Source organism: Varroa destructor, unplaced genomic scaffold, assembly GCF_002443255.2.
Source record: "Varroa destructor unplaced genomic scaffold, Vdes_3.0 BEIS01000005.1, whole genome shotgun sequence".
In the NCBI taxonomy this organism is placed as follows: domain Eukaryota; kingdom Metazoa; phylum Arthropoda; class Arachnida; order Mesostigmata; family Varroidae; genus Varroa; species Varroa destructor.
In genome coordinates, this window is record NW_019211458.1 from 30569536 (window position 1) to 30713714 (window position 144179).

The 144179-nt window shown below is 41.4% G+C and overlaps 5 protein-coding genes, 3 long non-coding RNA genes and 2 other non-coding genes across 19 annotated transcripts in view; 5 read left to right on the forward strand and 5 right to left on the reverse strand.

Annotated features, from left to right (window-relative positions):
• Window positions 1-8892: 8892 nt before the first annotated feature.
• LOC147755546 (uncharacterized) lies at window positions 8893-11948 on the forward strand. 4 transcript variants are annotated; one of them, XR_015327948.1, is made up of 2 exons: window positions 8893-10190; window positions 11811-11930. XR_015327948.1 is itself a non-coding variant. In XM_086989636.1 (2 exons), exons 1-2 carry the CDS (start codon window positions 10448-10450, stop codon window positions 11887-11889), a joined length of 306 nt encoding a protein of 101 aa, XP_086845762.1. In that variant the 5' UTR covers window positions 10404-10447; the 3' UTR covers window positions 11890-11947. The 4 variants fall into 4 exon arrangements, 1 of the variants encoding a protein (XP_086845762.1); XR_015327946.1 differs by lacking the exon at window positions 8893-10190 and adding an exon at window positions 10197-10390 and having other exon boundaries at window positions 11811-11948; XM_086989636.1 differs by lacking the exon at window positions 8893-10190 and adding an exon at window positions 10404-10674 and having other exon boundaries at window positions 11811-11947.
• An 8287-nt stretch (window positions 11949-20235) lies between these two features.
• Window positions 20236-24015, forward strand: Hao (Hydroxyacid oxidase). Of its 2 annotated transcripts, none has more exons than XM_022809487.2 (8): window positions 20236-20390; window positions 20481-20690; window positions 21082-21248; window positions 21377-21580; window positions 22074-22298; window positions 22955-23046; window positions 23167-23337; window positions 23836-24015. In XM_022809487.2, exons 2-8 carry the CDS (start codon window positions 20548-20550, stop codon window positions 23968-23970), a joined length of 1137 nt encoding a protein of 378 aa, XP_022665222.1. In that variant the 5' UTR covers window positions 20236-20390; window positions 20481-20547; the 3' UTR covers window positions 23971-24015. The 2 variants fall into 2 exon arrangements, with proteins under 2 accessions (XP_022665222.1, XP_022665223.1); XM_022809488.2 differs by having other exon boundaries at window positions 20257-20390; window positions 20501-20690.
• A 400-nt stretch (window positions 24016-24415) lies between these two features.
• Syn1 (Syntrophin-like 1) lies at window positions 24416-41983 on the reverse strand. Its single transcript, XM_022809485.2, has 9 exons — window positions 41082-41983; window positions 35235-35401; window positions 32884-33022; window positions 27765-27954; window positions 27156-27304; window positions 26730-26967; window positions 26195-26514; window positions 25626-25819; window positions 24416-25336 (listed from the first exon to the last, which is right to left on the reverse strand). The coding sequence occupies exons 1-9, from the start codon at window positions 41302-41304 to the stop codon at window positions 25244-25246; spliced, it is 1713 nt and encodes a 570-aa protein (XP_022665220.1). The 5' UTR covers window positions 41305-41983; the 3' UTR covers window positions 24416-25243.
• A 291-nt stretch (window positions 41984-42274) lies between these two features.
• On the forward strand, window positions 42275-46819 carry LOC147755547 (uncharacterized). Its single transcript, XR_015327949.1, has 3 exons — window positions 42275-42492; window positions 44879-45011; window positions 45606-46819. It is a non-coding gene; the product is annotated as an uncharacterized LOC147755547 (long non-coding RNA).
• Window positions 45655-45725, reverse strand: TRNAG-GCC (transfer RNA glycine (anticodon GCC)). Its single transcript has one exon. It is a non-coding gene; the product is annotated as a tRNA-Gly (tRNA).
• Window positions 46070-46141, reverse strand: TRNAH-GUG (transfer RNA histidin (anticodon GUG)). The gene has a single exon. It is a non-coding gene; the product is annotated as a tRNA-His (tRNA).
• A 13162-nt stretch (window positions 46820-59981) lies between the features above and the next one.
• On the forward strand, window positions 59982-108745 carry LOC111251278 (uncharacterized). Of its 3 annotated transcripts, none has more exons than XM_086990470.1 (5): window positions 59982-61963; window positions 81264-81684; window positions 103896-104036; window positions 104369-104483; window positions 108188-108745. In XM_086990470.1, the coding sequence occupies exons 1-3, from the start codon at window positions 61579-61581 to the stop codon at window positions 103975-103977; spliced, it is 888 nt and encodes a 295-aa protein (XP_086846596.1). In that variant the 5' UTR covers window positions 59982-61578; the 3' UTR covers window positions 103978-104036; window positions 104369-104483; window positions 108188-108745. The 3 variants fall into 3 exon arrangements, with proteins under 3 accessions (XP_086846596.1, XP_086846595.1, XP_022663452.1); XM_086990469.1 differs by lacking the exon at window positions 108188-108745 and adding an exon at window positions 105026-106215; XM_022807717.2 differs by lacking the exon at window positions 108188-108745 and having other exon boundaries at window positions 104369-106215.
• On the reverse strand, window positions 81542-112448 carry LOC147755548 (uncharacterized). Of its 3 annotated transcripts, XR_015328669.1 has the most exons (4): window positions 111615-112448; window positions 109323-109898; window positions 84827-85009; window positions 81547-81677 (listed from the first exon to the last, which is right to left on the reverse strand). It is a non-coding gene; the product is annotated as an uncharacterized LOC147755548 (long non-coding RNA). The 3 variants fall into 3 exon arrangements; XR_015328671.1 differs by lacking the exons at window positions 84827-85009; window positions 109323-109898; window positions 111615-112448 and adding exons at window positions 81926-83604; window positions 84432-84820 and having other exon boundaries at window positions 81542-81677; XR_015328670.1 differs by lacking the exons at window positions 84827-85009; window positions 109323-109898; window positions 111615-112448 and adding an exon at window positions 81926-84820 and having other exon boundaries at window positions 81542-81677.
• A 28765-nt stretch (window positions 112449-141213) lies between these two features.
• Window positions 141214-144179, reverse strand: part of LOC111251950 (uncharacterized) — a 6549-nt gene continuing 3583 nt past the window's right edge. For both annotated transcript variants that reach the window (XM_086990434.1, XM_022809128.2), the window contains one exon: window positions 141214-141404. In XM_086990434.1, coding sequence (XP_086846560.1) covers window positions 141378-141404 — 27 coding nt within the window. In that variant the 3' untranslated portion in view covers window positions 141214-141377. The remainder of the gene's footprint in view (window positions 141405-144179) is intronic.
• Window positions 141680-144179, forward strand: part of LOC147755549 (uncharacterized) — a 3596-nt gene continuing 1096 nt past the window's right edge. Inside the window, exons 1-2 of the long non-coding RNA XR_015328636.1 lie at window positions 141680-142894; window positions 143577-144179. The exon at window positions 143577-144179 is cut by the window's right edge and continues 1096 nt beyond it. This is a non-coding gene — a long non-coding RNA (uncharacterized LOC147755549). The remainder of the gene's footprint in view (window positions 142895-143576) is intronic.

Consider the following 144179-nt stretch of genomic DNA (forward strand, 5'->3'; position numbering starts at 1 on the left):
AAGCTTTACGTAAAGTCTAAAGTTCAGGCTTCTTCAAGACACTGAAAGACGAGCAAACAAAAATGCTTCTGAGTCGTCACGGCGCAGCTGTGTCCGGCTCGCCACGGGGCGTCCGACGGGCGAGGATCTGATCATTTCGAAAGAAGAAAACAGGTAATTCTAATTTTAAAAAAAGCGCCAAAAGAAATGAACAACTAGGCCTAAGACACGTTACACAAAACGACATTTTAACGCATAGATAAAGAGGAAAGGGAACTTTGGCCTATCGCATATCTGCTCTTTACACCCAGATGTTATAGCTCAACTTTTATTTATACGGCTAATCGTCTTAGGGAGTTGTTGTTAAGCGTAAGCCTTATGTATCGCTTAACACATGCCACGTTGAGTCATGTTTACCGCATTTCCTGCTTATCGTAAATTGATGACTGATCTCGCTGACAATATTATACCATCTATTAGATGGACCCTCGCATTCAGCGATGTCAACAAAGCTTAAAATAGGACTCCGTGCGAGATGCGTTTATGGCATTTATCGTTAGCGGCCTCAATGACGACCCTTATGTCGATAGTTTGCATCCAGCTAACTTCTAACTGTAATGGTTCATGCGCTCTTATCGTGTCAGTTAGAGTCATTCCAGCCTATCCCTGGCCTATCCCTGGCCTGTGTCCTGGTCAGCGTGCTAGTAGCAAACGATTGTTTGTTTTCTGCTATGTAAATGCGCACCTTTTGAACCTTTCGCGCACATTAGAGAAGATATATTTTTGTTGATTTGCTATGGTCAGATCATTTTTGTGTGTTACTGGTGAAGTATTGGCTGAATATTTGATATAATAAGCTTACCCGACTTCGGTCTACAATCGAACGCAGAAAAATTCAATGAAAAATAAGTAATATCCAGTAGTAAGATAACACGACAGGATGTATTCATGTACCACGCAGGTACTATCTTTAAGAGAACGACACGATATATTATGTGTCCATAACGTAAGGGCAAATAGCACACTTTGTGCTTAATGACGCGTGATGGATTTAGCTTGAAATAGGGTTCAGCCTCATCGATATGCGACAACGTATTTTCGTAGCAATATTTCATACGCATCGAAATAGACTCTAAGCTTCATTGTATTTGATGGGTTAACGCGTACTCAAATTAATCTGGGTTAAAATGTGCAAACAGAAGAGTTTGTCAGGCAATCCTGGTACATCATGGGTAAACATATATGATTACATATATTTATTGGGTCGATTTCACGTCCAACATTCTAAGTCGGCCTTCCCAACCATGGATAATTTAATAGGTCACATTTAGGTCAACACCAGCTATCTAATCTGCTGTTTACAAATCCTGTGTTCGACTCTGTTAGTAGTGTACATGAATTCGATGGGCCTTTTTTTGTTCTCCCGATGCCATCGAAACCTCTACTATGAGCATACTAGTGATATTTTACCAGCTCTGTGTTCTTGTGGCTTGCAATAACGATAAATCAAAGTTATTAAAATTGTTTCGTTAATTTTACACTGTGTTCATTTAATATTTTTTGTCATCTAGTACTGAAGACGACAGCGTTATAAAGACAAAATTTACTAAATTTACTATTATTATCATAAAATGCAGTGGCAAGAAAACGCGAGAAAGGATTAACCATGCGTATATAGGCAAGCCTCATAATTAATAAAAGCATCTAGGAAATTTAGCAGCGGATATATGTTATCTTTTCTGGGATCTCAGCGGATATATGGTATCATTCGTGGATACGAAGAATTCGTATCCACGAATGATACCGCCTACGAATGAAAAAGAACATAGCGAAACTCTGGATATCTGTACGTAAGTCGGCGATAATTGAACTCTGGACGTTTTGACGTGCAACCCATTGAAAAATATGAAATACATATATAACCTGCAGCATTTAGATCGACTTACTTTCGTCGTCTTTTTTGAGCGATTTTCTACATCAACCTGTCCATATAGGAAATCCTTTAAAAGGTTCCAACTCACCGGCTTCGACCTTACATAGGTCTTAGCGTTCCCCACACATCTTAATCATCGAATCCTGATTCATTGAAATTTTGCCTACCTGTTGGGCATCGTGCTTTGTTCACTCAGCCATTGGCAAGCGTTCGGTATAATCGAAATCTGTTTTTCCTGCCAACCAGTCGTGGTGATATCACTGTTCATTCAGGATAGCTCCGTTTGGAAGAACATGAAGCTCTTCTTAGTGGGGCATTCATTCTTCTTCAGAAGTGATAAATAATGACGTAACTAACTCCCTCAAATCACTGATGTCTGTTTCGTGTTATGACAGGTGCTGCACGTATGCTGTCGCAAACCATCAAACAATCGTATGGGGGACAGTGACCAATAGTTCATCGATTTTGCAACGCTTATTGATGACAGCCTACTATTTTGAGCTGAGCCTATCAGCCGCTAGCGACTGTATTCCGTATCCACACATAGTGGACGTGTGACCCTAACAAAAATATCAAAGCAGCAACGGGATCAGCTAGACTGTTATTCTTCTGTACAAGACATTACCTGCAATGGCCCACACAACGGGGAAATTTAGGCGGTTCATTGGCGTTATTAATCAGCAATCTGATCTGTGGTAGATGAAGTCCACGTTCGCGTTAGGTCTCGAACTGTAAAAAGTTCTTCCGCAGTTAGCTATGTCGGGACCCTCATTGCCATCGAAGTTTTGACCTCGATGTATCGCCATTTAAGTTTAAGACCTGCGTTCGAAATAAATTCTTATCAATTAAGTGTATTTAACAATTTAATCTTGATAATTACTGTCTGGTATTCCCTTTCGAGTTCTCAGCCTATACTGACCTAATGTATACAATTCTTCTTAAAAAAATGTTCCTGGCAATCTTTCGAAGTAGTTACATGTTTGAGAATAGCAGTAACCTAATAAATGCTTCATGCGGCTTGATCGATTGCATCCACATCTACTATTGCTATCTTCAGTGCAAGACTTCAGCAGACTTTGAAGAGCTGCAGTTATATAGAAACACATATTTCGGTTAACTTTGACAAAAAAAATCTATTACGAAGTAATTGTCGAAAATCGTCTCAGAAAAAACTGCCTGGCCACCGAAAGAAATGCAGATGTCACGAGTACTCATTTGATCAACGCATAGTCGTTAAGGGGTCGTTAATGGTTGTAGAAAAGCGTACTTCGTGATGTAATTGTACGCACAGATAATATACAAGTGTGTACATTTATCTAGTTCACCAATGCTCGGAGATTTGTCATGCTTTGTCTAAGGATTACGTCTTGTCTCTTGTTCGACCTAGGCCGTCGCTCTTTAGGTTCGTTCTTGGAAGCAAATAGAGCTGGATCATTTAATGCCGTTTGAACTCATCTGTATTTACCATTTCCGATTGATTCAGCGGTTCATTGCGAGTGTATATACACTGACTGTCCCAATATGCATGAGTGTAATGACCTTGTGCTATTAGTACACGTTCGTGCACGAGAAGATATCGCTTCAACTTCGAAACATTCTAACAAATGCTTCGTCATTGTTTTATTAGCGTTGATCGAGATATGACTAAATGTCGTCTGTTATGTTTGTCTCGGGTACAATGACAGTGTATATATTATTTAAGGTTTTCTGCCCTAAATAGAATTATTACATAGTGGGGATGGATTTAGTGTGATCCTAAATCTTGTTCCAACCTAACCATTAGCCTATTTGTTATATTATAGGTGATCTGATAAAGCACTTTTGTATTTTTTGCAAACAAACTTATGTACTTCCTGGACAAGGTCGAATCCTTAACACTTGTTGACGAATAGGCATTGCCAGCTGTATATCCAACTAGATAACAGATGGTACGTGATCGATTTTCGTAGGCGTCACTTAACCAGAAATAAAATCACGGTAGAAGATAGCTGATAACAGCGATGCCCGTCGCGGCGTCATTTGTTTCTAGTCGGAACATGTCAGTCAACATGTGAGTATATCTTTCAATACTGTTGTGGAAAGAAAACTGAATGCTAAACATGTATGTGAAGTACTTTAGCCCGGACTCGAATGCCGTTTCTATCTGAATGTTCTTGCTTATTTTAAGATGGACGCTACAATTTCACACTGTATCTACAAGATAAAAGACATTAATTGTTCGTAAAACAGTGTCGCTTTTGAAGGCGTTTAGTTTTATTAACAATTGATAGATACGCATGATCTTTCGAAATTCTGCGAAGTCGCTGGTACTCTACCTTTTATCCGCAACAGCTCTCACTTATGTGTCGTACAAGATTGATTTCACCAGATTACACCCGACGTGGCTAGTAAAAATGCCCAAGAAAGGTACTAATGGCAAGGCTTGCAGACTTCTTAGCCCGAACACTGCCGTAGCTCGACATAGGTACATTTCGATTAGCTCACCTGCGTGTTTGCTGTACAGTTTCTATAAGTATACAGTTGTTGAAACTGTCAAGCTATTTGTCAGCCAAGAGCTGATAGGAACAGCTGCTATGCCATATTGTACCGATGAAACATGGCAACTGCTCAAGTTAGCATCTTGCCCAACAGGAAGAAAAAACTAACCGTCGAGGAAAAGTACGCATTCAATCGAGTAGCATGAATTATATGCCGAGATGCTTTCCAACTTGAAAAAGGAACTACCTGCTCAAAATGGGAGGTACCTCTTATATATATGTTTTTCAATGAACACTACTACATCGAGGTAGTATGACGACAAGTTATTACTGTTAATCGACCTTGCGAGCACGTCTATTTGCTACGCTAACAATAAACGAGCCGCCATCGTTCCTATTATAGGCCACGAATCCAAAAAGGTCTATGGCGTATTACGACTTCAGGGGCACGGCAAGAATGGCCCGACTCGTACCACTTTCATAGCAGACGGTCAAACATTTCACGCGGAAAGACCATGGCGCCGTAATGAACTGTTGTGCAACGACTTGTCGTGCACGTATGCACAGATGCCCTACATTTTCGAAACGTGCAACCAGTCATCGGGGCATTGTTTATTGCCACTGTTAGAAGACACTGGAGGAAATCGCTACAAAGAGAAGTGGCTTCATTGTGCTGTTAGCGAAGCGCATCATTCAGCTCTATCAAATAAGATTTTATGTTTTTTTTTCATAGGGTCGTAAAGATATTTAGTTTTGACCTTATGAGTGTTTTCTACTGACAGAAATTGCCCGAACCAGTTGTGGTAACTTGGAAGATTCATCTTTCGTAAAAAAAAACGACATCGATATACGAGTTATTCTTTCCGAGGATCCCGTCAATGAGTTGAATTGTACAAACTGGTTGATAAATCTCCTTAAGAGCGGCCGATCGGCCAATGATTTTGCCGTCACTAAGTTCGTCAAACGGGACGCTTTACAAAGGTTAGCTCGCCTTCTTGGTATTCACAATCATCGAAAGATTCAGACGCATTCAATCCGTTTGCTTATGTTGCTAATGATTTGTAATTCGACCGGTAATCTGGAACAGCCGATGAAAAGTGACGTATTTTCTGCCTTTGGCCGACTACCCCTCTCGGATCATAAGCTTTTTCGGGCACACTTTAACCCTGTTAACTTCAAGGAGGACCGATTTTTTTTTAAAAGCTTGTCCATCTGTTAAATTAGGGAATTTTTCAAGCAGCTTGGACAACGCCATGAAATATCGAGGTGGACCGTCCTTGTCCAGCCAACGGACGCTAGAGTTATTCTATCGTTTAGCCAACCTGGCATGTTAACCAAACAACAACAACAATAGCTCGACACGTTCTCGCTGCTCAGCGAGGTCATCTCATATTATTCATATGAGCAATTTCACCCGCTTAAGGCAGAAGGAATAGATATTTGAACTCAAATAATCGTAAGGTCAAAATGCTAACTATAATGGTGTCGAGAACAACCCAGAGAACCCCGCCGCGACCGAATTTACTAGCGTTTGAGTCTTAAAGTAGTCTTCGAAATAATGGCCATAATAGGTCTGAATCATGAAGATTATTTACGTCGCAGTTCAGTATGTATTGCTCGCCTTATTCGCACTGAATTTCCGGAACCAATCTTTGCTTGCCTGCCAGACCTTTCCTGGCTTCTAGCATCTAAGTATTATCCTTTTATCGCAGTTTCGAAGCTATTCCTTCAGGTGGCTATTTTTATCAGCTTCTGGCGGAGACGCGTATTTTATATAACGCTCTAGAAACGATACGCAAATCGAATAGTAACAAGATCCTTGTAACGGTTTTACAGACCGTCTGCAAGCTTGCGAAAAACCTTCGGAGCCGCTCAATAGCTGTTACGAATTTCGAAATTTTCGAGTCTGATAGCCGCGTACCTGTTGAACGAGCATGCTAAGGTTAACGTGACAATTGTACGATTAAGCACGAGCATTCTACTGGATACGATGGAAGTCTGTAACTTTAAGATGTAACAGGAGCTGGTTTGGTGCTCCCGCTTAAGAAGCAGCTTCTGCATAGGTCTTTCACAATAAGACTGAACGTTCTCACCGTAATCTCAACCTTGGCTAAAAAGGGCAATGATTTTAGCCTATGTCATATGCTTGCGGCAAATGTACATTGCCCAATCTTTCGTGTATTGGCCCGTTTCACCAAGCTCGGCATTTACTGTAAACGAGCCAGCACGATAATTTTTACCCACCCAACTCAAAAAACAAGTAGAGCCTGTGGAAATCCTTAAAAAAAAACGCGTAAATGAATCGATCCAGTCAGAACAACTTCTATAATCGAGGCGCCCATTCGACCTAAGGATGACCCGTCGTGGATGCTGCGGCTCTTTGCGTCAACGTCGAAATCGCATTGCGAGCCGCCCTGAAAAATCGTATGTTCGCAAGCATATGGCGAGAAGTCAGATGCTGCAGTCTCAAGAGTCAATTTTCAGGCTTCTTTGTGTGCATCATGCGCGCAAATCAGGACCGAAAGTTGTGTGAAAACAATTTAGATGAACTCTATTATCTGGTAATGACAACGAAGCCAGCATGAACAGGAGACGACAGCCTCAGGCTTCGGGTTCTCTACTTTTAAATGATTCTGTACGCCTGTACATGGCTAGTAAAACTCGGTGAGTTGGGAAAAACTCAGTGATGAATTTTTGGACAGTCTTTTTGAAGCGATGATTAGCGCACTTACGAAGAGTATCTTGTTTCTTTATAGTAGATGCAACCTAACAACGCCATAAATGATACTGTCCCTGTTCTTTAGTAGCATTTCATTCTGTCTTCACGGAAATATTTCTCAAAGATGTGGTTTGTCTTAAGGGCAAAGTAAATTAGAACGGCCGAAGTTACTATTGTACAACGTAACAAAGTATGGTATATGAAGATTAGCGGTTAGATGTTGAATATCTTGAGATTAATTTATGTCGTGTGTAAAAAAAATTCCATTCACAAATGACTTTATAGAAGTACCATGACAAACATAAACAAGCTAACTATAATTAGAGATTATCGACAGATATTTATAGAATAAAAATAATAACAATTCACTCGCGCAAACTGACAAACCCAATATAAAGCGCCCATTTGTATGATTTAACTGGCATAGGTTAACTGGAAGCTTTTGGGAGGTGGGGCCGGTGAAGGTTACTGCGTACGTTCAACGTACGGAGACGTTCGAGGTAATAGACGACTTAGAATAAGTCGGACGCTATAGATACTTACAGTACGGCGAATGCCGCTATACTCCATCCAGCAACTAGTCCCAGCTACCCTGTTCCTGTGAAGCTGTGCAACGCGTCAGGGCAGGCATCATGGGTCGTTGGAATGGAATACAGTCACGATAGATAGGACCTATTCGAACTTTGCTATACTGTACCTTATATAACCTATTATATAACACACTTTCGACAAATTAGCCCGGATATATTTAACAATACATAAATAGAATTCGCAAATAGAACCGGAACTACCATACCGGTAAATACAAACAATTATCTACGATACTGCTTTCGCTAAACGCGCTTCTTTCATCACACGAATTAGGTATAGAGACGACAAGCGCCAAAGCTAAACACTGCTGTTTTTGGCTTAAGTCACGCATTTGGCACAAAATTCTATTTAGTTTGTACTTGGAATTATTTATAAATGATGGTCTACTTTTGGTATGTATTCGCTACTGCATAATATAATGACATAGCATGATCTGTTTCGAGCCTTTTGTTTTTTCGTCAAATATTTTTACTATTTAAAAAAACTGCCTGAAAAAGAAAGTTCCTAGTTTTTTTTTTTTCCAGTACACTGAATAGCAAATAATGTTTTTAGGAAATATCTTATTGGCATTTACTTTGGCTGATTTAGATATCTGTATTTCCTAAACAAAAGCATTCAACCAACCCTTGAAGATTTCCCCTGTATTCGATCAACAGCATCGTTCGTTATTGATCCGTTACCGAAGTAGGGACAATAAGATTACATAATATATACGCATTTTTATATTCTTAGTATATTCGTTTTTAAATTAATTGTCACTAGTTTTTATAGACATATACATGTATGTAGATATATACATTTTGCAAATTCTACAATGGTTTCGCAACGTATTTTACTGTTTGTGTTTGGAAATGCGGATCGGCATAGCAGCACGAAACACACGTATTTAGACTCAGGTAAGGGCAATACCACCAGTCAATTCAGGAAATCGCGAACGCTACGAGCGCAAGTCGTAATTTTTTCCTCTGAAATGGAACTTCGGGCTGAGAAGGCCAGAAGTGCTGGTTAAGATCCTACCAATCACGTATTTTACATAACAGGTTTAACTAAGTAAAGAGAAATAAATATTTCCGAGTCCTTAGCTGGTTTATCCTGGCTGGATCTTCCACTCTATCGTCGTTCCTGTCAATCAACAACATTGTCTCTCTGCACACTTAAATAGGTAGTGAGGTAAAATAAGAGGATAACGGTGAAAATTACGGGGTTATTGTTCTGATTCCGTCCTACTATAACCATTAAAGCGATACATAATTAACGAAAGGCAGAAAATTTGATTTAGCTGAACAAGAAGAATAGCCTGTTTCATCTTACGGCCTGACTGCTATATTTCGCCAAGATTTGTATTCGTTTGAAGCTTTTTAAACAAGCTTAATGCCAACTTCGAAAGTTACAATAAAGTGTGCAGGATCTGAAGTACAGAACTGATTGGGGTGTTTAACCTCGATCAATTTGAGGGTGGTGGAGACTCGTGGCGTAGGAGCGCGTCAAGCGCAACTAAAAAACATTTGTATGTTTTTTTTTTTGTAGAAAGAACGGCCATGCCTGAAAAAAAGTTACGAGCAAAAACAAAGTTAAAGAGAAAACTAAAGGAACGCCTATAGAACAGCTTATCGTATATAGTCATGACACCTACGTTTCGAAATTGGTGGTTCGCGTCAAAGACAAATGTGTCAATATGCCTATGCGTTTTAATCGATATTATAGATCATCCAACTAAGCACGTTATATGGCTTTAGCAGACCTGTTTTCACCGTTCACTATGACTATTTCAGGATAGATATCTATTTTGTAACCCATAGTTCACTTTAGTTACTCGGAAGCTTCAATTCCAGCAACAATATTGGATATTTTCTTTCGTATCCATTGTGTGTGTGTGGTGTTTCTATCCTTGCTATGCTGTGGACGCTTGCTGTTTCTGTGCGCCAGTGTAAAATTCTGTCTACACTTTTGTGTCTTTCTAAAAAAGCCGTTCCAATCTCGTATTTTGGGTAGAGCTTTATTTTGGAACGACCTTCCACTGTGACTTTCGTCATGAGGCTCTTCTTTCATAGGACGAACGTTTCTCTGACGAACGGGACTCTTCATTGGCCGAACGTTCAGTTTCGTTCCATCCTGCTATAAATTTCATTTATACTCGGCTACCGTTTGTCGGCGTTTGACGCTTTCCGAAAACATCCCTAATTATGTTGGTCATAGGTTCGTATGCTTTTGGGAGCGGTATTCAAACGCGCCCGCGGGAGCTCGTTATTCACGTACGAGCTCGTCGACTTGCTTATCGCGCCGTGCAATAGACGTCAGAGTATTTCGAATATAATACCACAACAACAGCATTAGGCAAAATAAGAGAGAAACGAGAGTAATAAAGAGAGGGAAAGAAAGTTATCCTGCTGTGAACTTGTTCCGTGACTGCTGAAGTGCATACACGTTCTTGCAAATTCGAACGCGCATACAGACACTGATCTTTCGCTAGACTCCAGGAGGACTCGCTGAGGTAGCGAAATAGTTTCTTTTCTTTTTTTTGGTTACATTGTGAAGTGAACCGTTTTATCGAACCGAATGTACCAGAAACTGTTTACAATTACCCGACACCCTTATCGCGTTTAATAGTGAATGTTTGTTAAGATGATCAGGAATCATAGTGACAAATCTATATCTGCGCGTCCGATGAAGAGACGAAAGATTGAACCTAAGGTTAGTAGCCTGATACAAGGGGTGCTTTCCAATGATCCACTTAAAGAATTGAGCTCGATGCAACAGCTGGTGAGACTCCGCACTAACAACTCTCTGGCCAACGACGCCATCATCAGTAAGCTCATTGAGCAGAAAGCGATGCGCAGACTAGTAAAACTGCTCTACCTCAATCGCAGTCAAGACATTCTCGATAGTGCGTGCAGACTGCTTATACTATTGACAATTGGCCCGGATGAATATATGGGTCACGCAGCGAAAATAAGTGTGTTCTCGGCTTTATCCCGGTTAGTTGTCACCGAGCACGATCGTGCCAGCCGTACGATACTCTTCATATTGAGCCGACTGGCTTCAAAGCAGCGTAATTATCGTAAACAACTTGCCAACATATTACGACACGGCATTTTATGCTCTCCCTATGAATTACACTATATCAAAGTCACGAAAGATATCATTTGCTTTTGTCCAAAGAATTCGAAATTAATCGATTTAGTGTTTGATCGACCTCAAATATTTGCAAAACTGGTCAAACATTTAAGTAACAAACACAGACCCGACATGCAGCTTTCGACAGCCATATTGGTCCAGGAGATTCTCACGAGATGCTCCCCGCAGCAAAGGATAAATATGATTTACACAGGAGTCTTTCGCGAAGTTTTCGCACTCTTTCATTCGAAGAGTTATGACATTATGATCAAGGGGCTACAGATACTGACTGAGTTCGTGACGACAGCCGAATCCGAAATCGCTAACAGATCGTACACCACTGCATTAGTGTGTATTCTCGGGGGTATACATTTGATTTTCTTTAATATTGCCTGCCATAGCAATAACGATTATCATCTATCCCGCATTGCAAGCTGTCTCTACTCTCTCTTTGTCCTGACAAAATTCTCACAGCTGATATTTCTTTGTCTGCCAGCGATTTCCTGCCTACTTATATCCGGCGTTGACAGCGGCGCAGTCTGCAACGCATGTTCGTCTCTCGAGGCCATCGAAGTACCAGATCACTACGACGAGGTGTTAAACTTGGGAATCTTAAACCGTCTCATAGAAATACTCTCCTTATCAAATAACAACGAGGTTCTTGACGCGGCGCTAAAGAGTGTATACCATATTATTAAAGAAAATAGTAGAGGCGTAGGAGACGCTCTCGCCCGAGATATCCTGCCGGCCATCAAGCGGATGCTGTCAGACGACAACTTTAACGCAGACCATACAATCGTCGTACAAACGAGCACATTAATTCTACTGGAAATTGCTAAATATGACACAAGCAGAGCGACTATTGTCGAAGCTGGACTAATGCCTTTCACGGTTAAACAGCTCTCAAATCGTTTTGACATTGTCAGATTTAGAGCAGTTGAGATTGTTGAACACTTATCCCGGTCGACTAAGAACCTCTGTTACATGCTTCATGCAGGTGTGTATCACCGAGTTCTTCGTATATGGAGTCGAGTAATTGGGCTTCGTACCAATCGAACCAGACAACGCTGTCTTAGAGCTCGCCGATCGACTCGAGCCACTTCCAACAAGAACAGGCCGAGACGAAGTAACGTGTTAATTTTCCGTACAATTCTATCAAACGCAAGTTACCCGGCTCGTGGCACGTACTTAATTAACAGAACAAATCAACGTAATTCAGTCAACAGAAGGAATCGAAATAACCCATCCGGTAGATCGAATAGAACTAACCCCAGAAATCGAGTTAATCGGATTAATCGCACAGCCCAGAGAAATTCTAGTGCAGCAGCAGCAGCAGCTGGGGAAGACGAACCCCAAGCCCGGCCTACCACTGCAGAGCTATACCGGATCGCAGAGAACGCCCGGAGTATAATTATACGTATAGTAAGGTACGGCAAGAGCGTCGAATGGAGCCAGTTCGCGCTGCTAAGGCTGTCCATTGAGGAACGAAACTTTTAACGAAAGATTGACTTACGTAATAATAAAAATCTATTCGGGGAAAACCGGTCTGGATGTTAAAACAGTTTCACTTAATAACAGAAAAAGGAAGTGGGACTTATTAGAAAAACGAAAAGATGATTCTGATATGTCTTTTCGAGTGCGTTTATGACTGTGTCGGACGCCCGCTGAAGTTGAAATTCGAAGGCGATAAATTTCACGAGGTATATATAAGGAATCAGTACACCTGTCGTAGATATAATATAACGTTAACCAAATTAGAGAAAAAAACATGATTGGGTAATCAGCGACGCTTTTGAAAAGCGTTGTTTATCATCAGCATATAACCGTTAAGAAACACGTATACGATGTTCACATGTATATGATACTGTATTTAGTTTTATTTTGTATTCAATTGTAGTTTTGACCTATTAGCCTGTTGAATAAGAACTTTCAAAATATGCTTACGTTTAATTTATAGAGGAAACTACGACGAATTACACAACGTAAAATGTGTAAATAAATACGTAACTTATACAATAAAACAACTGTTCTTTCCAATTGAGGAGTGCAAGATGAAATGTTACACATCCATTGCAGCTAAATCCACAATGTTCTTCAAATTAGACAGAATATAGCTGTATATTCTGTCTAATTTGAATTCATTGCTATAATAGTAATGGTATAAATAGTGTTTTTTTTTTTTATTTGTATTTACAATTTATTGACTTGTATTTACATTGTGACATTAATAAGTAGCATCTGTGCATTTGATACATTGTGATTACTCTGCACGAACGAGTATTGCTCTTGGACTCTCCAAGCCGACGTTTTCACTTAGGAATCACACGATTTCACATTTTTTGCGACCATTGTATCAATGTTGACAAGGTGTTTTTGTGGGATCCTTCACGATTTTCGGCGGCAAATTCAAACGTAATTTGCCCGTGGCTCTGAGACGTCAACCACAAGCATTTTACACAATCAAGCGCCGCAAACGTGGAAAAAACAAACCTGGACAACGTTTTTTTAACTATATTTAACCCTTTCAAATACCAGTAGAATCCGATATTGTCGACTAGACGTCGATACGTTGATGGCTGATTGGATGCCTAGCTATCATTGTTTGACATAATAAACCATTCATTGTTTTTACAAAAATTCGAAATGGCAAATGTTCCCACGGGTGTTGGTTTTCCACTGGCCGATCTAATGAAACTTTCCATGAGGTGCAAACTGAGGAGTGCTTTGCCTTCAGAACGTATGTAATATTTACAAATTCAAGAACAGCGTCCTGTAGGAAAAGTTTTTCCAAGACTATAAAAATGGCTGTTTTTTTGGAGCACAAACGCTTGCCCTGTTAATTCTACCCAAAATTCTTCCGCGCCATATTAACTGGGAGCTCACTGAGTTCTTTTCGATCTTGGTTTATACAGTCCTGTGTAAAATGAAAAAATCAGAGGCTTCGTAACCGGCTCTAGAATGAGACTATATGTCAACCAGGCTGTCCAGACTTGATCCGTAACGAAAGCTGAAAGCAAGGCTAATTTCTGCCATACTGTTGGACTTTTTTGATGCTCGCTTACGAGAAGACCGTGGCGGTTTTCGTGCTTATTTCCGCTTGCGTTGCACTTTTGAAAGATATTCGATACCCTCTGAGTCGATGCAGACCATCCGTATGCTTTATATTTGCGCACTTTGGAAAAGCATTGAATACAGGGCCCAGGGCTGAGATCCTCCCAGAGTTCGATGAGGTGGATGCCCCTGCTAAGCCTTCGAGAATTTCTAAGAGGTATTCTCCAAGAGAAATGGGTAGAGAATGATGGTATTGCAGAAATCGACCTATTCAGTGGTGGAGTGGTTCAGGGTGATCTTTTTAGCACCTTGCCCTTATCTGCATCCCTTCGTAACAAGCACAATGTCATTGAAAACTAATTAACGTGTTACTTTACGCAGATATCCTTCTAAGTTAAGCAAAAGTCAGTTTCAGGTTCGGCAAGCCTAGGCTACTTTTTATATTCCTCATTCGATTTGCAGATAAACCTAACATTAAAAACGTAAATTAATTGTGAAACGTGAATCTAATAGCTCGTAATTTCCATATATTATTTAAACAATTCTTCTACTCCGCTATTTCTTCACTTTCGCATTAATGCTAAAAAAACAACTGATTTACAAGTCTTTTTTTTATTAATTCTTGTAAGAGTATCCCAGGTGTAGTTTCAATGATTCAAAATAACCCGCGTGCGACCGCTGCTCTCGGTAACCACAGCCCAAAGAGCGGTGTATGATTTTTTCGGAAAAAAATTCATTGTACCAGTACGATAATGTGCAAATGTTTTATTCGTATGCACCGAAGTCCTTTGCGGCAGTGTAAAAATCACATGCCTTATCTTAACGTACTTTTTTTTTGTTATTGCAGTAGCACAAGACAGCCGTTGCGTGACCTCTGCTGATAATAATACCGAAAATGCCGATAATTTAAAAAGCTTTTTGTTCATACAGGTGGTGCGAGAAAATGGTCCAGTAGGTCATCGGCGCATTTGTAGCAAACTATATTTAAAATGCAATAGTTTGAAGAACGATTGCCTCTATGAGATTTTTAAGAACGAAATTATGTTTGACGAGCTAGCACCTATACAGTTGGAACGCGAGCCTTTTTGCTGTTGACTCATTCCCTATTTGTGCGCTAATGTCCCGTAGTAGGTCCTTTAAATTGAGAGAGTGTCTGCACTCGATGTCCTTGTGCGGATCTACGGCTGTCGTTATCTAATTAACGTCAACTCTTCTCAGAGACGACGCTTTTCAGTAGCAGAGTAGTTCCAATAGGCCGAAGAGTAATCAACTTGAACATTGCTGTCTTTTTCCCCGTAGTGGGCTCGTTGCCCATAACGGCTTACGAGGCAGTTTGAAGAAACGCAATGTGTGCACCATTTAGCGAGTCTTAACGTTCTAATCGCTCTTTTTTTTTCCTATGGAAATGATGAGTGGACTGAGATTAAACTTTACACAGAGAAAGTCTATTTAAAAATGCCATTCGAAGTATAACAGTAGGCATACAGAGACGATACCGTAAAGAGTTTCAAGCAGATCCACCTATGCGAATTACACAAAAGATAAATTTTAAACGAATGGAAGTGTTTGGGTTGCTCGTAAATAACATTCTGTAAGAGCAAGAACATGATAAAAAAAAAAAAAAAGTACTAACAAATTATAGCGAAGCATCCCAAAGATTTGTAATGCAATCAAGGCGTCAGCTTGGCCTCAAGAAATTACAAATTCATCGTATTTTACGATGTTATAAATGGAGAAGTTACTTCCCAGTGAAGGTGCATGCTGCCTACGAAGAGGATTCGTACAAATAAAATTCTTCAAATCATGCTTGGAACAACATCAATAGAATGAAGAGTTTTCCGAGAAGGTTCCATGGAGCGATGCAGCTATCTTCAAATTCACAACAGAATCAATCGAAACCATCGCATTTATGGGGGAACTCTAAGTCCACGGGTTAGTAGCAGCACCTCGCAAATTTACCTGAAGTTGCACTTCAAACGAAGAATTGATTGGACCATTCCTTTTGGACAGTAAAGTCACTGGTGCCGACCACTCGAGTCTACTACCAGAGTCCGATCTGCCACACGCATTCGGCAAAAATTAGACAAGCTATTATTTCCAATGAAACAATAATAATAATAAATGGTAAGTAATGATAAACTGATCGTAATGTAAAAGTGTATCTTAATGAGGATTTTCTAGAGTGGACGAAAAAATCTTATGGAATACTGTGCCCGTTACTCAAATCTTCTTTTCAATAAAAACAAGGATTTACATCGCGTCGCTTACTAAATATCGGGATCTGTATATAGCTGTTTGTAGTAACGTATTCCGAGTGCCAACAGGTTGCATCGTAATCGCAGTTCGCTCATTGTGTCCCCTTCTAACTCAATCGTTGAGACTTAGCGATGCTGCGGTTTCGAAGCGTCGATGGCCCAAAGCTGGAGTACAAAACTACAAAAAGTCCCTCGGCGGACTGGCAGATCTTGACGATGACGATGATTAAGTGTTAATGCACCCCTTACAGGGTTGTCCAGCCACTATCCGGATGTTCTTAGACGAAGTTCTGACAAGGAACATTTTCAGTAGATTAAAACAAACAAACACTAATATGGTTCTTAACATAATCTCCGTAGTGCGTGAAGTTGCTGTGCGCACGAGTTAATAATCTACAAACAAGAGTCGTCTATGTCATACTTCGTAGGCGCATGCGTGCCTTTACTCTACAACTACATGCCGAAGCATAGCATCTCTACATAAAATGAAAAAAGAAATAAACTAGCTTTTGACGATGTGGAATCTGGGTATTATATGTTAAAACAGGGCTCGTTCTACGACAAAGTTTTGATTATAAAATAAATAAAATTAGAGGGTTATGTAAACACTTTAAGATCACCAATTATCTGAGTAAGAACTTCTATAATATACTTTAAAAAAAAATAAGAAACACCTCTAACTTTGCATCGTATCTCATGCATGTATATCGGCTCGGTAATATTCTTTCCTTGTTACTGAAATTTCTGAGGATTTTGGCTATTGAATATTTTTCTATTTATGACAAAATCAAAACAGCGGACTGCGAATTCTTTACATCAGATGCAAATCTCAGCTGTCTGTACTTTTGTACTCTTATTAGGAAGTTGGATTGCTTCCGATGAGAAGACTCGCGAATATTGATCCTTAGCACAAATTAGAAAAAATTGTTTTTTTTTGAGAACGGTACCAGAAAATCCAAACCCCCAATTTTTCGAGACCGATCCTCAGATTCGAAATTCATGCAGATCTTTATAGAGGCAAAACAATAGACAATGTGTTGAGGCTTCAATGGACAAGCAGGAGTGCTAAAACCTGTTGTTGTATATCCCTGACTTGTCGATTACATAATTTTAATATAAAAGTCACAACGGAACGTCTCCATATGCCATTACATATTATGGCAAAACGCGCATATAACCGCCATGTATATATACATCGAGGAAATTTATGTCCCAGGTAATTAGGGTTCGCATCGAAATCTGAATATTGTTGCAAGTTTGATCCTAAATAGATAAAACGTGACACATTTCGCGAAGCTCGTGTTTGTAATCATGTTTAATGTGTAATGTAATAACGTTTATAATCATTAAAGTCTCTTGAATCTGTAATAGATAATAAATTTAGTCTTCATTTACTATTGACCGCTTGTTGGCCTACGTAGATAATCATTAGAGAAAATTGTGCGTTTCCTTAAATCATTTATAGACGTCATTTTAACGTTACACAACGTATCAATGATAATTACAATTTTAGTTTGTCCATCGCTAGAAATAAATTTATTCGAAGTGTTAAAGAAACTTCAAATGAAAACCAGAAACAGTCAAGGACAGAACAGGTTCCTCATCGCTATGAGGTTCAATACGGTCCTTCACGTTAATAATCAAATTGTTTAATTTCTTGAAATCGCCTTCAGAACTTTTACAAAATATCATAACATTATGATACTTTGAACTGATTCGATCAGAAGAGGAAAAAAGCTTCTGTATGCTAGATGACATCTCCTGGAGACCTTAGCAATTAAGGAATTTCAGGACCTCTGAATCTCAGGCTCCGTAAAATGCACAAGCTTCGTTAATTAACATTTCTAGTTTAACACCATTTGTATCATTCGCTGTATATAATCGCGCAATGGCGAAGTTCTTCACAGCGCCTTTATCAATGCAATTGATAAATTATTAATAGAATAATAATAAATGGCTTAGTTCATTAAAATCAGAAAAAAAATGACACCGTAAAAAGTCTTTTGGTTCAATTAAGGTTTTAATCAGTAATTAAAAAGTTTTTCATCGATCGAAAACAATCGTACGATAAAGGTAACTGTGCAGAAGTTTTCTATCTTCTCTACCGGTAGGGGTTAGTTATTTGCTTCGAACGTTCGGAGGGGCACATCTTCGCAACTGACTGAAAGACGAAGTGGCTTTTTATTTATTATAAATGTATAACTCAGTTTTTCATCGAACCGACACTTAATAATCTCTTGGTGCCGTGTCAACCGTGACTACCTTAATCGTATGTCAACTGTTTGATCTTAGAATGCGTAAGATGGTGACGGCAGATATTGATTTGCAATGAATGAACCAAAAGTATTATATTATATTGTTAATTATACAGGCCAAGAGAGCGTGCGGTCCATTTTACAGTTCTATGTAATCTATATTCTTAGCTAAACCTCGATTAGTGCTATAACTTTATAATGTCATTAAGTGTTGGTAGCCATTAAGATGGCTGTGGGTGATGACCACTTGTTCTAGCTACATTCGCTGGGCGTCTGCCACATGTTATCACAACGGCACAGCGGATGCTCGTGTATAGGCATTGCCTTCTTTCCTTACTCCCAAAACAAGATGTTTAAATGAATGCTTTTGTTCGATGGCGGCCTATTACAAAACGTTGACCTGGTCGGTGAGGCGTCGCCGTCGTCTCTCGACAGACTCGTGCCATTACCCTTGGATCGTATAGCAAATGAACCTGCTTCTCAGACAATGGGCTGCAAATGAACGATCATATTAAATATTGTAGGATGAAATTCATTCACGAAATATATTATATGTATATAACACAATATATTACTTGCATAGAAAATAGCTTGTTAAGACAAAGCTATGAGCTTTTCTTATAAGCTGGTGACACTGCCATGTGTGCTGGACGCCTACGTATGGCAAAACACGCTGAGAATTGTCATTAAAAATCAACTAACACAAAATTGTATGTATGTAGGTAGTGATACTTTTATTTAATGCCCACACACCCAGTGCTACAGAACCGTCACGAGCAGTACAAAGAGTTTAGCTAATCTGTGGGCCAATTTTGGTGTCCAAATCGTCGTCACTGGTTAGTTTGGGCAGTTACTAAGGTGGATAGATTTTTATTCTAGTAATTACTTCAACTTAAATGTTAAGAAATTCTACGGACTTCGCTGTTCGCTCCCGAGGGAACTGATATATGGAGCCGGCCGAACCATAACCTGCCATGCAAACCACAACTGGTATATGGACCGATCTAAATTCCTTGCAATCCAAACATTTTAAACTAGAATTTGTGAAATAAATGTGTGTACAGAGCAAACTCTGTATCTATATACCTGTGTCGTTCGAAAACCACAAAAAGGCATAATTTTAATTAGATAAAATGGCATATTACTGAGCCTTTTATTTGTTTTGGTGTTTGTTTACGTGCAAGTATGACACTTCGTTACTCTTTTTCTGCTACTATCCAACATCTGAAAATCACCAAAGAGCAGACGAACAATGGTAAACACCCAATTTCTTTATCTTAGGGAGATAGATGAAGAGATTTCGAATGTCCTAATTCATTAATGATTCACTATGTAGGTTTTATAGCTGGTTTAGCAGATGCATGAACTGACATCACATTGCTCGACTTGCGATTCGTATTCGTTAACAACGAAAGGCCACCGGAAGGAAAGCTGCCCGATAAAGCGAAGCCTAGTCTCAGATACGGTTTTACCACAGCGAGATTTTTTAAAAAGGTAGGCTAATCAGCCCACCGAAAATCAATAGCCGCATGTGGACACGTAATTTTGTTTTATCACCAATCAATGCGAGATTACCATAGACCTGACCTTTAAAGGACAAACTGAGTATTATTTACGTACTTATACGTACGGGAGCTGCTTGCTGAAAAATAGAGCTATGTTAATTTGGCTAATAGAATATTTGCAAAGATTTAACAAAATAGTCCAGAGGAACGGACAGCAGTACATGAACGATTCGAAGTTAAAAAAAACTAGACTTGACTAAACAGAAGTTCGAATAGCCATAATGGCACTTGCTAAACGCTAAAGGATTGCTAAACGCAAAACCGTGCTCATTGAGGCAATATTCTACTGCAAGGGAGCGATAAACGATCCATCTAATCATAGATCTCCCTTGCCTTCTCACCTCTTTCCTTATCTTGTCTCTGGGCGGCTGGCATATGAATATCGTTATTTTGTTTAAGGAGCATGTTAGTGTAAATCTCTTCATCTACCCAAGTGCTTTGGATGTGTTCTGTAAGTGTTTAATTCGAATCGTGTATACATTGATTCATTTATGTGACTCCATCATAGTCAGCAGCTTACTCGTCAGCTAATGGTTAGTAGTGCTCTTTATTTGTATCTAGCCAGAGGAACGTTCACGGCACTATAGGCTCATCAACTTACTTGGAATATGGCCACTTCTGCAAGCATAACCTGTGTCAAGGATCTCGAAAGCAGGGCAAGTGAAAAGATCGGCTCGAAGGCATGGGATTACTACCGTAGCGGAGCAGATTCGGAAAGCACGCTCAGGGACAATGAAGATGCGTTCCTCAGGTAGGTGAACGACGAACGATTTAACATGCATTATTTGAATGTTAAAATGAGAAATGATCGAGATGGTCGTAGCGAGTGGCCTCACAGATGATACGAACGAAGCCTGTTGCATCTTCAACTAGATTTTTCCGCCTTGCAAACGCGTTTTTTCGTTCCAGAAGTGCCGTTCTGCCGAAGAATACTTTGGATGCTCATACTCTCAATCTCTGCCGGTAGAACGCTTTTGCGGCACTATCCATCTTCATGTCAAATCATTTTTGTGACCTACTAGAAACATTCATGACACCGACTTGTATGATGAACTTTGCTTTCGAGTTTTAAACGTGATGAAATCTTGAAAAATATTTACAGATGCAAACTCTGTTCTGACATCATTTGATTCTAATATCAGGTATCGGTTCCGTCCGCGCGTACTCAGAGACGTTTCAAATATTGACTTATCTACTAAGATCTTGGGAACGACCATCCGGCTTCCGATATGCTTGGCGCCGTCGGCAATGCAGAGAATGGCTTCGCCACGAGGTGAACTTGATACGGCCCGGGCTGCTTCAAAGAAGGGTAACTCAGCTGACGTGTGTGTACAGATAAACCGTCATGTATATTTAGGGAAGAGAGCATGTACGAATTGTATTGATATTAATTCTACTCATACTCGATTTTTCTGACTAATCAATCAAATCTTTAAGGCACAATTATGATACTATCGACTCTGTCGACCACCAGCCTTGAGGACGTCGCGCACGAGTTCCACAATTGGTCAACTGGGCACGGGGCGCTTTGGTTCCAGCTGTATATTTACAAGGACCGCGAAATCACGAAGAACCTGGTAAAACGCGCAGAGGGCTCCGGCTTCCAGGGACTGTGCGTCACCGTTGACACGCCTTATCTCGGTAGGTCCAGAGACCGAATGTATAAATAGCTTCATGTTATGGTATCTGTGTATATGTGACCACTTCTGAGGTTCTATTCTTTAATTCGTAGAAAATATTACGCCATTGGATTTACGCATCGAACTTTGATATGTTGAGCGGGTCGTATTGTTAGACTTCTGCAGAGAGTTATGCGCATATTGAAGCTTCAAAAATTGAGAATTTGGGCTGATATATTCTATATACTTAGATGAGAATAGATAGGATTGATAATGGCCACGAACAGAAAAAAGACGACGACTATAAATTACTAAAAGCGGAAGCAGCATTGATTGGCCGAGGAGCAAATCAGCTATTTAGTCCGTTTATAATTAGTACAATAATAGCTAAATAAGCCGGTTATTTATACTTATTTGCCAGTTATTTTTTGTCGTGTCTGCGACAAGACTTTTATTTTTAGCCTTACAGATGTTCGCATAAATCCATACTGTATTATTATCGCTGCGTTTTTTAGGAAATCGGCGAGCCGACGCCCGAAATCGGTTCGAAATGCCACCCGGATTATCGTTGCGTAATTTTGCGGGTGTTCGTCCCGAGATGACGTATGGTCAGGCAGAAGAGAGTTCTTGGCTTCTCGAGTACACTCAAAGCCTATTTGATGACAGTGTTTCGTGGAAGGACATCGCCTGGTTACGTGAAATCACACATATGAAAATAATTCTCAAAGGAATCGTTACTGGTGAAGCATTTTTTCTAAGCTTTCTCTGTAGCCTCGTGGCCTATATGTAGTAAGCAATTGTACAAAACGACTTTAATGAACCTTGTCGCGGAAGTCATACATGGGTGTCCAAACCAGCACGATTTCGCCTATTCTGCTACAATATAAATAGCCTCGTCTCTCCCGTCGAATTCAAACCTGTGGTCTGACTTAGTCGACCATCGGCTGACGTCAAATAGAGACCCTATCGTGTTTTGAACGACTCCAGCCATAGTACATATAAATATTTAATAGACAATTTCTGTCTCGGTAATGCGTCAATGGAACTTATTTACCTGCTAAACTTGAAGGCATATGAATTAATCTAGGTTCGAAACCGGGCGTAGAGACACTTTGTTTCATAGTGAAGGAGAACAGCCATCCAAAGCAATGTCGTTTAAGACAGTACCGATGATACGACTCGAAAAGGATCGTTCTTTGTTTACTAAACTGCACTCATAAATGGTTACGTGTAGCAATACGCTGCAGACATCACGGTATTAGAAAAAAATCGGTAGCATAATTATCATATGATTTATAGAAAGGATATGCTCTGCTAGGAAGAAGGACATTATGTGCACGAATCCATTCATCAATCCGTCTAACTAATTGATAAACTTAGCGTTACTTATAATTAGCTGAAGATGCTGAGCTGGCCGTTCACCACGGAGTTGATGGGATTCTCGTTTCGAATCATGGAGGTCGCCAACTGGATGGAGCGCCAGCTACGGTGAGACAAAAACTAACCCGGAGCACGCTTGTATCAATGTCTGTTACTGGGGTACAGTTTAATATAAAGGCCTAAATTTCCAAGACAAATCTAACGGTCTCTTTTCTTTTGTCCTTACAGTTGGATGCGTTGGCAGAAGTAGTGCCAGCAGTGCAAGGTGCGGGTGGTGCCCAATGTGAGGTTTACCTGGATGGTGGAGTGAGGAGTGGAACAGATGTGGCTAAAGCTATCGCACTCGGCGCACGTGCCGTGTGCATTGGCCGGCCCGTTCTTTGGGGCCTCGCGCATAACGTAAGTAATGCTGTTCCGGTTCACAAGTCATCCCAGGAAAAAGATAATGTACAACGATATCACATGTATTATATATCTTTTTCGTAGTTCACAGCATGTGCCGTCGTTCTCAAGTTTTGCTCTAGCAAGGTCAAAACGAAAAATGCTTGCAAACTATGTGATACAGTAAAGTATATGGACGAGAAGAGTTTGATCTATGAAAGTTGTGCTACACCTCTTGACAAGGCGAAACCTAAAGCGAAGTACATTTGCCTCAAAGTCAGTCTTTGAAGTACAAGTTTTAAACAACGGCTGCATTTCGTTTCATGGTACACTACGATTTGAAAGGGAACAATTAAGTACTGTTGTCGCATTACCCGATGGACACCTTTATTAATTAAAAATTAACTGCAACAAAACAACCTTCTGAAAAAGCAAACGAATATACTTTATTGCTATTATCAGTGTTATTATTGACTCGTGGGTCAATTTTATGTTACGTTTGATTTGTAAACGTAGGGTGCAGCGGGTGTTGAAGAAGTCCTGTCAATTATGGGTAAGGAACTGCGCTCGACAATGGGTCTTCTGGGAGCAACGAACGTTAACGAAGTTACGTCGAACATGATTACTCGCGCGGCCTCTTGCAAACTTTAACTATGCCTAACCTAAATAATAAATGAAAACCGTTACTTGCATAAATGTATCCAATAGATGGTAAATAGTATTCACGATGATTCGTAAAAGATGCATTATAGTTAAACGTTTTAATACCGTTTTAATAACATCGTTTTAATTTCAAAATTTTTCGTTCAAAATGGTCCGCGGGGGAAATGGTATGAATGAAAAACAAAGAACTAGTTTAATCGTGTTCTCACCTTTTTTCTCAAGACCAACCATAGAAAATGCCGACGGAGCGATACAAAGATTTGTTTCGAAAAATATATATATATATGCGCTTCTGTGCATGTATAGACGTTTATTATACTTTGTAAGAGATATTTTTTACTACAACGAAACCTATGGACGTCGCCAAGGGGCGGCTATCTGGTTTTAAAGACATTAATCTAAATACTCGAATACTGAGAATACAAAAAAGCACTGAACGGTGCGAATATAAACGATTTCCATATATATTATTGTAAAAAGAGTTACATTTTGATTTCATTTTTTTAAAGCTCTGTAAATGTATACGTATTAGTGCTATAAATACGTTTTGTAAACACGTCTCACTTACGATTTTCACACAGGCTCAGGCACGTACGGCAATAAACTAATTCCCCTCGATCTTTTTTTTAGCTATAATTAAGGAAAATTCGCGAAATTTCGGGCTGGCGCCTTAGCTTGCGTCAACGGGGAGATATGCCATAATCTGTGTTCTTTGTTTTTAGAAGTAGCACCAATTTAATTATATTACAGATAGCGAATAGCCACAAGAACGTCATTGATAAGATACGCAAGGTGTGTGCTTCGGTGCGTTTGAACATCAGTCGGACAGGTAAACTACCTAGAAGCTTCTGCCCGTATGATTATATATTAATGTATATAATGCTTTACAAATAGTCAGGTAACGTTTTTGCTAACTTTTAGCTAGCTCAACAATAATCAGTTTCAATGTCAAGTTCAACATGGTTCTAAACTGACGTTTCCTTCAAGGAAGTTATATGACCAGTACTATTTTACAAAGAAGGTAAAGTTTGTTATTTTCGTTAGATTTCTCCGGTTAACAGTAGACGAAATTCGTATCGTCTCAATTTTATGGTCATTGCTTAGAGTTGAGAGTGGTACCGCAGATATACTCCTGAATATATTCCTGGCACCCTCAGTCGCCATATAGCTGCTTTTCTATACATCATCGCCTAAATCTCGTAATATATTCTATTCAATATTAACATGAAATAATTAAAAGTACGTATATATATATACGAATTTATGCTGCAAGTCCTAGGCGTGCAAGTTTCGCTGACAGGAACGTATGGAGCGTAAAGACAGCCGGTTTTGGTGATCCGAGCATGTCGAGCTCCTGGGAAATACAGTCAATAAAAGAAACAAATTAAATACGTTCAGCAACACGAAAGCGAGGATGCACAGATCTATGTCTATTTTCAATGAAACATATGTATAAACGTATAATATAAATTGCTATTATTACCTATGATATTTTTACGCAAAGTAATGGACACTATAGGTTCCATATATGTTTAACGGCCATACATAGGGAGAACGTGTATCATAAGCTTAACGACCTCATATGTAAAACGCTGAGGACATAAATAGTCGAAATTTTTCATTTATTATTATCATCTACTAACCCGAGGTATGTCCTCCCTTTTGAACTTGAGAAACAGCAGGCGCTGGCCATCGTCGCCAGACTTTTCGATGTCTTCGAACGAATGACTCCACAGATGGCGCTCGTCCTTAACGCCATCCACCCTTTCGAGACTGAGGCCGTCGTCTAAATGAACTGTCAAAATGCACTCCATAGCCGACGCACCCACAGAACACTCTGATAATACAGTCAGATTAAAAATGGGCCGACAGTATTCCCTCCCATTAGAATGTATAATAGGTGGAAATTTCATGCAAGTGCTAAGCGTCAAGCTTGTTATGTTCGTCATTGCTACGCCATCATCAGAGACCATATTTTTTTTAATCATATATAGGGTGAGGCAAAGTTTCTTACTCAATATATATATATATATATATATATATATATGTATATATATAATGTAAAGTAGACACTGTCAAACTGGCAAAAGACTTTTGTCCCATCTTGACCAGCATTATTCACAGACACGTCACCGTAAGCTTTTCCTGTGCGCGTTTTTCTGCTTTTTCCGATATCTTCACAAATAGTCCCGCAGTGTAAGAGTGTTCTCACCGAACTTTACGGTTTTGATCGAGGCCACGCAGTCGTGTGGGCCCTGAATGAGAGCTCGTAACCAGGCAGAACGAGACGATGCCGTTTCGCAACGTAATACACGCTGTTCGACCCCTTTAGGTGTCCCAATCCGTATCGAAAAACAGAATTCCTCGGGACTACATAGGCCGGCTACGCCCAGAGCAGAAACGCCCGAAGAGGACCTCTCTAAACTACATCCGCGACCACTGCTCAATGAATAACGGCCAGGTGAATTTCGAGAAAGCGAATGCGTCGATCCAGCTCGTGACGACGAACGTCCAATACTATTTGCAACGACACTTTAAAGAGAGTGGGCCCATGTTACTCAAAATAAGCCGTGAATGAAGAAAGGTGTGCGTTATTCTATACAGATTCGAACTCGGGACTGTTCTGAGCATTGATAGATATCCCGTTCTCGTATGTGTCCATCAAAGAAGCAGTTTATCAGTAACTAGCTCATTTAACTATTGCATAGGCTTTACTATCATGCGTTTTCTGTAGTCAATTGTCATACCGAATGACGTAAAGCGGTTTGCTTGTTACCGGGACTGCCCAAGCCTCACGCGTCCACGGAACGAGATCGTAGAACAGGAGTTCACTTCCTGTCAGTGCAACAAATACAGGATTCCAGACACGATCCATTAAACATTGCCGCTCCGCTGTGTCGGACACCTGTAAAGCAGAAGGTGCTTTTGGCTCCCTCTCGCAAAGCCAGCCCATGTAAACCACGCGTCCAGAGTCCAATACGTCTCCTGGGGAAAACGGTAAAAATCGATTGCGATACAAATTGTAGTAGTAGGCGATGCGCTAGTCGTTATGTGAGGTCTGGTGATGGCGATGGCATCAGGTAGGCTGTTCCAAAAGAGAAGATTCTATTAAGGTTTTCTTAAATTAAGCAAAAGGAAACCGGTAGATAAGAGAAATGATCTCATGTGCTTACCGGTAATAGAATTTGTGTCATCTAGTGCTTTCTGATTTAGGTCACTAGCGACCGCGTTGATCGCCCGAAGCCACAACGCTGCTTGATGCGAATCTGAACATCGTAAGATGCACGTGTGCCGTCGATCAGGTGAATGTATTTCAATTACTCTGTTCACAAGATAATAAAGAAAAACCACATTTTTTCTTTTACTACTTATGGATGGATAAGTTGGTCAGGGGGCACCTCAAGACAGACTCAAGTTAAGAAGCTGACATGATTTAGATAACAAATTAAATCGGCAGAATTCCGCCTATATTTGAAGGACGGAATTAGACGGATAACTCTATTGTGCTAGTTTAACTATTCCTCTGGATGATATTATTTTCACACACAAAATAAGCAAAAGTTTCTTGACTGCTTGAGAGTTTTATTTCTACATCCGTACAATAGATACACACTACATATATATTTATGCCGTATATATACCCGCTAAATGAGCTTTCTTCAAACTGTCAAGAGAATCGTTCCCTTCAAGATGCGTGCAATTTTCGAGGAATGTATCAGCCGTTTCGACTGAAGTGATCTATCTATGAGATGATCTACGAAGCCGCTGAGAAATTGCTCTACCTATTTTCGGCATCCAAAGGCAACGAAAGATTCCGTACGATGAGCGCTAGAGTGAGCGGCACCCGTCTTGATGAAGCACAATCGGCCGTTGAAAGCGGCTCAGGATTTGCCATTCCTTCAAGTTGCCAGCCAATCTCGGACAAGAGAGAGACTTTACGAAAATACGGCGTCACTTCCTTGACGAACTTAACTGCAAAAAGGAAATGAACAAATTTACATCAAGGTCATACCTTACTACCACACTAAACGACAGTGACTGGGAACAGCTACGTCATGTCTCAGCAGCGCAGCTTGACGGGGGCTTAGTCTACTTTATTACACAAAATTTAGAGATCCAGGCTTAACCAGCAAGATCTGCATAATCACTGCTTGGCTTAACTATAGGCACGTTTCGAAGCGGACATTTAGCCTTCAAGTATCCTGCATGTAAAGCTGCTCTGACTGGAAGGGCACGGAAATATGTACGTCTACAAGGAAGGAATACAGACAGATGGCTTAATAACACGCGTGCTGATGGTAGTTCAACCAGACGTTTTAGGACCTTGATTATCTTTTCTAAGCCACGCATTTATGGTCCTGCAACGCGATCGACTTTCGATAGATCTTAAAGTGCCAAATAATCTATCGTTTACAAAGAAGCAGAAGTTAGTGTGCGTAGAACAAGAAAATGTGAATGAAATCTAACAATAATATTTGAAGTTTCCTCTATTTTTCAACAACGATAAACTGTTGTAAACAAATTGTATCCGAATAAAGACTACGTATGATTGTCGCGCGACAAGAAGAACGCAATATCTAAAAAGCCAGTACTCATACTCGAGCGATAACAATGGGCCCCATTGCCGTATCCTGCCTTCTTAAATACTCAAGTTCTTACTAAGCAACGTTTCGATCTTGGCGAATCTGATGCTTATTTCCAATACGGCCAGAATTAAAAGCATAAACGTACCATCTTTTTGTGTTACACACGTACAAATATTGTTCTATACCTTGCTAGGAGTTTAGGGTAGGAAACCTATTAAAATTATGCTCGTTTGTTTATCGTTTATCCCAACATTTTGGATAACGTTCCACAGCAGACTCTTCGCATCTAGTCTTAATGCTAGTCGTAAATTCCCTCGGCAGTAGCAGACAGGTAAATGACATTTAAAAATCAATGTCTGATTTCGCTTAAGGTTGTTCCGTTGGTCACGAAATCCATAACACGAAACGTTTTTTCTGCCCTGTTCCTCCATTCTTATGTAGTTTCTGGCTCCTATGACGTTGCTTGGCTAATCTCACATAGCTCCTCAATCGAAAAATGTATATTTTTCATCCAATCCGTTCGCCTTTCTCCAGTCGAGACTGCTTTTCGTCATAAGGGTGTTCCAGTCTAGCGGAATTACAATGAAGTACATTGCTGATGGATACTATTCCAAACGGAAAAACACTGTTCAAACAATTTTGTTCGAAAGCGAGAGCTACAAGTACAAACCTTTGAATCCTCAACACAGTTTTATCCTTGTCATTTTACAAAAAAAGGTGAATGCGGCCATCATTTTTGTTAACGTAACGTAAAACACCTTCCTATACGCGTTTTAGCGTCACCTTTACGTTTCGCTGTGTTCTACAAATGGTCGTACCTCCACTATGAGGTTATGAGTTTTGACAAACAGTCAAACTCAAATCTAACAGATTTTGACAACAAGAATTGTTTGCCAGGTGGTCTACGAAGTGAGTTGTTGAGTGGATTTGCCGATCGCGCTTATGCTAAACTGTCTATCCAGTTCAAATGTACCTATTTTATTGATTCTTCTTATGGAGTGGATAAGTCGAACAGTTTCAGATGTCGCGTCCCGTTTCGCGTCGATACCGAGGCCAGGTCTCGCCGGATTGCATTTGATTCAGTCCCTTCTTTCTTGTGTAACATTGCTATTAAATTAAGGCCAACGTAAACTATATTCTAACTATTTCCCAACAGATTGTTACAGAAGAAAGTTCGTCCTCGCATTTCACGTCCAGTACCTAAGCCATGAGACATTACCACAAACGGCTAGTTTTTCCAAAAAAGGAAAAGTTTCACGTTCGATGCTGATAGTCGCTAGGCATTTGATAGGAATTAGTTGTCACAAGAAATACGAGTAAGGGCTAATATTCTGTTGTAATGAGTCGTTGATAGACATAATAACACTAGCTCAAGAAAACAATGGTTTTACCACCAATTACCTCATTGCAGCACCACGTTAGGTCTGTCTGTTCCAGGTCAGCTGTGGCGGTGCCCCTGTTTTCTCTCCGGATAAAACTACTTTGTGGCCAATTCGTTTGAATGAATTTAAATTCATTGTGATCGCATTGGCGTAGGGCAACAGAAACACTCGCTTTAGCCTCTTAAAACTGCCTGCCAGTTTTCGAAGGGGCGAACAGAAACAATACGTTTAGTGAATGACTCTAAGAAGGCATAGTAGGACTTTTTCCACCTGTACACTTTTGCGAAACCTAGTGACGGCTCCTGTACATGCATGGGTAATGCAAATGCTCGGTGTAAGTGACCTCTGGCTTTACAGCGAAAGAAGCAGCACTTCGACTCTTTGAACCTCACGTCCGCAGATCTATTATACTTAACTACTATGCCCCTTTCATTCACTTTACCGACGAAACTTGTTTAGCCACATAAAAGCAATACTCAAAACAGCTATTGATCGGTATAAATAACCTGCATATAGCTTTAAGACATCACGCAGAATGGCGCCTCCCACATTTCAACTTCGTGTTCTTATTTGCTTACGCCGAACAAAACGGCTTAGGGGACAACCGAGCTCCGTTGTTCCAAAATGTCGCAATAGACTTTTACTCGGAAGAAAAACACTTGTTGGCCCAGCTGCAGACCCGTCGATTACAGTACTATAATTACCTCCTAATGTATCGACACGATATATACTATATGTATGCTATTACATCTAAATGAACAATCACACTTCAAATCAAGAAAGGCATACTTCACGATATGCTTCAGTAAGAAGAGATCAATATTTGAGATAATTGGCACGGTAGCCGTTACGAAATAATTATAGGTTCGTTATTAATTATTACGATTATACGTTTCTTATTTTTGATTATAGCTAGAGATTTATCTAGCGGCTTTGACAGCTGCAACTTCGTCCGACTAATTATTTTTCGGGTTCGCTTGCGAAGATCTGTGTTTTCGCTATAGTCCTACATGTGTTCCTATTCACGTAATATACGTACACGTAGTATACTCTATTATAGTGCGACTAACTCTACAAGCTTACTGTGGTTGAACCCCAAACCATGTTAGAAAGTTCATAGTTAACTATGCGACCGTATTTTTTTCATATTTTATATTATAACTTTATTTATTCCCTTAACAACATTACTGTAACATCGTGTCTTCATTAATCGTTACTCAAAAATCAACCACCTTCAACGTGTTAGACGTTTACAAAGAATACCCGTTACAGCCAAACACACGAAGGCCATTCCTTGGTTCAATTAGCAGGGGCTACTTATCAAGTGCTATTTTGCACGATAATTACTATTGTGTTGTCTTGTTCCCCCAGTAAAACAAGGGCGCAGTGGTGCTACTATTGTGCCCTTGTCCGAATAGACAAAACGCGAAAGGGAAACTACAGGGCGGGGCAAGACGCAATAAACCTGACCCAAACCGTGGGAGCCACTAAGTACTACCATTTTTAGACCAACAACAACGGGGCAATAATTACTAGGCTTTCTCTAGCTGGCAACCAGATGAGAGCCAGTCGAACGTGCGGGCCCGTCACGTAGCGATCCAATCAGACTATTACATCTCTGCGATAAAATGGTGTTATTCTTACCATTTATGTTTCACCGGGACATCCAACTTATAAACGAGCCTAATCGCTGATGATACCATCCACCACCTGACCCATACTGCGTAAGGTAGTTCTTAAATTTGGATTATGCGAACGATAGGCGGTCCTAGAAGGTATTTGGTTCTAAAATTAAAGTATGTGCTCATTGTATTGGTTGATGACGATAGTTCGGAACTGTCTTTTGCTATTCTTGCTCGGTATCTATACTAATAAATTACGACTTAATTCGTTTATCGGTTAGCTTTGGCTATTATAAGAACCCAAATTGGAAGAAAAAAGAAGAGATTAAAAGAAACCGAAAAAATTGTTCAGTTGAGGGGAAGAGACTTTGACTGCGTTTCTTTTTGTGTAGTATACTGCATATAAGTCAGTTGAAGCTGTAACAGTATGCAGACCGCTTTTTTTACTGCGAACGCTAATGGTCTTTATATTGCTGGAAAACTCCTGTTGATTGCCCTGCAATGGCGAACCATGGAAATCGCTTGAATCAACGTCGTGCTATCTCGATCAGCCTCATCGGAAGCCTTTTCGTAAACCGAAAAGACATTTGGCTTAGTAAACGATATAGTTAGCTGGAAGTAACCGAGTACAAATGAAAAGCTTCGAGTCCTACGTTGGTAGCACCTTTTAATAAACCTCCTTAAGAAAACGCTTAGGTCTACCTTGAATATTTTTTTAAATATTAATCTTTATTGCCGTATCTATTTACATGAAAAGTTATTTGACATTTTAAACGGTCTAATTTTGTTTCCATTTTCAAATAACTCGAATCGTAAACGATAGAGATATGTTCACATTGAAGCTTATCGTAATGACACGATTTAGATAGCTTGGATTTGTTAAGAATAGTTATTTGTCGACTAAAACTCTTAAATTAAATTGTTATTAAGGGACGATGGCCCAAGCAACCGGTACTGTTGTTCATTTAACCAGTCCGTGAACAGCTCGCCGAAACACAACAGAAATTTCGATCAATTTCTACCTAAGGCTAGAGGCTGCCTGGCTACGTGTCCTTTTTGAAATTTTCAGCGTTCTTACGATATAGATATGGAGTAAACAACTGAAATAAGATGAAGGATTGCTGCTCCGAGTCACGCCAACGACAACTAAAAACCACCTTAAACGCACAACTTGAGCGAATAAAAACAGGTTACTTAAATAGGTTGTACTAGTAGTAAGCAACAACAACAGCAGCTGCACTGAGCCTTCGCATTGGAATTTCAACTACCAAAATGTTCAAAAAAAACTTACTGCTATACATTACAACCTACCTTCCACATCGACAACCTTCCCAGCTTTCTTAAGTGCTTTGACTGCTTCGTCATGGCTAGCGTCCCGGAGGCTTTCTCCGTTTACGCTAAGAATCGCGTCCCCAACGTACAGCTGCTCGGTTAGGTCTGCTGCCTGACCCTATCAACACAACATAAAATGTCGAAACGAGCCAAGTTATAGTAATATATACTATTTCACATTAAATACGAGTTGGCCAAATCGCTCGACCGAAATTGAGTCTTTCATGCTTGACTAATTTGTTCTATTCTATAAACGTAACTAGTTAACTTAGACTCAAATAGAGCCTGCCGAAACATAGTATTTCATTATAATACTATATCTGCCGCGTTGGCAGGCAGTAACTTGGATCTCTTGCCACACATCCGGCTCAAGCTTTTCGAAATTATTACGTGTACTTAATCGTGCTATATAAAATCAGCGAAATTCGCTAATCTAAATTCGTTGAACGTCAAAGCAATACCGAAAATGCAAACACGACAATTATAGCTTGGCGGAAACCTTTGTTTATTTACTTAGATCCTGTTCATGAGCCTGCGCTTTGCTGTCTAGGCACATATGTATGTACGATTAAGCGGTCTGAACATTTAAAAAAAAAACGCTATCCGCTGACTTAAAACACTACCTGGCGTATTATAGCGCATATTATGAGTTTGTATCACTTTTCGTTTTTAATAATTGATCAAATTAGCGTCGTTTTCTCCAACGTATATGGAATAAAGGACGAATATTGCAAGTTATAAGGACGCGTATGATTCAAAGTAACAGTGTTGTGCCTACAAGAATCACGGATCTCGTCGAGAACGAGAACGTGCAGCCCAGTTAGCTGTAATACTTTACTTCCAATCACAAGGGTCGGTTATAGGTGGGCTCCATCCGCCGCAGTTCCTGATTGCGTTAAGGAAAAGACGCACTTATAGAACCTCCTAGGAGGCCGTAAGCTTCAACGGTACGTGGCTATGTTTAACTTATGCCAATGAAATTCAGTCCCACACACTGTCACATACTGCAAGGATCCACAAGCAAAATTTTCGGCAAAATTGTCTAAGCCAGACACATCAGCCGATATTCGCCGACTTCTGCGACAACCGCTTCTCTATCGGAATATACATGTTCTACAACGTTGTCAATTTTATGAGCGAAGTTATAGCCTTCGGGCACGCTCATAATCATTTCGTCATGACATTACGTTCGTCGAGAGTGAACAAAGCAGGAAATAGCTACATAGTTCACAAAGGATGCTCATCGTTTGACCATTTGACTTACGCTTATCCCGTGCAAGATTTTATCTATGCAGAAGTCTAACGGCATTCTAAAATGCTTAGAAAAAACTGTCAAAAAGATGCGGTATCAAATATTGTAGAAATAATTCAGGCATAGTAATAGTGTAACATAGTACATGCGCGAAGCTGTGAGAAACCCATTTATTCAATCGATCGTAGTTGTCTCTTATGTTGACCATGTTTCCGCTATGTTGACCAATCTATTCCGTCTAATGAACGGCTCCCAGTTACCGCAAAACGTCGATAATGGACGCTTCCAATGTAACAAGCAGTACGCTTGCGAAACAGAGCCAAAAAAATAGACACACGAACTCTACCCTGACATGATGACGATGCTAAGCCTTCGTTCATTCGTGACTGTATTTGTCTGAACGTCGCTTTTGAATCGCAAGCGGCAGCCATAAGATGCTGACAACAAAAGTCAAGCCGTTGACGGAATCCCGTAGCTCTACTCAGCCACCGAAATGTATCCGTACATCCGTATACATATATGCAAGCCAGCGGCTTGGCTGATTCGATGGATCAGGATATACTGACACTGACTCTGGCCCTTGCGAAGGAAACGAAACGGATACTTCGTTATGAAATAACGCGACTGGATTCATTTACACAGAGCACACACAAGGAGACAGTGTCATAAGACGCCTAGTTGATCGTTTACTCATTTGATATTTTCATTCGTCCTATTGTGATTCCATCTAGAAAACCCTAACTACAATACTGTTAGCCGCCGCGTTCCCTTATTAGAGGCTGTCGGAGGTGAAAACCAATTGAGTACGCTATTCTATCGAATAGAACCAATTTGCATATATATATATATATATATCTATCAAAATGTCGGACTATAACACGTATGGTAAACTCGTGATACGACTAACAGAAAATATTAAACACCGATACAACTGAATATATTTACCTATCTCGTAGTTAATCTTGGTAAAATGCTAGTTATTAAATAAAAACGACGATTGTTAGTAGCCTTGTATTATTCTCTGGCCGGATCAATAGTGATATTACGTAGAATTACTGAAAACCTGTTGAATACGTGCCTTAAATATTTTCGAGATGATAATAGGCATCTTGTTTTCCCTACCGCCCTTAATGGAAATGCCCAGCCCACCAGAGTCGGGCTTGTGAATCCGCACGCGCCGTTTGCCATTCGACAGAGTATCCGGAATGCTTGTGATTTCCTTAAGCTGACATGAATCGTCAACACCTAAAACGAATTAGTATTATTACAAATGATTGCTGCTCCTGATAGTTTTATTATCTGACGATAGAGAAACAAATGTTATTTTACGTCAACTTCAGTATCATCGGTCTGAAGCGTCGGTTGCCAGCAACGTGCCACAAACAGCACGATTTACCAGAGCCACTGATGCAGCTGAGCTTAGCTTCGGAGCCTTCTTCGAACAATCTTCAGCCGTATTTTGGCAAATGGGTACACGTGGACGACTGTTCGTATGTTACATAATCAGTCACAGTAGAAGATCAACACGAGGCCAGGGTGCTCGTAAGCTGCGATCAGCGTTGGGCAACTCTAATGCGACAGATGTATTACTGCTAGTCGTCGCTAGAACCTATTTTTAATGGGTACAACATCAAAGAAGTGATAAGGGTTTAGCGTCATTCGGTCTTAGCCGTTTTTTTTTTTTTTTTTTTTTTTTTATTACAGCTGATGTTAAGCTTATTTTGTAAAAGAATCTTCTATATTTCCTATCGTAGTTTCAGTGGTGAATTATTTCACAAATTATAGAATAGATACGAACGATTTTTTCGTTTACTCACATGTGCTACCCTATTATGATGGTTATTCCTTATGCAAGTCCAAAAAAAGTCATTGTATGTGGATGTACAAACGATACTAAAATTTAGATTTATACCGACGTGGTGACAGTTGTTCTAAGCGAGCCTCTTTCATGCTACGCTGATCAACAGATACTTGATATTAAAGAATAGGACCAAGGCTAGGAAGCTTCTCACGGGCTATCATCATACGCTCCCGCCTATCTATTAAGGGCTTCTGAAGATACAGGTGGACCGCTTTGCCATTAGCTGTACATGAAGTATTATCGTGTTTGATATCCTAATTGCTAATATATTATAGGTGCGAAAGAGGTTACTCCCAGTAGTCAAAATCTGAATCACGCTTTTTTGTACGGACCCTTCAAGCTGGTTGAAAACAATCTCTGCTGCTTACGCTTAGTTGAAAGCTTTATTAATAAGAAAGTATCTGAATATATAATACAAGCACTGACACTACAAACTGAATTTGTCTCAGTGCCAAATATAATTCTAGTGTCATCAGATAGGGTACGACAAGCACAACACGTTTTGGCAAACCCCTTTATGCTAGGGGCATCGAAACGTATTATTCAGCTTTTAACCGTCAGTATTTTCATCTTGTACACTGCTCACACTTTCCTAGCAATAACAGCTATGCTGTGGTAACTGGCATGAATGATATACGACATAGGTTATCTGACTTTCGGTATGATCAACCACGGGAATACTGAGAAGACCCAAACGGAACGCTCCCTCTATTCTGGGCTGTACGCGCCCATATGCATATCAGCGACACACTTTTCTAAAGAGGCACCGCGATAAATGTCAGCATCACTGAGCCTTTCGTCAGCAGACCGTTAAAGCGACCAGATGCCTTATCCATGCCTGTTTGTTGAAAAATGCAGCCGACAATGGCCGAAATGGCTTTAACGCGGCCCACAATAATTGCGTTCATTGTTGTAAAGGCCGTATTTTTGCCTTCGGCTACCACATTTCGCTAATTGAGCGAAAACCTCAAATCAACCACACGAAATATGTACACTCAGTCTAGGCAAAAACTAACAAAAAGTTGGAGTTCAAAAAAAAAACAAGGTGAAAAAAACTCTGGAGAGACCATTGATAACTAAAGTTGTATCGAGACGAGTAAGGAAAACCATGGATTCGGTGAGTGTACAGGACTTAATAGATCAGGTGGTGCTTGAAGGACCTGCTGCCGTCTGCTGTAAACACTTCAGTACCTTTTCACGAATATGAGGAAAGGAGGCGCTCATGTAGCACGCTCCATCTTTAGAAAAGCAAATTGAACGATCAAGCGTCTTATCGCAGGGCATACATGTTGTTTGTCCTAGGTCGCTTCTACGGAATATGGAATTGCTTCATCGATGTTAATGGGCATCGTACTAGAATTCTCGTTGCATTCATAGAGGTCAAGTAACAATTCTGACACCTAGTTCTAGGTTTCAGTCGTAACTCTCAACGGAGCGCATACAAGACGTTCTTCGGTACAGATTTCGGAATGAAAACCCTAGCACCATACATACTTGAGTACAAGCAAGTTGTTATTTCGTCCTGTTTTTTTTTTACAGCCTTGGTAGAAGTTTGTACATGTTAGTAAGAGATACTTTCGATTCTATTGATAGATTCCATTATCGTGTGGTAGGAAATAATTGAAAATCCAAATGTCCGTTTGCCTATTGAAAAAAAAACCTTAAAGCAGCTTCCTGCCACCCCAAAAATATAATCTACAAAGCTCGTCTGGATACTCAGGTCTTTGTTTCTGGCAAGTATTGAAAGCTCCTAGCGTCAGCCCTTCCTGGCAACGATTCATATTGGTTGCAACCAAGTGGGCATGCACAAACGTGCTCTTCATACCTCTTTTTACATCAACCCTCGCGAAAAGACGATTGCATCCTCAAATTTCAATCGTCTGCTTTGTCGAAAAGCTTTTGGAGGTCTTAAAAAGTGCAGCCAAACAGCCGCTATGTTATAGTACATACACGAACGTGCCAAACGACCTGTTTGTCCATTTACCTTTTCTGTCTACAAAACGCGGCCATGATACCACTTGACGCAGAAGGAGTCTTAGCAGACGCTCGTAGTGGCTTAAGCAAATAACGTAAGGGCTTTCGCGCTTGCTTCTGACCGATAGCTAGCCAATACCGTGCCTTCGGCACAGGGCAACCGATATCAGCAACTTCGCCCTATAACCGCTAAAGTAACGAGGTAAGATAGAAGTACCATGAAGTGCTGTGCATGATCGATAAGAGGCTTCTCAGAAATCGTGAGCAAAAGCTTCTTGTTGCTTGTTGATCGGACGAGTAATTAGCCAAAGACAGTTCTCGAGGCAGCGAACGAAAGAGCGACAAGATACAAAAAGACAATAAACTGGTCTAAGTTGACGTATATCGGGTAGCATCGGGTGTTGTGGGTACTCTGTGATTACAAATTAGAGACCATCATGATGGCAACGAGTGTTACATGTACATGAAAGCCTTACCAAAGATAGAGCCGACAAAACAGTAATGACGGTAAAATACGCAGCAACGACAGTAGACATCTACAAGTAGCGCTAACAAAGGTCCAACAGGATAAGCTTTTGCCCGTTATCTCAGATCTTCTTTGAGACGAAAACAAAAGAGATATGTGCATATCACGAAATTTACCTTCGTTAGCAACGTTACCTTCTATCCTATAATTACATGCAATCCAGATAAGATACGTAGATGGGCGGTATGCACTGGGAGAAGCGTCTACCCTCGACGAGTACGCCGGTAATCTCTGATCGATCAGATAACTCTTCCTGAAGGCTAAGCTTAAAGCCGTTTGCAGACTCTACACTAAATAACCATCATCTGAAAGTAGTGTACCCAAATAGCGACCACGTTCTGAGCGCTGTATACCCATTGCGTTTACAGAGAAAAACTGTCAAAAGACCACAGTACTGCTGTATACCTACCTGAGTAAATAGCTAGAAACTTGATTCACTCATATACCTTCTTAATAATAGGAAACTAAGATTCCCATTTCTCATACATACCGTACCTGTACCTACATAGGCGTCGTACATTACTAACTATTAGAAAAAAACCTTTAAGGTAGATACCGATACAAAGGGTAAACACATAGTCCGTTTTGAACATAATTAAAAGTTAAACCGTTAAGCAGCGTAAACTTACTTTTAAAAATCTATTGCCTCCGCCGCCGCTGCTGCTGCTACTACCACCGCGATTTCCCTCCTTTCCCATTCAGTATTGTGGCCGTTGCCGTCAAGGAATATTCGGATGCTTTATGCCTACAAATAGAAGCTGCAGTGATATGTTCATACATTCGAATCGTCTCCGGTACATGCGTATAGGGATCTATGAGTGGAGTTGATGTGACACACGCGCACAGGCAGTCGCGTGTCATTACCCAGAAAAACGGGTCGAAGTTCGTGATCAACACAATGGTAGATCCTAATACTGGCGGACACTGCGAGCATCTTTCTTGGTCCTTCAATACAGCTGCCAGTTGTTTTTGCTACAGGTCGCCTGTAGCATGAGAATACCTAGATTCGAATGGATCAGGAGTTTGCTTTTCTACAAATGATGTTTGGCAGTGCATTAGTAATTAGGTATAGTCAAGGCAAAAATAGCTCCAAAGGGTATAAAACGGCGCATTGCAAACGTTGACAAACCAGATAATTTTCCTTTTCTCCCTCTCTCCCCCTTGTAGATTTAGGCTAATTGAAAATATGTCTAGAAAAGCCTTCATTATTGTTATTGAACCCAAGACGGCAGTAGGTTCTACTGAGCTGTAAAGAATCTTTCATAGTACAGCATTCGTATAGATGGATAGGCTGGGAATCACCTGTTGCTAGCAGATGATTTTCTACGTCGGTTTTAGCAGACAAAAACAGTGTTCTTGCAAAATGTACAATTGCCTGGAGGAACCGGCAAAATGGTCTCGTGGCATAAAAAAACAAGCCAAAGTGGCTAAAGATGGTTCCTTTAGGATTTATGACTGCCCTAAATTTTGTTAAAAAAAAAACCTCTGAAAATCCGGTCCGGTCCGGTCCTTTATTTTGGCGAGAATCACTACTCTTGAGTTGAGTGTCGTATAGTTATTTATTAGCTAATTTAACTATGTCGCCAGCTAAGTGCCTGGGACACAACAATTTACAATGATTTACTAAACTAGTGTCACTCATTTAATGAAAACCAAAATAATTCTGCTAAAAACGTTCGCTTTTGTAAACGTTTCGGTTCCGAAAAAAAAAATTCAACGGTGAAACTAGACACACACACACACACACACACACACAGTCAGTCTAGTAATTGCCGCTAGTAATTTTTTATGACAGATAGCAGCTGATCTATACAAAAAGCGGCTCTTCCTATCATATCATTGTTACAGTGTTAGGCAAGGGTCAGCAGTACACGTTTTAGGAAACAGTTTTTGATCGACACCTATGTGAAGAGCACTCGATTTCATATTTGGGTACTTGGAATCACCGCGGGTGACAATAATTTTTTACTAAATTTCCAATATTGTGTAGGGAAATGATACCTATGCCTTCAGAGCACAAGTCGGCCTTTGGGTGAAGCCGACTTAACATGCTACTAACAACTGCGTACCGCCAAAATGGCCTGTGACATAAAGCCGGATCTGGTAACAAACAAATAGCGGTAGTTTTACTATAAACTATCAGTTGATACTTAGTCGTTGTGGTAGTTACGACCGTTTTCAGAACAAGCCAGTAAAAAGCAAGCTAATCTTAATGAAGCGGCGTTCATCCCCTGGGTCAACCGAGACGCGTCTACCGGCGACCCTCTCTATGGCAAGATCGTGCGTCCAACTGTGAGTACAAAGAGCGACGAATATAGTAACTCCGAATTGAAAATCGATTCTCCTTACCCATTGCCCCTCAGTCACTGCTAATAGCGCACACACTAAGCATGTATCACACCAACCATATCTAGCTGACTTTTGCACTACAAAAGTTTTTTGCAAAACAGGAGATCTTTACGTGTGCTGTACCTGTATCGATGATCGAACTTTTTCAACAGTAGAAATAGCTGTGCTTACTTTGAAGGCACACCCATCGCTAGAAAGAAAGCGCATTTACTTACCCGACATATTGGAATTGATGTCAGCAGCAGCAGCAGCACCGAAGCTGTTTGTACTTATTCCATTGTTCATTCCATTGCTACTATGGACACCTGTGATGCCAACACAATCGAAGTTATTTTCATCAACAGTGATTAGAAGTGCGTCATGCTCGAGACTCGCTATGACCTTATACCAGCGCGAGTGAACTCGGACCTCGACGACGCCGGTTCTTCTCGCAGCCATCCTGCCACCTTCGCCTTAAACCGTTTCGAAAACCGAATACTCGCAATTAATTCCAATTGTCCTGCTTCGCACAGTTGCACACCTTCACGGACAAGAGACACGGCTATGTGCTCTTTAAGTTCGCCTGATCCGAAATCCGACTATGTTCACTGCTTGGTACAGTTCACATCTGCTTAGTCAAACAGATCTGAGACGTCTAGTACATAAACTTTCCGAAGCGGCAGTGCCCATTCCCCGTACGTGTTTGTGTGTCCGAAACACTTCAGTGGGTCTGCTTCGTCAGCAAGAGGTACATGAGCGTTCGCCGTTAAATAGTCAGAATCGCAGGACAGGGCATAGCCGTACTGGAGCACAATGGCAACATAGAGCTGACTTGGTACAGCAAGCGATCTACTCGGTACGCGGCCCGACAGCAGTAACAATCGTCGTAAAGAAAGACAGTCAGACGACGGTTACTCCGCGTTTAAACAGCTACTTTCGCACTGGCTGGCCTTTTTCAGTTTTGCTCGTAGCGGTCACAATGTTAGCGGCCAGTTCTCCGCTTCCACGAGTACAGCCATCGGCGGACAACTAACAACTATCTGACTGACTAGTAGCGAATGGTCGTGTTGCCCATACAGCCACGACTGGCTGTGGCATCGGCGACGACAACAGCGCGCTCTTATGCCTGCCGTTGTTGTCAATAGGATCTCTTTCCAACTGCTTGGTACAATGGCACCCTGTGCTGCGCATTGCCAAGCACCGTTGAGCTGTCGGTGGCCACCTCATAGCTACGAGACTTCTGACAGTTTGTGAGGCCGCCACGAGCGCCCCGGGGGCGCTATGGTCGCGCTTGAGGCGACGGCACGCAACGAAACTTTTTTGGCGGGTGTGAAACTCAAATTTGTTGATGCTAGCGACGGTCGGCGTCGCTGCCGATCCCATAGAGATGGACGATTATAGACGTGTTGCGTAAATAACAGGCTGGAATAATGTAATGTTGTTCTATTCAATAAGTATATGGTTTATTGATTTCGCGATGATCAATCAATGTGTTTATTCGTAAGAGCAGGTGTACTGCTTTGTCTGGCTGCTCTACGGTGATGTTGAAAGGTTGATGAGTTAGTTATCGGCTGTAAGCGTCACGCGTTACAACTTATCGGGGAAAACCGCTCGTATGATTTGGTGGAAAGTTATAATTGGTCAAAGGTATTTGCGTTACTGTGGTGGAAACGTAACTTATATGCAAAAAATGAGATCGTCGAATACCAATAGCGTTTCGTGTGAAAAATTTTTGATTGTCCACAATTACATATATTGTATATTGTCATATTGATATAAGCTTTACAGATATAGATAAAACATTTTCGTATGGACTTTCGGCGACGCTACAATTAAATATACATCATATACAAATAAAAGCTGCAGGGCATTCAGAGAGTTTCGAAATTCTGTTAGAGACAAACCGAAGCTTCTAGATTTTGGGAAAGACAGTCCTTTCACGTTGTGCTTTTGTTATCTTGTAATAAATATTATTTAGTTAGCCACCGGCAGTTGTGCACAAAGCTACATAATAGAGAATGCCAAACCTTAGACTATCCTGCAAAAAGAACTATGGTTTGCTATCAGTGTGAAAAAGCGCTCTGTTCCTTAAGTAGGTTCCTCTTCTATTCTAATAATAATAATAATCGAATTGTGCGTTCTATGTATCTATTTTTTTTATGTATGTACAGATAAAAGGATACGCTCATAACCAGCAAACGTTGCCAAATTTTTCATAGAGTTGAGTAGCTGTCCTTACGCTGAATGGAAAAACAAGGGCCGCCGATATGACAGTTTTAAATAGACACAGAGGTCGTGAATGGCTACACGTTATTACATGCTCATAAAGTCTTTCTTCTTCCGAAACTTGAATCGGGACACGTTCAAAATCATTAAGCCTATATAAAATGCATATATGAGCCCCCTCACACTAGACCTACGTAAAAAGCTCTCTTATTACAATTTCGACCCTGTGTCAAGTTTAGCAATAATCTCTGGCACTGGGATTTCGAACGTGTTCCATATTCATATGTCAATTATCTCACTCTCCCGTTGCCGTTAGGCTGTCGCTAAATTATCGTTGGCCCGGTTCCGCTTTGCGGCCTTAACATTCAAAGTGTCGAGCGAGAATGGGCTCGGTAAACAAAACAAGTACACACACTTTATGAAATATGTGTAGAAGTTAAATTTTGCTCAAACGAAAATCAAATTCTGCCCTGGTTCTATAGAGTAACTGTCGCACTGGTGTAGCTCAGAAGTTCGCACCTATTTTTTTTTTTTAATTATTCTCATATCATCTTTACTGTAGGCTTCTGTAGTCACGTCGAGCTCACACGCAACGCTCGGCAAAACCGTCTTCGAGACGATTAGCACGTACATACAAGCTTCCTTGTTTAAAAGTATAGTATCAAATACTTGATCGCTCTTCTTGAACTTTCGCTGTGGCTCAACGGTTATTCAAGTGATTGCCTTTTAATAGTTTTACCATTAAATTCTAAGCTGCGAGGCCCTAAGTGAGCCAGCTATGTCTCAGACAAGAGCCTCTAACTTATCAGATGTACCATGTCACGGATATGGTATAAGCTTTGTTCAGGGAGATGCGAGCGCCACTTTAGGTTATGCAGGTCGATCGGACGGTCTAAGAGATTGCAGTACGACCCGGACAACAATATAAACATAATTGATATATTCATTTTGATACACCGCTATATAAGTGAGTTGAGTAATCGAGGATTGAAGTTGATACTACAACTGATTTCCATGCTTATTATATATTTGGGCAGATTAGTCTAAAAAAAAATGCCTTGTCAACATGAGTTGGAAGCGTGAGTCTACGAAAGTATGAGAAACACTATTCTTTGTTACAAGAAATTTTCTTACATTTTTAACTGTTCACTATTTGTATATTGAGATGCCAGTATAATCATCTCATAAGATCAGTTTAGTGCTTATATATGTATATCAAATGAGGCATCTACATTATTTTTTCTTTAGGAGAAAACTTTTTGTACGTTGTTTTTGAGAATGTATTTAAACAATGACAAATAATTCTACTAAATTTTTTCCACGTACTAGAAATGCCATGTCTACTTAATCAGCATTATTCGCTGCAATTACAACAAATACAAATAAATACAAAACATTCATTTTTTAATCCGCAAATAACGCTTTAATAATAAGCGTGCATCAGGCAGTATTGGTTAGAGTAAACTCGTTAAAGTATCACGTAAATAGGCTATATAAAAAAAAATTTGTAGAATTTAAGCTTGTACTAACAGCCGGTCAGGAGTCTCAAAAATGGTTCAAGAGGTACAAAAAGAGGCAAAGAGTTTTACAATAACGAACGGTAAGGGCTTATTATTAGCCAGTTAGGCCAGTTAATATCCTCGTCTCTAAAACGCAGATTTCTGTATCAAAAGCCAAGGTGTATTAAAACTGGGCGTTCAAGCCATTATGTTAAATCTCGTTTAAGTTTAGATTCGAGTCCTCCTCGAATTCGTCAGAAGCCGCAAGGAGGTTTGCAACGCCGTAAGGATTTTTGGTTCGTTTTTAGGTTATCGTAGTTCCGCGATGCCTCCGCACAGCCACTCACCGACCCCATGTTTCGGCACTAGCAGTGTCTTCCAGCAATATCAAAAAACAAAGTCAAGCAGACCATCGGCCATCGGCTCCATCAACACTTATAGGTACAGCCAAGTAATTCAGTCAGTTAGCCTGATAGACGGACGTTGCAAGTACTAATTTGCTTATTACACTGTTTGTTAGTCTGCAACACGTTCTGTTCCCACTTGAACCATTTCCATAGAATATATTATTCGGTGAAAACTATATAACGTATAGTACTGTGTGAAATAAGAACGCTCTTGTCGACAATTTTTGTATAAAATCATCATAATTTCTTGATCGTGCTTGACCCACAAACATTGCCCTTGACAAAGACATCGTGATATGATTCCGATACGAATTTCCATTCACTTCAAAAAATGTCTCATTTCAATATTTATTAAATGTCTTTTCGTACTTCTTATGGCATCCGTCCGTTTATTCGATGCTTTTAGAGACGTCTCATCATAAATGGTTTCCATACTATGAGACAAACTCAGAAGCAAGTATCGCTAAAAAGTACAATATGTCTACGTTATTGGAAGTAGGCTAACGCAACTACGGATCTTTCATGTGAGATGTAACTGTGGTATCATTTTGTTCATATTTGCAGAAGAAATGCAAAAATAAATTTGCTATAAGTAAAATTGATGTAACTAACGATAGTGTGTATGTAGCAGGGCACGTTGAGTCAACATTAATCCCTCGTCAATTACGAGAAAACGTTGCGTCGGCCGGGAATCGAACCCGGGCCACCCGCGTGGCAGGCGAGTATTCTACCACTGAACCACCGACGCCACATGGTTATGTGCCGCGGCTAACTTATCAAATAGATAAGACGAGAAGCTAGACGCCGAGCAATCTTTCGACGACGCTAAGTGTATTATTATAGGGTGTAATATTTTAATTTTCGGTCGCTAAATTTTAGTATATTTCGATATTTTTTAGCATAATTTGCCCAATGAGTCCTGAATATATAAGAAGTCCAACCTGAATATATTCTGTGTGAGAAAGTGTACAGCGTTAGATTGAGACGTTTATAGGCTCTTCTCAAAAAGTCAGTTGTAACATACGTTGTTATACTATCCTAACAAACATTAGTGCAGAAATGGACAAATCTCAAAAACTAAGGTAAAAGTTCTGCCGTGACCAGGATTCGAACCTGGGTTATTGCGGCCACAACGCAAGGTACTAACCACTATACGATCACGGCTACGGACACCACGTTCGGTGTCGCACATCTGACAGAGCCAAAGCCATTGACAGTGCTAACCAGATAAAATTTCTAGAGAAAACAGTTATCATCTGTGTCTTTATCGGCACTTAGTTATTATCGCCTCTCATCTCTGAGTCGGCAGTTGGTTCAGTAACGGATATTAAGGGTAGAAAGGAATACTTAATCAAATAATTACAATACAATGTAGTTACAAGTGTCTTGCTAATATATGACTTTCTTATGACCGCCTGATACAGGTAAATAACAGATTGTTAAGAAATTTGTGATGAGGTGGCCTGAATAAAACACTTCATGCACTTAGATTTTCTACCATTTAGTTACATGATTGTTATAGTTAAGTTGAATTAAAATATTTAATTACTTCTTTCTAGCATTATGATTAGTTATCACTTCGCAGGAGCTATTAAACAACAGTTTCGGTAATAACAAATTAGCACCTCTATAATTTCAAGTAATTTTTGTCATTATTCGAATAACTAGTGGCCGACCTGAAAACTTCAAGGGCTATTTTGGTCTTAATTTACGATAATAAAATAAAGAATATTTTTATTGCATATTGAACTGACAAAATATGATACACGAATGAAAAAAATTTACATTGTAAACCAATTTACTTATAAATAAAATGAGAGTATATTAAAACCTGAAGTGTAGTAACTATGATAGTGATTTATAATAGAGACGTAGTCGATAAGTGCAGTTATCGACTTCGCATTCGATACCGCAGTAAAACTTTTCATCTATAGGTAAAACATTCAATTCTCCAAACGCTTGTTTAGGTCAGGGCGATAATATTTACCCACGGAGTGTCTCGCAACAGCTGGGTCTACAAAACCGATTCATATGTAATACAAATAACTGTAGCCTATTCAGGTACGCATACAAGGAGTTAGGTAGACCGCATACATGCCATCATAGTCTGGTGCTAATAAAGAGCAATATGCTTCTTTATATAAACACAACTGTCGTTTCTAGGAGATATAGAGATACTTAGAGAAAAAAAAAACCAAGATGACTCGCTTGGCCTGTGATAATGAAAATAATGTGTTCATTGGTAAAACAAAGGCCCGGTGTCAGCGCCCGTATCCTATATTAATAATAATAACAACAACTTGATGATAAATATTCCCTATGTTCATACTGTTGAGCCCATCCATTGCTTTTCGTACATGCCGTGCTGTCATTTACTAGCAAGAGCTGGGAGACGGCGTGTAACAATCGCCGAGTGGCGTGGTAGCATCGAAAGTGGTTCCTATCATTATTTCAGTTTTTAGGGCGCGTGTTCAAATCCCGCCTGTGACATAATTTTCAACATTTCAAAAACCTTCGACTGGTGTTCGATAGCAAATACTAAATTTGTATGACAGTGACGTATTTTCTTGATATATACACAAGTACATATAACCTTTTCAGTCAGTTTGACTATAAGTGTAGGTCGTGTGTTTGGATAATGTGTAGCGATTTTTTTTTCTAGAAGTTTACGTCCATAGCTCGTTTTTATATATGTCGACCCGTACCATTGGCTGTTTTAGAGATCATCGCCATCCGATGATGATCGGTGTGTGTGGCTTTAGTGTACATTTGATAATTATAATTTCTACTGATGTCGTTATTGCGCATCATTAGAGCAAAACAGTCGTTGGATATCACTTTATCACTGTTTTTATTTAATTGCAACTCATAAAAGCGTAACAGAACTTTTTTGAATCTATCCCGAACGTTCTGTGCATAATTCGCGCTAAAAATAACCATTCTTATTTACACGTGCTGCACAGCGTTCATGTACCGTTAATGAGACCTGATGCACCGGTTACCATTAGGAGCCACTGTAGCCAATTGCAGGTTACAGGACAGGGTACCTGTTGCATGGTGCCTCTTCTACATTTAGCCTTCATTCAGGTACGTATTATAAGCATCGGTCGAAAAGCTACTTCGGAGCTAAAGAGTAAAATAATATGGAAAAAGAGCACATATCGACTTTATTTGTTTCGGCTGTTCTAATACCAAATATCAGCTCCATTGTTAGAGAAAAACATTTTGTCGAAATTTTTGTGACTATTTTATTTTGGGGACTCGAAGATCTAAACTAATGGATATTACATTTACAAAGTATATTTGAAGCAAAAAGTACCTCTTTTTCTTTTACATAATGCGATAATTAGGATCCAACAGCGAGCCTTTTTTTTTTAAATCGGATGTGGCCTTTTGCCAGAAGGTGAGGAAAATCGTATAAACAGTTAAAATGCATTTAGAGATTATTGAATACATTGTAATATATATATATATCGAACTTAATGATTCGATGATGACGAATTGTTATAGTTTACGATTATTGTGAAAGTTTTATCAGAATACTTCTCGCGGCAGAAGTTCTTTAAGAACAGACACCCTAAGCGACGTACAACTAAAATACAATTCGGCTGCTCCGAACCGGTCGGTAATCACCTAATTGGTAAAGGTAAACCGCAATATGATGCTTTTGGTGACTGAGAGACCTTACGCGTAATCCAGGACTTATATTCAAAGATTAAATCAATCGTTGTCTCTCGAATTTGTTTGTCGTCTAGATTTAGCATGTTTTCCAGTGGACCATCGAGGTTCATCTCTTCAAAATTCGCCCAGAATGACTCACAAACATTGAAAGTTTTGCTGAGATACAGAAATTTTTTAAGGAATTGTAGTGCCTCGAGAGTGTACGCATATTCTTTTCGACGGAGCGAGGCGTCGAGTAGAAGATGAAGTGCATCAGCCTCAGCACAGAGCGCAATGAGTCGATCGGCATTCTTCGTTGGAGGGGTAAACCGAACAATGCTTCCGTGTATTTTTTGCTGGAAGGCTTTTTCAGGCAGAGGGAACAAGGCTAGGCATCCCGTCGCATTTCGAAGCTCTTTTGGTGCTTCAGTCAGAATGGCGTTCACTAACGATGTCAGTGTTCTCTGGTAAACTTGCACTCCGTCCCACGACACTAAGCAGTCAAACTTGGCAGCCCGTTGAAGAACAGAAAGAACGTCGTATTTAAAGAAAATATGTGGATTACTTTTACTTATGCGGTCTACCAGGCTTATTGTCACAAAAAGAAGGTTGTAATTATACGATGTCGCAATAATTTCGAGAAGTCGAGGGAAAATATTCAAATGTTCTATTTTCCGTATGGCATGTGCCCGGTCAGGTAACCTATCGAGCATTCGATCAAGCAGTCCACAAGCCAGGAGAACAAATCCGTCGAATCGGTGCATCAGAAGCTGCTTGATTTCAGGCAGATAGGTCATTATAATGTCTGCTGACAGGGACGTCTCGGAACCCCAACCACAATCGGCGTGCGCAAACGAACTGATAATGTTTAAGAAGTTCTTTGGAAAAGAACTGCCGAAAATTCGGGCCGCGAGTGAGCTCGCCAGTGGCACGATATCACTGATCAGGTGCGGAGCCCCTGCAATGATCGAATCTAGAGCGAATCCTGCCATGCAAGCTACGTTTTTATCATCGGAGTCGAGGAGCATTAAAAGAGCTGGACAAGCTCCGTACCTTATTATGCGCATTTTACGTTCTCCACAACTTCTTGCCATACAACCAAGCAAAAGTGCGGCTTGTTTCTGGATCTTGGGGAAAGCATGGGCGTTAAGAAGCTTTACTAATTGTGGCACTGTATTGAGCTCGATAAACGTATCGAATGGTGGTGTGGAATTCAAAAGAATAGTAGTTAACATCATTGAGCAACCGCGTATGATCGTTTCATGATCCGCAGAATGGAGATCCTGTACGATTTTGGCGATGTTTTCCTTGTCATTGTCGTATGTCGCATGGACCTTTCTTTCCCTTCCAGCCCTATTTTGACGAAAAGGCCACAGTAGATTGCGACCAATGTTGAAAGCCATTTTAGGTCAAGCCAATGAAAGACACTGTTGGCAGTTTACTCGAAGCTTATTCACAGATCGACGTTGCTCCTAATCTCGCGTTTCATGAAGATTGTAACTCAGTGATAGGGCACGCCAAGCTGATGTGGAACACAACCGAGGAAATCGATACGATGGTGTAGCTTTACCAGTGACGGTCCAATAACAGCTGATGGTTTTAAGCGCCATGTTGTTGCTTGTTCAGCGAAATGTCATCCTCCCCACCATGCGTCGCCACTAGTCTTGTTTAGAGCATTATAATGCCAAAAAAAAAGCTGACACTCGTTTTCAAGCCAAACAGATGCATAACGCTGAAAAGTGGGGATCAAAGAAATACCTCATTTTAAACGAGGCATTTTACAAGCATGTTTCTGCTTTAATGTATGTCGAAAGCATCAATTACCAAAAGAGAAAAATATCCACGTAGTTCGACACAAAATTATCAACAGTTTTATCTGATGACCATGATTTGCTGAGTTTTTGTGAACCTTGAGAAGCTGATTTCGAGGAAAGCCATCTGCTTAAATGGTAATTTGATTTCACTTTCGCTTAGTTTTGCCGAAACAGCCAGTATCAATTAAACGAGCTCCATCTGTGAGAGTTGGCCAGTCCTTCTACGCCGCATTCACTGGTATATTCAGAACAAGAGTCAACTAAGGTTTTTAGAGAAAAGCTTTACAATGCTGCCAGTACCAATAAATAGCAATTTTTATTAACGAAAATTAGGTGAACTACTTCAGTAAAATATAGAGGTGTCGTCGGCCACGAAGAGCATGGACTCGTTAATAAGCACCCATATTTGAACAGTAATCTATTATAGACTATCTATATCGTAGCCTATTATTAGACGTCATATTGAGTGTGATAATGTGTTGCAAGTCGGACGTTGCCCAATGTATTATTTTGGGAAATCTAGCAAATGAAATTTCGGATGCCCCACTTTATAAACGTACCCGTTTTAGTGGGCACCACCGGGGTGGTAAAAATTTAATCTCTCAGTATAGAAAATATCTAGGGACATTTCAACTCCGGGACGACAGTTGTTGAAGAAATAAGGGCTGTGTGGCCGGCAAAGGCCAAAAGTCGTCAAATTATTATTTGATTCATTGATAGATGTAGGATTGATAGATGGATGATACACATAGGAATAGATTGAGCAAATTTCAAGTTCTTAGTTTGACCCGGTCGATACGATCGTATACTATTTTTTAGCATTACTGATACGTTTGACGTACATGCATTTAAGCTCATGAGATGTACTCACTGAGACCAAACGCTAATGAAATTTCTAGCTATTGTTCTCACCGTCTATCAATCGTTATGGTTCAATGACGGGTATCGATATCGTGTTACTTACATCTGTGGTAAGCATTACCCTCTATTTGCGGCTACGCTTCAACCTGCAATCAGATATAGTAAATATATAAAAATAAATATATAAAAAAATATATATATATATATATAAAGATCAATCAACGTACAGCTGACGTACTATATTTCGTTTTTGTAGGCAGCTTCTGTCGATTCGTAATTTATGTAAGTGAGTATCGGTTCTCATTAACGAACTATACGCATCTACCGACGTCGTGCTTTTTCTGCTACTACAATGGTATGTAGCCACGTTTTCGCGGACGCCTGTTTAACATACTGTACGTGTTATCATTTACGGGCATATCTGTGACGCGTTCGTACACATTATATTGTATTCGTTAGCCATCTCACTCGTTATCATACCATAATAATATCACGTGGAGGACGCGAGCCAACGTGTCACCCTAGAACCCACAACGCGTCCCCTTACGATGTTAGTAGCCTAAAACGCAACAGCATTTTCCGCAGATAGACCGAAAATTTCGAAATTAATGAAATGCATTTTTTTTTATATCAAACCTATATATTAAGTAAGCTACGTCTGCAACAACGTTGAAAATGTCAAAATGAATGCTTCATGAAAACAACTGGACATATCGTTTTTACCTCGTTTAACACGTGTCACAGCAACTAGCGCAGGCTTGCAGTTGAAAAATAAATAGTTGTTTATATGTTAGTAACTATAACTTGTATGTATTTCTTATTTCACCGTGATGGCGTTTAAGGCGTCAATTATTCAAAGTAATATTTCGTTACTAACCGCTTTTTTTTTTTTTTCTCTACTACAACTTAACATCTGCAGCATCTAAGCAACTGCAGTTAAGATTTCCAATCACTATAGCGACTCAAGCTTAGCCAGAGAGTTAAAGCGACAAAAACAATACTTCCAGCAGAATTCTATCACTGGTATTATGCATATCACATGTTTTGAACCGACGTAGGGGCTTACCTATTGCACTTCCGGCCGTGAGTTTCACTTCACTAGCCCTATTTTTGCTGAGGTCAGAACAAGTAAAACAAGGGGCGACATCATATATGTATACATAAGCGAACTGAGTTGACAAGTCCATATTAACATTAACCCTTATATCTCTAAGAGCCTACGTACGATTCTTTACGCGAATGTTTGATCAATCTGCGCTGTAATACCAAAATCAAGTTGAATAACGAAGCACGCTCTACGAAAGGTTACCTCCGTACATGTTTCGCATATAAATCACATATAGATCTGTCTATTTTTCCAGTACTACTTTAACAGTGAAACTTTTTTCCCTCAGAGTCTTATATTCCATCTTGTAGACCGTATCATTGGTGTTCACAACACGACCTTACGACGTGCCGTTTTGACATATTTGGGTTTACTCTTTCTTATATTACACATAAGTAATTGAAATAAATCTTTTGTAGAAAATAAGTTCGAGGTGCTGAAGTCAAAACTTATCTGGATTTCCAGCCTCATGCTTCTTGTAAAATAACTTCTAAGTAAAAAGCATCATCAAAGATGGTGGTATTTTAAATGAGCACATCACGCACTTTATCACATATAACTAATAAATAATGTGTTAATTTAAATTATATTGTGAGTTACATGCTTGTGTGCACATCTGATTCTTAAATTTATACCATTATTAGGCTGTTAAAGACAACCTAACTGTAAACTGTTTACCAACAGCCTAGGTCCAAATCTATGGGTGGTTCGAGAATCTTTATGGGTGAACCATTCCTAGCCACGGTAATTGGGTCAGTTCAGAATAGGCTGAGTCTAAAGCTAACGGGAACCTTATTGTTAAGTTCGAACTCCCACAACAACGTATCCCTAAGATTAGCATGCAAGTACGTTACCCACTGAACTATCTCTGCTGACTGTGACCTATCTAGTTGGATGCTTCCTTCTTTTTCTTAAACAACGGCCATTTTTATTATCTTCTAGCATAGCTATTTGACCGTTTTTCTAGGTGATTAGTATTCCATAGAACAACCATATTTTCTACGTTACGTTATGATTTTATAAACTCATTTTCCCTAATAGAAGATATAGTCCAGCCTTTAATAAGATATAATTACGGGCTCATTGCGATAGAGCCGATTCTTTGGATGGCAGACGAAAATTAGTTATTGTTCTACGCCTATACGCAGTACACGCCTTTTACTAACTTTATTGGTTTATAGAAATTGCTGCTTAATTTTGTTGCCTCTAAACGCCACGATTAAGATTCCTATGGGACACAATGAAAGATTCATTACACGGTAATAATTAGATTTAAAGGACCCAAAGAGGTATCAAGTGAACGCGAAATATAACTTCTGATAATCCTGAAATTTCGATGCCGAAATCAGCGGTTGTTTTGAGGAGGAAAAGTACCTGTCGCTACCTTAGACTCAACCAGGCGTTAGGTTTAAGACGTTTCAGACTTGTTGAAATAGATTAGGTCGAAAAAGTATTAGATCTTACTACATCGACAAACATGCATGTTTGTGATAACAGCAAAGTCAATCGTTGCTGGGACGCACAGAGTATCGTATCTTTCACCATAATGTATTAGCCAGCTTAAACCCATGTATATGTAGTACTTTATCTTAACCCATTTATTTAGTAGAAAATCAGCTATAAAAAAGGTGCTCTATGTGAAAATCAAGGTATCCAGCCCATTCTTTATGTATTAGACGTTTTTTTTTGTTACTAGTTATCCTGCTAGAGGTTAAGTATAGCTTACCTCATTTTTGAGCTGTTTTTGTGCCTTGCAGGCCTACTGTTGTCCTGATTAAGATTTTTCTATGAACCAGGTTGTTGGAATGAACGTTTTTAAAGTACTAAAATTTAATTAATAATTAAATTTATGATTAACAAAAACCTGACATTAGGTAACCAGGCGAGACAAAAAAATTTAAAAAAAAAACATTAAAGCAAGCAATAAATGAGTTTGAAAAGAAATTCCTCGAACGGAAAAGGTAGAAGAAACTTTGAAAAGTGACTAAAAAACAACTATTTCGTGTACTAAATACTCAAGAAAAAACCAAAATTTGAGATAAGAGGTTAGAATAGTTTGTCCAGGCGTAACAGCGTTTCGGTTCGCGCTGGGTGTCGGTCGCCTGACGGAATAGCGGACGTAACATTTAGGCGAGTGAATTCATCGTTGTGTAGCTATAGATACATCTAAGTTATTCGACAAACAGCCTTCGCGAGAAGTTAACTCTTTGTGGTGCAAGTATTTTTATCACTATATCTCCGATTCTTGTTGTGATTCTTGACGACATTTACCGTTTTATCGTTGTAATTAGTGCATTAACTGATAACCGTAGTATTTGCTAGAGCGAACGCTAGTGAGTTACCTTGGTAGAAGGAGTTGATTGCCTTCCTTTAAGCCTCTAAAGATTATCACAAGCAGATCGATGACAACAAATCGATCATAGTGAAGCTACATGTGCTGATATTTCATGTGGCAAACACATCTTACCGCTTCCTACACATCCTACTTGATCCGTTCATGGATAGAAATTTAGCGAAGAGTAACTGGATTCCATTGCTCAATATAGTACCCGAAAATACCAATTCATGTTACATCACTAGGTCAGTGATACGCTCTGCTGTCTCATTTCTTAAAGATCGCCTCAACGCGCCAGAAAATCGTCACTCTGGCAGGCAAAGTCTTGGTTTGATTTCGATTCATTCTTCCAAAACGGCGGAGTCTCATTACTTATATGGACGTCTGAGATCAGCTTATGACAAGTTACATGGTACATGGCATTACTATGACAGACCAGAAGGTAGAGTATCCGTCTAATATGTTGCTCGATAACGATTCTACAGTGTAAAGGAAAAGTCCCTTCCACTCAATCTATAGTTCATCAAATTTTCTTTAAATTTTTTTCAAATGTATCGTACTTAATTTACCCATTCAGCCGCTGCTACGCAGAGCCTTTAGTGACACATGCTTTAACGGCAGGCTTCTACATCTTTCTTGCCATCTATTCCCAATTACGCAGAACTTTGACGTTTCCATAAGCTCACTTAAACGTATTGCAAAGCTCCATACGACTACCGTATTTCTGCAAATTGATCTTCATTTTAAACAGACCCGATAGAGGCTTCTGGTAAACATCACCTTGTATATTAGTTACGTGCTCTCCTGATTTAACGGTTGTATGCTTTCGGACTATACCGTTATCCAAAAACTTCAGAGGTTCAATATGGGTCTGGATTCTAGCTCCTTTTGAGCCAAGCCTATTAAACTCCCACACGCTGCTATATCCTAATGAGCCTACAAGGACACGTATTATTTCAGTATTGATTTAGTTATATTATTTAGTAGTTAATTCTTACAAATAAATGTTCTGATGTCCCGACGAAGCGACTAAATTTTTGTCTGTGGAGCCCAACGCGGAAGGTTTGAGTTTCCCCAGCCTTATGCCTCCATCGAGCTTCGAATCATGTCCTTAAAGAGTATAGTATCTGATAGTGCCCACAGTATACCCCCATTGAAACTAGAGGCTGTTATTATTACTTAGCCAATTTAAATACCCAGTATTTTCTTTATTCTACCATTATTTTAGAAAACCGTTCGTTGTGTGTGTGTGTGAAACGTACCAGTTGATCTGGCATGAGCGTTCCAGTTTTTTTTTTTATCCATCCACACAATTATTATCTAGCTAAGGCCAATCAGACCATATTGAGTTTAACGCATTTTCCCATTTAGTAATAGATAACTTTCGAGATGGCTTTCCCTAAAACCGCCTCTACGAAGGAAACTTAGCGGCAAAAAAAGTGTTTCGGCGGGAATAATTATACAGGCAGCGACACTTTGCCTTAAGATTAAGCATGGCTTACCTTAGCTGCTTTCGTTTCTATATAATGCCAAGTATCGCGTACGAGTAGACTTATACAGAGACCATTGATACGTTGAAGCTAACAATTAGGATAAAGTCGCTCAGTGATCGATGACTTTACTACTGTCGAATAGATCTAGCAATGAACAAACCATTGCCGTTCATCATTACGGTTATGCATGCGTCAAAGTTAGATACGATCCGATCGGGAAGCACTTTGATAAGTGCTCAAACATCGCTCATTGGAAACATCGTAATTATCGCGTTGGATGTATTGTAGGTTCTGTTGTAAGCATAATCTTAAACGTTTGATGCGCAGCGCTGCTATCCTTGAGAGGGTACTCGAACAAAAACAGTGTGTTTCTACAGACACCTCATATAGGTTTATCTGAAGGTATCGCGAACGAAATTCCTTTAGAGCTATATGGAAGGTCTATAGATGTCCTTAATCTCAAAAATGTTTCGAGTTCAACGTTGAATGGTAAGTGTGCATGCAAAGGGTAACTATACCTATCTACTATACTATATAAGGGACTCCAGTACTGCTTATGATGATTTGCGATTAATTATTTTACAGATTTACGTCTTTAATTATCTAACGTTAACCAGTGCCTGTGTCACACCATTTATGGACATTGTTACGATTGAAGATTAATTAAGGCGGGATTCGAAGATCAATCGATATTCGTGACTTCTCCATTGCGCCACAGTTGATGTCCCCTATCCGCCTAAGTGAAACTAAATTGAACTAAGGTCAATTAAATAATCCCATAACAATTAATAATTTTAGAGGAAATTGCACGAAGTCCTAGTATTATGAGCACCTATTGTACGATGAATTGTCTTTACAAACGTAACTGCGGTGCACAACGGAGCATAAAAACGTATCTTAAAGAGAGTGACCAAACAGCGGAGTCTGGTGGAATCGTAAGATCCTTACACGATCGATTAGGTATAATAATAGAATTAGCTGAACTATTCCCAATTGCAATCTAAAGCACATCAACGTATCAGAGCAATGTAACGATCACGTTTTTTATATACGTACATTATCATCCCCGTATCAGAATACTTACTGTCTTGAGGGTGCAATAGAGACTGCGTAATCAAAAAATATCTACCCAATATTGCTTAGCATTACGCTAGATAGCTTACCTAACGGCACAAGATGGTATGAATGATATGGTTATAAGGTTTCACCGGTGACCGTCCACTACAGCTTGATGTATTACACAACAGGTCATACAAACGTCAAATTTGTCATCTGTGTTTTACCAATTCCTTGGAGCATCAACAACGAGTACACACCTATGTGTGCCCTATACTTTGCGGCCCTTTGCTATTGATTGGATAACTCGTGGATTTGTTTGCCGAAGAATTCTGTCGGCTATTTGGCCCAGAATAGCCAGACAGGCCCATTTCCTCGATTTCCGAGAGTCATTCCGACTAACAACTTTTACATCGATCTAAACAACTGGAGGTCCGTAAGGACCTCCTGCGGCCAATAAATTTTCCAGCCTCACTGTAAAATAGTTTTTGGTACCTTTAATGCTTTATGCGGATAAGATCTATCATGCAGTAAAATCTCGCTGAATGACTTTGATCACCCGAAAACAACCTCCTCTGTTCAACCAACAGCTTAATTGACGGTCGTATTGTTGCACTGTTCGTCCAAAAAAACCCATCAAATTTCGCGCTTTCCGTCAAAAGCGAAAGTCCGCTTTTCATCCCAAGTAACAACTCTACACAGGGACTAATTTTTTCTTGCTCACTAAATAAAACGAGTAAGGAACAGTATCGTGCCTGTTCATTTAGTCCCTGGGGGGCTTGCTTTGCGGCCTTGTGTATACTTCTTGTAATACGCAGATAATTCAAGACTGCTTATCGGGTCACCCCCGACTGATCAGCAGTTTCCTGGCCAATTTCTACTGGATTTTTATCCCCAATGCTTGAAGCTCGTTATTCCAAAATGACCAGGTACGTCCAGGCCGTGGACCATCATTTAGAGGAAAATGTTCTTTATAAAATCCGGGACACCAGTTATTAGAGGCTACAACAAGCACCGAACGATCACCCGAAACTTTTTTTTTTTTCATACAATGCTTACTTGCATTTGGAAAACTAAGTGCCTTGAGAGACTTTTTTGAAATTCCATTTTTATTGATCTCAGCTATCGGCAATAAATGGCCTAGATATCTCTACGTAGAACACGTTCCAAAGACCTGGATCAGGTCCAGTTTTAAGGCAGTATTTTTCCCAGAGCATGAGCACTAGAACAATTAACTCTTAACCTAAAAGCGATTTAGACACCTAATGTACAGCACATCTATACTGCTTTGTAAGCCTTACAAAACGCATTTATTGATCCTGTGAACACTATATGATACGCAATGATTCTTTTTACGTATATTTATTCAATATCTACCTCATATTCGCGCAAGCTCATATACTTACGCAATAGCAAACACATGCCCAAAAGTCCCAAGCAGACCCTCTAAATAGCCGATAATTAGGGAAAGCAGTTGTGTCGCTGCTACCGCTACTGCAGTCGCCGCATCCGTTTTCCATCAATGAGATTTTCACAGTCGAACCGAGCGAGGTTAAGCCAGATCGAACTGAGTTGGGTCGAGCACCCATTGCGATTCGCCTGCGCTACCACCACTCTCTTCTGTCAACAGCGTGAGCTCATTCTCTGTCGCGCCGTCGCATTCCACCGTCAGAACCCATAGCGGCTGTCAGACACGCGACGGAATCAGATCTCTTTAGCTCACGCTGAGATGGTCACAGCTACTGCGAGCTTGTGTACGGCTAGAACAGCCGCTACGACAAACGAAGGGGCCGCTGCTGACGTTGCCTGCTATCGTTGCGCGGTTGTCGCTGCGGCTACCACCTAATTAAGTTATCCTCTCTGGGTGAGCAGTCTCTCATCATGCTTCCTCTCACCTCCACTGTGCCTCTCAATTAGGTAGAGATAAGAAGAGAATCTAAGGCGGGCCCCACGACGACACGCAGGGTCCCGTAGCAGGAAGCGATTGTGAAGCTGACCAGGCTAGACTGCCTTTAAGCGCGGACTGGTAGCTGTTATTGTTAGCTAGTTACGGACTCGTATATGCATTACAAAAGATGGAACAGTACGCACGAGGAAAAACAAGCCTTTAAACTAGAGAGTCACTCCGTGTAAAAGCGGCCTGTGTACATATACCTACACAAACGCACAAAGCCATATTGTTATAGAGAAATGTACGTATGTGCGCAGAACGTTATGCAATATGAAAACAGACTATTCGCAGGAAAACTATAAAAAGTCCCGAAGACGTTTCGTTATAACACCCCACTACAGCGGCAGTAAGTGGCTGAGTAGAACGTTCATGGCCACAGTGCTACTCCTGTAGCGCGACAACACTACCACCATAACACCCCACACCGAGAGTACAGTTCAGCGTGACATCGCGCACCCAGCGGCTGATACAGCCCCAATCTGCCGCAGCGCAAAGCCTTGCTGTTGTTCATGACCGCCTTCGCCCCTCTCCTGTTCTCCCCGCCCCTACCGAAGGCGGAGCTGTATCCTTGCTCCGGCCAATCAGCCGGCACGTGTTCCGCAAGCTCCGCCTGCGACAACTGATACGGCGAGCAATGGTGCTCAACGAGGCGCGACACGGCTGCCGTTACCGGATCGCTAAACATCGAACAAGCGCACTTTTAGCACGCCTGCTACTACTGACAATATTAGCTGGCGGGGTTGTCTCTATATATCGCGCGTGACTGCGTTGTGAGGTGAGTGTGTTTGTGTGTCTGCGTGCACCGGTGCTGCTGCTGCGCCTAACCTAAAGACTACTTTCTTTCCTTTATCCTTCGTGCTGTTGGTGCGACGAGGAGTACTGGTCTCTTGGTCGGTCCAGTGAGAGGTAGGTGGGTGCGTGCGTGCGTGCTTGCCTGCCTGCCTTCTGCCGGCTGGATCGTCTTTACTGGCGATGTTCATTTGTTACTTAGTTTCTGCTCGCGTAAAGTTGTACTGTCTAACTGGCCTGCTACCTACTTGACTGACTGCCTCGCTCCTGGTCGTCAGTCAGGCAGTCGCTCGTTATCTTCGGGCCGACAGTGGACCGGTGGCGTTGAGAGCAGCTTCGTTGAGTCGCATATGCACAGCCGAGCTGTTTCGTCCACTATTTTGTAAGCTTCTGTCTGCTTCTTTTTTAAAACTTCGGTTATACGCTTGCGTGAGGGTTACGTTGTGAGACGGCAACCAAAGCAAAACATCAACAGTGACAGTAGATAATAACCATGACATTGGAGACTGCGCGAATGAATAGCATTATACAATAGTTAAATGAGGTGCCTGTGATCGTACCCGAGTGAATCATCTGTGTAATCGTCCATGTGTCTCGTAAAGGGTGGGGTGAAATCGAGTTCGCGCGCGAACGTTAACGGGCAGCGCATGAAGCAACCATAGCAAACTAGGAATAGTGCAATTACTATCAAGAGAATGGTCGCGCAATAAAGAAGTGCGATTAGGCCGTGTTGCCGCAGATTATAGACTTTTCAGACTTTCGGGCCGCTGTCGTCCTATGCGGGCCATCAATTAAAGATACGCTCGAATTCATATCTGTCTCTACGGGCGAAACTCTACAGCTTAAAACGAACAGCTTGACGCAGCTAGTCCAATTGGGTTACTCGGGAAGAGCTCAAGAATACGCGAACAAAAAAGGGGAAAGGCAAGAAAAGATGGGCAGCTACCAACGAAGATAACCCATCGGGATGTTGAAGGTGAGACTGATAAAGCGATAACGAAAAACTTGTTTCATTTCCTGGGACAAAGAAGGCGATTCTGCTTAATCTGGCCTTGTTCAGAAAAGCGTTAGCAAAACGCGCTAGCAACATCGTTGGTAGCGCACCCAACAACAAGCAGTACTCAACCCCACATCCCCAAGATAGCAAGAGCAAGGTTTAACAGTATTGAAAAGCGTCATGCCGTCTTAACAGTACGACGCAATCCATACACTAGCATATAGTCTCGTACTACGTCAGAAAGAAGTGATTTTACTTGTCAGTCGCTTTCTGAGTACGACTAGCACGCGAAGCGCCAAATACTCGCTCACCGTATGCTGTTCCTCTTTACAGGCTGTGAAATTTCGAAATGGTTGAATTGGCCTATCGGTATGCGACTAGGTGCGATTGTGTGAAAGGTGACCACTGATTATTAGTGTATTGGATAGGTCCTGTTGTTTTTGTCGCCAGTCGGTGCCCCGCAAAGGGGGTGAATTAATTTTCAGTCATCTGTTAGAAAAGGTTCTCCGATCGTTTAGCACTAAGGGACTACTAAATACAATGGAGGTGCGAGATCTGCGCATCCAGGAAACAACGCCAGAGAGCCTTCCTTCGGTGCCCACGGCCAATACGTTGTTCTCAATTGCCTCACTGATCTCGTCTTCGCACCGAAGCCCGTTTTCTTCACGGCCACCCGGACATCACCATCATCATAATCACCACGGAATTGAGTTTCCATTCCCGCACATTGATGTACGGGCCTATTATGAGACTCTCCAGAGAAACGTTGCCCTTAGTGGGGGACTGAATGTTAATTTAAGTGTAACTGGGGCCGTTTCCGGGGTTGCTGTCGGGGGGGACCGAGTTTTGGATCTCAGTACATCGTCGACACACATCCTACCAGACATCGATCGATCGAGTAGAGATGATGACATCATCTCGAGAGGTATGTGAAAACGACCAATTGCGATTTCTATGTACCTCGAATACTAACTGAATCCTAGTAGGTTATTATTTCACCCAATTAAGAACTTGCTGAGTATATATCATGGCGTGAATTACTTAATATGCACATAATTCAATTTACGCCGTAATCCACTATACAACATACTTACATTGACTGGATAACGGAACAGATAATGGCAAGTTACCGTAGTAGATTTCGGATTCGTTTGGCGGTGCAACAGAACCGATGATATACTAAATTGAGCTCTGTCTTAGAGGGAAATAGGTGATTGCATTACGGCTACAGCGCCTTAAAAAGTGGTCTTGCCTTTTCGCCTGCGAGCATCGCACGTGAATCCTTACTTTCGTCCACTGTATGATCGATGCAAATACGGGTTTACTTGTAACAAACAAACAAATATTAATAGCTTCACATTATCTGCTTTATTGTTGCTAATTCAGTCGTAAAGATGTAGAGTTGTTAATCAAGTTAGAGAAGTCTATTATACTTCTGTGCACACAAACTTCGAAGTTAGAATTGTGGGAACAATAAATAGATTTGGTCGCACGGAACTTAGCGGAAGTACCATGTTCACGATCCTTGAAAGGGTCTACTTAAACAGCTGTTACCATTGTGTAACAATCGTTAGCACTGCTCGTAAATGAGGCTGCGTCTCGTTAGAAGGATATGTACCGGATTACGTGCCGTGTCTCCCAATAGCAGTAGAATAAGCGAGTCCCAAATTCGGCCAGACTGGATAGTAGATGGCGATCCTATCTAGCTCTTTTATCTGGATGGAAAAATTGACCCTAATGGCCGCCCCCTTTTAACAAATATCTTCCAGCCCTTTAAAAACTACATTTTTTTTTCTACAAATTTGTCCTTTTAGTATATCGTAACATCGTATGTATGATATCAACGATATGTATGCTGTGAGATTTAAAATACGTCATTGAGTATGCCCAGTGTAGTATAGCCTGTATTGTATTTTGGAAACAATAGACATTCAAATATGAACGTGTCTATACACTGAGGTGGCGCCGTCACAGATATGAATTTATTGGCGCGACAGTTTCAACCAACTTTGAAGAATAATTATTTATATATTTATTAGATATCTATCTTCGTCTGGCTAATTTATATAAGCTATATATATATATATATATATATATATATGACATACAGTGACGTTTTGATAGAAGGAGTGTAATTTACTTATAACCGTTCGCTTTGATCGTCAAAAGTTGAAAAAGAATGATACGACATCGGACCACAGTCGGAAAATCGTTGCCCGTACTCAGTTTCGGCCAATTTGAAAATAGAGGAAATGTTCACATATCAGTTAACCTGCAGGCTTCAACACGGGTCTTGGCGAAAGATCATTTGATAAAACTGATAGACAAAGTAACCAGTAGATAGAACCGAAAGAAGACACAGGATCTTTAAGTAAGTATACAGGAAGGTATCCATCCAACCTATGGCTGACACGGAAGTGAAGAACAATCCAAATTGGTACCAAATTGTCTGTTGTGCAAATGTTACCTTGACATCGATTCCATTAGCTTTTATTGAGTGTTTAACTCTTCAACATTTTCCACCTTAGCATTATAGATTTGTTTCGTAATCTCGCATAATACCAAAAGTGTCCAACGTAGCTAATTCTCGTAAAAACACAGCAGGCAGATAAAACTTTAGTCCTAACCTGTTCGGTATTACCCTTAAGTAATACCGCTACTAGTGGAAAAAGTTAGTTTGTTAGTAATTGTTAATAAGTAATATCCTGGAGAATTAACTGACCGTTGATTTGATGGTGGATATTTGTTTGCGATTTACATGCACCGAAGTCACGTAACGTTGCCAATTGAAAAGCAACAATATAAACGGAGCAATTCTGCCCCGTTACGCAAATCGAACACGCTCTACGTAAACCTAGGCTAGTTATTCTCTCGTCACTTGCCACACCCTAGTTAATAACAGTATCCACAATAATAGGCGCGCTTCTCGTTTAAATTTTTTACTTGTTTTGCCCAGATCATTTGGCGGGCGACAAATCGTTGATGGTGAGCAAAAATAACACCCAGTCCGCGGCATATTTTTCACAAGGTTTAGTAGATATACGTAGATTCGGATCTAGATTCACTACGAAGGCTAAGCTTTATTCCGAAGGGTCTTGATACATAAGAGCATCCGCGGCAAAGTATGACGCTTCCGTGAACGTACATTAGTCGATGTTGGTGGTAGCTGTAGACGATAAGGGATTTCGGGTCGGGCGATACGTTGGTAACACTATGGAGGTTGATCGTCGAATCGGTAGATTGAGTAATCCATTGTTTTTTCAAGTTTTTAGTAGAAAAATTGTTCGTGGGCCATGTAAGCGGCAAACAAAATAAATCAGATACGTATGCTAATTCATTAGAAAAGAAGGTTCTCAGGTGAGAATGAATCTGCTCTGTTAATAGGGTCATATGTAAAAGAAAAATCTTCAAAAAAGCCAGTACTAGTAACTACTTGTTGCTTAGCATTTTTCATGCTTGGGAGAAAATATGACAATTAGCCGTGCCCGGAAGAAAAAGTCTGAAGTCTCTGAGTCATCGGCTAACCTTTCGATCTATGTATGCTCAAAGAATTACGACAATGATGAATGTTACGAAATCAATCATCGTGCTGCGCCGAACAAAACAATACATTGTCAAGTGGAGGACATTTTTTCAGGCCGATGACGCGGAAAAAACACTTGAGATCGTTTTGCTTGCGACTAATCCGAACTATTATTCTTGTATGAAGTGTTAGTAATTGTCCATTTGTCATATAAAGGAATCCCTTGAATCTCCCCTGACTGCTTGAGTAGCAAAACAAGAGAGACCGGAGAATTTGCTGGCATTTTTAATTAATAATAATGCTTCCATAGTATAACTAAATTATTATTACCTATATATTATCACGTCCTTAATAGGATTCATTTAGGCAGCGTTGCTATTGGCTACACCCAGTCTTAGACAGTGCTCAAGCTTGTTAGTTACGACCAGCGGATTAATGAAACAGGCATTAGTTAGACTAACTATGCTACATGCTATGCTGCCTGTAATAAAATCTGATCGGGACCGAATAGACTGGGAGACCTTTTTCTAACGCAAAAATATGAGCAGCATGTATAAACATTTAGGCTCATTAATTTACCAGCCCGCTGACAAGCACGCCCGACAGACGGAAAATGCGGCCGCAGAACGTACATCTCAGTTATATTTATCCCCGAAGAAATAAAATGGAAGTCTTTCTAAAGCGATCCCAGGACAACAAGTAATCATAACATTCTATGAAGCAGCTAGCTAGCTAAAGGCGAGTCACAATTACATTCGTAATTGACTGTGTAAGATACACTGAGCTTTATCGATCTCCCAGACGAAACATTAACGACGGATAGTATCGTAGTAAAAAAAAAACGTAAATATTTAGGGCTTTCTCCAACTTTTTTACTTTGCAGAACCAGTCCACCTTGGACACACATGTGCCTCGTAGGCCCACGCGCCACACGCTTCTGTAACGCAATTTTACATCACTTTATTTTACGAGACTCAACTTTGTATATCAGGCTATTCAGTCGCTCATGATATACACAACGTCCGTGCATTATTTAAATTCGAAAATAGGTACTGACAAAGTTGGAGATACATACGCAAAACGCACTACCCTTAAATGGCAGTGTGAGAAGAAAAAGCTAGAAATTTTACATATTCTAAATATATTCAGCGTCATTGACTAGCAGGCGTTCGAACGTATCAACAAGCGTATCCCGAGCCCCAATAAAAGGCTATGTTGGACATTATCGAAGTGGATGCCACATTTCACGAGAACGTTTTACCAAAATTTATCGTCAAAAGGCAGTGTGCTTTACATAGAAAATATCTTGTGCGCTATACGGGAAATCATGAAACAATAAGTAAAAAAAAATATGTATATATATATATATATATATATATATATATGGAGCATGGCATATGCATATCTTCGCCGTTGCAACAACACTTTCAAACGAAGTGGGTCATCACTAAATGAATTGTTGGGCTGATGCGTCGTTCGAGAGTTGGCAAGCTGACTTGTTCTCGTTCCTCCTTGTAGTCGCCATTCTAAATGAAGCTAGATCGAAACCGGCAGTTCTCCGCAATAGATATGTTTACCATGATCTGTTGTCGTAGTATATTCTCTGATGGCCTTAGACGAGGACCTTTTGTTTGCTTTTATTGTTACTTCGATCATGCATCGAATTTGCTTTTCCGTCATAACCAGAACATTGTCTTCTGTGAATCTGTCAGAGCATGAACCGCTTCGTGATACTTGCAGAGTATGTCTATGAATTACTCATATTCCACAACCCGATCACAGATGCCTTCCATAACGACTTAACACGTACCTGGCAGTTATCTATATTATTATATGGCATAGACACGCCGTTGTCATCTGTTGATATTAATTAATGCGACTGCGTAATGAAATATGCATCTAGCTGGGTCGTACCGGGACTAGTCTGTTGCAATGGTAACTACAATTTCCAACGTGGCTATAGTCTCCGAGCTTCAATCAGTTCTCCCGAACACATGCAAAGCAGTTTGTAACCCAGTTGTTAGATATCTGTAGTTCTGGTCGTCTTATCTACACGTGACAATGACGATCAGTGCTGTGGATATCCCAAGTCCTCGTGCAAAGTTTCATTCTGTAGAATTCACATATATGTATATATATAATATGATACTAGGTTTACACAGAATCTACTGCCCTATAGATGTCCTATAAGGAGATGACTACCAGACCCATACGTCGCTCATGACAGCACGATACCATTATAGAAAGCGGTAGAAAATTTTCTTCGGTTCCACTCGCGTCTGTTGGACGAGAGTTTCTCCAACTGGAAAAGACACGGCAGGTATCGGACTTGCCTAGTGTCTATCGTATCATTTCCCATATCATTCGCTGTCATTCAAAGTGGGATCAAGCGGAGATTTAGGTTGTTACTTCTATTACCGAGTATTAATCTGTACGCTGGTGCTCATTTCTCGTCTCCCTGGCCACGTTAACGCTGTCAGCGTTACTTCCATCAAACGGAACGCGACAGTCGTTCTGCCTCCCCTCATGCCGATGTTGCCGTGGATGCTAATACCACCGTTTATGGCCCGAAGAGGCCGAAGCAAGCAACAGGCTATCCTTGTGCTCAAAATGAACAGAAGCTGCTAAGGTAAGAAGGCTGGCACCAGCATTAGTAGCAGAAAACGGTGACGACGATGAAGAAGCTGCTGGCGATCAAATCAGCAGTCAACTCCGACTCTTCTGCTACTGGCCGGCGATTTTCTCCCGACAGACACAGCCAGACCGGGTAGTAGACTGATGAGTAACGATAGAATGCGAGAGGAAGCCGTAGAGACACTTCGAGTGATGTCCCTGACCAGCGACGGCGGCATCACCAACCAGAGCATCATCCCGCAATTACACATTTTGACACCTCGTTTGGTGCTATTCGCGCATCGCGCCGCCGTCTAACATCTGTTCCACCATATTGGTCAACGAGTCAATAGCGAGCAGGACGGGCAGGTAGGGTGAGAGCCTACGCTACGTCGAAGGATGGTCCTCACTTTTCTCGAGTTCTGTCCTTGAGCTCCCAGCCTCCAGCTAATTTAGCCCTTTCCCCCAGGCGGCGTAATGTGTAAGTAAGCATGTACGCATGCGCGTTTAGGTGCGACGCTTACTCGAATGCAGAACAGTTTTTGGCCGTTGGGATGATTGTTGCCGCAATTCTGTGCACAATAGCCCATGTTTTGTTGTCGTTACTGCCGCGCCTGAAGGCGTTCCACTGTTATCAAGTTCATTACGAACGTTGCTTATATCATCTCACCTAGAGGCGAATCAGGAGAGTATGCACTTTTCAAGCTATGATGGTGGTATTCGCTTCCTTACCCAGACGCCTCCAAGCATTACGCTTTTTCCGTCCGTCTCTTATAAATATTAAGCAATGGCCAACATCATTGCCCCAAATTAACCGAGTTGTTCTTCGGGATGGGGTGCCCCAGCTTGAGTTGGTCTGTCACATTGCTACATCGCTCTACACAAAAACAGTACGTTTCGCGTAGTGCAGCTTCTTTGACAACCCTACAGTGCCGCCGTCCGGATCTTGGAATTGATCTACCCGCAGGAGTTGTGAGGAACAATGTCCGGCCACTGTATAGGACAACGTTATGAATTAGAAATATCACACATCTGTTGAAAGAATACTTACGATAGCTACTCGGTAATGGTGTGTAAAAAGAAAAATATCATTCGATCTAGTCATAGCATCCTCTATAGGTGAGAACTCAGGCTTTCTTCTACTTTACGTGCTTGTACAAAAATCGCTTCCTGTGACACCCTACATGACAAGCACAACAGAAAAGCTAACCTATTAAAAAACTTAGGGCACCGATGTTATACTCATCTTAAATCAGCTAGGTGATGACGTCTGTTCAACGCCCATAAGTCGACCGGGTATACACACGACCAGATTTCGGAGAATAGATCACCTTCAATAATGATCTGATAGTTGAAGGCTTTTGCAGACGATTCTTAGAGATCAATGTACAATGCATGACATATAACAACCTGCTACCTTGCACCTAACTGACTAAGCCACCGATCGCTTGATAGCCCGATTACGCTTTGACTATTCTACTCTAACAAGGTATACATAAACACCAGACAACATCTTTACTGATAGCTTTTATTCGATTGTTTCTTTTTTACTCGAGGCAAAAAACGCCAAACTGAAATATGAAAAATAGATTTGTCGTACGCGAGATAGACGCACACCCCTATTTGCTCGCCAATACACACTGAGTCGTGGGCAAACACCTCTATAATTGCGCCCATTTGAGATTTCGGAGGGAGGGTGCCTCTGATTGACTCAGTTTGAATCGGTTACTTTTGCTTCGGTTCTCGCGCGACGAGCTTCACAGTCGCCCACATCGATACATGCTTAGCAGTCTTATAGTACTTCGACTACAACACGATTCTTCGTCATAACTAAATGGGGCTTTACTTAGCGACTTGAGCCGGCAGCATCTTGTGGCATTGGCAGCAGCAGCGGCAGCAACAATAGAAGTTTTGCCAATAAATACATCGAAGAGACATGTGTCTCCAGCATTGGGTCTGTCCACAATTGCGTCCCTTCCTTTACCGTACGCCCTCATTCGCTTCGTAACTGCTACCCCCAAAGCCGTGTCCTGTATCCGCTGTTAGTATGTAGCTGACGACCGTGCCTTTGTTCGAGTGCAGACTGTTCGTAGAGGCAAGCAGCGTCGACGTAGGCAAAATGCAAGGCCTCTGTCCGTGAGCCTTCTCTAGATTAGTTACACTCGTTCAGTAACGACGGCAAATCATTTTGTCCGCCTATTAGGTGTTATTAAACTAACAGTGTTGGCCGTCTATGTGTATCTGTAAACATGTGTTTGTACACGATCATATGTGTGGATACGTAGCTGTTGGAGCGGCAAAGGCGCACGCCAAAGCTGTTGCTGCCGGCTTCGAAAGACACTAGGAAAACTAAAGGACGCTGAAATAAAGTGAGTGTGTAGCAGGGCCTCCACGCCCCATGTTCACGCCTGGCTCCGTCGATACATCTGTGAAAATGATGATGCCCTATGCTCGCGCTCTGAGACTTCATCGCGAACGAGCAGAAGCCCGCTTACCTATCCAGTTGCTGCTGCTGATTCTTCCTAGATTCGGTGCCGTTACGGTTACTATTCTTGACGCTGCTGTTGGTGCAAATGCCTGCCCGCGCACTCCATAATGTAACCTTTCCTCAGACACTATCTGCTACTACTACTACTGATGCTGCTGTTCGGCGCTGGTTTCTGTGTCTATCGGAAGGGTGCGAGCGGCAGCGGCTCTCCACCCCTAACACCAGCCGCAACAGCTCCAATATATCTTCTTAGCGCCGATTACGCGTCTTTTATTTTTCTTCGTCGTCTCCGTCTGCTTCCCTGTTTCGTCTGCGACGACGGAGCCGCAAGAAGCGAACCACGGACATAAGGGAGTGAAAACAGTGATTTTTCGCGCGGTAACAGAGTTTCTGCTGCTGTTGCTGTAGATATCGTTGATATTGCTGCTTAGCCAGATTTAATAATAGGCTTCATCGACCCCCCCCCCTCCCCTCCCCTCCCGCTCCCCCTCCGTTCTGTTCGGTCTTCGCTCTCTGACTAAAATCGGCGAGGACAAGCTGCTTTCGGCACTCTTTTTTCGTTTGCGCTGAATCGGTCTAATCAACACGGCGCGCTTGTCTTGAAGCAGCTACGTGGAGCCGTAATATTCTCGGACAGATCCACCTTCGAGTGGCATCACATCATATCGGACATCACAGCTTCGGCCAAAGTGTGACTATCACTAACACCATTCGGCTATTACTCTGGTACCTGCTGAGGCAGAGCCAGCAGATCTCTTCAGTAGAGGCTACGCACTTCAATACCTCGAGAGAACTTTGGGACTTCGGCACCTCACGTTCAACAGTAATCGCAGGCAATCCAACCAGCTTCTTTCTCCTCATCGCCGTTGTCGCCGAAACGGTTTGGCGCGCGTTCGCGAAAGCAGGGTGACTGGAATGGATAACAGCAACAGCTAGAACTAAACTGGTCCTGCGGGCCAGCAAAGTTAACCCAGAACACCGTCATTGAGTCCAGACTGCCCAACGATGCAGTCGGAGGCGAAAGTGCATCCCTCTTGGGATTCGCGGTGGTATTTGCGTTTCCGCTACGAATCACTCTGCCTGCGTCGTCATGATGGCCGCTGATACCGATAGAATCATTTCAATAAGAACAACACTAACAATCCACAGTCGCTGTTGATATGGAAGAACGTAGCCAATTTATTAAATGATAGACAGAACAATGTAGAAGTCATCCAGCGAGGAGGAGGCACAATTGAATAAAGATTGCGTGGGGTAAAGGGAAGCGGAAATAGAGAGCTTAGTGACACTTGGTGCAGAGCCTGGGATGCATTCTTCTTCGCCATACTGACTCAATGAATTGACGGTTTTTTTTGCACTTGTTAATAAATCGTCATATTTCACAGGATCCAGTTAGTTCCAGGTCAACAAACATATAAATAGCGCTCAATGGACCTGCGTACTTCGATTGGTGCCTGTATAAAATTAACAACTTTTAATATCGTGTGATAGATTTCGTAATGACGATAGTATTGCATAAGTGTGCAATTCCACATAGAAAATATTATGCGATCAATATGCTAGAATTCTAAGGCAGATAAAAGGCTAAGAGTATACTGTAGGGTATTCGATAAACATCATTTTCGTCCTCTAAGGGTTGATATTTAGCTGGCAACGTTTAACTACATAGTTTAGTCAGTAACGATGCCCTTTATTTACTTTACGCTGCAGTAAAAACGCATTCTCGCTACTCTGGGCCGCTTTCTTTAAAAAAAAAGATCTAAGAAGGCGAGCTTTACTTATTGAAAGTGAACTTCCACCGAATATCTACTAATAGGCGCTGGTCACATTATTATTATATCATCTTCAGTTGTAGATCGTCGCCTGATCGGAAACTTAATTAATTTATGTAGAGTAGCTGGCTACTTTGGTAAGAGAGTGACAAACCCTAATTCCAAAACAATTTGGTTGCCTCCGCATTTGGCGGTGCCGCTGACTTCACCGAAACAGTACAGAGAATGACGACGCTATCGATGTAGTAATAGTTATTATTATTTAATGTGTCGATTTTACACGGCCTCCTGCAGTATCAGGTCACGATTTGCTACCCGGATCCTTCTTCTTCATTCTTTTACTCGGTCTAGCTTTATCCGCGCAGTTTCTTCCCAGTTGATTTGCCGACAGGTTGTTTTTATAAATAATATTATTATTACAATCATAATGTATTCTCTGATTAGATGTTTGGATCGTGATGATTTAATCTGATAATTGTATTATCGTAGTGGCGATCATAAAAAGATATATCGTCTATTTTCCTTTAGACGAAAATTTTCTACGTTAATTGTCTCATCTACCGATACGGTCGTATGCTGGACCTGTCAAGCTGTGAAATTTGAAAAGCAGTGAAACGTTATATACGCAATACGTATGACGTACACGAAACATCGAAACGAAATCATGTGCATCTATCTTCATGTGGTCCTATTTTTGTGCAGCGATACCGTCCCTACTGTTTCTACATACAGAGCGCCGTCTTTCGAATAAGGGATGTCCCTGTCTTAACTAAAATGTCTCAACAATCGTTGCTGAAAATACTCATCTTAGAGTGCGATTAACGCTGATTCGTGCGTCAGCAGGGTGACGCTTGCGTTAATCGTGCAGCCTGTAGGATCAGTTTCTTTGAAGTAACTTGAACTAACCTATACGTATTTCTCTACGTAGTCTAGTAGCCATGCCTTCGCCGGCACAGGCAGCATGTGAAATCAACGTAGTTCCCGTAAAAGATGACTAAGGTCTGACAAATCTCTGATCATGATTACTGGGGTCATTGAGCCTGAAGCAGAGCTCAGAAAAAGATGCATTGGGACTGCCGTAGACGAGAGACAACCCCGTACTGCACACAACGGGCTATCGGAATGATTAGAATCGAGAGGTGCATCATAACTGTGATACTCACAAGCCTTTCTAAACCTACTACAATCTATGCTGTACGCGTAATCTACAAAACCTATGATGACCTCATAAACGACCCTAGTGTCATACTAATGGACATCCATCCACTTGTAGCATCAAAATTCAGTTTAACTATTTAACGACTCTTCTTCTATCGACGGACCGAACTGTTTCTGGCCGAAACGCAAACTTCTATCTTAATCTGTGAGGTAATGAAGTACTGGCGAGCAGTAAAAAGTGTTTCACAACGGGAAACAATCCTACAATGAAGCTCATAAAAATACGCTATTAAGCTGATAAATTTCAGTCCCTTCACCACCGTTTTCTATGATCAATGAATTGATTATCGTATTATGCTCCACTGTCCTTATTTCATTCTCATATAAACACTATACTTACTTATATACATATATATATATATATATATATATGTATGTATATAAGTAAGTAGACAGCAAATCCTCATTGTAGTCAGCGTAATTACTCTGTAGACCCCGCATAGTAAATATTACAGTGACCGTATACATGTTCGCATCGTAGATTTAAACGGTCCGACGATATAATTCGCTACGCGAAAAGTATTCGGACCATTTTCAATACTTTTGTCGCTAGTCATTCTATCGATAGTTCTACAATATTTTATTTGACTCCTTGGATATTCTGTAGATCTAATTATCTGGCAGTCGACCTTGTAACCTTTGCCTTTCACCACGTAATGTTAGCACCGTTGGGCCTTGACGTGGAAGCGCGACATTTTTATGACAGGGAATAATAAAGCTCGTAACACTCTGCCTGAAGTTTAATAAAATGGCCTAATTTAACCTTTAAACCAGCAAAATCAAGCCCCATTGCATATCCAGCTTTATCAAGCGTTTGTTGAGTAAGTACTACGATAGGCAGACACACGCACATAAACACATAACACGTATCTACCCAGCTAAAGCAGACCCTAATAAAGCATTCATCTACTACCGATGTATCGCTAAAAACAAACGAGTAAAAAATGATTGGTCTGACATCATATCGCGCCCTCCGTCAACTCCTTCCTCCCGAATCCACCGGTCCTTTTCAGTCTTCTCAGGTTTTTTTCACGTTACCTGAACTACTGAAAGCGATATCAAGTAACCTTATGAGCAGTAGCAGCAGAAACACGCGCATATCACGCCAACAACGAAAACAAATCGAAAGGCACCGGAACGCAGACAAATAGATCGCGAGAGAAAGTAGATAAATCGCATAATTTCACATCACAAAAACGATAATATAGGCAATCTTGAGCATCGGGGCAACTCGTCACTTCATCAAAACGGACCTGCTGCAGGCTGACCACGTAACGGCGGGAACGATATGTGATGCACCAGCATCATCGGAGGCAGGCAGAGATCTTCTACATGAAACATTTTATAGCCGTGCCTCATTTGACTGCTGTTAGGTGCGAACGATGGATAATGCGCACGGGCACAACAGGAGACGATTGCTGTGTAACTGTGTTTATGTGTACATGTAGGAAGCCGTGTATATGTTTCTGCATAAATATGTTGAAATATGGTAAGAACAAGAAAAAAACGAGGCGTTCAGACAACAAAACGATCGAAAAGAGCCGCCGCGATACTGATCATAATGATCCAGTGGCAATGGCCAGTCGTTCCGTTCATCGATGCGATGTCCGAACGATGATAATAAACCATCTCGGATATATGGTATATACCATATGTGCTCAGATATATAGTATATACGGGACATTGTGCTTACGACGTGCATTTTTAGAACAAGATTCCCTTCCGCAAGATGCATTGGAGATAAAAACGTGGCATTGGCCAACGATTTTTAGGACACAATAATAAGGGTAAGATAGTTGGCTATGATCGGCTGTTATCTGTGTAAAATATGACTGTATGGTTACGAAACTGTTCGCCTTTTCTAGTTAACTAAAACGGAAGTTGTAGCCTCCTTCACAAATTGTCACGAAGTATAGCCATTACATCTGCTAGTATTGTTGGTTCCATCGGACTGGTACTTAACCAGTACAAAAGTACCACACTGGTACTTTTGTTCAGCGCCTTGCTTATCGTCACGGAGGGTTGCCGTTGCTGTGTGCAATTAATAGGTGCTCTGAAAATTTGTCATTTTTTTGCCGTATTTATATTTTTGCCGGGATTCTCTAAACTCGTTTGCGCTATAACTTCTGTAACTTAACATTTGCGGTATTGAGTGTTGTTACAGTTGTTGTTACAGATTGTTATTACATTTCGTTGACGTTATGGATACTCCGTCGTCTAACACTGTGTCTCGTTGTTACCGCCGCCGTTATTGTTATGCCCGTTGTCATGCCATGCCAAATTGTATATGCAAACAAGATCATTTACGCCAACTGTTACCATCTTTTCTGGTCGATCCTTCGTTTCGTTACTGGTTCTTCGCGAGTCAGCTCGCTCAGCCACTTCGCTCTGGACCCGTTGAGGCTTCGCTGTTTATCTTAACGACATAAGAATAGCATTGACACAAGGACGCAAATATAGATACGATGGTAGGCGTCTGACGACGTACAGCGCTCACCGATCGCCGCATATTTCCATACAACCGTATTTGCAATTGGAACCGCCTGCTTACGCTTCAGAGCTGTGCTTATCCAGTTTTCTGAAGGAAATGACAAAAGCAGCAATATTGATCCGGGTTCTTATCATTACCAACACTGTTACTATTAGAATTAAATGGTTATTGTGATCAGTCTACTTGATGTTTCGGATCCTGTCACACACACACACACGTTCTTGTTACAGCCGGCGGGCGACACGGGTATGGAGCGCACGAAATGGTCACTAAGAGATATTGTCACCTGATCAATGATAATTGTATTACACTCGATCGGATATATTACCCGGACAAAACTTACCAGCGTTGTTATTCGCTCTTCCTTTGTAAACTTCTAACCGACCACTAAATATATTAAGACGATATAAAAGTGTGACCTGGCACGAAGCGGAAACAAGTACCGAAGAGAAATATGATTCACGAAGGCCCTTTTATTTACATAAACAGCCTGCGACGCTGGTCATGATCGTGACACAATTGTGCGTTAACGCGATAAATAGACATTATTCAACGGGTCGCTTGGAATCGTGGAAGCATGAGCTGAGAGCACGTGCATGTGACAGTAGATTGAGTGACTCTAAATTGGATTATACCGACGAAACTCTGATTGAGATCTACATCTATCGGCCGTAGTAATTCTGGGTCGATAGAAAGTTTCAAAATGATTCAGGACAGGTAGCCGGCAGTGGCTTTTTGCTTTGTTTGACGCCTCAGCCCCCCGAACTCGGGCATATGCAGCTGGAAAACAATAAATGTATGAGTTAAATCATCGAACGGTTTGACAATAAAATTTGTCCTAAGCTCATCGGTCGCAAGCAGTACAATCTGCCAATCGTAGATCGTTTTCGTCGTCTACGCCCGGGTCGACGTCTAAGCCTTCGATCTAAATCAATCCTTATTAACTAGTGGCAGTACATTGGCTAGGCTAGAGTTTGCATTTGCTATTACTGTTACTATTATCACGCTACAGATAATTGTCAACGAACCGATCGTATAAACAAGTTGACAAACGAAAACATGTAGAACTTAAGCTTGGTTTGTTCTGCACTGATTCAATTTTGGCGAAAAGCTCGAACGAACAGGGATACGTCTACTAATATATGTTCTAAATTACCAGCAAAAGGAGCATCGATCGATTGCTGCCCCCCTGTGTCCTCGTGTTTATGTTGTCCCAATGTCACTATGGTGTAACGGGTAAATTATATGAAGGATCGATACGTCGTTCGTCAATCTATTTTTGTAATAGTGTGACACCGTTCATAACTGTGCGGGTAGTCTATAACACACGCTCCCTATAAGGAAAATATATGCTATACATACTATATATACTAACTGCTTTAGAGATGAACGCAAGAGAATGGGGTCTATAGAGAGTCTTGTTCGCCTAAGCAGTTGAAAATTTTCTCTCTAAGGGAACTAACGTGACGATGACACTATATCCACCTGTCAAATTGACAGCCTCTCTCCCCCCCCCCCCGGATAAAATTTATATAACCCTGCTATTTATAATCGTGTGTATAAATATTATAATAACGGCGATGGGGATCATTAATCTAAATAATTATTAATACATATACTTAAATTACCAACAGTTGGCACCGAGCGTTGATATATTATGTGACGCAAATAGCACACGCATGCATAGGGAGGGGGGGGGGGTACGTTTGGCTAGTAACAAGAGAAATTTCAATGTGATAAAAACAATGAAAACTCAAGATTTCAAGAGTTCAGCAAATTTCACTGCGGCCTAAAAGGTGGCCAAAAGACCGTCCGTGTACGTGGAGAAGAGGGTAAAACATCTCGAAAAAAGCAGGACCACTCCGATCAGTCGTTTGTGCCTATTTCAGCGTATGTAATTGCGTTCGTTGAAATTCTGCCAGAAAAAAGACAAATGCACCATTTTTAAGAAGAGAAGTCAGCGTATAGAGGAGATATAGCGCCAGTAAGTGGCTCTTTTGGTTTATATGTGTCCCATTATTAGACCTGCTCTAGGATAGCATGTACTTGACTAGATCGTACTCACGGAGTTAACTTTATTTCTAACTAAACTATTGATTGTACATTCAGTGTTAGAGCTTTGATTCTCCATATTGGTATAAAAAATCATTAATAACAAAAAAGTTTTTTCCATTTGCATATGGTAAGATGGACGTCAAAAGTGAGGCCAACTCGAACGGGATCGACCACCCTTATTTGCATGGGAAGCCCTTCTGTTAACCTGTCGACGGAACAAATCGTAGTAATGGGTACTTAACTTAATTACGGACCGATGTAACATTTACGCTAAAACTGCCACGGCAGACAGTTCTGTCGTTATGTTTATGACCGTTAGAAAGTTAATGTTACCTATCATATATCGAACACGGTAATAACAATCACTAGAATATAACAGCCATAAAACGTTGTCACCAAATAACGAAAATCGTTTATGTGCAGGCAGCCTAAGTAACTCGAAATCGGAATTCGCGTTTATCCATCAGTGTTTGTTTTTGGTCGTTTGGCGTCGCTCAGGGCAACCTAGAGCTTCGTTTGACCCTCACCTTACGCTATACTCGTTGTATTTGACAAGGTTTAACAAATTCAATGGCTTTCCTAATGATTCGATGAGAGCCACGTAATGATTCGAGAAGATAATTGGAGCACTTCATTTGTAATGAAGTTTTCCTTTGTAATGTAAAACCAGTACACGTAGATACAGTTACTGTGTGCTCCGCAGTAGCGTTCTCCAAACCGCAATAACATCAACAATGTCGTATTTGCCTAGCCTCAAAGACAGACAAATTGATATCACTCGTTACTTGCCGTACGTTTTCATTTTCTAGCTAGATAGAAACAGTTCAGCGTGGTGCGTCGATGTGTTTCTTCTGTTTATCTATCTGTTCGTGTGTGTGCTTTCATAATTTCCTACTAAGTCACGTTACTAGCTTCGCTAGGAGGCCGGCCCCCTGCTGCGGCCGTGACTATTGTTACTGCCACATGTACAACTCGATGTCTGCCGCTGCTGTAACTGCTACAGTTTTTCTGCCACTATCGTTGTCGTTTACAGCAGTGTTGTTATGCTATACCCTTCGGGCTCAACGTTCGCGCTCCCGTCAACTGTGACAAGTCCCCGCGACTCTTTCCTACCGCTCGGTCTCTTGTCCGCTTCCCATGCGACTGTCTCTCGGAGCATCGAGGCTCGTTGAATCCACGAATAAATACTGCGCCAAATTTCGCGTTAGCCAGCTCCGGTCAGAAGAACGATGGCGACAATGACGACCATATTGTTATCGTATTCGTAGCTGCCTGGCTTCGCTGGCCCAGCCATCGGCAACGGTATCCCGCGCCGTCAGGCATTCGACCAGATCAAATCGGCGGCTCGGTCCGCAATTTCATTGGAAACCGGGCAGTTCCGTACTGTTACTCCTGATCGCGCGAAGTTGGCGAAGAAATCCCCCAACGAAGTAAGGTCCGTTGCGCTCATCGGATTGGCGGGCTGAACAATCTTTCCCGGCGGCACTGTCGCCGAGCATTATTATCAGCTTGAGCAGGGCAGAAATTATATTACCGCTGTTTGCCCCCACTAGCATTAGCTCACTGCAAGTGCAGTCTTGGCTTTATTTATGCGCGTGTTTGTATCTGCGCGAGGTTTCTGTGAGAGTCGTGTAAGAGGATGATGCTACTGTCCGCCATTATGATCATTATTACTGATTGACGACATACATCATCAGATAACTGTATCCAAATGGTTTGCAAGTTTTATTTGTCGGCCAATATGCTACTGCTGTATAGAGACGGAACTATTTAGCTGTAAGGCGTGATTCCGTGACGCCCTTGACTTGCCATGTTGGCCAAAGAGACTGCGTTCACGAAACCATTAGGCAAAGCCCATATATCTAATGGTGGTGCTTCGTATACTCACCGAGTAGAGGTTCTCCTAAGTGTCACCCTTCCCAAAACTAGCAGAAATTATCGCAGCTGCTACCGAATCAGAGTTAGATACCAAATACGGCCCCGAACTATGGCATGATTAGAGCCCGAGTATCCGATATTAAGTATCTGTCGTAACTTCCATGAAGTGACAAACTTCACCCAGAAGTAGCTTCGCTCCTTTATAATAAAATACGTCTTGTGTCGTAGACTTCGGTGGTTTTGCTCAATTGATGTTCGTACTTCATCATCTGATCAAGCCTCTCCATGTTACCTGCACTCACGGATGGGTCTCCTGTCATCATGTCACGGTTACTTTTCTCATTTCACACGTGGTGTTTTTCTTGTCTCGCCTGTTGAACGTCCGATCGAGGCTATTGTTTCGTAATTAGCTATAATTATTTCTGTGCAGCACATTATTTTTCGACCAGCCAACATTTCGCTATAGGGAAGCATATGGGCCATCGCAAGATCAGTGTAACCTTTCCTTTCCCACAATCGGATCAAAATGATGGTTCTTCACTAACAAATTTGCGTTAGAGGGCTTACCAGTAGCGCTGGGCAACACAGCTCTATAATAATGTATCACAGGGTGACATCGCGCTCTTGCCTCATTACGCCATCTAGTTCCGTGTTGTTTTATTGGCCTGATCGCTAATTTCTCTTTAGTTACTTAGAACATTGTATACTTACTCTCATAACTGAACGCATTACTCAGCAGCGCTCGAAAGAGAATATTGTATACAAGATGCATGCATATTAGGATGGCAATGCTCATGCACGAACAAAAAGATCTGAGGATTATATGTACATATATCTATATATGAAAGCGTCCGGAGAACGCCTGGCAGCAGCAGCAGCAGCAGCAACGGGTGGTAGCATATGTGAGCTCCCTCTACTTTTCTCTGTCCAACATCAGCACTGCATTGCAATGAGAGAGGCGAGCAATGACAGGCACTATTACTACTAACGCCGGCAACGATGGCGTTTAACTTTTAATTTAAGCAATTAAGCTGTCATGAGCAAACACCCGGAGTCATCCCGAGTCGCCTGCTTGAGGCCGTTACTGGACGAGGGCGCGACGCCGCTTGCGCTCACGAGCGGTACTTGACAGGAACGCCATTGCTGAATTGGGACGATGAACGCCAAAACCAGGGATAATTCGGGGGTGGTCGAGTGTTGGAGAGGACTTCGGATGTGAGGGGTCTTACTGCTCGTCTTTGTCATGTTGTGAGTGGCGAGGAGAAGCGGTAGCTTGTGTGCACCATGTGAAATTCATACTGCTAAGACTTTACTCCGCTGTTTTCGTTATCGTCGTCACTGCTGCTTCTGGAATCCTCAGGTGGTGTTATCGTGAACAGAATGACTCTATGCGGTTCGTTGGCAAAGATTGTGGGGTTTGCGAGGAATAAGGGAAATTGTCAAGGAAATTGAAGGAGCAACCCAGGCTAAGGGCAGTGTCGAAAGCGGTGGGTGATGGCGCTAGAGCTCCATTGTACAAAACTTCTACGCCTGCGTAAATATTTACTTCGTGTTTTTTCATCGTACGCAGGAAGGCAAGGGATAAATAGTAATGAGAAAATGCAATGGAAGTAGGCGGATCGTGAAAGCTATAATTAAAAATGAACGGAATAATCAAGTGAATACTACAGATACACAAGCGAGCCGATATTAACGGCGGATTATTGGGATCAATCTTTTTTCGATAGAAGTTTCCAATAATACTAAGTAGATGGTCAGAAAATAGAGAATTTATTTATTTAAGTATACTGATCATAGAAAAACCTGAAAACATTGATGTATGACATAAAAAACGCATCATAAAATACTGCGTTGAACTGTGTTTTTAATCTGATGAAAGGAATCAGAGGGTCGCTACTTGAAGTCCCGCTAATAATATATACTTTATATACAAAGGTATATATAGGTAACCACAGTCATATAACTAATATATATCAAAGGTCAGGTTAAACAGGAAATAAAGCTTTAGAGGACAAATGCTGGATATCATCAAATTCTCTGCCAATATCCGTACGTAGATCAGCATTTTCAAAAAGGCTTTGGAGTAGACAAAAGAAGAGTCCTAGCATTTTTACTACACAGTGGTGCCCTTTTTACTGTCCGAAATGGACGTATGCTAATGGGCAATTTCTCATGTTTGTGCTTCAGGTGACATTTCCGGTCTTTGTAATAGCCCACCGTCATCGCCAAACTCATCGATCGACGATAAGCGTGTGCCATCGCTTCATGGTGAGGACTTCTTTGACGAAGGAGCCAATCGTCGCCGGCGAACAGCATTTACATCCGAACAGCTACTTGAACTCGAGAAAGAATTCCACTCAAAAAAATACCTCTCCCTTAGCGAACGGTCTCAGATCGCCCATCAACTAAAACTTAGCGAGGTACAAGTTAAGATTTGGTTCCAGAATCGACGCGCTAAATGGAAACGCGTCAAGGCAGGACTAAGTGCCGGTAGTCGTAGTGGTGGTCCCGATGGCCACAGTCGGATCGTTGTTCCTATTCCTGTACACGTAAATCGAGTCGGCATTCGAAGTCAGCATTCAGCCAGAGGACTTCACGAACCTGTCGGGTGAGTTGACACGCGATCATTGTTTAGCATATACGGATTTCGGTTCAAACCCCAATGTCCCCGAATAATAATTACACCAGCGACTTGTGTTGGTGAAGTTTGCTTATCGATTCCTTCTTGAAAAAAAAAAAAGATCTTATAATGAACGATGGTAACAAAAGGTCATGGCTTTGATTTTTCCAAGACTGTAATAAATTCGATTCTGAGCAGATGATACAAAGAATACCTAGAAGATTATTACCTTTTTTATGGGTAGTAGTTTCCACTCGTTAAGGCGTATTCATCGTTTACTGACTGTATGGATTTGACTGTTGTTTATTCTCTGATCTGTTTGGTCATCGTTTGAACATTGCTTTCGCTGTCTATCGATACCGTAACTATGGACAAATGGGAAGATTTACTCTGTTTTGCCATTTCGACAGCCACAGTAGCTCGTAATTTTGTTTGCACTGTGGTGGTGCGACCTATATTGGGCTGGGATGAAGGCCAACTCCGATGAAAATCGCTCTCCGCTTCAGCAACGCTACTTGTTGAGGTCTTCCGAGCAATTTGCCCTTGGGTAAGCTTTTCTAATGGCCGTAAAAGCAGTAAGGCAAATAGCGAAATCCTTTTAGTTTTCGTGTCGCGTCGCCCACACCAAAGTGGCGGCATAAGCTGATAGTGATATGAGTGCGAGGTCCACGCTGCGGGAGGAAAAAAGAAGAACTTCCGCTGTTTCTCGAGAATTTAGAACAAAGGGTAAACTCCTTCATTTACATGACGCGTTAACTCAACGGTCACCCGCTGCCTTCGTAATGTCGTCGTTTGAGAAAAGAGTGTTGCATGTGTGAATCTGATTCTTTATTTCCGCGATTGAAGGCGTTCCCTCAACGGTGTTACCGCTAGGACCGGCACTGCCACCACAATTTCGGCAACGTCAAACGCAGTGACAAGCCTTTTTCTATCATTCCGGGTTGCTGGCGCATGGTAATCGTCAGTGTCGATTTACTCGACCCTAATGTCGACGCGATTGCGGACGCTGCGGCAAGAGTAGAGCAATCGCCACCGTCCTAATCTCATTTAAATGCTCAACAGAGCCAGCTCGCCGCCACGCCCTTCAATCTCAAGTGAGTGACTTCGCGATGCCTGTGATTTGTGTGCCGAAGACGCGAAAACCTTTTTCCGCGCTGCCGAGGACATGAGAATGAGGATAACATCCCTTTTTAGCGTACACACACATATCTTACACATTTTGCATTAGCCGAAACGAATTGGAGCTTAAATCTTCCTTTGTAAAGGTTGCGTCGGCTGTTCATGTTAGCTACGCACACAGTTTTCCCTTAACATTCTGCAAGTTTGTCCTGCATTCTGAGCGACGAGCCAAATCGAGGTGATCTTTCCATTCTATGATTGTGAATCGTAGACGAGGAGGGTAAATGCAGTACTTGTTTCCTTCTTTCACTTATGGAGTTAGCCCCTCTTCGAAAGGAAGTCGGGCTAAGGGTGGGCACAATTCTATGAAGTCGCTGCCACCGTTTGAAAGACTGGTGTCAAAAAGTTGAAGCCTGTCAAGTGGAAACGATGGACTGTCATCCGCGCTACGGCCAGCATCCCAGGTCAGCGATCCAAGGGGTGGAGAAAGAAAAAGGGTGTCGCTTAACAAAACACGGATGGACTTCGGGCGGTAGACATCGAAAAGTAGGGGGCGACAGTCTGCGGGAAAAATACGAAAGCGGGGCGTAGACGTATCATCAACGATGATAGCTCGTCGGGCATTCTAGCGCAAAAGCCCCTAGTGTTACGGCGGTCCGGTTTAGACGATAAGCGCGAATTGTGGGGATAAGTGCAATCGACTGTAGCCGCTGTCTGCGTTATAAACGGGATTCTACTGGGTGAAAAAAGGAACCGCAAGTGATTTCGGGTGGACCTGCGGTGCAACGACTAGAAAAAGATTGAAGTTTTAAGAAGAAGTCATTTGAGAGGGTTTTTGAAGAAAAAAAAACGCCTATTTTGTATCGTTCCAAGCGTGTGTGTACGGCGATTGATATAATTGTGTTGTATGCTAATATGCCTATACGTGCGTTCAGACTGGCAAATGGAAGATAGCCAGTTAGATAAGGAAACGAACCTGGTCGTCTAAAATAGCAAGGCTTTTCTGCCAGGTCGAGTTGAATAAAATTATCTTTAGGACGGATAATTTCGATAACGACCCGGACTAAAAACACACGATGGTGTGGCTAACTTCATTTCTAAGCATATTTACACAAGACTAGATGGAATTCAACGACACTGTGTGTAAAACAATATAGATAGCTGTGAACTCGTTAATGTGTTTTTCCAATACGCTACATGCAAAAAACTCTAGCCGGATAGCAGATCACAGATCGAGGTTTGAAACGGCAAAAAGGTCTGGCAGGCGCAAAAAAAAAGTCAATGTTTGAACTTATCTGGATGACACAACACTTGATTGATATTTTCTGTTCTCAAATAGCCATTAATTTCAAAACGTTTTGTTCTAAGGACAACTGCTTTACCAGGAGTAGCGAATCAACGCTTGTCTTTTACAACAAATAGTTTTTATCCAATTCGAACGCGCTGCGCCGTGCCATAGAATGTTAATATTGTATTCACTGGGACAGATGGTCCCATCTTATTTTGATTATATCCGTGTCGAGCGATTTTCTTACAGTTGTGTAGTAAAAGGCGTTTGTTTGCGCGCACATACATACATACGTACGTACATTCTACTTAAGTGTACTGATACTTACACTGTACGTCGTCGTAACCTCCACAATGCTTGCTAACTATTGAGCAACATGTAAACGATGTAAATATACTCGAGGGGACAGTGTCCATACCCTTGATCCTTAGTTTGCCACTCGATCTGCCTATGTACAAATCAACTTATTTCTATCAGATTGTAGAATGAGCACAATCGTTAGCGTAGTCTGTGGATACGATCCTGTTTTTGATCCACCTCGAATCTTTGCACTATTGAAGTTCCACTATTGAAGTTGATTCCGCGTTATTTTTACCAGGAGAGATGTGGTTTATGTGAAGTCGGAGTTAGCGAGTAATATATCCGGCCGTGCGGAAGTAGATGGCTTGGCCTCGAGCAGCTGAATTATTGCGAATGAGGAGGACGCTTACCAATAATTCTTACCTTGGCTGCACTGGAAGCGCACCCTGCCTACCAGCAGCAATAGTGGCAGTCGCGGGCCGACAACGACCGATCGATTGAAGGCGTTCGATAGCTCGATGAAGCCACACCCAACGGAACCTCTCTGTGCCCTAAAGCTAGGAATCTCCACTTCGGTTTCTCCTTCCCTCCTCCTCCTCGTGACTCCTTCTCGTTGGCAGAGAAAAAAAAAGGCACCATAGTCAGTCTTATTGGCACGTTGAGGTCGTCAGGGGAGCTGCGCCAGTCTGATATTGTAATGGTCGGAAAACGTGGGGTTATTTTTGAAATGCGTCCGGTACGTGCATTCCTCGGATACGTTGACGTACTGCACATTATGTCAGATTACCCTGTTCTGTGAAATAAATGGACTACATTCGTAGTCAAATGAGATTTTTACAACTTAGTAATAAGATGTAGCTAACGCAACGTGTAGCAATAAATCCTTAATTATTCAACGTTTTCTCATGAAAAATAGAAGACAGCATCTTTTGAGCAATGACAAAGCGATCGTGTACGACTGTCTAGCTCGAAGCATCCAGCGTGCAGCAGATGACTCGCTCGTGACCGATTATCATAGCGACGATTCCTAAGTACCGCGAGGGCGTAAAGGCTTAAACACACTCAAATTCATACCCGTCCTTGACGCGTCCATGAGGCTCGCAAAAACTATTGAGTTGTAACAGTATCCTCGGTGTTTATCAAGCACCGCGCACCGTCCGCCCTTCAATCGTCGATTACTGAACAGTATTTTATAAATGGTACAAGTAGTACAAATTTGTGACTTCGGCATAATTACTATGTTACCTTCGATTAGGGGCCAGCGGGTCAGATTCAACCTACGATTTCATCTAGAACAGATTAGCACGTGTCGGCTGGAGAGAAGATACAGGTAACACAACTGTCGGGTGGTAACGGGTACAGAATACACTGACCAGCCGTTTGACGACGACGGCGGCAGACGTAAAACTCGACATACTAACAGGGGTCGAATAGAAAAGGAACGCAAATTAGAGGTAATCTAGTAGTTGACGACTGGCTTTTCTCAACTTACCTCCAATTACTAATCCGGTTTTATTGGCGTCCATGTTGTACGAGAAGTAGTCACTAAATAATAGATACGTATTTCATGGTAAGTATCAATGCCGTGTCATATGTTTCTACTAGCGATGGCGACATACGGGAATGGCTTCTGCCTGTCATTGAATCGAGTTCATCTATTGCTTCTAGATGTCCTTCGGTCCCAGATCTACATACAACTCTATTGACGATTAGAGGTTCTTTAGTCAGCAAGATGCGTGTTTTGATAATTTCTTAGAAAGTATTAATGCTTTCGAATGATTCACAAAGAAAAAAGCGAAATATTAAAAAAAAATGTTCGGGAAATTTAGTTACGAACTAGATTTCGGGTCGGATTGGAGCGTGAGAATGTTTCCATTTCGCGTAGCGATCGGTACGTTGCGTCACACTGTGCCGCTGTTATGGCAATTCAATATAAAGGTGTGAAGAAATCGATGATATGAGTACACTGCGGACGTACGGATGTCGATGAATGGATGCACAACGGATTTACAATTGTTTTTTGCGATCCAATAAGGATTCCATCAACTTCTTTACATTTTACCTAATTAACGGTTATTTCAGTTGTCACTCAAAAAATGATGAAAACTCAAAAAGTGAGGGTTCGTAATCTTCAGCCACTTCAACCAGCCTCGTAAATTCGTCTACGCAGTGATTCTTAAGGGACCAAAGTTTTTAGTGACGACACTTTTTTATTGTGTACATACACACGCACGAATGCAGGTTTTTGTACGAGACTGGTTGTCATACATGTGCATCTTACTGCCGACGGAGTATACGAATTGGCTTTTCGAAAAGAGGCGCTGCTGCTTCTGTCAAAGCGGATGCAAACAAATATCAGTTGCGGCCGCTTCGAACGGAGATATCATAACCTTCAAGCCTAGTCAAGGTAGGTAGGTGAGGGATGACCCGCTAAATGATCCTGAAAAACTTCACGCCACTCTATGACGGGAGGGTAGAGGTGACGCTCGCACCCATCACGATTCGTCCGCTTCGCGAGGATCGAGTTTCGGTCAAATTTGTTTCTTGCTGCCATTCTTGCGCATCTTGTTGATTCTGTGTCGGTATTATTGGTGGGTTGTCGCTAGCTGTACGCTATTATTGTTATTGTTGAGGACGATGCTGCTGACGGCTTGGTCATGCCTGTTCCTCGATGAAGAGCAAACGACTTTCACATCGCCCTCGGTTGAGGTGCCGACAGCTTCACAAATAAGCCGCAACAAGCTAAATCACTAAGGGTGAATTACAAGCGAAAGAAAGAAGTAGAAAGAAAGCGGACTTCGCTAAGAAGAACAAAAAGGACATCGTTGCTATACATATCACTGCTTCGGGGCCAATGGGCAACGGAATCACCACATGGTGCTACATGTTTGCAGCGATCGGTGATCCCTGCTACATATGAAGAGCATGAAGAAAAGCTCGGGACATGGAATAAACACATGAAGATCGAAGGGGATAAACGCTTCGGGGAAGCAAATCAAACTATTTGAAGCTCAAATGACCCGAAGTCAATATCAAATCAACAAACTAGCGATAACGAACAACATTTCGCCCCTGTTCTGCCTGTCAGCTTTCTACCGAGCCTACTGAACGCTAGCAGAAGCTAAACCACTAACATCAGCCATGTTCTTCTATGTCCTGAATCGGTTATCCTGCCTTCGGTAAGTTCGTTCGTGTATACGTATGTGTGAATGAGAAAGAGAGAGAAAGTAACTTAGGACGACAGGCGCACCCCCAGTCTCTATGTGCGAACGAATAGGTCTAATCGTGATTTGAGAAAGCAGTCATTTTCGGTCAAATTCGGCGTTACGCGTGATGGTCATGACGATGATACTTAGCGCTAAGCGAACAACGACGAGGATAGTCAATAGCAAAGTGTTAGATAGCTAGATCTGCTGCTAGTCCGTCCGTTGTTGGCCTTGTAGTAACTGAGGCGGTGTTGTTATCGTTGTTGTCGCATCACCATTTCTACCACTATGTATTTGCCCGCGTGTTTAGATGCTTAGGCATTTATACGCAATCACCTGTAAGCTTCGTGACTTCGTACCTTGTCGATCCTCTCCAAGAAAATCGTTTAGGTTGTCCTGTAACCAAAGATCCAAGGGCATCGGATAGGTTAAGCGGTACTCGATGGCAAAGAAGAGATGAAGGCACATACAAGAAACGGGCGGGAGGAAATGCTTGATAGCGACAATCATAGTCACTTGGTTATTTAAATTCACACTAAATGTAGAGATACTTCACTGCCCGCATGCCTATCGTAGTTGATTGTGGTCAGTGAAGCTGGCCCAGTCGAGTCACCAGTCGAGTACCCCTCAGGCGAACAACAATAAGGAGCAGAAATTGTAAAACGAGCCTTTGAAGATGGCAAAAATACGATCATAACAAGCTGCGCAATAACACACGACGTCTGGGGGAATCCTTACTTGCTTGCTCTCCCACTCGCCTGTCTGTGGAACTTGACGTGACGCAAAGCAGGGCACGGACTCGCGCCGGTGCTGCCGCTACTGACACAGCCGTCATGAAGCCGCTAATTCGTCTACGGCTGGAAAGTAGCCATGAAACGATGTCCCTGCATAAATGAGAACAAAACAACATCAACAACAATATAACTATCATCAGCAATAGCAGCGAAAACGGCTGCCTGCGACGACGCGTAGACTCCCCTGTGTTATCGAGTGAGCGATAACGCTGGCATAAGTTGTTCAACGATTGTCTGCCCCTTCAACATCGGGTGTCATCAACAACAAGCAACGACGCCACAACCAGCGAAAAGTAGTCCTTCGCAATGGTATAGAGCATTTGTATGCCGCTGTAATAAAGTTGCTATTAAATCATGTATAAAGTTGCTATCAAAGGCGGGAGGCGGGAGGCGGGAGTGGACAGCTGGACGATCAAACGGAGAAGGTGTTGCCGAAGTATAATACCAGATCGAGTCGAAGGCTGATAAGAAATCAAGAGCAAAAATCATGACGATCATGGATAATCGCGAAATGCAGATTCGAGGTGAAGCAAGTTGTCCAGAAGCAGCGCCAGCAGCTAGCATAACCCGGCACGATCAACTGAAGATCATCGCGTATGTGGTACGATATTATTGCTGATAGTAGCTTTCTAAACGTTGCTGCCATTGCTGACGTTGGTAACGGTTCAAAAAATGACCGCCTCTAGATAACCGTCGCATCCGACAACAATGACATTCGAACAGAACATAGCAAACCAGCCCGATAAGGACCAATCATGGAACTTCTATTGGACGAAAGAAGAGCGGTAATAACAACATAACAGGAACACAAATCGTTTACGGCATTAAGGAAATCTGTCAGGGAAGAACCAAGAGACACTTCATTCAAAGAGATACGAGATTCAGACCAACAAAGTTGACTGCTTGAGTCGAAAAGTTTCGCGTTCACGTTGTTGTATAGAAAGGGGAACAAACGAGCTGGAGTAAAGGAACTAGAAGTAAAATACATTACCCGAATCATCGTCATCGTCGTGGGCCGTCATCTTAAATATAGCAGAACTTAGTAAAACTGAAACGAGGCAAGGTGACAACGCGGCGATGCAGCATGCGGCCATGTTCCATCCTTTGTCACTTTACTGTTGAATGATCTGAATATTGTTTGTTCGTGACCTTTTGCCATCTTTATTATTATTATTGCTATTGTGATGATGGGTATGGTGAGTCGATTTGGGTTACTGCTGCTGATGTTGAGATCCATCCCTATTTGCATCCCGCAACGGGACGCAAAAACAGAGCAAGGCATGTAACAATAATGAGCTCGTAATATATGCTTTAATATCCGTCGTATACTAATAATTTACACACGTGTCAATTTGACAATGGAACGGTAGCGAAAGAACGCGTTTGGCTGCGCGATTTCAGCAGTGATTTGCTTGAAAATTGATGATGGTCAGACGCAAAAGCCAAGAAACAGGCCATCACTCCAAATCGTCAGATCGATATAAGAGGCAACGGCGAGCAGGGCCTGGACGATTTGTTAACGTAAATGAGTTCAGTACGAATCATCACTGTGGATAGACCTCAACGAAGGAAGACAATGCGAAAATGAGTCAGGGATTGTCTCAGCGTTATCGGTGCGTACGCGTAAATCGAACAATTGAATAACACGTTTTTAGTTAACCGTGATTCCGTTACAAAGACGATACGATGGGCTTGACTTGTGGGGAGTCGGTGCTCGCGGTGTATTAGATGATAGAATAAATAGCAGCGATCCGATTCAGCCTTTCAACGAGAAACACGCACTGAATTATAGCTTTGGGAGGATTGTCTTACGTTATGTTTATGATGCTGAAGTGATTCAAACAATCAATAGGCGCACCTTCTCAATGGGTAATGTAATTTGTAGAATCGAAATTTTGACGCACCGGGGGGTGCACAGATATATATTTAATAGGGTGCGTGGCTATTTAGAGAAGCATTATCAGACAAAATAGAGAGTGTAAAGCCAAAGAACTATTCCGAGAGACGTATATTCGAGGGAGACGGTACTTTTACCACAAATGGTGTGCTTATGAAACAACGAGTTAACGTTTACACTTAACGAAGCGCGGTAAAATAACGGGTCGTAAAAGCAAACACATTGAGAAGGATCTATTTAATCTTTCCACGTGACGGAAACGCGGAAAGATTGCGGAATCGAATGAATCGTGTCTTCGATTATCCTCATATTTAATATCGTAATGAAGAAATAACAATCTTCACTATTATACAGTATCAATAACACGATATAGGATTTCGATGCCTCGCTGGCGCCGGTCGTTTATGGTGACTTTGGTATATTTACCCACTACCACGCATCGTCACACTGTTATTAAGCGTACTCGGTGAATTGTTTGTGACGTTTAGTGAAAGGCACCAGTATCTACTACTTGTCAAGAAGAACAAATCTCACGAAGTCGTTGTAGATCACAGAACTGATCACTGTGATACGTGGCGTGCTTCTACGCATGCGTGTACGAGTTTCGGTTGAAATTTCGTTAAGTGCCAGTGTCGCTTCATTCATCCTTTACTGCTGGCAGATTGAAAACACGACATAGCGGACGATCTTTTTCTACGGAAATTTGCAATTAACCCTTCTCCCTAAATATCCTACCCGGCTGCATAGCAAATCTGCCATAGTTTGTCAAGAGCGCGTGGCCATCGAAGCAGATCGACTTTAGACAGATAGAACAGATGACACTTCCATATGACCGGCCACTCATTATACGACACGGACCACTTCAAGCACCTGTTTGATTTACCCATATTTCCTCTCAGAGCGATATAAGACTAAAAAGAATTAGTCAGCATTTAATATTGTACACAAAGTGCTATTGCGTCCTCCGCGGAAGGTGGGGTACAGGACAAAAAAATATACGGCATCATTGTACCGACGGTCGTACGGGCACTACAACAAATTAACTAACCCACTGTAGTTCGTGGGGTTCGGTGACTGCCATTAACAGCAGCTTTACATGCGAGCATTTAACGAAAATCATCTCTGACTGGGTACAGTTTACCATTGGTTTTAGCCTTTATTATCGCTACCGCTGTTGATATGTGGTAAAAGGATGCGTAGAATAAGAGTATAATAAAATTTAAACTGTTTAATGATGGCGGGCAAGCCGTTAGCCCCATCTTGTATGGCAAAGGCTGCTACGCGATGCCAGCAGCGGCCAGGTTAGCGGCGGTGGGCGCAGACTGGCGTCTCAAAGCAGGTGTTTCAGTTGCGAAGTATCACCACCGGTTGTTGGCTCCAGGCGGTCCGCTTAGCTAGTGCGAACAAAAAAACGACACAGATAAAATGCTCGTTTAGATCCGTCATTTTATTATGATTGTTGTTATTATTACTACCGTGTAAGCGCCTGCTTGTTGCTGGCTTCGCGTAGCATAAACGTACAACAAAAAAGCGGTGAAAACGCGATTTTTCGATCAAAAACACTGTGGTCCGACAGCTCAACTGGCTGTTCTGTAGCCTCTTTGACGGACTGCCACCCAGTAAGGTCTATAATTTTCTAATGTTGAAAGCCTGAAAGCTTCAACCACGCCGCTACGACGTAAACAAACATGACGATGATGAATTTTCTCTCGAGCTGAATTGAACAGCATTTATGAGTCGTCTGATTGTGCACTTGGGTCTGAGCCTGTCAAGCTCCGTACATACTCAGTAATGCAACAATATCGTCAGATCAATGAGAAACAGCCGTAATTCGTGTACACAAAAAAAAACATTAGTAAACAATGATTTCCTGTAGGGCTTTTGGATAAAGGATCCTCTTTCGACGATGCGGGGCAGACAAGATTAAACGCGGATGAAAAGCGTATTTTCAGTAGCTTGTCCGGACAATAATTACGTAAAAGCAATGGATCCATGCCCGCTTGTGCACACAAAAAATAACTTTATCGATAGAATGTTAAAGCTTTATCTGTTAGCGACATTATTACAAAAAAATACAACGGTACATATCAATAAAACCTGCCAGTTGAAATATTTTTGCAAGACCAGCGGAAGTTAGTAAGGGTGTCTCACATCCAGTGAAAAGAGGGTAAGTTGCCGCGTGCTTCAGGTCGGTTATTTAAGAATGTGCAAGACTTGAACGTCTTTAGCGTTCTTGCACAACTTAGATAAGTAGCCCATTAGATCTGCCTTTATTCTATTTCATAAACTCTTTTTAATCACATTTGAATTGATAAGAACAAACCATTTATTCGAGACGACTGTGACATTTTTCGTTTTAGACAGACCAATCCTGATTACTGACTTAAAAGGGATCGTTGTAGAAGACTGTACTAGACTATACATAGTGGCGTAACAACTGAAATAAGGAATAATTAAGTATCCTCGTCCAAGTTCACAGATGTCTCGCCGATCTTTGAAACGGATTTTGTCTGAGACCTGAACGCTTTCATATAACACTACAAACAGTAATTATATTTATGGCAAATTTTGCAAGTACACACTTTTTTTTCACACTGCCTGAATGGAACAGTAAAAACACCGGGGTTCCATTCACCAGGGTTATCGCTGAGTCCTGCCGTACCCTTAACGCACTACCTACTTAGGTATTAATAAATGATTCACTTAATGGATATAAATATAGACGGAACACTAAGCTTCTTCTGGCGATAGTTGATTTCCGCCTGCCGACGATCTGTTTCATCGAACCATTCGCTAATGAACATCATACGGATACATGTTGGACTTTAGTTAAACGTATTTAAACGTTTCCTTGCCCTTTGACTACGTATCGCCACATATATACATGCGTGTCCTTACGTGTTATCTTCCGCTTGCCCCGATTGAATCAGGTCTGTTTATCGTATAGGCTACTCACCGGACGAGCGGAAACACGTTACAGGGAAGCTGCTATATTTTATCCACTAGTTACGTCTCGACTGTTTGCCAAAGTCTAGACGTTGTTGTAAGGGAACTTAATACTATTTACCTTTTTTTTTAATCAGTAACAAAATGAAATATCACCGTTTTATCACTTTGATCCATTACGTAAGTTATCGAACTTTGGCTAAATACGACATTACGCAATTCTTGTCGCGAGATTGACTCGGCTTTTATAATGGTGAATCGCTACCTCGACTTAAAGACTCTACCTCGACTTTAAGAAACAAAATAGATTGAAGTCGCTAAAGCTACGAAGTAGTGATCAGGCCATTACTCAACAATTTAACTTGCCATTCGCAAGACGAACAAAAAAATCATTGCTGGCCCCTGCTTTTTCGAGGGCATCTACTTCAGAAGGAACCGATCGATAATAAAAACAGCTATATTCACTACCTGATTGTTCAATTTGAATGCAGAGAGACAAGATAGCTGTTCTAACTACGATATTGTTCTCTCATCACGGCGAATTATTGTGACTTGTATCATTATTTTAGGACGAGCACCAATTAAAGGCGCATCATATCGTTTTGGCAATGATCGGCCCGGGTCATCTTTAACCCCATTAGTTTCTGTCTATCCTGACGCGGTTACCCTCCACCCCTCTCCCCTGCCATTGGCTGTTGTCGGAGCAACGGCGACTCATTTCATCTGCGAGCATGTTACATCCCCTTTCTGTGCGATCAGCATGATTGTTTCTGTCCATTGCCCGACAGTGCTCTTCTTTAAATTGCTGTGAATTCAGGATCCGGCGACGGTAACAGTCGCGTCTGGCGGCCGTACTCTGCATCAGCACTTATAGCAAACAAGTAGCAGTTGTGAAAACGCTCTTGGCAGCTTCGGTGGCAGTTGTGCAGGCTATTCAATGAGTTTTTTCGCGCGCAGACGGAACGATTCCATAATTCACGATACGATTCGCCGTGTCCCCGAGCGTGCAGGGTGAGAAACGGGATGCAATCGCACTGGAGTGCAACTCGGCCCGGCCTGATTGACTGATCGCGATCGGTCGCCGAAGATCATCAAGCTGTTGCTACTGTTGATGACGACATCAACAGCGGCCGTAGAAAACATCGGAAACAGCCCCGTTCCCAGCTCGAATAACCTCAGCGGTTCAACGCTAACAACAGGACCCAGACTGCTAGCGGGCCGGCGACTCCCGCAGCGCCGACTCCGACCACACTGACCATGGTGTTGTGCGTCGCTATTTCTATGTTTTTGTCGAAGTGAGTCGAAGCTAAGAGGACGGGACCACAAGCTCTCGATGCTTGCTATCGCTATTCCTGTTATTGTTGTTGTACCGTAGCAGCGCCTAACGCGCAAGGGTTTCTCCACTCTTAGCTTTCCCAGTAGCCATTAGCCGGTCGATCGGTTGGGATTAAGACATCGGCAGAATACGACTAGCAACGACAGCAAACGTAAGGCCAGCAGTAGAGATAGCGTCAACGCGTTCGGGAGAAAGGCCTCGGTTTCTTTTTTCAGCACAATAGCGCACCATAGCTGTATTGCTAATCGCGCCAGCTACCTGGCTAGGGCATGCAGCTTAGGCCATAGGCAAGCAGATAATGACCACAAAACTGGCTGCGTGTTCCTACCACTTTACCGAAGCACGAGAACTTGGGTATGTTTTATAGCACCTACGGGTACGTAGGTTGACTTTATCGAAGTTCGACTGAATGATAAGCCAGCTTGATCGGCAGAAGCGGCACTAAGGGTCGACTGATCGTGTCTTTCACTTCGACAAGCATTTCTCAGAGGAAAAAGTAACTTGACGTCGGTGACAACCGTGCTGCTGACGGCGAGAATCGTCAAACGTCGAATGTCAGACATCTTTCCTTCTCCATCAGTCATCCAGAATGCTAGAAGGCACGGTGCTATACTAGAAACATTAGATTGCTCTAATCCGAAATCGAACAAGGGGGTTTGTGGTAATGTAGTAGATAATGGTAGGTCGTTACACGGACCCCGATCATTATTTTATGTAATCTTCAACAACATTTTTGATGACAAGTTAGACTCGTCCGTTTATGCTAGGTTTTATCGTTATGCTTGCCTTTCATTTGATTTTCATATTCAGTCGCTAGTGCTTCCCGCTTTTAGTGCTTTGGTTCGCTACTAATAGTTGCAAATCTAAGTACCAATGGGTAGGTGACAAAAACGTGATTCACGCACATACATATATGGCCTTGAGCGAAATAAACCGGCAAGGAGAAAGCGAGACACGGCTATATAGTCGTGTATTGCTACGTGATACTGTCATTTCCGTATCTGGAATGCTTGAAGAGGAGTATAAATAAAGGTAAAAATCGTTGTGATTAACGGTACATCTTCAAACGTTGCAAACCGTTGCTAAATGTGCAGATTGGCTCGCGGGAAACTTCATCTTTAAAACATTTTATCATCGGTAACTTAAAATAGATGGATCTAAGTTATCATTATGATTTCATGACGAAGGGAATGAATAGCAGAGAATACGTATTTTGCTATAATCGTCGAAATTGACATGATAATTACTCCTCTCAACCGAGTTAATAAATATAAGAGGAAAGCTCTTCAGTCGTATAGAATTAAACAATTGGTCAATCGATGTTTTTGACTTAGCGTCAAATACATACTATTGCCTATTATCAGGCCAGGCAATGCTTAAATTTCCAAGCTGAAGCAGACCGTTACAAGGAACGGGGCGGCTGATTCAAGATGTTGCAAACCCGCGACGCGCTTGCAAAATCCCCTTGTGGTCTCTTGCCAGGTGGCTCCGGGCCCATCGAATAGAAGGTCCACACAGTGTTTTTTCAATGGGGTGACAATCCGATTCAGCGAAACTAGCTCCATGCTCGAGAGATCGTTGTAAGGGTTGGGTTGATCCACCGTCGGACCGCGACCTACCCGAACCCTACCCGAACCATTTAGGCGAGGCCACCTCAGAGAGTTAGCTATTCATAAGTTTTCGACTTCCAAATCGTCTACATAGGTAACGGCCGTAGAAGCTGACTTTATTGTAAACAGGAAATGTTTTGATATCTTAAACCAATGAATACTCCTTCTTAGATAGTCTACTCTCCTTCTTTCTTAGGTGCTCTACATTTGCTTAGACGCTTATAGTGTATAAGATACGCACATAACTTTAAGGTCCTTATTGGCCTTAGAGCAGTAAGGGCAAGAGAGTCTTGTGTCCTGAAAATTTCCCTACAGACGGTCTTTCCCTAAATGTCCTTTATGGGAACGCTGCTGCAATCGTTAACTTAATACCTCTGTCGACTTTTGAATCCGTGCGATTCAAGAAGGGAGAGGCTAACGTTGGAAGTCTACTCTCCAATACACACGTCATTTTAAAGACACGTATCGACGACCCACAAACGAACGATCCACCAGCGTACAGGAATATACCGCCAAAGGGAACGCCAATGAAAACGTTCTGCAAACGAATCTGAAGTTGGTGCGCCTTACGTGACTAGCCCGATTAGCGTCCAGTTGTTCTAGCAGTTGCTTGTCTGTACAGTAGATATAGTATTGTACGAATGACAATCTCTAATATACATACCGTTTTTGTTGTTCCACTGATTTACCTAGACAAAAGAGTTACTTTCCCTTACGTTTTCCTGTATTGAAATCAGCAGACGTCATGTGCTGCAGTAACAAAATAGCTAACCAGCGCCAGACTCGTATTTTCATTTCAGCGCGAACGATCTCAACCCATCACTGGCCATACGGGCCAGCTGTGCGTCCTTATCAGCACCCCTTGAATGATATGGTCGTATTCGCAAAGACGCCACAATAATCCGTAACGGCCTGCTGATATACTAGTAGCTGTCGATGCGATGCCCATACAATATGCATAGAACAATAATCGTCATTGAGATATCGCTGATACGGCACTTCGTCTTCACTTGGCTCTACGTCGGTCTTTCGCTTGCCCCTCGTTGTTGTTGTCATCGTCGGGGTCGCATTTTCGCGCTCGTTTTGGCTTCCGCCATAATCATTTTGCCAGTTTCGCACATTCCATGGTCGAGCAAACACACACGGGCGGTGACGGTAATTTTCATACGCGACGGCTTCGTATGCGTACACTGATGCCAATGATAATCGTAGATGATGGCCTTTGGGGTCCTTGTTGTCCATTAACACCGCGTTTCGTGTTGAACGACCGAAAATGTATGTCGCCCCGTTTTTACGCTTCTGCTTCTGCTGCTGCTGCTGCTATTGGTCCTGCCGCATCAGTGAGTGCCTGACTCTATGGTTTTCCATTGAACATAATCTTACCTCATAGAAAAGTAGGCCTGACGAACCATGACGCAATCACAAGCGCACGACATGAGCCTGCTGCATAAGATTATATGACACAAACTTGCCGCCAATTTGTTCGCAGAGAGAGAGAGAGAGAGAGAGAAATGTATAGAATGATTAGAAGAGAGCATGGTCTAAAAGATTCTAGACCTAGCAGACACACGAGCGAATCACGCGGCCACGACATCTCGCATCCCTAACCATAGCTGACTGCCATGGTCAGTTCTAACAGTTAGCTTATCGTGACGTGCCGCAGAAACGGGGTGCGAATGAAATCGTTACCTGTTGTAAAACGTATGTCTATTATATCTGTCGCGTTATGTCAGAAGGAACTACACAGAGCGACAGCTAATAGTCGTATGAAAGCGTCGCGTTCATTCAGTGCGAGCGTGATCGTACTTAGCGTCGTTCTTCTGTTGCCGTGCGTATGTCATATTACCCCTAGCACGGAGCCTATTATACCTTTACGCCCGATTTTTTTTACGCTTAACAACTTTTCGAAACAAGTACGTCGTTGACGCTGTTCGTGCTACTGCTAATGCGTCAACTATTAGACGTTCGTATGCAACGACCCTCGGTCCTTACTCAGGACCCGTCCGCCGCCGACAGTATCTAACGATACGTGTTTATCGCGCATATACGAACACATCTGTAAGTAAGAAGATTGCTTCTGTTGCTGTAATAGTTGTGGCTACGTAGTACTTTAAAGCGAGAGCAAGCCGGTGTGACTGGACACTTAATAGATCTACGTGTATATGCAGAACTGACTGTGGCCGAGGGATACGATAGGGCCTGACAGCCTGGTTAGTCCTGTTGATTGTTCGCGCACTGGTCGTGTCGGAAATATAGTAGTATGGTAATTTGCGGGTGACGGTGTTAGACACCCGACAGATGTGACATTGTCGGGTGTCTAACCATTGATTATCCCGATTCTCGTTACGACGTATAAAGCAACGTAGCGAGCAAATTGCTGGGAAAACAACAAGGAGAGAGTGACTTTCAAGGAGTAGAAGCCAAACCTGGTAGCGAGCAACGCCTGCTAACATGATTCTTCCTGCCCCATATCAACCTCGAACCCAGCAACGCCAAGATCTAGCCAAGGCTATCGTCTAACTGGGGCTATAGTAGTTGAAACAGCCGTACAGACTTGCAGGACACTGGATGCGAGTGGGAAGCCCACCGCCTGCAGGGCGCTTTCTATGTGTTCGTTAAGCCAATAATATGATTGTCTCGGCCCGTTCTTCGAAAACGAGGGTTTGGGCATTGTTCGTAGTAGCCGTGTAATGGAGTTGTAAGTTGCACTTCCTGCGAGAAACAAAAATTGATTTTCTATGTAATCGTGATGGCACAAACATGGTTAAGCTTTCTTTGTCCGTGTCCCGATGAGGTTACGGTGATCAGACAACAGCGAAAATCGGTTATAGCTTTTCCATTTATAGTGTTTTTTTTTTCGGCTTGCGACGAGAGCATGCGTCCGGCTAGCAGAGAAAACCCTTGTTGTGATATCGATAAAAATAGCAATAGAAATAAACGACATATTGACGTATTGGTTTTTTAGCTAATATTTATATTTTAGTTATACGATGGCAGAAGGTCCCAGGGTTGCTAAGAGATTCAGATCTTTATCTAGGTATACGATGACAGACGAAAGACAGTATAGCACTGTATATGTCGACCTGTTCGATCTCTGCTAGCCTCGAATAGATGAGCAACTGCAATTAGTTTATTACAATACAATTTCCGTTTCATAGAGTAACCATCTTACCATCCTGGCGGGTCAGTTTTCCGTTCCGTAATTACTCTCCTGACACTATACATTTGGTTGAGATGGTTTATTTCCCGACGGCTACGAATGGTTAGCCTTCAAGGGGAATAGGACCATTCTCATTGGTTATATTACACTACATAACATTAGCGCGAACAATTTGCTAAAAATAATGTTCACCCTCATGGTCGTCCCCTCATTTCTAATCTCCGGTGCACTCGGCTACAGTTTCTCAGTCCCGGTTGACTTCACCCGAGGTTGCCTGTCGCATGTGACTGGTTCAGGCCACAGACCCAGCCTCATGGCACCATGTCAAACAAGCCGACAAGAGAACGCTGGCGACCAAGCGGCATTCTGCCGCATAGAATCTTCGTAGTACCGGGAGCTTTATTGGAGTAGGGGTGTGACAGCGAGCGCGAAGCAGAGCTCCATCAGTCAACTTAAGTAGGATCAGTGTCGACGTTTCCCTGTTAGCTAGCCAGCTAGAAATCTTCTAGCTTGGCTAAGTACCAACATAGCGTATAGCTGCCAGCAGCAGCAGCAGAAAGTATCGAAAGGACTATCGGCTACAAATGACGCACCACAGAGCAGCGCGCGGTTCCGCGGCGACAAAACAAGCAGCGAACGATAGCGTTAGTGTTCCATTTTGTCTGTCTACTTAGCGCTTAGTTTCCACGTTCGCCTAACACGCCTCCAGAACTGTTCCACCGGCCCAGGACGTCTCAAATCTAAGTCGATGGTCGATGACTACGCCTCGTAAGGAGGGAGACTTATAGAGTGCGAGCGAAAGAAACATGCTGAACAAGTCTCATTTTCATTCGTATCTTCCGTATTGCCACTTCATGCCATCATCGCAACTCGGAGAGCATTACATGGAGCATTAGCTTGATGAGGCCTTGTTCTTCGGCTCGATACGTGGGAACGAGCCATGGAAAACACCAAACGAAAAGTCATTTGTTTACTAGTTCACATACTACGAGCGTACGATGATCCAACGGTTCCGTCTACAGGAAACAGTTTTTTTTTTTTTTTTTTTTTTTTTGTTTGTCAAAGGATACCGCCGTCACTATGATCGCAGAGAAAGGCGCTAAGGTCTGTGTCATTGTGTGCCAACAACAACTTGGCCGACACGACAGCATATAGGTGTGCTACTTAACATACCTATAGAGAAGTGCGGCTCAACGGTGAAAAGGGCATGATATCATATTTAGACGCTCGACATCATGGGTGCGCGAATACCAGCAACACAAAAAAGCGGGCGGTAATTCCTTTAGAGTGTCAACTACGATATATTACCCTGGTCTTGCCCAACAGATATTCCATTTAACCTGCTTAGACGCGCTCAAAAATCGCCGAAGGAACAATCTCGTGCAGACAGACGATACTCTAGAAAGAAGAGCGAAGTCTATCGCGTATATCTCACAGTTCCAGTAATCTACTGTTTCGCAGGATGTTAATATACCTTGACTTCTTAGGCACAGCCAATACTTTCAAATAACCTCGAAGTTTCGGCAATGACATAAGCGTTTAAACCCTAGTAATGGTCCAGTATGTACATTTTAGCGAAACTATTGGCGGTATAGATGAAGACGAACAGAAGCTATTTGCGAAAAACGCCGCCGCGTTTTAAACTACCGCCATACAATAATTGCAGTAGTAGAATTACGCTTGAACGAAGTTTTTATTTATGAACTAAACAATTATTTCTTTTCACTTCCGTACTGACCTTACCAGAAGTCAATATTAGTCGCTAAAGGACCCGTAAAGATATCTAGAGCGCCTTTCAACACTACCTCCCTGATGGGGTGATCCCTTGAAAGTGGGGTCTGCGCAAGTCAGGATCACTGTAATAGTAGCGATGATACAGGGTTTGGTTATCCATTGATGATAATCCGATTTCCTTTTTCGCAGAGCCTGATTTCCTGTACTCACAACGAGTTCGTGCTATACATATATATTCAGGAATACTCATTGCACCTTGCTATTTAACGAGTGCGGACAGATGACATTCGACGGGTATTAAGTCAAATCGACCCTACCGCAGTCGGATCGAGCCCGTTTCATAATCCGCTTTGTTATTGTCAGTAGCGGCGTACGGCTCTCGTCTTCATCCTTTCAAAATCTCACACGGTTCTCTCGATGTGCTCTTGCAATTTGTGATTTTTGTGCCAGATGCCTGACTGGCTGTGCGATCGAAACGGTAAGTTAAAATGACCATAATTCAACTTCGACAAGAATTGTCCTGATCGCGCATGATCCTGAACGAACTGTAGCAGTTTATCTGAGAGGCTTCAGATTAGTGTCACTTTTGTCTGGCATTACGCCGCCAATCACGTTAGGTTTTGGAACGAGACGAGCACGAGTAAAACCTTAAGGACTCATTAGAACCCGAGGCATCTATGACACCTAAGAAGTGTGAGGTGATACAGAACATCACCATGCACTATCATTTGTCGGAATGCCTTCATCCTGAATCAATCCTGCGATTTTGTTCGTCTAGCTGCAATCACCATGTTGCCAATTGCTGAACGAAGACACGACCAGAAAGCGATAGAAGATACACGCCGCTGTTGGTATTAAATAAACGGGCAGGCAAAAGTTAAGTCGGACAACCAATCGCAGACCGAAGCCACTTATTGTATCGGGATTAGAGCACCCCATAATAGAGGGAGGCGTGGATAGGACGGTTACGAAACGCGCACCACATCGAAATAACATCACCAGCTGCGGAGGTTCTATAGAAAGCTGATCAGTCCCGAAAGACTGCACAGAGCGATTACACGATACGATTTACGTTAGCAAAAAGTAATATCTGCTGTGTACCTTTTCTTTTCTTTTGTCTCGCTTAATCGTAACAAAGGAAAAAAGGTCAGTTTATGCAGTATGGGTTCGTCTGCAACGAAACAATTGACTTCAGCACATTTTACGGTTTCTGATTTCCAACTCATTTGATCTGATTGGACGTATCAGCTTTACTTTTATCCCAGCCATCTCAGATTGTCTCGTTCAGGTGACGGTAAACTGATTTCGTTTTTTCCGCTAATTAAGGTATTCAAGCATGTTACTGCCTATACAAATACTGCAGTTTATACTTTCGTTCTTATACTCGTTCTATTGAACGGAAACCAAATGCTCAATAACTACCGGCACGCAATGGACATGGATCAAAAGCTCCACATAAAAACCAGTACATCACTGGTCAGATAAAGTATCGCGAGACTATGAGCCATTCTATGTAAGCTACCTTCACACCTGGAGTTGGCAAATACGGGCCCCAACATTGAATCACTGCGACGAAACTCGTAGCAATCTGTACTTTGTTAGCTACTCGTATAACTGCTATATTAGTAAGGGGCGGACTGGCAGGGACTTTCTGACACATTGGTTCGCCAAACCGCGTCGTTTCGAAGTCCCCTGGAGTCCTGAGCTTCTTTTCCACCCGCCCTAGGTTCTTTTTTCTCTCTTCTATAAACGGCAATTGATTGTCCTAAACAGATTGAACCAGGCCCGCCAACAGCTATCACCTTCGACGGCACAGATGAAAAAAACGAATCACATCGACCAAGTAAGTGTCATTGGCCAAATGTGATGGTTGAGATTAGAAGACCTCCGGTGAGAGGGTGTTAAGTAGCTGTGCACGTCCCCATCGAGCTGTTTCTGATAGTCCCCTCCATGGATTCCTATATATTTGCGTATGTATTAGTGTATCTACATACACTAATACAATAATAGTACAATAGAAGACCGCGATATTTCGATAGATCTGTGCGGTGACAAGTAGCTTCATGTCCGACACTTCGAGGGATCGGATGTCCCTTTGGTAGTTAACTCCCTAGGTCTCATCGCGGTAACAGAGACGAGATTCTTCTTTCGTCCGCTGCGCCTACAAGTAACGCACTGATGGCAGATCAATGAAAACACCCGCCCAACCTTCATATGTCACTGCGCGGTCGAGAAGTCGGGCGGTCGTAGCAGGACCGAGGCGGCCTGAAGACATGAGCTACGATAAAGAGGCGGGGTCTGGATGAAATTGGTGACATTATATTGTAGTGCTAGTTTGCTACCGTTGCTCTAAGAAGAACGAGCCTCTTATAACAAAAGCTGACATTGCGAATTAAATAATTCAAAAGTTTGAGTGGGGACGGAAGGCGAACAGTGGAACAGTTTTAACATGGATGAATCTTTCTTATATGTTTAATGTTTATGTAAACAAACTAGATGGCTATAGTAGGGAAGCGGTTGTTGGCTTCATTCCATCTATGTTTTTGCGTGAAACCTACACTCACGAAGATAGATAGGCAAATGTGGTTAAGGGGGCACGTACCGCCTAACCATAACACGATAGAAAGCTAAACACAAGAATTAGAAAAGAGTTTCAAATTAACGCATCTAGTTGAACGAGGTAGGCCAATACCTTAATCACACATGTGTTGATTATTAGGCAAAGCCATCGATGAACTGAATAAATGAGAGTTCGAACGTGGGGGTTGTAGTAATACACAGTGTCGATTTTTGCTGATTTTTCTTACAGTATACCACCTATGAGCTCCGGTAAGGCAACGATTTTGACCTCGGAGAGTACGGCCTTCAGACCGATCAGCTCTAAGGAGTAACGCAATGGAAGATAGAAAGCAGCGTGCGCATTTAAGTCGATCTCGAATAGTGGACTAATGTAAGTCGATGCGGACATGCCAAATATTCAAGACCCCTCAACACAAGGCGCATTTTCCATAGGTCCTATCCTTTTTTCATAGGTAAACGCGTATAGGTGCAGTACTTTGATACCGATTGCAAACGATCTCCAAAACGTAAGATGGTCAGACCAATTTAGTTCAATGTACAGGGAACATCGGCGCATGAGCAGTTATTTTTATTAGATATCTCCGTTCTATTCCGAGTATGTCTTCACATTGGCGTGTAGGAGCGGGTAGTTACATGACGTCACCGTCACGGAACGCCTAGACCTCCATCTAAACAAATCAATCTGTTTCTTTTTCATTCCAGATATATTCACGCATCGCAAATCTTGAGCGTGTCTTTCGAGACTAGTCATCGTCGACCAACTAGTCAGCAACAGTATCACAAATGGATTGGTATCAACACGAAGGCGAAGCTAAACGTAAACGCAATTAAGAAGCATTTTGCAAATAGTATATACGCTTAGCGAATCCTCCGCATCGACTGTCCGTGTTGGCCAACCCACAATTTTGTTCCCAAAAGCACAACCCTTTTTAACTTATGACATGAATAAGGTTACATCTCGCGACCCATAAATAAAACGCATTTGATAATCATATGTTATTACAGTTCATAGCAATACAGAGTGTGTTAAAACTCGAGATCAATCCTCGACGGGTTCATGAATTTTTGGTAATAAGGCCACGAAGGACCATGTCCATTTATTAATGAAGGATTGTTTTTAAGAGCGAAATTTTGTCAACTCTGACAAGCATCACTTAGTAGTAATAAATTTGGTTGTGTAACGGTCACTGCTGCGATTGAACAGCAGCGGAGTCTGCGGTTGAACAACTGCACATATATTGTATGGTCAGTTATTTCTGACAGTCTAAAGATGGTTAAAAAAAACCTTCTCGGTCGTTGGAAACATTTAGACTGGCAAGACACCTATCCTACAGGTATATTTTTATGTTTCTTGAGCAGGAAAACAAGTGGCGGAGAAACCTTAAGTCGTAATTGTCAAGATGTCACTGTTACGGAACTACCAAGCTTCAGTTACGACTAGAATGGATGTCGGCACTGCATGGCTTTGCTGGAAGAAAAAGCCATTTGTGTAGCCTTATGACTCCTTGACATGTTGATCCTGCCATTTAAAACGCTATGTACATGGTGGTAACAATCATAATACAGCCTTTGTTTGAATTAAGGTTCGAAAAATGCCTTTGGCAAGACGTGAACGTCGGCCAAAACATATCATTATAGCAAGGTGGATCAGGTCAAATAACGAGCCAGTATTCTATGTCTTAAGATGGCCAATCCAACTGGGAAAAATGGGCGACTGATTTGTAAGTAGGGAAAACGGAGCAGGGCTCTCGCTAGTAAAGCACTAAACGTACAAATTAGTGAAGTCTAATTTAAAGATCATCCTAACAAATCGACCGCTGATTGGAGGTGAAATAAAATTTCAATCTTCACCTTCAACGACCTTTCATTGCTTTATGGCAGAAGCAAATGATTGTAAACCGTAAAGTGTTATTTATCTCGAAGAAGAGGCAGTTACGGCGGGGTAGCACTTACGTTGAAAGGACGTATACCAAAGTTATGAAGAAAGCAAAAGCCACAGTTCTCTCAACAACTTCAGATTTTCGATTTTACGTAATTTGATTCAATTAAAGCATACATGAGAGTTCTTCCTATATATGTAACACGAAAAGATCTGACCCGTCGACGAATTTCCATACACAGTTACTCATGTACTACATCAATGGAGGATGCCAATGATCAGACGAGTGGTGATCGATAACGAAACGCTCAGCTATTGCGTAGGCTACCTCTTAACGATCACAACGGGAGCTGCACCTAACGTATGGTGCGCCTTCAGACACAAACTCTCTTAGAAGTAGACATCTATCTTCACAAAAATAGTAGCTATTATTTAATAAATGTCAGATTACTGTATTAAACGATAGAAATAAATAACACATATTCTCGCATAAATGTAAAAGTGACGGAGTATAATCGCGCGCGTAACAAATAGAAATGATCGTATATTGAAGTCGGATACAGGGAACATCACGAACGGTGTAGAGCGCTTCGAAGGTGGTCGGGATAAATGTATTGATTCAGTCAATATGGGAATTGTACAAATAAATGTATACTGATTATTTCTAAAAGGAATATTGTGTTTATGTAGTATTCCAGTAGCTCTATTTAGTATATTTTCGTTCTTTCTAGTAGGTACACTTGAATATTCGAGAAGCCATTTACGATTTTGTCCTTAGCCGCAGTCTGTGTGCTGAGTTTATGCTCGCGCGACACGTCCTTAGCAGGGTCATCCCTAGCCAATAACTGTGCGGTAAACGCGCGGATTTGTCGGTTATACACATCTTTGTAGAAGACATCGCTTTTATTAATTGTTTCTAACATACCGTGTCGTTTCAAACATCACCTGTAGCAGACGAGTCTGCTTTTTGTTCAAGCAACATTTGCAATATAACGTGTACGCATTTAGCAATTTTTCCATAACGAACCACCCGTCAGGAACTCTAACCTTCAGCATTCACTTAAGGTTAGCGTTGTGGCTCACATCCTCGTTGCGATTTATCACAGAGACACTGATGAGAAACAGCAGCAGGATCTCATCCATATGACACCTCCATCCCAATGCCGCACCCGCAAGCAGCTTAGTCTTACTTAACGCCATTGATGCCCCCCTTGTTTCTTCGCTGCGGTGGATCATCGTTCCGCACCTTTGGCGAAGACTTCACACCTTTCGATCTTGCGTCGGCCTCATGAGGGCTGCCCAACCCCTGAAAAATGCGCGAATCTCCGCTATTCTTCTCAATCGTTATTGTATCGCTGACCGCTGTTGGCGTGCTGAAGCTATTTGCGCCTATTCCTACGCACTTGCTTCTTCTTCTCTAAAAAAAAAAAGTTATCGGCGACTATAATAATGATCAAGTTGACGACGATTATAATAACAATTTAAGAACATCTCCACCCAGCTCGTTGAAGAAAAACGAGACTTAGCGGCGTGTTCAACGCCGCCCCACCATTGACTAATGCCAGAATAGGCTAGCTCTAGGGATTCACGAAATCTATGCGTACGCTACGCTACACTATTGACCATTTTGGACATACGGTATGTATACTATTCGTGTTAGCAATACGACGATCGACAGTAATCACCAGAGAAGATTAGAGAATATATATATATATATATATATATATATTCGGTAAAGACCTTACTGGACATCTAACTGTCAAAGCAAGAAAGTATTTTCATAAACTTCCAATATATAATAGGCCTTATGGGTTAGCACGGTTAGGGTTCTGTCGTAATATCAAACTAAGAAGTACCAACACCGTGTCGCAAATTTTACATTATGAAGAACGTTCTTCGTTAGCTCAGCTCGATCTTCACGTTCCACTATATATATACATCCTTGGCAAATGGGCATATTTTAGGGGCTGTTATTAATGTCGGTACCGCTGCTAATGCCACCGCCAGTCCCGAATAATGCATCCCTGGGTGCTGCGTGTGTAATGGGCGCTGCTCGCTTCGATCTCGTGGCGAAGTGTGAAGCTCTGCTAACGATGCCCTGCCATCGATGTTCCTCTTCGCCATCATCAGCACCATGAGGCTGCTCGTCTTCTTCGTTCCTTATTGACGGAATGACGATTACCAGCACTGCCGGCTGTATCCTAGCAGCTTCGAGTAGAAGAGAAAAACGGTTCACGGCGGGTCACTAACAGGTATGTATGTATGTACATACATCATACGTTGGCTCGTTGCATTTTAGGTTCAGCAGCGTGTCGATATCCTCTTTAGTGTCCACACCATTGCTGCTGCCGCTACCCCGGCCGCGTTGACTGCTCTGACCTGTAATCGCAATGTAATTCGATGTAGGCCCCTAAACGAGGCATCCGCTTCGACTGATGAGGCCGTCTTCGTGGGCGCAGTCGTTGCCGCCGCTCCCATGATTGCTGGTAGCTCTTTTCGTCTACCTGCCCCTTACATTGGCAATGTCTTGCTTATATGTCTAAGTTTCTATCGCTGTTGTATACAGAACGGAATTAGGCAGAGATTATGTTTTAGCACAGTTCTTACTGCACGAATTTGTACTATAATGTATTTGATTGCAGTTAGCACTAAGACTGACTGAGCTAACGGGCAGCGTCACAGCATCCGCGCCGGCATCGAGCAAGGCAAGAAACCGTCACGTTAACGACGAGTCGGATCGTCGAATCAATGGTCGTTTAATAACAATTTAGCCGCGGGAGAGTTCCACTCATCTTATTGCTACCTGTCCTTTTATCGACATCAAAGAGACTGGATCAGAGTAGCAGTGCTTCATCAACACGAATGACAACGATGACAACAACAACACCAACAATATGCACAACAATCATAACGGTAGCTGACAAGCGACACCATTCGGCCACTTCTCCCAAAAGCTACAGCCCTGAAGTTTCTGAAGACTCTTCGTACATCAATCTACGATTTTCTTTTAGCTGCCATCGTGATAAGGGAACTTTGGACCGTTAATAAATGATGAGGCGAGGATATAGAGCGAACAAGGAGAAGCCGCCTGAGATGTAACTGTTGGCGGCGCCGGGTTACACACGAAGCGTAGAAAAAGAGGAACACAATGATTTATAAACAGCATACAGTGAAAGAATAATTGGAACATACAGCGGCGACGTTGATGGTAGTGAAGGTCAGATAGTGAAGGTTAATGAAGTATGGGTTAGCCGTGAAGTCTGCGGACTACGATGAGAAACCTAGAGCAGACGCTAGAAATACACGATGTTAGTCAGAAGAAGCTGACAAAAAATGAATAGAAGAATTGAAAAAGCATTTAACTTAACTTAAGGTTGAAAGAGATTATAGAAATGAGTATGACTTGAAGTTAAGCAGCGTCTGTTGGATATGGATGTATATCCATTATTTTACCTAACAACAAAATCGACTTACTTTATCTCTACACGTACTTCATATGTATAGTCTAGAAACAACCATGGATGCTAATAAATACGACTCTGTTGAAATATTAATAAATCATTTTTCTAGATATTCTAATGGGACGATTAAAATGAAATCAATTGATTTAAATTCATTTAAGTTGTGTCTAGGCCTGCTAGTGCCTGCACCGTAGAATAGCATAACATGAGCCTCGAGAAATCTATCTCTTCCGCTAACTGTTTTATGGTTATTCGACTGCTGCCAGGCGCGAGTTGCTGCCCTTCCATGTTCTCGTCCGTGACCACTGTCACAAACCTTCAATGATGAGAATCGACATCTATGGACTCCAGCACGTTTACTTCTTACTGGCTAACTTTTGCAGTCAATCTGCCACATCTGACAGAGAAGGTCTATGCGATTTATTTTACTTTTCACTCAAAGTCCAATGCACTCCCGATGCTCCATTTTGGAAAAATCACAAAACGCTTAATAAATGTCTCTCTGATTCAGTCTCACTGTACAACTCAATATTGTTTCAGATTATTATGAAATTTTACCTGTACGTAACAGAAGTCCTATTCTTTTTACCAAACCAAACGCGGATCACAAGCAATTATCTAGTGGCGCGAAAATTCAAACGACTTCTTTATTTCCAATCGACCAGTTCTTCTCTATTTAGTCACTATCGTACCTCTTGCCATTCTCTCTTGTCAAACAACTCTTGTCGAGAAAGTGTCCAACACGAGCTAAATCCATACGCAAATGTTAGCTACCGTCGAAGTTGCAAAATTTTTTACTAGAATAGACAGGTGTAATTCATCTTATGATGAGCCAGCCTCATGTCAGCATTAGTTCAGCGTGAAGTTTCATCTGCGTTCATCTGGAAGCGCTCTTCAAGGTGCGAAAAGTTCGGTGAAGACGATATCAGTAACGGTCAAATAGCACAAGAAGTTATTGGCTGTAGCGTTTGAGATTAAACGTAACGGATATATGGTAGTAAATAGCCACCGAAATAGAGGCTAGCTAAAAATGTTCTCTGACCTTTTTATCTGGTTCTATTCATGTAAATTCTGTTTACACGAAGCCCACAGTGTCTAGGTGTCCTTTACTAATACGTTCAGCTGGTCACATCCTACGTATGACGCTAATAAAGTGGCAGAAAAACAGCTTAACTTAATTTAAAACATAGAAATCTTATAAAGGAGAACGTTGCTTGTGGTTACGTTGAGTTGGTGAGCTCGAAGTGTTATACAATGGGCTAAAGACCGATCATGTTTGAAGTCACTACTAATCAGCTTGATAAAAGCTATTTTTTTATCGGATGATTATTATCGCATTTATTTTCATAAAAGCTGGTATATTAAATTTTCCTGCTTTTGTATACTGCATCACTGCTATCCAACTTATGCTGCACATAAGAATAAATGCTAGTTGATAAATAAATATGTAAGAAACAATACTATTACTATGATTATGAAACTGAAAGCTGGACAGTAGCTTCTGATTGAGTCTTAGAGCTCCGGGCTTCTAAAAATCGTAAACAATCTCATTCCGATTGTATATTGCCTTTTCTATTGCCCCTTTCTATTGTATTTTCTGAAACGATTCTAACATTGGAATATGCGCATAGTTCTACGGTCTGTCCGTTTTGCTTCATGGATAATTACTTATTGGCTGAAATGTACTCATTTAATATATAATTTAAAAGCTGAAAGTAACGATCATATACGTTAGTGTCAATTTAAGAAAAGTTTGTGTAACATAATGCTACGAAGTTAGAAACTAAGATGTAGATCATTTCGAATGCTAAAAACGCGGACTCACTGCCACTGCGTTGACAAGAGCAACGCGGTTTGCATTACGCATCGTAAACGCACGGCGGTCATACGACATTGTACGCCCAAAAAACCATCTGGGATAGAAAGGAAAATGAAAAACCGTTCTTTTATCTAGCAATTCGCATTATGCTGCCAATACTCGAGGCGGTTTTTTTTTGTTTATAATTTCGGCAAATTAATGATATCAAAATACGCCTTGTAATACCCCGAATTATTTAGAAATACTGTAGCAAAAAATCACATTTTATTCGAAGTTCTGTATTAGTCGAATTAGGTGGAGGAGGATAGGCAGTTATTCAAAATCGCCCGCTTGGATTAATTGAAGCGGCAAATTTTGGAGCGTGAAGGTGAACTTGAAAAATAAGCATTCAAAGGCTATGAGCAATATGGCGTTCCTATTTCTGTGAAGTTGGTTCACTTCGCTAAGACGGCTGGCAAAAACGTTCGGCGTATCTGTTTTAAGAAAACGCATCGAAACTGAACGAATTCGGGTGCCGACAGGTTCGCGGAGAGTCACTCAAGGACGCCGAACGAACACTACCATTGAGGAAACTTTAGAAGAAATAATGCATAGACTCGGCAAAAAAAATTAGCACACCCGCAGGTACGGACAACACAATTGTATCCGAAACTATCTATTGAGCTGCTACAAACAAATCCGGTGCAAGAGTGATTCATTTTTTGTATGTATTTAGAAACACGCGCTTTTATTTTCTACATACTTAGTGTACACAAGTTTCTTGTACTACATGGGCAGCCATATACATACCTGCGATTGCCTTGTGAGTCGTTCCATTTAGAGCATAGATCGCCCCATATTTTCATGGACGCAACGCACGAGTAGGTGACGCACGGCGATGGCGTCCGGCATTGTCATCAGGTACCCAGGCTGAATGCTTTCGATTGTCGTGCTAATCGTCCGAAAATCTCTTTTAGAACTCGACATGACGAGCAACGTTGTTCGCTTTTTAACTAGTATGTCATAGTAGCCAATGCCCCTAATGATTATCGCAAGTACTGCCATCAAGTTACTCCCGAACTTGATGAAATCAGCTGAGACAGCCATCAAATTCGATTTCTCTCCATGACGATGCTATTCTCAACGCCTGGTTTGTTCGGTCGGTGGTAGAGACTGAATTATGCGACATCTATGTCGACTGCATTCTTCAGACGGGTTCGTGGTTCACTAAAGATTCGCTTAAGGCGCCCTTGCCTAATTTTCTCATCAACCTTCCATGACTTTTTTTTAGCATCATGGCCACAACAATTCGACTACTGAGTGTTGATTTTATTAAGTAAGGAACGTTTCCGTCTTTGGAGCCGTTTGTTCCACAAAGAACGCCAGTTGTTATTCAGAAGTTGCTCGAAAATCTAACCGCTTGTTGGCCAAAACCTATCGAATTCGTTCGTACCGACGTATGTATGATAAGGTTCGGCAAAAATGACGGATGCATCAACGTCAAGATGTACGTGTGTCAGGCCTGCTTGAAGCTATAGAAAGTAAACAGCGTGTCCAGCACACATGTGATTCCTACAAACCGAGACCGAATCCGTCTGGACAGGAAAAAACATCGTGTAATTGTGACTTTAACGTAATGAAACGGCCGGCTCACTGTCACCAACAGTCATGACACGAAGCTGGTTGATTATTTATATATACTAAAACTATAGTAAAACTTGTTAAGCCGCTAACAACGACGCAGGTTCAAGCAGATTTACCGTCTTCTATACGCGAATTTTTTACCACAACAAATGTTGAGATATTGTGTTTGTTCTAATGGTATTGACTTGTTACTTAGTTGATATAATATCCAAGACCCGTAGGGAAATCAGTAACGTACGTTCTGGCCACATAGTTCCAATGCAAGACTTATGCTTGCTAATAAACTACGGCTTGGTTAAAGATGTACAAAATTCAACGCTGCATTTAGGCTTAACAATGTTCGGGATCGAAGCAACGCAGCTCCGTGCTCACGTGCAGCTAGAACGGTTGTTGACGCTCCTTACTACGCAGTAATCTACTTCATTGGAACACTAAACACGAATGGTGATTTAGGAGAACACTTTACCATTGATAAAGCAATAACTGTATGATCAAAGTGTACCCAACCCCATCTTTCTCATCATACTAAGTTGCCCATAATTTCCTAGGGAAGTGTATTGTTCGAAGGTTTTGTACTCGTTGTATATATCTCGAAAGACTGCGAACTTTCTCTTTGACCTGTTTCAGAAATCTCATGCTCTACATTTAAAGCAGGTATTTAATGCTTGATTTATTTTAGTACTTACTGGCAAGAGATATCATACTCACCTTGAGGACGATATTTCGAACAGTGTCGATAGGATCAGTGTATTGTTAGGGATCTAAACAACATGAAAATAAACGAGCCGTTTTAATAGCCAGAATTCTAAAATATCAGTGAAATTGTGCTCCTCAAATTTAGAAACAAGCAAGGGTCAAGAAGCAGCCCGAGACAATTATGCGTATGTTATTTTCTCTTCGAATCAGATGCCCTGTAAATTTGCTCGGATACATTTCAAATCGAAATGGACACAAAGGGTAAAATGTTTTCAGAGAGGCCGGCTTTTTCGCTACACCTTTATGAAGACCAGTACTAGGGGGCGGGCATTTTTAATCGCGTGCACTTTTTTTTTTAGGACTTAAGGAATAAAGGGCCTAGCTTCGTTCGTTATTTCAACATTGAGTACATGTCAAGTGCAGTGTCGTTGCAGTGTAGCTGGCTATGGCCATGAGTGGGCAAAATATATTTTACAAGAGCCATTCCTCAGGGTTTAGAGAAAACCGTCGTATAGTACTTAGCGAATTTATGTTGTTTTGATACAGAGTCCATTTGTTGTGTACGTAAAGGTGAAACGATATTAAGAGAAAAGACTGTATGGCCGTCGTGCCCTATTGAATAACCATGCATATGAATGGCATGGGGTATCGGCGAACGTTTGGTTGACATTTCGGCAGTCTCTATTGATTTTCGAAGGAAATCTTACACTCCAGAATTGCCGTTTTATGCCATTACTATCGGTAGCGAAAAAGTATACGGCAGAAAGTAGATTAAGCTATGGTATCAGTTTGGATGCGCATTGAGAGCCATTGGCATCTTGGATTAGGCTTAAAGACTACCTGCGTAAGTAACTTTGCTTACTATAACCTATCCGCAACAATAAACATCACAAAAATTGATCAAATATCTGATAGAACAAATGCAGAAATTAACTGTATAGTTAACCAGTACTCGGTTATAAGATGAGCTTTAGCGCTTGGTGCCATTAGTTTTCTGATTTTGTGCATGTATATGGGGCACTAGGAGATAACTTTGCACTTAGTTTTGTCTGGATTCTTTGACAGAGACTCCTCAACTTATAGATACAGATTACTAAACTTATCGCCGCAAGAAGCAGGAAAGATTTTTTGATTTAGAGGGCAGGTGCGAAGCACACCTACATACAGATAAATGTCCTTGTCTCTTAGGTCTCCTTGCAGAATCATCACATTCCATTTATCTTTGCCTACGAGATACTTCGTAATTTATGTCAAGGACCTTTTCGGCAGTGTGGTTACCATAGTGAACTATCACAGTATTGTACTTTTGTACAATTTGTACGAAGTGCTTTTGTAAGCCCGATGATAATCGTTAATTTTACGGTGTATCTGTAGACGTTTTAAGGCTATTTAACCAGTATTTTTTCGGCTTTTTAACTTCGATTTAGCAGAAACAATGTGAGAAACGCGGACACCCGTTTGAAAAGTCAATGATTTTCACAGGGAGACTTGCAACATTAACGTTCACAAAATACTAAATCCAGTGTGTATTCGTTTCGCTATACAGTTTCCTAAAATAATCATATATATATATATATATATATATATATATATATATATATATATATACACAGAATCAAGCTCGTGCCAAAGGATCTGCTTGATCACTGGCTTTACCTATGACCTAAATACCTGACATTAAATAAAACGGTATGATCGATATATGATATGTGCTAGAGTTGTCAGCTCGAACTGCTCCTAATATTCAGCCTGCACTCCGATCGTCATTGTCGATACTAAGGGTAAGGTCATCTTTTACGACTCGATACGCTCGATCTCTCAATAAATCCTTAAAAGCTTCTTCACTTCAAGCACATTCTAGTGAGTATCCGCCGACGCAAAAATGGCTACACACTGGTGCCGCTCTATGCATAGTATACGCTCTATGCTGGTTGTTACATGTATGTTTGTAAGATGTCGAAAGCTGCTTGGCAAGAGTGAATGAGCACTGTAGTAAGGCAAGAACTTCTGCCACCTCTCTCATAGTCTTATGACGATATTTAAGTGGACGTAACGTACACAGGATATCAGAAATCAACGGCCGACAATAGGCCAATAAAGTATCAGGCCTTGTTAAAGCTCAATATATATCTACAGTATAGATAAGCTACCAAATAATGTTGTGCCTTGTTATTTCTTACGATTTAACGTTTCTCACTTGTAGCGTTTCATCTTCCTTAGCTTGAACCGCGCTGTCGATTAAAGGAAAAACGAAACAAAACAGATTTCCTTCGCGGAGGGGCATATTCTATCGACGATTCACAAAAATGTTCTCTTTTTCCTGCGGCGACCGCATAAGTCTGTTGTCGGCTGAGAGCGCCTATGAATTGAGCTTTAATAAAGGATGCAGATTAACTCCGTGGTAGAAGACGTTCTTTTCGATTCAGCTTAGCGATACCCCACTATTTATGTTCCACTAGCGATTAACGACAAACCAATTATAGGTGAACATGAATGTACGCCAATTCATACGATAACTGATTGAAAAAGGCACACACTATAATATAGTACGCGGCTGTATATAAGATAAATCAATGCTACAATTCTAGTTCACCGTGCAATGCCATTGACACTGGTAGCAGTATTTTATTGTTCTGAAGGTTCTTTTAAGTGACACAATCTAGAAACAGTTTTTTTTATCCGTTAATTTTCTCTTCAGTATTACAATAGGTAGTTTCTCTTTGAAAAAGCCGGTTTTTTCACGTCCACTTAATTTCGCAATTTGTGATAGCCACCTGCATGACAAGCCAGTGTTTCTATCCGTCTCTTTTGTAATTGTGAGCTTAGGCGGGCATAAATGGGGGCAACGAATAAGATACAGTAGAGAAGAGTGCCTTTGACGATGAGCATTTGTTCAAAGCTCTGGTAACCTTGTCTTACTTTACTGTAGCTAAAAAAGAAAAAAAAATTTACGAAGTGGTTGTTTCGACGGGTTTATCATTTTTAATATTCAAAGGTAAAGCAGTGATTTTTATGGACTAGGAATCTTTTCTTTATATCCTTTGACCAAAAACAAAATTCATAATTTGCGCCTAGGAAATTTTCCTGTATAAAGTTACACTGGAAGAACACCACCAGGCAACGTAACAATAATCCGGTATCTTCACCAAGCTTGCAACATCTATCATTCAAAGGTACAAAAAGCTTTCAGAGATGGCATAGCGGTAGCGCGTCCACGTACTATTCCCTTAGAAGAGTAGATTATAAGGCTTAATGTCGATCGAAATACGACCAAGGGTATTTCTATTTGTGGTTAGTATCGTGTTTTCCACAATGTTGACAGATGTCGACAAAGTTCAGCTTCTTACGATCTAAATAAGAAAATTCTCCCGTCCCGGCAGAAGGGAGCCCTTGCGGCGATTTGGTTGCGGTGTTCCAATGCAATTACCAGTACGAGTAGGCAGGTAAAAGTTAAGAGAAAGAATCACTATTTCAACGGTAAAACCGAAGTATTCAGTGGGCAGTTTGGCCTATGATAGAAGAGAACGTCTGTTTCGCACAGCCTTGTAACAACGGTTGACCACTAAACGTTTTCATCATTGACCTGCTCGTCGACATATTTGAAGGTGGTTCTAATGCTGTCAGAAACGCTCATACGGTCACTGCTATTGATTGCTCTTATAACGCTTTGTTTTACAAATGGTAACGCTCTACCCCGTTGGTGCCCCGACTAGATCCATTAGTAGTCAGTAGTAATTATAGACGGTAGAAGAGGCTCAGCTGGATATGTCCAGGATGGTACCGTAAGTAAAATCACTTCTATGTTTCGAGTTTTACCTCAAGTATCGCCGTTATTGCACACTACGTCTATGCCCGGGTTCGAACCTGGATCATAACGTGTCCCTGAGGTTAGCATGCAAACACGTTACCCACTAAGCTTTCACGGAAAAGACCGGGGGGGGGGGGGGGACACTGCCTGTCAGTGAACTTCGGTTTGCTCTTTCAATTCCTTTGGAAAATTGGAATCTACCAAAATTATATTTTTATGTTCCCAGTCAAAACTTGTCAATCCGCCACCTATTGAACATCCCGTTAGTATTGTAGAGGACTGTTTATATTCGAACCTCCCTCCAAAAAAAGCGGAACCATACATGGTATGTATACTGGTCGAATTATTATTTTAAATAGATAATTTATGCATACGTTTACTAAACTAGATGTTTAAATTTAAATACAATCTCATAGATGAATACGATATAGCAATTATGTAAACATTAAACAGCTTGAAGCAAATTTGATTTAAAAAAAAAGTACGTTTTGTCAGGGTCTGTCTAATAAAACACCTGAAAGTTAATATAATAAATGAAACTAAAAAACTACGTTTTGTTAAAAAAAAAATACTTTCTAGGGCGAGAGCTCTTTTTTACAAAGAAAGATTCAGCCACGGCCATATATATATGGTCCACCACTCAGTGAACGCGGAGACATTTTTAGCAATTAGATCTTTTCGGATTCGGAACAATAAAGGCCTCTACAACCAACAGCTTGCTTTTCAATAAGTTCAGGAAAATATTACAAGTTTATGGCGATCTATACAGGTTATGTTTGTGGGTATCTGTGCAGACTTATGGTCAGTGTGTGCCCATGCACATACTGCATGCGATGGGATGCAAAACGATAGGACCTGAAATAGTTAATGAAATGAACTAGTAAAGCGCTCAATGATCCCAAAGAGTAGAACTGTATAGGTGTACCTTTCACGATCAGCTTTTCACAGTGGTTGGTAAATCTGTACCCTGCAATACTGCAGAGTATAAGGTCAAAGTTCTTAACTTCTATGCCAAGGATGAAAGAACTATGTTTGACGGGTATGGTTTCGATTTTCTATTCTTTTAAAACGCGTGTATCGACTGACGTGTCAAACTTGCCTTTGCCTATAAATATACCGTAGACCTCAATAATGCTGACACTATAAACCACATGTCGAAAAAGTATTATCAACACCATGCGAGTAGATCTCTTGACACAGCTGTATGTGTAGGGGACTGTGCCTGCGTGTGATGAGATAATACGACTTGAAGGGTAATGTCAAATCAAATTCAAGTGACAAAAGCCTTATATCAAGTATCTGTTCTATGACTGACCCCGAAGGACTAGGTGTGTATATAACTGGCTCCTTGCTTCGACTTCCAACGTTCATGACTAACAATACTAGTAATAGCAGTCACATGCTGTCCTTGGATCCTGCGCTGTTAAGTTTCGAGGATTAGGAAAGCGGCAAGGTTATGTAATATTCAATAGCGACATCTTATCGATAGTCACCTAAGTACGCAAAGATAAAGATTTGGGGATGAGAAACATGATGAATAGCAAATAGCAGTATTTGTGTAGGAAACATCGTAGCAGGTCAAAGAAGGGAAAATTTTAGAAGTCCTTGTTCTTAGCATTTTGCCATTGGAGTTAGCTCCTTTTGTTGATATATATAATGTAAATGCTATTTGCTCTCTTTGTATAAATAAAGTAAAATGTATTGTGAGTTGGTTAAGTATTACAGTTAAGAACTTTCAGGAACTTTTAAAATACGTCAGTTAAATATAAACTTTGCGTTTGTATCAGGCATCAGCTGTGACTTAGAGCATTTATATGGGAACAATCAGCTGGTTCTCCATGCCAAAGTCCCTATCACTCAAATACCATTTTCTTAGAAATGATGTATGTTACATATTATTAAATTCCAGCGTATGAAGATCAAAACAGTGAATTGATAAAACATGAAAATGTTAGGGGTCGCTTGCCCATAAATAGATACTTACATTGACCAAAAGGTAAACCAATACGTAGAGATGTCCAAAATGATCAATAGAAAAAAAACAATTAAGACAGCGTAAACCTCTTAGCATGCGCCGGTTTCCGTTGTAATACAGTCGACCTTCCTGTAAACAGTTCTAAAACATGTGGTATCTTCAGAGCAATCGTTCAATTAAGGTCATCCGCAAGGTGGTTAACATTGCCTTCGATTACGCCCAGATGCCATGCTATCGACGCTCCGAGCCTGAAGCTTATTCAAAATACATACCTTTTTTCAACTGATAATTACGTACGCTATTGTGCTATGGGGCAGAACATCTTCTCAGCATTTTAATATGCTACCAACGATCCAGCGCTATGCCATTTGCGTTTGGATTATCAAGGTCCGCTGTCCTATGGAGCCCTTTCGCACACACAATTCGCATATTCATAGGGAACAGAACTACACTTGATTTCCACTGGCGTCAATCCTTTGGATATCCTCCCAAAGGTAAGTATGGAACGCTATAAGCTAAACGTTACCTGAATGTAGGAAGTGAATTACCGGTGTTATCAATGCTGACAATTCTATCCTTAGTTCTATGGGAATCTTGTTCCTTTGATGTCATCTCAGTACCGGAACTAAGGAGTGACGTTGGCGAGGACGACTTGGCCTAATTCAGTTAAAGTTGCTGAAAACGACAGCCAATGCTAATATTACCGAGATATACAGTTAAACAACTGACCATGCGCCATACGGTACAATTGTAAAACAGTTCTCTTGATTATTATATTTTACACCCGTCTTAATTGGTTATAGACAATTTCAAATATTTTTGGTGCAAATAGGAATGATCCCTTCGGCTACCTGCGCTTTGTATCCATCGAACGAACAATGCAAGATGGATCACAAGACAACGCGATGCGCGGTCGTAGAACGGGCACCACGTTCTTAAGCTACATTCAGGCGTCTCATGGCCAAAAAATTATCGCCAAAATGCCCTCTTCCTAAAAACGATAGGACGATACATTCTTTGATTTGTATTTGTCAACGACTGAAACTACCAAAAGTAAAAAAGGCTCCCTTTGCCCGAAGGGAACCCATCAACTGGCAAAGACGTCATCTTCTTTGCACCTAGTCCGACCGGTGTACTTATTACGAATAATAAAGCGGCAATTTGCCCGCATTCTTTAATTGTGGAGTGACAAATGGCCGGAATCCGGGCGAGGCTGAAAGACTCCTAAAAAAAAAAAAGTTACTTCAGTAAAGCAATATCGGCACTCAGGTTCTATTTTGATCTACATGACTTCGCTTAGTGGACAATCTGAGCTAATGTTGTTGAGAAATGTCGCGGTTAAATCCCTTCGATATTCCTAATTCGCAACGGCTCCTCTTGTCTTGAGCACGTCACCGTAAAAACGTGCACTACATTGACCTAGCCTATTGGCTTTTCTAAATATCTCGACTTCCATTGTTGAGCAAAAAATCGCTTTCGTTATCTTCTATCAAAACTAACTACCCCCTGTAGGTGTGTTTCTAGCAAAAGTTTACGGGATCTCAAACAGGCAGCTTTGGTTCTAGAGAGGAGTTATTTTGACGCCGTGTCTCTCACTACACAATGCATCGTTTTCACAGTAGAACACCTGTAGGGCAAAACTGACTGAATGATGGTTGTGGCATTGTTTAGTGGCCATATAACAGCCGTGCTCGATGGTCCCATCGTACCGCAATGAAACTGGAGCTAAAATTAAATAGTAAAAAACAATAACAACAATGTGACAGTATGTCACCGGCAAGGTCGTCATCGTAAGAACAACATACACCCATTACAATATATACCGAACAGGCGCATTTTCATTTATGCTTCATTATGTATTAGCGCAAACCGTAACAACGCACTGCGTTCTCTACTGTTAATTGCGTAACGTGACTGAGCCTCGGCACGTATGTCTGTGCCGCTTCGATACTTCAGAATTTTTTCTCGTACCCAGCGCTATCAACAAAGTCTAGTGATTGTTTAATAGCGTGAAATGATGGATGAACATGAAATTGAGGCAAGACAACAGGCGACCCACATAATTCTCATGGTGGCCCACAGGGGAGGCTATGCCTTTCTAGCGGAACGGCTCAATAACTTGATGGCATACCTCGACAAGCATAACCTACAAGGTACCTGTTTGATTGGACACAAAATCGTATCAGAATTGTGTACTTGGCTTATATTTCAGGCACCCATTGGAACAGCTGCTGCTGCACTTTTGACTCGAATCGTAGAGCCGAGTCAAAACAGGCTTGATCTTTATAGGCAACTGCGACAAGACAGGGATTTGCTCGTTGAATTTATCGATGGGTCGGTTACCGCCGACGAATCCATATATCGAGCTGCGGCCTTAGCATTCAGAACTGCTAATCGAAGTCTTGAAGGTATATGGACACTTTTAAGTTCACCCCACAACGTTTGTCGAAAAGCGGAAGATGTCTGGCGATTGAACCGTTACTGCTTGCAGTATGGCAATGAGGTAGTCGATGTTGACCGGGTGCTTAAGGCCTTCCCAAAATTGTCCTATTTCAATACGCTCGTCAGGCTTATTTCATTTGATGATGATGATGTTCGGAGAGAGGCTTCACGCTTGTACCTCACACTCATTAGAAGTAGAAATGCTCACATTCTATCGTTATTGGGCATAGTTACCCACCGGCCTCACATCGCAATAGTGCTCGAGTATCCTGATGACATTGGTGATATTATTGAAGTACTTCGAACGTTTGCCTCTTGGCCGGGTAACCGAGAGGGATTAATCAACGTGGGAGTTTTCGCGTATCTGCACTTTCTCGTTGTCGATAACAGGATGAATACGGAAGGTCACTATAAGTTTATCATGAGGCTTATATCCGATCTGCTTGGCATATCTGGTGGACATCTGCCACCCCCACAGTACGTTAAGGCTTGTATTCCTGTATTGATGGAATGCGTTCTACGGCTCGACCGATACGATTTGGTGACATGCGGCGCCAGTGAGTCAGCCGACATTTTCTACTACATAATCATTCTATATGACGGAGATGTATTTAGTGCATTTTTGCGGCATGGTTCAGATATCTTGAGAAGGTTTGGTCTGGCACGCGATAGTACTTACGTTGCGCGTCTGCTGAATTACCTTGCCATTGTTATGGATTCAGGCCGTGGCCGCAACGTGGAAGTCGATGAAGTGCTAGCAGTTTTGCCGGCCCTTGAGATTGTTCTTCAGAGGCCTGACATTGATACGGCTGACGCGGCAGATGAGTGTAATCTTATGCTCGAAGTTATGTATTTGCTTAGCTCAGTCGTTGAACTTCTCAGTGATGCGGGTCGAGGTGATGCTGTCGTGTCGATATTCGGTGACCTTCACAGGCGAACATCAACGAGCTTGCTGCCAGTAGTCGTTGCGGCACTTAGAAATGTCAACTGCATAATTCAACGCGATGCTCTGCGTATAATTGGTTACCTTGTTGAGGCCGGCTGTAACAGCGCCACCGAGCTGGCCGCTCTGCGAGAACTCAGTCCGGATCTGCTTCGAAATTTACTTCGTATGCTACAAGACGAAATGAACTATGTATTGAACAACTATGTGCTGACAATATTACTGCATATAGCAAATCTAGTTGCTCCTGATTCAAAGCTCGTTCATGACTTACAAACGGATATGCCGACAGATTCGGAATATTTGCAAAATTTGGCTAATTTTTGCAAAGATGAAGATTGTAGATATAAGGCACAGCAGCTACTGCGTATCATGTCTCAATGGTCCTTGAAAAAGAAGTTAAGTCTTAGCTAACAACGAATTTAACGAAGTTCGAACAAGAAATATAAATGGCTTCAATCAGGGAAAGGAGGCATTACGTCTAATCTAATTTTAGCCCTCTACAAGTATTACCATACAACTACTGAAGAAAAGCCGTATGTATACTAAGATACTAATAGGCTCATAATAGGTGGAATGAAAATATCCAGAAAATTATTTCCGCGATACGCTTCGGGAGGCCTAGTTACACATTTGACGTGAATAGAGCCGACTGCCTGGGCCCAACGTTAGGTCGTTGGACTTTAAAGCTTCACGGGGTCAGGGGTTCGGGCGATTTTTATAAAGAACGCTGCTATAAACAATTCTAATCCTTTAATTAATCACCGCAAAGGCCATTGCCCGTCAACCACCGTACCATTTGTAACGCGAAGTTCGAGCTAATTCGATTTGCGCTATGGCAACCAGAGGCTCCTAATTAACCAGGTAATTGAAATCAGAAGGTTGTTTTGAAAATAGTTGTTTTTGCTAAAAACGTAAGAAGAGCACCGTGCACCTGTCGATTCTGCCGTGCACCAGAATATATGATCATCAAGAAAACGCCCGTGCGTTATGGTTTGTTAGAGAGTAGTATGTAGCATGGTCCGCTCACTAAAAACAGCTACCTCAGTACGGGCTATAGCAGTTAATTTTCCGTCTCTATAGTGGGTATGTTCACTGCCAGACTGCAACTAGTTTTTATTATAACAAATAGTGGACATCTACGGTCGTTATTCCTCTTTCCAGTGTCCGTCAACTAAAGTGTTTCACAGACAGTTTGATCAGTACAAATGAAGACATTTCGGAGACCGGAACTGAAAGACGAATATTTCAAGAGCTGAGCTATCAGGTGCCGATCAGAATCTGATTTATCTAAAGCGTATTTCAAAAACCTTAAGTGGATCTATTTTAAAATAACAGAACAAAAAGCCTGAATATCATGTGTACAGGTTATAGATACAAACTGTGTAGCGTAGTAATATCACTTTCGCATATCACATATTTAACTATTACACGGATTTGAGATGTTTTTCTGTGCACGGAAGATAGCAGGCCAAAACTTTGGAACAAGTGTAGACAACTAAACTCGAGTAAATCAGGCAGAATTGTCCAATAAAGTTGAAAATGCCTAAAAATAGGTCAAAAGCTTTAGCCACTATTTCGAAAGCAAACTTTTATATACGCATTTTTATCTATCGCTAATAGTAATAGTGTTAAAAGATCTAGTTATTAGGGTTTGATGGATGTCTTGCTTCTGAAGGCACATCTATTGCTACCACACATACTGACTTGTCTTCAGGCAAAAATCTTATCCCTAGTGGCCAAGAGGCCATTTAGTCGATAGTTTGGTCGGTTCATGCCGTATGCTTCTACCTTTTGACACCCAAGCCACTTCAACGCTACATGACTTTTTCGTAAGGAACACAAGGGGACGAGCTCCGGTTGAAATACTCAGCACTTTTTTATACGTGAGGCCAGAAATTCTATGGCAGTTCGGAGGCTACCCAAAGCGAGTAGTCGAATAGCGCATCGTAAGTTTGCTTTATGCAACACTAACGACCTAAATTAATAGATCTTACTGACATTAGGCAGGCGAGCGAAGATACTGTTAACCATGGTCAAGGAACTTTGAGAATATGACAGGTTATATTTGAGGTGGTAAATTATGCTGTGGCTGGTGGGTTTCACATATGGAGAAAGGTATTTAATACCTTCACAATACAAGTTCCACTTGTAAGGGCTACGTGCGTATAAGGATACCGCTGTTCAAGGACGCTCCGTTTGAAATGCTTAGGGTACCCATCGCGTGGGTGGCGCGTTTCTCTGTTAAACTTACGGACAACTGATGGTCTAGGTTAGAATTCAGCAGTTGACGCCTCATCTTAAACTGCGAGCATATCGTCTGAAGTAACGCGTATCGTCTAAAGTAGTGTATGCAACACACGAAAAACGTTTTTCGGGTGCGTAGCCTAGAGTGCGCTTTCTGAGTCTATAGCACACGGCACAAATTACTTGTACTTTATATAGCAGCAGCGGGTATCTCTGACTTCGCTGCGTGTGCTCCCTCGGTCGCTGAAAAGGCGAGGCTGGTGCGGTTTACGAGGTGCATCTCGCTACTGCGAATTAATGATAAAATTATCAGAGACTAGCTTGGAGTACATGAGTTTAAAATGACAATATTCGATCTGAAACTCGTAAGATCTTAGAAAGAGACGTCTTAAGGTAAAAGCAGACGTGGACTAGTAGGATTATTAGTGGCCATATACCCGTATGTCAATGCACAAGGCCCATATGCGGATGCACATTACACATACAGGCCAAGGCACGTTAGTACATTACAATTATTGGATACTCAGTTCAACTAGATAACCAAGTGCAACAAGGCTTAGATTTTTTTTATTTCGTATGTAGCTGTACGTTGTAGTTATGGCATAGATGCCTTTGGGGAGCTCATGTTAAACAGCGCCTTTTTCCAAACCTCATCAATGATTGCAAGCACTTGGGTGATTAGGGGTCAGCTCAGGGTTCTCAACTCTGTCAGATTCGTCGTCGCAACAACGGGCACAATTTTCGATTTCGAGTGGCATCAGCTGATGTGGATATGTTAAATTAATGGGACAGGTTTCAAACGTTTGCGTTGGATAATACCGAGGTCTGTTACACTTTATAGCGGCTACTACGTACTTTGCTAAAGATACGAACTTAAATGATAAGTAATTATTTTCTATAAAAGCTAGTCAGCCACGAATAAAAGCCACCAATGCCTATTAAATTTTTTGTGACAATCAATTTATGTGATTCTTGGCCTTCCAAGAGCTCCTACCAGCTGCAGAAAAGGTTCCGTCTGAAATTTAACGAAGCCATTAAGAGTGAGATCTATGAAATCGTCGCCAAAATCGCTATGCCCTGGCTCTTTTCGCTTATGTTTCACGCCTCCGTCTGTGAAGCCGGATGAGCCACAAGCGAATTACTTATTGGGACCTACCTGTTCGGGACCGGATGACGACTGTGGGAACAATTAAGATTGATTCATTTTTAGAAACGCCATGTGCTCGACCCCCGATAGGAACGTTACGATTCGATCTACCAGTTCCCCAAAGAAATGGGTTGTTTCATGCGGTGAGATTTGGTGAAAGGTGTCCGCAACCTGCCGCCTGTTGCAGTTTCTGAAGATTGCCTTTATTTAAACCTGTATAGGAAGAGTGGTAACAAGAGGGGTGACGATACAGCGGTGAGTTACCTAGTTTTATCATTGCTTTAAAATCTCGTTTTGAGTGAATTTTATGAACCACGCATATTTATACTCTTTCCTTAGTTGTGGGTCTGCATCACACTGAGTTGTAAAGATTATTTTCAAAATTGAAGTATAATTGGCTACTGAGAGATAAACCAAAGTATATATACGAGTTCAATACCATACATAACTAAGTACTTCCATATGTTTAATATCGGTTACGTACCCTGTCATAAAATCAGCCATATCGTGCTCGCTGTAAAACATCAAGGCGACGACCGCATTGTACGACAGAAGACCCAATGTCTGGCTCGAAAGACATTTGCTTAAACGAGTATATTAAGTTTGCCGAACTGCTTTTTCAGGTGATTGTCATCATTTATGGCGGAGCCTTCAGATTCGGTGCCAGTTCTGACCCATTCTTTTTACAGCGCACCACTTGCTGGCAGAGGCGACGTGATTGTTGTCAGCATCAGCTACAAATTAGGCATTCTCGGATTCGCAGATATGGAAGAGCTCGCTCCCGGAAACCTTGGCCTTTTTGATCAGCGCCTCGCACTTAAATGGGTGCGAGATAACCTTCGCGCGTTTGGTGGTAACCCTGACGGAGTCACACTGATGGGCGTGTCCGCTGGTTCAATGGCAATCAGTGCCCACATCATGACGCCATTAAACCAGAGGGGACCACAGTTGTTCCATTGCGATTATGGACGCCGGTGCAACGGCTACGGGTGTTGTTACCAACAGCGATCGCAGCCTAAGCAGAATTAAGAATATAGCCAATATGCTTGAACAAACGAATCAGAAATGCTTTCCTGCCTTCGAGACGCGGACATGAATGAGCTGGTAAAGCTTTCCTATCTTCACGTTCTATCCGACGGTGGATGGCAAATTTTTACCCAGAGATATTACAGAGTACATACGCGAAAATGTCTAAAACTTTTTAAGTGTGAGGACGCTCATAGGGTATGCTAAGGACGAAGGCAGTCTGTTTGCAAAGTATTATTTGGATTCTAATACCGCACATTCTCCGAAACTCAACACGACAGACGAGTACTATCAATTCTGTAATATCAAGGAGTATAATCAAGTGTTTCAGTCAATTTTTTGATGTTTCTGTTTTTCTTGCAGATGGCACATTTATTTGTCCAGTGAACAATTTTTCGAAAAGTTACTCTTTAGTTAATCCAAACGTTTATATGTATCACTTCGAAAGGAAGTTGAACCGGAAGTACCTTGACATCGATCAGGACGTGGTAGGTGTTTGTCACATCTCACCTCTTATACCTACGACCAGCTGCATGTTGAGATTGAATGGATCGTCACCTAATTTTTCCGTAGTAGACGTAAAGGATAAAAGATTTTTTATAGACGCTACTAAAATGATCCCGACTTCGCAAGGTCCGATGGACCCCCAATATTCCGTGGAGTGTAGTGGTTGCGATTCGGGGAGAGCAAACGTCTCGTCATATTTGTTGAGCACCCCCATGTGACTTCAAGGCTCACGAGCGACGCTCGATGTAAAATTGTGTTTCCTTATTTTGAGTCACCTATGTGACAGAGAGTAACGACTGATATCAATACATGTAGTCCCTCGTTATCACGATGCGGTAGTTCTATCCTATCAAATATTTTTGTATTATACTCCTGTATTTTTTTGTAAAAATAAGTTATTGGAATCAGCTCTTTAGCATACTATCAAGCACTTAACTCACTAAAAGCGATAACCGGGGCGGATCTTATCTTTCTTTTATCTGAGTTTTCTCATATAAACCTATGAAATGACCTCATGAAACCTATGGCCATGCAAAGGCTAGAATTTGAATCTTTGTAATCGCGTTCTTGCTCTTTCCGTAATTACCAAAATTGCGCAGTCAAAAACATGCGCACTAACTACCCAGATAGCGAATAGACACTATAATTTGCCGAATTACATACTCAATAAAGGGGTTTTTTGATGAACAGCTACAAATTTGTACTAAAAGCTGGCCATCTCTCATAGAACGGACGTGGAGAAACCAACGCCAGGCAAGGCACTTGATCCACATTTTGCGTACTTGTCCTTTGATTTTCGTCCCTTTTAATATATATATATATATTGGTGCTATAAGATAATTAAGAATAGTAAAATATTTATAGCCGCATGCTAACCTCGAGCTATTGAATCGTTACTTCGTTCACTGGAATTCATACAAAATATTTAAAATAAAGGGTCGGATATTGCTAAAACACGTACATAATTTATTTAGCTATTTAATATTAGAGCTTTAAGATTTGACAGTTTGACGATTACATAACTTTAGTGAATGGTCTCACGTGTCCTGGTAAAATCCCACCTAAACCAGGTTTACAAAATTTTTCAGTAGATACATCTCTGTAACACTCATAACTGTGGAACTAAACTCCATAAAACAAAATATTTCCATGGAAGTTCGCTTTAAACGCAAAAAATTATCTGTTTCCAATATATATATATATATATATATATATATATATATCTATATAGAAGGAATATCTGCTAATCAGTAGCAGAAATGGAAACAGATAATTTTCGATACATATATATATAGGTGTTATGAATCTTATTCTTACCGTCTTCGTATCGATAATCAGAGTAATCCAGAAGAGAAGTGAGCCAAATCTTATTATAATTAACCTCAAATGATATATTAACACATCTATTTTCACACATATATTGCACCACCCATACCAAAATTGTCGCACTTGAATGCTTCTAAAAAAATGATTTTGTCAAAATTATGTCTTAACTAGAAAAACAAAGGACTGCAACATATACAGTTGGCATAACTGCATCGTAGTTGTCCATGAAGTTACTAATTATTTCAAATAGTAGCAATAGCTTCAATGCTTCATGCGAAAATATCCCGATGATGGTGCATAGTAAATTTAGGGTCATACAAGATGGTGTAGGTTTGAAACTGCGCCCTGCAAATGTTCCTGGAGGATCGCCTAATCGAAAACACCGTCGACTATCAAACCGTAAAAATCACCCTAGTCCCGTGCGGCGAAGTGTTGAAAGGTCAGTTCGTACATGAAAATGAATCTGAACTTATCGCGATCGTGCTGTAGATACTATGGAATATCGCCGTTGCTGAAAAGGAAATAGAAATTAAAATCTAGCTATGTAGAAGTCATTTATTTGAAAATGTAGAAATCCTTCGTCGCTTGGCATACATACGGTGGAACGACGATGAATGGTTTAGCAGAACGGTCGTCAACATAACCGGCGTTTGTTAGAGGAACAACAGTTGCTTTTAAATACTACTGTAGGTGGATAAAACAAAAACAGTATCATCTATGTTGTTTTTCTATATCTGAATGTTGGATAAATCTTTAGACGCTGACTATATACGGATAGATACACACCCTTTGAGTGTATCTAAAACAGTCTGCCCTTAAAATCAAATGCTTATTTAGTTAGTTCCATATATAAAAATATTTTGTTGCCGGCTAGCCTTGTTTGATGACCTAACAGCTAACGGCGGGCATGACTGTATTTTTATAAACAAGCATGTAATCAAAGGCTCGATGCTACAGTATAAATCGTAATATTGACTCATTTGAATAATATTCTGTATTAAAGCATATCTGTTCTGTGGTATATGTCTTTTCGAGTGTTGTGTCTATTCGAAAAACCGCTTGGAAGCTAGAGTTTTTTTCATGCTTTACGGATTTTACGATTTTTTGGTTACCACGATCAGCAAGTTATCAGGATCATTAGCGAAAGCTAACGAAACGTAGATCTAACATCGTATGTACTATAGTAACGGTGTTTTTTTTTCAGATCAAAAACATTGATTCTAACGGAAGCTTTGTGTGTATTTACCTAAAAATAAAGCTACAAAAAATGGAACGCATGTTCAAAACAAGGGACAAAATAAACTGGCTAAGCCGACGGCTACAGTGACGCTAATGTTTCGTTGCCTAAACTATTCCAGTAAAGGAAACCTAATCACTCACAGCGTTAGTGTTTGCGCTGTCGAACCATAGAACTTTCTCATTGTTCTTGAAATAATACTGTCTGTCTCTCTCCTCTCTCTCTCTCTCTCTCTCTAAGAGAATTGAGTCATAAATAATATTATATAAACCGTTAGAGAAACAAACCAGTGGCGAGCTGTCAAAAGTCATGGGAAAGATTACGAGTTTTTCATAGGTTGAAAGAAACGCCATTGACGCGAAATTGACAGAGACGACTTGTAGTTCATTGCAAGCACTAACAAAGACACACTGAAGGCCATAGTTTATCCTTTTCAAGAAAAACAATATAGTTTACAATGCTGGTAATGTACATTTTATTATACGGTACACCAAACCAAGTACACAGAAATAAGAAAAGTAGAAACATCCAGAAAGACTAGCGAGTGTTGATGTAATCTCCTTGTCTTTTTTTCGCCTTTGATTTAAAGCGCAACTTGATTGCTTATTTGCATGGTACATTTAATGCAGTTAAAACGAAGTAGTTTACGTCTTTTCATTTCGTAATACGGCGATTATATAAGAGTACCGTACTACCACCGATATTTTACTAGTACATTCCTCTTATTTTATACTTACTTCATTTGGTACTACTTCACTAGTACGAAACGAAGTGTGTCTACGCCCAGGTTCAAACCTACATTATCACATGTCTTCCCATTTTCACAATCGAACACCTTACTCAGTACGCCACCACAATGACATACAAAACCCACTAAAATAGTAAGCGATTCTTGCGATAAAATTGAGATAAAAGCATATTCGATCATTTATATATATGCGGGTAGCACCAGCCCGCAACTTGCTTAAGCGTCCGAAGCCATCACAACTCGAAACTTAAGCTAGAAAGTTTTAATGCTAATTAAATAGAAGAAACATGAAACATAGCTTATTATGAAACATATTAAGCTTTTCGAATATATTTACTTAGTGCGAGCAATTTCAGTTGAGACCAATTCCATCTAGTTGTAACGGCTGGCCCACATATTCAGATGTTCATTTTGCGTCCATAATTGATTTTTTCGAACACCTGAACCCAGCAGGGCTAAAAAAATTCTTAATAAAAGGTAATTTTATTATTGTTGTGTGAGAATAAAAAATTGACAATTTTACAATAATCATTTTTTGTCTAAATGTGACTACCTATCAGACAATTCGCGTGGTACTAGGCCTCCAGCCTGGAAAACACTACCTTTTAAACCATCTTGCTTAAAAGGATAAGGGCAGACCGTCGTAGCCAAACAGATTGCCAAGTAAAATTCATATTATTAAGTAAAAACTAGAGCTTTTTGTAGATAAAAAAAAATAGGTACTGTTTGGAGCACAAATCGAATTGTTCAAACAAATTCAAAATGTTGGTTAATGACCGCGCTCGTTGTGGCCTTCACACATTGTACCTACATTGGAGTGCATATTGTACACTCGTACACTAACCCAGAAGGAAAACATGACCGAAACGCAATAACCGAGGGTTATTGCGTGATCGAGCAATCGACGCTTAACTGCGCACTACTGAAATATCTTGAGATATCTGTTATGTCGGAACAGGTAAAGCAGATAATGTAGAAAGAGTAGTCTATGTGGAAATTACCTTACGTCAGCAAAGTAAAATGCTGTTTATGACTGATGCGTATTGCGTCGGATGAATTTTAATTACAGTGACTATATACTAATAATAAAGTAATCGTAACTCTTGATTAACAATGTAATCAACGGAACATGTTAATAACGTACTAATAGAGCATGAAAGAAGTCACGATATGGATGAAGGTATATTTATTTGCACCTAGTATTTTGCCTCGAATTCCTTTAGGTCAAAAACGTGTAATGGTTTCTTTAGGGGAAAGTGAATAGGGAAAGGTGAAGCCCTGTGGTCCAACCAAAAATGCGATAAGTGACCCTAACTAACGATTTAGGTCTATCAAGCGCCATAAACAGTGAATAGAAAGCAGATTCTCACCAAAAATGTATTGTTTTCGAGTATAAAAAAGTTTATTCCCGTTATTGTAGAACAGATGCTTCTTTGCTTTGAGTACATGCAGATTACACGCAGATTTATATACACAAAGCATTACATTAGAATTAAATTTAGTCAATGAATTCGCATGTGACATGAAGCTCGTACATATATGAATTCTCTTTACACACCTCTCAAATTTTAATAGAAATCACAAAATATTTTTATCAGCTCAAGAACTGTCTTCAGCGTTGAATTGGTCCCAGGACCTATCAGCGAGGAGCTAATCGATCCTGGCTAGCTATCGTTGCCCTCAACATTTCTAATAACTTTGTTAGTTCGTCTTTAATTATATGATTTCATATTGAATGAGCCTGGCCTCATGTTAAAAACTTTTCTCCGCTAGATTTTCTTCTAGTGCTTATTCTGCGCGATTAGATAATTATCTCACGCTTAATTCCTCGAGCCCCATTCAAAAGGGGTATCAACCCTAATCTCGTCGCATGTTTAACTACAAACGTCCGTCGCAATCATCAGCTGTTAAATAGCAGAACTAATATTCGTCAGAGTCGATCGGGCATAGTAAGTGAGCGTTCGATCGGCGTTGTTCATCGCTAAGTCCGTGAGCGGAAGCAGGATTCCTGTTTGGGTCAGAGACTCGATGCAATGTCTATCGTGACTGCAGGTGATGTTATAAATGACAACCATGACATTTATCTGCAGCTCTTTGTCCTCGTTCTGCCTAATAAGTTTGGGGAACAGGAAAGCGAATCCAACGTCGATGACAGCCCGGTTCAATTCATCGTTGTGCGACGTGATATGCGAAAGTATCCACATTATGAGACCGCCATATTTGGCCAGGTTATAGTCGTCTAATACGAGGCGTCGAAATGCTGATAATGCACCGTGGCGGACAATCGCCTGGGCGTGCACTTTACTTGTAGCTGCAATGTTAGATAGAATTTGTAAAACAAGTGTAACATCTTCTTGGTCGTAAGCCGAGTCGATGATCTGTACAAGCCGATCAAGGACGCCCAGATTTACCACTTGCTGAACGTAATCGGTGTTTTCATAGGTTATGCTCCAAAGAGCCATCTCACCGCCTCGAACTACTGTCATTGACTCGTGCATCAAGAACAGTCTGATTAGCGGCAGACAACTATTCACTATCGTTGCAGGCGGCAAGGAAGGAAAATGATCGAAAAGGCTAGCCATGCACTGAGACACCATCCCTAACAAATGATCAGAGAGCCCCCGCCTCACAAGTCGAATCAACTCCGGTATAAGGCCTTTACTTATAATATCATCCCGATTACGCCATCCGGTCGCACTGATATTTCGGAGTACAGCGAGAACGTCATTCTGCACTTCAGGGCAGTCGTCCCTGGCAAGAAGCTCGGTCAGTCTTGGGACGGTATCAAGGCTTACGAACACATATGACGGAAAGGTACGTTGACCAGACAAAATTCGTAGCATATATGTAGCGCTTAATACTGTTTCGAGACTAGTTGAATGGATCCGATGAACGAGATGTTCGATCGCAGTGAACATGGCTGTCATGTCGGATGGAAATATAGCGATGCTGTGTTTCTGCCCTGAGTCCGAGTATTCCGAAAGCAGATGACAAGCGATATCAACGAATCGTCGATCTTGCCTATTACCACCATGCTGTAATTTATTCTCAAGGTAATTTAGGAGTCCGAATTTCTTCAGTAAATTCCAGAAAGCTTGGTGCTCATCCGCATTTTCCCTGCTCACCATTAAGACATTTCTGAGAGCTGCCAGCGTGTTTATCCGAAAGTTTTCATTTATGTCGTATTTCACAGCGCCAATTAATGGGATAAGGGCCTTTTCACAGAGAAAACACTCCATCTGCTTGAGATTTCGATAGCTGGTGATGTTGAGGATGGTCATAGTGGCTTTCTCTCGGACATTCTCGTCTTCGTGTTGTAACAATTCTAAAACGAAAGGCACTAACCCGACGCGAATCATTTCAGACACGCGCCTGTTTTCCCCCTCTGCGATTCGACCCGTAGACGCCTGCATTAAAATCCAAATTACGATATCTTCACAGCTATTTAATTCTTTATCTGATAGCAGGCGCCTGAACCCAACCAATGCGCCCATGTCCACAACCATATCAGCATACAATCCATTTATGGCAACTACGTTACAAAGTATTTGCAACGCAGGCCGAATGAGATCTGACTCGCGTGAAACCTTGATTAGTTTAATTAAACGATCAAGAATACCCAAGTCAATCACTTGCTGGATATACTGATTATTTTTAGTTTGCGCGATATTCGACAGAGTCCAACAAATGCATGCAAGTACCGAGTCGCATTGGGAGACTAGGAGTTTCTTAATGATCAATAGACCATCTGCTATAGCTTCAGGTGCAATATTGGCCACGTAGGAAGCAAATAAGTTCACCATACACCGCCCGATAGCTTCGAGCACGCCCACCGGAGAGTCGCTTCTTATCTGACGGTCAAGAACTTGCATGATGCCTTGTGTGATACATACGTCACGAAACTCGGATCTACAAGCAGCTATCTCTCCGATCGACAATATCACCTGCCTGGCGATACTGCTGTTACCGGATCCCAGAAGTTCGATAAAGAGCGGCCATATAGTCTCTTGTAGGAAGCCATCAGACTGATCCGCCGCCGTACTAATGAATTTGTTAGCCATGGATCGAACAGTTTCACACTGAATTTCTGACCAGTCACCCACGGGACGCTGGTCGATTGGTTTCGAGCTATCGCATAATTCATTCTGCCTATCTGTGGGTTTTTGCAAGCCGCCTCTAATATTCTTTTCCAAAATGTCAGTGTCACCCAACGTTATGTTCCTAGATTTAGAATAAACTTCACTTTGTGTGATGATAGAGATGCCCGAATCGTCCTGTTTCTTCGTAATGGTCAGCAGTAGACGACGGCCACTATTAGGAGTCTTTTCCTCAATATCTTGAGCGGATTCCGAGGAAGCCTGAGGTTGTCCACGTTGAACTGCACTTTCCTGAGAATTTATTTGAACTTCATTTTGGATGCATCCTGTATCGTCATTCGATGCACACAAAGCGTTCTCATTGTAAGCCATAGTTTTTTGTTTCAAGTAGCGAAATTTTGTAGACCGCTGCTGGCCGGCGGTAACTGCTTACAAACGGAAGAAACAGCTACAGAGTAGCCCTGTGACATGGATATAGATCAGCTGGTTCCCCTACTTTGCGTATCACTAATATCTTGGCACTATTGCGCGATATAGAGTGTTGCTGCACATGTAAGTTCGAGCTTGACGTCATCATGGCACCAAGCAATTTGTCGCTCCTCTGCGCTTTATGCTTTTCTAGTGGCTTTCATTATCCTCGAATGAAGGTGTTTTCTATTTGTTTTACATATGGCAATTTTTTCAGCGTCTTCTATCATCAGGCCAAGTTCTAAGGATACGTCCATTTATCACAGTGCCCGTGATGGTGGTAACGTGTTTCTTTCGGAAATTTAAGGATACGTAGGATTTAAAACCGCGCGGGAACATACGTTGTACTAGAGAAACCTAACCGTTTGTAGCAATCTTTAAAGTAAACAGAACCGAGGGATATCAGATCCTAAACATTTATTAAGCCATGCAAACAGGTACTCTTAATGCTATCAAACAATGACCCGGATTGGTTCAGAATGCTTAAAAGAAGAATTCCAGATTAGGTGCAAATAGCAGCCTCAGCGGAAATAGGTTTAACCGTTAGGGTTAAACCCCTACAGCGTGAAACGTGCTTTACCCTGATAGTGTCCATGTGTGGGGCTTTTATTCACATTATTTAAAAAAAAAAAAAGAAAACGTACAAAACATATTCGATTTGCATTAGCCAAACATTTACGTAGGTAGATGCTGCGCTAGTTACATAAAGTTACAAGATTTCGTAAAATTCTACTGCCAGTTCGTTCGTTCGTTCGTTCGATGGAAGTGCAATATATGTTTATAGCATGGTTAACAAACATATCCCACTTATCAGTATTACATGTTGCGCTTGCTGGCCATTGATCATAACGGGTCCTGCGGTTCCACGTTCGATGTATCCAGCACAGGTCAACCTGAGTAGTCCGCAAATGATTAGTAATTCTATAAAAAAGAGATTATATTTATCTTACGAAGGCGTTATACCTGAGTTAATTAACAAGGACCAATTCAGTTCTCGATTAAGCATCAGAAATCGTTGACTCTCTAACCTAATTAGGATGGATTAGGACCCCACACGTCAATTAATGAAGAACAACTTCCGAGCGTATTTTAGGTCACTCCGAAAAGTGAAAGACTGTAAGAAATCTGATAGACCACGTAGAAAGAATATTTTTAAAAAAAAATGCAGCAGGTTCAGTATTATCGACCGATAATACCCAACCGTAAAGTATTGCCGTTCAGATTCAATATACATGCTTTTTATATGCTATTATGTTAGTACATGACGATAAATAAAGTTTACCGTAATGCAAGAAACCCCATGCACAGAGTAATACAAGTCTAGATTTGTTAATAAAACAACTGCAGTAAAGCCTGCTATAAACGATACTCTGATAGCAGACAAATCGGCCTTTCTCTATTAATCGCTATTATTGCTTAGGCCGCGGTATTATCAGTAATGATAATACTGCGTCTTTTAGATTAAGGCCAGTATGCGTCAGCAAAATAAGTACATCCTCATCCATTAGTAGAACTTAAGACCGTATCAAATGGCCCGTGTCTAGTCAGACAAGCCGATTTGCCTGAGACAAAAGATGTTTTCGTCTGAGAAAATAAATTTACCAATCGTTAAGTATGTAGCCCCTAAATACGCTTCAACGATGTAGATCCTGCACTCGGTGCCATCTTCTGACAACGGGTGTTTTGTGCTATAACTCTGAAGCAAATACTGATGAATCCCCCATATGGACCGGGAGCACTTCTGTACACGGACGTAAAGCTCAAAAAGTCTCTCTTAAGCGTCCATGTCAACGTGCAGGGATGTCTGTGTCATCAGCTAAGCATTATGGATTGGACTGTAACCAAATGTTTCTAAAATTTCGCACTGCTCTATTTCTCTACGCTATTGAGAGTTACCCCGTCCATACGTGTTTAGCATACTCCAAGGCGCCCCACTATTAGACTATAAAACCGTTTAAATGAGCACGGTGATACCGCTGTAGCTATAGCATATTAAAGATACCGTAACGCTACGACATTATAATATAATTTTAAGGGAGCTATAGGAAAGATATTAGGGTACCCTTATTACGAATGTTCTCCATCCAACTTGCTTATCTCCTGCTATCTTAGCAGCTATGAAACGAAGACGATATCGTGGTTCATAAATTCTTGATCGTTCTGTACATGCACCGAAACACAGCTGATCTTCACCATTGACTGAAAGCCAATCACGAGCCTTTATAGACGGCCACTGCTAATAACAACGAGCCGGATTCCGCGCTTGTGCTTGAAGGAGTTAAGTACCTATGTAACGATATTCATAATGACTAGGTCGCGAGCGACGCAGTCAGGGTGCAAATATTGATCGCCCACGAAATCATAATCGAACCTGCTAAATATATTCTCTTATAAAACATCTAATAAAGCATTAGTTACGCACGTAAATAACATGACCTACTGGCTATTCCATGAAACAGCGCAGGAGAAGGGAGCATCAATATTTAGGCTCAATTGACATCTGTAGGCCCCAGGCTCGTTAATTACATGCCTCTCACAACTCACGTGAAGCTCTGCGTGTGGACCCAGTCTCACCTAGTCGCTTAAAAAAATATGGGCATTCAAACGAAAAGAGTTGCTTACATATAATCACAACCAGAATAGTTCAACGTGCAAAGTAGTGGATGGCGCCATGGTAACAAACATGTTTGATTATGGTTCATCATCCGCCATTAACGAATTCCGTCACAGAGTAGAAACTAAGGGCTAAGGGATTCAGCGCGGCTGGTGTAAATTGTCAAACGTATGGTTTTGTACAGCCAAGGGTCCAGATCGTGGAAGTTAGATGGAATGGGTACCGCAATATGTAAATGTTTCAAACTCTATACTTGGTGCATGTATTGAGCATTTCTTCCAGTTACCGTAATACTTACCGGCTTTCTGCAACCCCTATCAGTCGCTGGCAAATGCATCAAGCAATACGAGTTACAGAACGGATCTCACACTGGACTGAAGCTCTCGATAGAGAATGACGTCGAGATAGACCTATAAGCTATTTTGCTTCCACCGTAACATAGTTCACGGTGGTAAAGTAAATTATGCTCGTAGAAAATTTCAAAGCAAATCATCAGTGGTCTGAGGCGAGGACTTGATAAATGAGTTGGTGCCACGCACAGAGAATATTCTTTGCCCCGAGAGCGGCAAACAATTTTTGTTTGCAGATGCTGTACTTTGAGCTGCGTAAAATAGTACCTAACAAATAGCATTGAAATACATAGCCATACGCACCGTGCGCCTCAGCACTGCGGCGCTTTCTCTATAATTTAACGAAGCAGTATCGGAGGAATGCTTGCGATGTTGCTGGACATGTACATCTACCTAATCTATTCCTGTGAGCGTAGCTATTCATAGAAATTTGTGGACCTTTCGTGAGACAACTCTATATTATTGAAAAATAAACAGATAGTTAGTGCGGTTCATTCAGCCAAGGCATCTTCAAGCATTTGTTGCGCGGATTGAAGCCAAATACATGAAGTGCTCGATAATGGCGCTATTTCTGTTCAACCGTTTGGTCAGGATCAAAATCGGCTGATAGCTACAGCATCCTGAGGAGTCTTTTGATAGGATGTTTCGCTCGCGCTATGACTCCCTCATATTTCGTTTCTGCCTCCAACTTTCTTAGTACTAGGCTATTCGTCCCTATTATTATTATTAATCGTTTTTTAACAACAGACTTCATCCTCAAGTAGCGATGCGGACTGCGGGACAATGCTAGCTTATCAGCTAATCACACACCTAGGCTAGCTACCTCAGGTCCCATCAGGAACGGGTCTCCGTCATTATTCACATGGAGGGAAAAAGCGGTAGCCAAACATTGTAGCAAGCGTGAGAGGCAGACTTCTTTTATTCAATTTATTTTTGGTAGAGGGAGCGCAAGTAGCAGTAGAGCGCCCTCAATTAACAGCAGTAGCGAGGCGCTCGCAGCGAATGTCAACCTACTATGGGAATCAGAGGTACGAAAGCACAATTCATTGTAAATATATAGACCTTTGCGTATGTTTGTGCGTTCACTGCATTTCAATTGCAAATACACGCGATCCCGGCATGAGGAAGCCATTCGGTCTGATGTGCCTATTTAGGTCCGATACGTCTGCCACATATTGGCTATAGGCTGTGTCTAGCGGTGGCCGCTTTTGCACAGTGTTAGTTAGTCTAGGCGATTTCTATTGAGGTTCGGTTCCGGCATCCGGAGGTATTAATTAAGGATTCGATATATGGTTCAGTGATATAGCTTTGTTTCGTTCCCGCATCGTAGCCGTCGCTGATTACGGGCACAAAGTTCGCCGATTAGTCTGTCGAAATAACTATGAAAGTGGCGCTCATAACTGATCGAGCTAAGCTCCAACTAAAGAAACGCTTATCGTGAGTGATCATCCCGACATCCCAAGTGATTTTTTGTTAACTCGTTAGGGCTGTTTATACTACTATCTGATTTTTTAGCGTGTGGTATGCTTCTTTAAGTGGTGCTTCCCTGATTCGCTTTCATTGTTCAATATCGTGCCCGTTGTTAATTACCATTCCCAACAAAGGTATCTATGAGGAATTTATGATTACGATCGCTAAACGCATCATGGGTCTGCTTAATCATCCTGACCTGCCAACTTACCGACAGATGGTACCAGCTTATACGCCGTATATCGAACAGTTTGTTGTATGCAAGTTTAGCAAGATCACACGTTTCATTCATGGCTCAACCTCAGCTATAGCACTCGACTAAACAATTAGTACTAACATACAGTTTCACTGGTAAAAAGGTTCAGGGTGTGGGATCGTCGTACTCACTCACCCCACTACGAGATCAAACCATGGCCAGCAGCAATAGTATTCCAAGCCTTCGGCCGAATTCTATAGCTGTGAAAATACTCGAGTTGGGACGATATTTTTTATGGCAGTCGACAGGGCTTAAACCTCATCTGAAGTCCAGAACTGACGGGGTGCTCGAAATCCTCTCATTCGTTGTACCACTCGATGTTGGAAATCAGATCGCAGGGATAAGTAACATAGTGCTGGCCAGCTGAAGCACGATTTCGTTATAGGAATTAAGCCGATCGTTGATGTACAGCTGGTTACAGGGACGACAAATACAAATCTTTGCCCAAAATTAAGATCCAATAAATCAAGAACGTTAGCAATTACCAACTCGTTAGCTATTTCCATAATAAAATATTCCTAATTATATTCCCTAATCATATATATATATATATATCCTCTATATTAATGAAAAAAGCATTATCTAAATTTGCATGATAGATAACATGCATCAAATGAAGAAGTTGAATAATTTTAACGATATATTTTAGCATGACAGGCGAATTCCCCCCAGACTAACGTTAAGGACCCTGATCCGAGCAAGTATCCTTTTTGTCACGGGTAGTGTCCCGAAGATATTCCATACGGTTTCGCGCGCATCCGTTTTATATATGAGTATATAGCAAGCTTTATGTAGCATCTCATTCGGTTAACATTTACTTAATCCCAACTAGTGGTCGGTGTTCGTATCTAATTAGAATGAACGTTTCTTAGCTCCATTCACAGTTACCGAGGTCCTTTGCATATCGCTAATTAAGTGCTTCTTCTACCACCTTATAACCGTTAGCTACAGTTCCACAGCATTCCTTTTTACCCAATGAAAAGTTGTGCCAGATCCTAGAAAAGGCCACCGTCAAGTCGCGTTAACGGGGGAAAAGAAAACGTGCCTAGCAAGCCTTTGTCCGCACTAGCTTATTCCAGGAATAAGAGTGGATATTTGAACATCAGCGCACAGGCTTGCTAAAAATATATTCTAAGTAAAATTTGAAAATTAGAAGCAGATCTCATGAATAACATAAACTAAAATAAAACTGAAGTAATAGAATTTCTGTATCAACGAAATGATGGTGTACAGAAGAAGACAGCAAAGAATTGTTAGGAACATGAATTGGAATTGACGAGCCTTCTACCCCAATCTGACCCGCAGTTGTCTTGTTTAAGCCCCTCTGTATGAATGAATCTATACATATCTGCAGCAGATTGATGGGGCGTAACAGCTGTTATCTTGTTTTGATCTTGATCGAAGACAGTTTCAAACTTTTTTGTATATTTTATTGATATCGCTATTATGCCAGCATACAGAATGAAGTAATGTCAGTAAGTTTTCGATTCCGAATTACAAGTAGCGTCATCACCACTGAAACGTACCGAAAACGACCAGCGTTTTTGAGGCCATTTGACACAATTGAACAGCCTAAGCCGGCGGGTGACGCATGCAGTTCTGAAATTAAAACCCATAAGGGAACACGTAAAGTCATGAGCGTAGAGCGCTACCGTTCATTCTCTTTGTTTCCTCCCAAATGTGTTAGGCGTATGAGATATAAACGCGTATCCATCGAACAAGCCGTTATCACAAAAATGCTAAATTATAATTTGCATTAGAGCTGGTTATTTAGAACTGATCTGAATTTTTGGCTTATTACGAAGCTGCAGTTTCGACAGAGAGCAAGGTCCCACAGAAAAAAAGGTAAAAAATCCTCATACTGCACAGGACGTTTTACATTCTACTATTAGTACCTGAAAATGCCTATACTTTTTCTATTATAATTATATAATCTAGATCTTATTTACATGTTGGAGAATCTGTCTCATAATTTTTTTCACTGAGCTAAGAGGCCAATTTCCACGAGGGAGAGGAACGCGGAGTGATAAAAGCAAGCGACAAGTAAGAGTGTGCCTACCGGATCTATTACCGGCGAAGGGAACATTAAAGGCGACGGCGAGATGATTAAATCGATAACGACGGTAGCAAACAGATATCAGATCTCAGAGTAGATCATATCTTTTGATACCCTAAACTCGCATATTTTTTTATATTTTATCGACAACGCATGCGTTAGATTTTATGGACAAAAAACAATCCGTTTAAAGTACGGGAATTGCCCACACAGACTGTGCGGGTTCTTCCAAACATGGTTTTCACAGCCGCATGAGATGCCCTCAAACAGCCACCTTACCGTATCGGAAACGCGTGGTAAAATACTGGACGCGGTCATGCTTTGTAAACACGAGTAAAAAAAAACTTCATTTAGAATTCCAGTTTTCACAGTCTCCTGAGTGCCACAATAAGAGCATTGACTTGGGCATCTAAGCTGTGAAGTCAGCCTGCCATTCTATCGTCACTGGAATATGTAGTCCCAAGCATTTATTAGTCTGACAAAACAAAAGCTGAGCCACATCAAGTAAAATGTGTTGGATGTCGATGACATGTTGAAGGAATTGACTACAAGACTAAATGGTCAGAAAACTTATGTAATCTCTTCCATATGCTCAAGAGAACTCGGTATATCGTCAGCAATCCTGATAGACTGAATGCAAAAAAGCATGGAGTGCACTCCGCCTAAGTGATGACCGTACATATAGGCCGTCAAAATTTTAAACAGAACAAAATTCATGTATGGCTTGAGAACTGACTTTTGAAGTGTTCCGAGGTTTACTTTTTCCAACGCAAAGTTAAGAAGACCAATCTTCACTGCCTGTCGTCTTCCGAAAGGTAACCCTTGAAGCTATCGATGGTGATCGGTGTGCACCTGATGCTTTATAGTATTTTCAGAAGGATCGAGTAACTGAAACAACTGAAGACGGTTGCAGTTTTTAGAAATGCATCAAGACAGAGCTCTCCATTGTCAATGTCATCTGTGATCCCCCGCCAAATGCGCTATGGCCAGTTCTGTCGTTCAAGACTTCCGCAAAACGAATTAAGTAAGTAAGGTAGGTCTAACACTTTCAAAGTATCTATGAAGTCTGCTAATCTATCCTTTCGAAAACCTTAAACAAATAAATTGCTAGAGGTATTGGATGGTAATTCACAGGCCAAATGAATTCCTTTTCTTTCGTGAACTAAGAAACAATCTTCGCGCTATTTAACCCAGTAGAAAAGGATCCCACCTCAATGACTAGGTTGATAGACTGGCGAGAAGGCGTGTCAAGGCTAACGCGGCGGTGCTTAACAATCTGCCTGGGACATCAGCTGCACACCGTTGTCCACCATTCATTTCGTGCTATTTAAAACAATCTGAGCCTTGCTGAGATACTTTATCCTAAAGGATGCACGGCCGATAGTTGATGCTGCTTATGAAATTTCCCTTGGGCTTGTCAGCAATAAACAGAGAATTGTGGACTTGATGTTCAGAGTTGAGGTTGCGATAGTAGAACAATTCAAAATTTTCCTCTAGTGCAAGAGGATCTTTGACAAATTTCTTCAATTTGCACGTATTGGCTCTTAACGGTGCTGATCATTATAAAGGGTATTTTTTACGAGCCGCCATGCCCTTCTATATTTCGTGCCTTGATTTGCTGTATGCGACCTCATCGGTGCTATTTGTATCATTTGTTGACACAGAATCCATGACGCCTTAGTTCAGGTGAGAATTCGAACTTATTTCAATTACAGGCTGAACTCTCGATATCAGCCTGTCAAGACGCTGTCATGTAGCCGAGTGAGAACTGGCTGTTCAGGAGATCCGCTCGAGGATGACGAAGAATTCCTTCCAAGCATAACAAGGATGGGATGGCCAGGGCAGACATCAAACTGTGGAGGCCGCGCATGAAAATCTATCACAGTTTGCCACATCTATACAGTTAATACAAATCTTCGAAGACGCGCGAGTAACCTTATTAACCCTTAATCTCTATATGGTGCACATTTGTCATAAATAGCCCTACCGAACTTTGAACTTTACGTTCAGGTCACCGGACAACAACCAAGGACAGGAAACTTTCAGGAACAACCTCATCAAAGACATGATGTAGGGAACTCCTGCAAGCAAAATGGCTGGAGTAAAAACAGGCCTTCAAAATAGAATCTTTCCTCACTCAGCGACGAACTGCGTAAACATTGCCGTCATTACTGCTTTTTTTTTTTACTGCTGACAACATAATGAGACTTGACTGCACAAAGATTCTTTGTGACGTAGAACGATTCAAAAGAATACGGTAGTTGACAAATTTCGTTTGCCTCACTTACACCCGCCATATCAAGTTTAATCCGTCATCT

Bases quoted from the DNA above. Each gene is read 5' to 3' on its own strand.
- LOC147755546 (XM_086989636.1), top strand. From the start codon at position 10,448: ATGCAACAGCTGGTGAGACTCCGCACTAACAACTCTCTGGCCAACGAC. The intron at 10,675-11,810 runs GTTAGTTGTCAC...TGCTTCATGCAG, and splicing joins GTGTTCTCGGCTTTATCCCG to GTGTGTATCACCGAGTTCTT.
- Hao (XM_022809487.2), top strand. From the start codon at position 20,548: ATGGCCACTTCTGCAAGCATAACCTGTGTCAAGGATCTCGAAAGCAGG. The intron at 21,581-22,073 runs GTAGGTCCAGAG...TGCGTTTTTTAG, and splicing joins CGTTGACACGCCTTATCTCG to GAAATCGGCGAGCCGACGCC. The intron at 22,299-22,954 runs GTGAAGCATTTT...ACTTATAATTAG, and splicing joins TCTCAAAGGAATCGTTACTG to CTGAAGATGCTGAGCTGGCC.
- Syn1 (XM_022809485.2), bottom strand. From the start codon at position 41,304: ATGGCTGCGAGAAGAACCGGCGTCGTCGAGGTCCGAGTTCACTCGCGC. The intron at 33,023-35,234 runs GCACGTATTCAA...TTGTGTTGATAG, and splicing joins TCATCTCGAAAATATTTAAG to GGTCAGGCAGCAGACCTAAC. The intron at 27,955-32,883 runs GTAGGTTGTAAT...TCCTTTTTGCAG, and splicing joins GAAGGTTGTCGATGTGGAAG to TTAAGTTCGTCAAGGAAGTG.
- LOC111251278 (XM_086990470.1), top strand. From the start codon at position 61,579: ATGGAGGTGCGAGATCTGCGCATCCAGGAAACAACGCCAGAGAGCCTT. The intron at 61,964-81,263 runs GTATGTGAAAAC...TTTGTGCTTCAG, and splicing joins TGATGACATCATCTCGAGAG to GTGACATTTCCGGTCTTTGT. The intron at 81,685-103,895 runs GTGAGTTGACAC...TTTTTCTTACAG, and splicing joins GGACTTCACGAACCTGTCGG to TATACCACCTATGAGCTCCG.